The 144,179-nt window shown below is 42.4% G+C and overlaps 1 protein-coding gene across 1 annotated transcript; it reads right to left on the bottom strand.

The window, feature by feature from the left end:
• Positions 1–560: 560 nt before the first annotated feature.
• Positions 561–63,073, bottom strand: LOC126176361 (cytochrome P450 4C1-like). The gene is made up of 6 exons (XM_049923515.1): positions 63,054–63,073; positions 62,694–62,895; positions 54,874–55,101; positions 28,235–28,465; positions 21,859–22,059; positions 561–4,646 (listed from the first exon to the last, which is right to left on the bottom strand). Exons 1-6 carry the CDS (start codon positions 63,071–63,073, stop codon positions 4,200–4,202), a joined length of 1,329 nt encoding a protein of 442 aa, XP_049779472.1. The 3' UTR covers positions 561–4,199.
• Between the last annotated feature and the right edge of the window lie 81,106 nt (positions 63,074–144,179).

The raw sequence follows: 144,179 nt of genomic DNA on the forward strand, positions 1-144,179 counted from the left end.
ACGTTGTGTTATGCATGTAAACATTGTAACACTCGTCATCTGAAATTATTTCGCAGACATAACGTTAAATATGAAGAACACGCAATTCTAACAAGAGCTCTGTCACTGTTTTGACCAATCAAACATGGCGCCCCAACGGCTTCAAACAGACGTACAGCAGACGGCCACAGTGCCATCTCCCCTCCTTATACCTCCATGGTCAGCCCTCTGTCCCTCTGTGCGAGCTGCACAGTTTTCCTCTGCCTGCGGCCCGAGGGGCCCGTTATCTCTGATCCCATCTCTGTCAGCGGTTCGCACCACCACAGAGGTGGTCTGTGGCACCACGCTGCGCTCGGCCAGTAGTGACTTTCCAGCAGCAATGTGTGCGTCTGCGACAGTACCTCACTTTCGTTCTTGTACGAAGTCTTTTAGTTATGGAACACATCATTCAGTTAGTTCAGGACAACCCAGTGCTGCACGACACCAGTCATCCGGACTACATGCGGAGTAAATTGAAGGACGAAATATGGATGAAGGTTGCAGAGGAATTACATTACAGCAATTGTAAGTATTATTTATTAATTAATTGATTTATTTTATATGCATTTTCACAATATTCATGTAACATTAATGACATAAGTCGTTCTCTTTAGTATTGGCCTCTTTTTATAGCTGCATACTGCCATTGAACAGAACCTTCTGGTGAATTAAAACACTCATTAAATTTTTCTCTTGTAAGAAAAGCTTCACTCGTGTTTCTGCACCTACTTGGAGCAGGCGACAGAAGCTGGTTGGTACTCAGTGGTCCCATGTCGTCCTCCTCGGCGAGATCATTTGACGTAATGTTATCAGTCCTCAAGTAATTATGAAGTACACATGTAGCTGTCACAATTCTATCTACAGTCTCTAGTTCACACTCAAAAGGCCGTTTAAACACACGAAATCGGGAACTCAAGATACCAAATGCACACTCTACAGTTTGACGAGCACGAGACAGTCTGTAATTATAAACTTTATTTTTGTCATTGCCAGTAACTCTGCATTTGGGGTACGGTCGCATTAAGTTTTTTAATAATGGAAATGCCTCATCACCTACGAAAACGTAAGGGGCTCTATTTTGTTGTCCAGGAAGCGATTTATCTTCTGGGATTTTTAAAGTTCCGTCAGTCAGTTTTCTTCCTAATACTGAATTAGAAAAAATATTTCCATCACTAAATCTGCCCATTGAACCGACGTCTATAGAGGTAAATCTGTAATGAGCATCGACAGTAGCCATTAATACTACAGAGCAATGCTGTTTGTAATTGAAAAATGAGGAACCAGATAATTGAGGTTTTCGCAAAATGATATGTTTCCCATCAACAGCTCCAAGACAATTGTAAAACAGCCATTTCCTCTCAAAGTCATGTGGGTGCCTCTCAACAGAATTTCACAAGATAGCTTATTTCGTCTAGTTTTATTGTTTTGCAATTATTTTTAGTAAAATTTTTCAGGTTCACATTACAACACAGACATACACGAAATTTAAGAATAAGAAACAGTTTACATACACAACAGCGACAGACAACAATATTAAAACAACTGTAGACCGAGCAACACTAATTGTGGGTGTAGTGTCTTCCTCGGAAAAGCGTTACAACCGCGTTTCTTGCATAGCCAATTTCTGTATTCCGTATAGTATGAACGTTTTTTGTGTCTCCCTGTGTGTCTGCGGACTGTGTCACCACTGACCGAAAAAGTACGATCAGAAGGGTCTGTGTTGCTTCGTCATTAGAATGAAGACTTGCCTACTCGTTTCTGAGTTTGTAGAGAGATTATAACAGCAGAAGTCAGTGCAGTAGCTCCATCAACGTGTACGAAAACATGGAACGAGTTTGACGATAAATAGCATGTCGTGTGTACCGTGAAATGCACATTGTACATTTGACAAAGTTAAATGAAAACATTTTTCGTGAACTTAATTGTAAATAGTACCCTCAGGTTGCATGAAGGCTATTTCTTGTATCTTCTTGGTGATCGCGAAAGTCGCGAAAATCGACATTTAGCTTCACCTTCCAGATACTTCTCTACATAGTAGCCATTCCGACTTAGTAGTTTGGTAGCAGTTTCCCAATACCCTCATCATAGAAGGCAGACACCAGTGATTTCCGCCGATTCCCCACACTATTCTGCAGCTAATTGTGCCAAAATGCTATCCTCACAGCCAGCGGTTGATGGGAGCAAAAAAATTAAGATCAGAGGGAGCCAAGTCCGTGCTGCTTAGTGGGTGGCCAAACACTCTTCTTCGAAAACTCTGCAGGAGCGTCTTCGTCGAATCTTTTTGCAACATGCGATCGAGAGTTGTCATGAAGAAGGATACACATGACAGTTAAGTTGTATGATCTGCACGAAAGGGAAGGAAAGAAGATGGAGTTAAGCGTCCCGTCGACATTGAGGTCATTAGACACATAGCACAAGCTCGGATTGTGTCAAGGATGGGAAAAATTGGGAGTGCCCTTTCAAAGGAACCATCTCGGCATTTGCATGGAGCGATTTAGGAAAATCACAGAGAATCTAAATCTATATGACTCGACGCAGGTTTCAACCGTTGTCCTCCCGAATGCGAGTCCCGTGTGCTAAACACTGCGCTACCTCGTTCGGTGATCTGCTGGAAATAAGGAGAAACCCCACAGCAGGAGACACTGACTTTCCAGGCATCTTCATGTACTCACTGGGCACCCAGACCTGAGAAGTACGACGGTGTGCGATATATGCTCATACTAGAGAAACTGCGCAACACATCTGCGCAAAGCTTCACCGGATTTTTCACTGTGGTTTTAATTTCGCTACCGATCGGATGCTGGAAAAAAGAATTCTCGTCACACATGTAAGCGCGTAAACGTAAACAATACACTGCATGAAAGATGTACAGAGTAGCAGTAATCAAACTTTCACTACTTGAGCCAGTCTAGAGGGAATCCTAAGCTATTTATCGTATAGATGGTTCAAATGGCTCTGAGCAGTATGGGACTTAACTTCTGAGGTCATCAGTCCCCTAGAACTTAGAACTACTTAAACTTAACTAACGTAAGGACATCACACACATCCATGCCCGAGGCAGAATTCGAACCTGCGACCGTAACGGTCGCACAGTTCCAGACTGTAGCGCCTAGAACCGCTCGGCCACCCCGGTCGGCTATCGTATAGATATAAAACTTCATAGGAATAATGTTCAGACTATGAGCTGTAGGATTTGCATTGTTGGTAGTGTTAATGTGGTGATGATTGTGATGATAACCAGTACTGCTACGTATGGTTGAAACATAAGCATCTGTGTGCATTACAGTTGCAGATAGTTGACATGGTTCTGGACAAGATGAGCAGGACCTTACTCGTAAAGCTGTTTTATCAAAGCAGCAGCAAGAGTGGTGCTGCTCTTCGCGAATATTGACGCATTAAAAGAAGACGGAGAGATCCCCTTTCCCCACTGATATTGAAGAACATGATTCAGAAGTTGGAGCCGCGCGGGATTAGCCAAGCGGTCTCAGGCGCTGCAGTCATGGACTGTGCGGCTGGTCCCGGCGGAGATTCGAGTCCTCCCTCGGGCATGGGTGTGTGTGTTTATACTTAGGATAATTTAGGTTAAGTAGTGTGTAAGCTTAGGGACTGATGACCTTAGCAATTAAGTCTCATAAGATTTCACACACATTTGAACATTTTGAACAGAAGTTGGAAGTAACATGCGATTCGAGAGTTGCCCCTGAGAGAAGCTATTTAATTAGTTAATTAGTGAATGTAATTATTGTAATATTTCTCTATGTAAACATTTTGTCATTATTTTTATCTTCTGTACAAATAATATCTGTGTAAGTCGCACATAATGTATATCTGTGTTTGCCACAGTCAGTTGTCAACTAAAGATGGCCCAGGAAGCCAAAAGCCGGTTCGCGACAAAGTAAATATAATTTTGCAAAACATTAGGAAGTTGTTTTCTTTTTAATTTGGATGTTTCTTTTGAAAATAAGTTAAAATTACCCCCATTTCTTTCTTCAATAGCGTAAAGGATATAGACATTTGAAATAGGATGAATGTACATGAAACACTGCGTACTTGTACGTACGCGCATTGCTGAAAACATGTGAAGCGACCGTCCTCGTCACAGAAAGAAGCACATCGTCTGAATTGTTTCCCAGAGAGAATGCGCCCCGACGTTGACGTAATTTATTGCTGTCCGCAGTGCTTCACGAACGTGCCGCGGCAGGCGACGGGGTGTGCCGGGGCACAAAGGCGACCCTGAGACCCGAGACGGGCTGCCCCGTGATGGAGAGCGCCACCTCTTCCAGCTGCTGCCTGCTGGAGCCGGGCAACACGTGGAAGCGCCGCAACACGGCCGCCAGCAGCGTCTTCATCTGCAGCAGCGCGAACCTCCCGCCCACGCACTTGCGGGAGCCGGTGCCGAACGGCAGGTAGCTGTACGGGTGCCTGTCAGCGCTGCTGCCGCCCTTGAGGAAGCGCCCGGGGTCGAACCGGTCCGGCTCGGGAAACGAGTCCGGCTGGCGGTGCAGCAGGCTGAGCGCGACGAGCACGCACGCGCCCCGCGGCGCCACGCAGCGGCCGCCGTCCAGCGGCGTGTCCTCAGACACCAGGTGCGGCAGGTTCGGCACTATGGGGAACAACCGCAGCGTCTCCTACAAAACACACCGCCAGGCTCATGTTCATCTTCATAAAACTCAGCACAACCGATCTGAACGTCCGTAAGAGGAGGACGTACTGGAAAGCCACCAAAATTGTGAAAACAGGTTTCAGTGGCTCTTCATTTATCACTAATATTGAAATTTCAAATCTTCAATATTACGTTCCAATTTCACTGCTAAGTGTCGTAAAAACAACAATTAATAAAAGCTTCCACAGGGCCACGGCCCTTTGTTCTTTACTCTTTATCATTATTCATTCCTTGCGGTGTTTTCTTCCTGTTTTATGCAGTCCCACTGTGGAGAATACTTCGGCGTTCAGCAGATACAGAACTCCTACTAAAGTATCTGCATGGAAAAACTCAAAATCCTAATGAAAGTTACAACTCTCTGTGAGGAAAACCATGCTCGAAGACAACATTTGTTTCCAAAACTGCTGATGAAGTTGCAGCTTATGATGCTTGTTTAGTTTTTAACTGTGCTAATCTTTGAAGACTACGGACTCTACAGCGGCCATGATTTGATCCAGCAGCTTTCACATTGACGGTAAGGAAATAGACAACAGAGTAATCGATACAGTTGACGTTGTTACCTAGTCTGAAAATCAATTTAACCGAAGAGCACAAGCAAAGAAAAGACCCCTTGAGGATGAAGACGAGAATGTATATGGTAGTTGTTGGATAATGCTGTTCCTGGCACACTTTATATACCAAATTGATATCGAATTAATTATGCACATTAATTTAAATTGATTAATTAATTACCCTCTCTGATGATGTCATAGGTTTTCCCAACTGGCACATGGGTCCTACATGGATAACTAAACCTCTCTGAGTGGTAAATTCAAATGCTAATTACACTGTATTGCAGACGACGTAATACATTCTTTATTTTTAGAAAGTCAGACTTCCAATCCCAAAGAAAGCAGATGTTGACAGATGAGAAATTTACCGAACTACCAGTTTAGTAAGTCACAGCTGCAAAATACTAAGGCGAATTCTTTACAGACGAATGGAAAAACTGGTAGAAGCCGATCTCGAGGATGATCAGTTTGGATTCCGTAGAAATATTGGAACACGTGAGGCAATACTGACCCTACGACTTATCTTAGAAGAAAGATTAAGGAAAGGCAAACCTACGTTTCTAGCATTTGCAGACTTAGAGAAAGCTTTTGGCAATGTTGACTGGAATACTCTCTTTCAAATTCTGAAGGGGGCAGGGTAAAATACAGGAAGCGAAAGGCTATTTACAATTTGTACAGAACCAGATGGCACTTATAAGAGTCGAGGGACATGAAAGGGAAGCAGTGGTTGGGAAGGGAGTGAGACAGGGTTGTAGCCTATCCCCGATGCTATTCAATCTGTATATTGAGCAAGCAATAAAGGAAACAAAAGAAAAGTTCGGAGTAGGTATAATATCCATCGAGAAGAAATAAAAACTTTGAGCTTCGCCGATGACACTGTAATTCTGTCAGACAGCAAAAGACTTGGAAGAGCAGTTGAACGGAATGGACAGTGTCTTGAAAGGAGGGTATAAGATGAACATCAACAAAAGCAAAACGAGGGTAATGGAATGTAGTCGAATTAAATTGGGTGATGCTGAGGGAATTGGATTAGGAAATGAGACACTTAAAGTAGTAAAGGAGTTTTGCTATTTCGGAAGCAAAATAACTGATGATTGTCGAAGTAGAGACGATATAAAACGTAGACTGGCAAAGGCAAGGAAAGCGTTTCTGAAGAAGAAAAATTTGTTAACATCGAGTATACATTTAAATGTCAGGAAGTCTTTTCTGAAAGTATTTGTATGGAGTGTAGTCATGTATGGAAGTGAAACATGGACGATAAATAGTTTGGACAAGAAGAGAATAGAAGCTTTCGAAATGTGGTGGTACAGAAGAATGCTGATGATTAGATGGGTAGATCACATAACTAATGAGGGGGTATTGAATAGGACTGGGGAGAAGAGACGTTTGTGGCACAACTTGACTAGAAGAAGGGATCGATTGGTAGGACATGTTCTGAAGCATCAAGGATCACCAATTTAGTGTTGGAGAGCAGCGTGGAGGGTAAAAATCGTAGAGGGAGACCAAGGGATGAATACACTAAGCAGATTCAGAAGGATGTACGTTGCAGTAGGTACTGGGAGATGAAGAAGCTTGCACAGGATAGAGTAGCATGGAGAGCTGCATCAAACCAGTCTCAGGACTGAAGACCACAACAACAACAACATGTGAATATCGCTGGTGTATTACGATGTAAGCTACTCTCATTATTTTATTGTAGTTGGAATACTGACACACTCTATAACATCACAGTCAAAGACGACCAAACCAGAAAGCCGTTACAGTCTAACTTCACTTCTCCCATTGGAGGGAAATTTAAAAATTGGTGGTACAATCCATTTTTTTTCTCTCTGGCTATGAAGCATGAGCTTTGCCATTGATCAAGCACTGGGCAGTAACTCTACCCAGTTTCATCAATAACTGCTGGATGTAGACACAATAATTGCGCTGTTAGTCTGGCACTAGAGGGTTGTTCCAGCCAGTCTGACCAATGATCCAGTATGAGAAGAATAGTTAATAATAATGGGACAGCAAACTATCTCTGAAATGCTGGGGAATAGCTGTTGGGAGGAACATAAAGATGAGCAATAATATTAGAAAAGTAAGGCACAGTAGCTGTGCAATTATAAATGCCTGCTCCTATATAGAGGACTCCGGTAGCAACAGCATTGGGAATAAAACACACTTACGCCTATTCACAAGAGGGAAGCCATATGCTAGCCAACAGAAACATGGCAGATACATTGTACGATATTTTGTGGTCATTATCTTGCTTGAATTCGGCATCTCAAGACGAAGGAACTGACCCGTCACCATCCGTCTAGTCCAGTATCATCTAGCGAGTGTATTGTGTACCTGAAAAGTCTTCCAGCCAGAATTTTTCTTTGTAAGTTCCACTCGCTACAGGCTTAAACCACAGCTTCCGGTCACTGAACCCTCGAGACCACTCCTACCGTTGGCTGTGGCGCAATTTGAGGCAAGCAGGAGCGAAATGGACTAACTGCACCCCTGACATTCAGTTTGAAAAATACACTCCATCCAATACGAAATAGGGATGTTTTGTCATAACACCTCGAATTTCTCACTCGAAATGTAGATTCCTCCCTGTTATACGAGCTATTTTCGAAGACAGAAGAAATCGGACCACACACGCATTTTCAGATCACTAAAGTGTCCTTAATTGTTGTAAAAATCCTGTAGAACACTAGAACATAGGCTATATTTCCTCTAAGTACTCTCTCATCAGGCAGAAAAAAATCTGTTCTAATCAGCTTAATATGTGTCACGTCCTGCAACTCAGGACTAGAATGTTAAACTCCTTTTCACCTCATTACGGAGCATGCTCTGCCTCTGTCACAGGATGCCTCATTTTCGAAGGCTCTTGAAGTAAACAAATGCCTCATCACCTGCGAAGTCTCTCAAGGTAGCGACACAGAGGAGTTGTAAATATTAGCTTTATACTACATACCACTTTATAAATTTGGTAACATAGCTGATTTTATTACGATGATCAAATTTCCCTATGTAGGTTGGAGACTGAGATTTTGTTAAAAGCTCTCTCTCCACTGGAAAAATGCCTTACTACCACTCCAACTCTCAAACGATATCTGTGGTACTCTTGCCCTCATTTCCACCTACCTGGAAACACGTCATTGGCATCAAATTGATAGGTTAATTAATTATATTAATCGTGAAGGTCCCTTTAGATGTGAATAATTCCTTTTTCCTGTAGTTGGATTACACTCACCAGGTGATAGCTATAGACGCTTCCGTGACATCTGTGGAGGCTTCCCGCAGGCTAGGTAGTCTCTTCCTTCGATACCAAAATGGGTGGTCACGATCGTCATACAGTTGAAGCCATCCAGCGCTAATTGTGTATTGTCTCAAGGCACCTTTCCATGCTGGTGGAAGTAAGTTACTTGTAATTCTGGCATGCTGGTCCCAAAATAAACCTGCTGAAACCTGCCAGGACTGGAGGCAGTAAGACATTCCCTCCAACCCCGCAATCCCTCTGCACCATCTCCAACCCGCCACCATGTCGCATGTGAACAGTGGCCTCTGCCTCCATCACGTCGCAAACCTCCACCCATGCGTCAGAGTTGTACCCACCACTCGCCGTGCCAGAAAGCTGTTAATGATTCCATACCCACAAAAATTGTCCTATCCTCCTCAGAATGATAAATACCTTGACTTTCAACAGTATGCTTCCCCTCATCCCGCCTGCAAACTAAACGCTCTGAGATGTTTTTTAGAAATACCCCAGAAAGGGTCACCCAGTGAGCAACAGCGAAATAGCTGTCAACTGACAGCTAAATCCCAGACGTGTACTACTCTGCAGACCTAGGTTTCCCTCAGAATAGAGCCCTATGGAATCGTTACTATTGTCTCCCACCAAATTAGTGGATGGACGCTTCGAGAAACGAACTGAGAAACCTCGAGGGAATACTATGTTCTTTTCAAGCTACGCCATTGAGAAACATTTGGAGCTGATTGCAGAAGGATTCTACTGCCGCCAACATACATTTCGCTTATGGACGCAAAGATAAGATACGAGAAATCAGCGCTCATAAGGAGACATAGAGGCAGTATGGAAATGGAAATGAGCGTTTGGCGTCATTGGCCGGGAGGCCCCCTTGCGGGGCAGGTCCGGCCGCCTTGGTGCAGGACTTATTACATTCGACGCCACATTGGGCGACCTGCGCGCCGGATGGGGATGAAATGATGATTGAGCGGAGAAAGTCCCCGATCCAGCCGGGAATCGAACCCGGGTACGTAGGACGGCAACCCGTTACGCTGACCACTCAGCTATCGGGGTGTACACACAGAGACAGTCATTTTTCCCTCAATCTATTTGCGAGTGGAATAGGAAAGGGAATGCCTAGTAGTGGTACACGGTACCGGTCGCCAAGCACCATACAATGGCTTACGAGATACGAATACAGATGTAAATTTATATTTTGTCTACCTATTAAGATTTCAATCCATCCATTTATAGCAACAAAAACTCACGGAAGAATGTTGCCTCTTATTTATCGAGAAAACAAAAGACACAACTTTCGCTGCTGATTGTCTCTCTGTAGAAATCTTCGTATTAGCCTCTAAATTTTTCACTTCAGTCACTTTGCGAGATGTATGTGTAAGTTTGTAATTTATTTGTCTACAATACTTAGAATAAACGGTATAGAGGTCACCTCTCCACTACCCTTTCGTTAGAGTATCACCTGCGGAATTCTCACGTATCCTCCAGTCTTCGATATATAACATTTGAGTCCGCCTGATTTCGACGAGTAAGAAATGTCCCTCGCCACGTTACAGACCGCTGATAATTATCTTGAAATCCCATCACGTTCCAGCAGCCCTGTTTCTTTACTTAGAAGGCTGTCTAGTCCTCCACCCATCACTGACTAGGTAAAAAGCTATCACAAAGTGCAAATTAACACGTTAATATATGGGAGGAAATTCACAGCCATGCAGGATATAGGTGGGTTGAACTAAGAAATTCAGTAACATAACACCTACAATTCATCAACATCAGATGACTGCCTGTAAACATCTCCCATCAAATGGCCTACTTTCCTTTGTCATATTCCTACGATTACCACACTAGAAATACGACAGTCTAATGGCGCCCAAGTCTTCATTTGCAGTACAGGGTCTCTCTCTCTCTCTCTCTCTCTCTCTCTCTCTCTCTCTCTCTCTCTCTCTCTCTCTCTTGTTATTTTTGTAACATCCAATGGAATAAAACTACAAACTATAAAAATTTCTCTAACGCCACGTAGCAGAGAACTTTATAAGATTTTAATGCGTATCTCTCTTCCGTTGTATCGGAAATAAAAACTGTTTGCCTATTGACATCAACCATATGTGCTGATCCCATTAAATATACATGTACTCGTATTTCTCCACTGGAACAGGGGCCAGTGATCGAAGTCGCTTCCACGGACATGTGTAAAGTTTTGACACCTGTACTGGACGATGAACTTCTCCCACAGACTATTAATCACAAGGAGAAGGTTCTTGTGTTGTTATTTCATAAGCAGTTTTATACATGGTTTTCTGTTCTAACATGTAGAAGCAGTATATGGCTACAGCTGTGTACACAGAGAGACCGAGAGCTTTGATTCCTCATATTGGTGGTGCACATTTACACCCAGGTGTATAATCGCTGTTTCGGTGAGTTAGGCGGTAGTCATGCTGACCTCGAAATCTTTGGACAGTGCATCTTGAATTTTTATGACATATAGTGCATAACTATCTGTAGAACAATGGGGTACTGTGCACGACTTAAACCTGTAAAGCACAGGTACAATACAGCAACAGTTGTCAATCCGAGTGGTTGATGAATGAAATGATTCTTATACAGTCAGTTTTACATATTCTCGGTCAATTTCGGAATTTTACCGGGTTTCTGTAGCTTCAACACGTTTTACACAATTATTCGAGGTTCAAACCGCCACTCTCGGTGAGTTGACACTTAACAAAACGTCACATCGCGTCGATCCCGTGATGCTATGAGCCAATGACATTGGAACACGGTTCTCAATTTCTGTATCATTGTCAAACCACCCCCTCCATTACTTTGCGATGGTCATATACGTGTGGACATATCGCAAATCTTGATATATTGCCTAGATCATATGACATAAATACTGATTTTTACTGTATGTAGCATCCATCTGCAGAGGAGGTTCAAGAACTATGTTCCTTAACCGAAACAATTTTTAAATTAGGCAAGAATTTATTACAATTTTCCATTGCCCTCTATGTTGATGGAAGTTACATAATATTCTCGTATTCGTAGGATAGTCGGAGAATGAAAGATCTCACCAACACCTTTGATGATTACCACCCCAAGAAACGAATTATATCCACTCAGCACTCCGTCCTCTGTTTCCGAACGAGCTGCCCCTTCGACCTTTCCGATTTCACCATTAGTGTTGTCAAACAATGTCTCTCTAGCTGTATGCGTGCTGAGGAGGGCAGCACTATTTCTTGGTGTATATTAGATACGAGCCTGATACATATGAAAGTGTCGTGGTGATATGACAGACGATTAAGAAGAAAAAGAAATATTTGGTTTGTGCATGATGCAGAACCAGAGGAAGGGAGTTTGAAACTGTTTACGCAAATTACTTGTGCTATCAATTTTGTAGTTTTGCTGTAGTGTTTGGATTTCATACAAAGAAGGCACTGGGAAGAGAGAAATGATCATAGAAGGAAAACACATGGCTACATGATTCTGCATTTAAACGTGCTGTAATGTTAAAGCAGTGTGATTTCCGTTGCATTAGTCGCGTGGAATTAAATGCTGTTATAGCGCAGGCAGATACACACAGAGAAAAGCAGCATAGTTGCGCTGAGTGTTGACAACTGTATTACATTTACAAGCAATTTCAGTATACGTGGCGAAGAGAAACGTCATGATCACATGAGCAGAAGTGCCATAAAATCGGTAAAACTACGAAACTTGACGGAAAATACGAATAATTTGAGGGGAAGTACTCCGAAATGCGGGGAAATTGAGGGAAAATAATGGAGTACTTATGTCTGTTTGGGGCAGGAAAGTTCTTGTGCATAGGAACGAGTATGTAACTGCAAGAGGAATATGACAAAATGTTGATAAGGAAGCATCAGGAACCAAAGAAACAGTCATTTTTCGTCGACACTGATAAGATGGCCGAAATGGATTGTTTAACACGGATGACCACCAAATGAAGAGTAATAAGTTTATATAAGTCGCATCACAAGCCCAGTTGTGAACCCAAAGTCATCGGCAACCAATTTAAAAGTTTTATAAAATGTTCTTAGCTAAAGAGCGTTGTATTATCAACTTGGTGACCGCAGTACACAACTACAGAATGGCTCACTTGTTTGACCCTGTGCAAGACTGTTTCAGTGTTTTAAGCTCTAACAGGCAGTATTTGCAATGTGCTCCTCTGTACTCTCAATCAATCACAACCATTGTCAGCTAACAAGTACTTTACGGAACAGTTGCTGCATGGTTTTAACAACATTCTGCTGTATGTATATTTAGGCAATAGGCATACATACAAGTTGACTGCTGTCTTTGATGCTTTCCTGGAAAAGAGAACCCTCTGCCTTTAAACTGATGCGTATCTGCGTTAATGGGCGATAGAAAGTAGATGGAGCAATCAGTTTGAGAAGTTGTGATGAGGCATGCTTTAATGGTAGACGACTGATGCATTCCAGAGAGAGATGACGTGTGTGGAAAAAACTTTGTTCTGTTCTCTTAGTGCACCGTGGTCTGTAATTTCATATGTCGGACACCATTGCTATGCGTTTATCTATTTCGTTATAAGATGTCTTTGTTTCATATATTATCCACTGCTGACGACCGTTTTATAGGACTGATGCGAGCATAGCATAATTTCCATACTGTAAGTGGATGTGAGCAGTGAGCGCTGTACATATCTAGAAAACTGTATAGTGCATATATAAAAACAAGGTTTTTTTTCCTTTGGTGTAGAAGGTAGAAATTTTATCGTTTTAAAGTTCCTTACTATAATAGGTGGAATAGAAAGCTTGCAGGGGGAATGTATGTCAGATGTTGAAAATGAATTTGCTGCACTGGAGTATTGACAGTGTTTCATTCCATGTGACTAATATATCGGAAATCACACAACTTTAGATTGCTTAAGTGCCGAACCGTGTAGCCTTATGTTCTATGTTTATGTTCTATGTTTACATTCTATGATCATATCTCTTTCCGTAGAGCCCTCTTGGTGTGGAATACAAACACTATAAAAAATACTGCTGAATTGATTGCACAAGTGATTTACGTAAAATGTTACGAACTCCTTCAATCCGGAGCTCCATTATACATAAACGCTACGTTTCTTTTCCGTCTTATATCGTCTGTTATATCATCACAACACTGTCAAATGTATGAGGCTCATATCTACTACACACCAATAAGGAGTGCTAACCGCCTCAGCATGCATGCATCTAGAGAGATCGTGTATGACACAGTACTAATGGTTAAATCTGGAGACCTGTTGCGTGACAACATTATATAGGGCAGGCACTGAAACTGGATCAGGGCAAAACACAAACTCGACGTTTCTGGCGAGCCAGGCAGCAGACTACAGTAGAATTTTGTGGGTCAGAAAGATCAGAGAGGATCGTGTCACCTACGTTACGAAAGAGAGGCTACGGCGAATGCAGCGGTAACAAGAGCTCTTACCAACCAGTTCTGTGCTATAACGAACTCCTTAAGCAAGCACATATGAGTGGGAACCATTGATTCCTTCCTTCGTAATAGCAACTCATACGTGGTCATGACGAAAGATATAGGGTAACCATTAGCCACTACTTCGCTCCATAAATACCCCAACCGTTTAGCTTTTAAGGTAGTCGGTAAGACTGATCGATGGCATACATGACGTTCGCATTAGATTCTCTGATTGCAGGGAAGTGACGTCTGGCTCAAGTCTGTTGTGGATTTCCTGCACGCTACGGACAACAACAGCTGTTACTGAAAGAGATACCTACCTCGTCATAATCACCATTTGCAGTTCAAAAATGGCTCCAAGCACTATGGGACTTAACATCTGAGGTCATCAGTCCCCTAGACTTAGAAACTCCTTAAAGTTAACTGACCTAAGGACATCACACACAACCATGCCCGAGGCAGGATTCGAACCTGCGACCGTAGTAAGTGCGCGGTTTCAGACTGAAGCGACTACAACCGCTCAGCCACCGAGGCCGGCAACAGTTGCAGTGTTCAACATCAAAGTCTACCTCTGTCGCTAATGATAGGACATATAGGTGTTTCTATCCCACCAGGATCAGGACGCTAGTGTTCCTGATATTCCAGAGGACTGAATAGGGCCTACATGGACGGCAGATCAGTATCTTCGAATGTCACGACTACACTGCAACCGTCTCTTGGTACGATGGATGATGAAGAATGGTGGTGAGCGTGAGACAACAGGGCACTTCCCAAGTTGGTGTGTGTAATTTCAATAGGCGCGTCGCCGTCATTGCCTGCCGGGGCATTGCCGTACAGCCGAAGTCGGGGCCACCACTGAATAGCCAGTGCAGCAGCAGGACGGAACGAAGTGTGCAGTGTCATTTGATGGGAGTGGGCTGAAGGCCGCTTACGTCGCGATTCCTCTGCGGGCATTGACAGATGACGCCAACCACGAGCCAAGTCAAGACGCTACGTGTACCACTACCATCTTTCTGAAGAAAACTAGGAAGAATCAAACAGGAGGACGTCTCCTGACACAGAACTACCTCTACTCATCCTCTCGCAATAGTCTCCCCTTGCAGACCGAAGTCGAAGCTCATTCCGCAATAGAGGGCGGAGTGCTCCAGTGGATATGATTAGTTTGTTGCGGCGGTAATCATCAAAGGTGTTCGCAAGATCTTTCAATCTCCAACTTTATGCTACGAGTGCGAGAATATTTTGTAACTCTCATCCACATAGGGGGAGATGGCAAATCGTAATAAATACTTACCTAATTTATAAATTGTTTCAGTTAAGGGACGTAGTTCTTGCACCTCCTCTCTGCAGATGAAAGCTTCATACACTAAGAAACAGTATTTTTGTCATGTTATCTAGGCAATGTATCAAGATTTGCGATATGTCCACACGTATATGACCATAGCAAAGTAATGGAGGGAGTGGTTTGGCAATGATAAAGAAATTGAGGACACTACAGGATCGACGCGATGTGACGTTTTATTAACGTGTCAGTTCGCCAAGAGTGGTGGTTTGGACCTTGAGTAATTGTGTAAAATGCGTTGAAATTCCAGAAAACCTGTAAAATTCCGAAACGGACGTAGAATATGTAAAACTAATTAAAATATTATTAAAATGTGGAGGGACGAAAGCACAGTGGCACATAAAAAATCACTCGAAGCCGTGGACAGAACATAACAAGACTTGCGAGGAAATTCTGAAGTGATGAGAGCAGCTCTACTCATACTTTTAGGAAATTTTTGACAAACACTCCCAACATCAGCCAACATCAGCAAACGAAATCAATGCATGCTTTAAAAAAATCAAGTGTGGCCACTCATACAAATACTGCGACTAACAAACGATATGAGAGCTGAACTATCGAAAGGCGAAACAACAGCGAATTTTGCTCAACAACTTCTGCAAACAGAGAAACCATCTCCTACTGACCAGACGACCGACCTCATTAAACTCACCAGTGATTTCTGCAACATCGCCACTGCTGAAAAAGAAATCACCGACCAGATTTATCCAGACATTGTTCACAACGTTACCAGTCTGGACGGGCTATTTGAAAGGGCAGTTTTGGAAACTAAAAACAGTGTTGTCGACGGTATCAACTTTAATATTCAAAAGAAAATACAAATCCGATGGGAAACGTTGAAGAAAGTGTGACCTTCCCTACAGAATTTCTGAACTCTTTGCAAGTACCACGAGTGCCATTACACTCCCTTCGACTTAAAATAGGATCTCCGATCACACTGCTCAGAAAACCTAACTCATCACAACTATGTAATGGACCAAGGATGATCGTCAAACAGCTGTCGATAACATCATTGAAGCCGAACTTATGGCTGGAAAGTACAAAGGACACACACTATTTATTGCCAGAGTACCACTGATCTCTACTTAACTGGCATTCCATTTTAAAAGACTGCCATTTCCAATCAAATCTCTCACGGTCAACTATTCGTAGCTTGCTCTCGAGTAGGAAATTCAAAAAATTAGAACATATATACCCCGCATAACAAAATGAAAAATGTTGTTTACAAACAAGTATTGTAAATAATTAGAATATGTTTTCAATATTTTTTACCTCTTATATTTTACAGTTTATCCTTTTATTCCAACTACGACACAATCTCTTATCAACTCCCTGAGCGAAGCCGAACACCCCAGCTAGAAACTTAAAACAAGAAATTGGTGAACGTACTGTCAAATGATCTAAAAATACTCGTATCTGACTCTCAAGCAGCTATTGTCATCAGTTAAGACTAAACTTAAAGCCTTTAATGCGGTATTAGAACCAGTGTTGTTATGTGGGACAACCAAAAAGGTCCAAGAGAATATGTCGATCTTCGAAAGGAAAATCATTAGGAAGATCTCTGAGGCAGCTGGCGTTAAAAAAAAAAGACACCTTTTCAAACAACCGAGTATCTTGCAGAAAATGAAAGCAAGGAGAATAAACCTATCAGCACATGTTTCCAGAAGTCCAATCACTTTCTGCTCCAAGGCTTTGCTTACGTGAAAACCTGTAGGTATCCGTTCAATTGGGAAACCATGGAAGTAATGGAAAGATGAACTGCAGAAGCGCCTTCAGCAGCTGGGTATCCTTATGCACTGGATCCAGAGTGCACTAGATCCTATGGAGGAACATTGTAAGATCGGCGCAGGGTCTTTAGGCACTGTGATCGCCGATATATATGTGTGTATGTGTAAAAGGGTTGACAATAAGAAAAAAAAATCAGCAAACGGACTATCATAGGACCCTTAAAATTCACATAGCTTTGAATCCTACGATTTGTTGTTTGATAGTTACGAAAGAACAAATAAATCCTTAACGTGCCGTCAACGAAAATATTACAGACACATAATTCCCAAATGGGCATGGATGGTGCAAGAATAGCTCCTCTTGGCATGTTCAAAGAAAAATTCACCTACGCCGATTTAGGAAAAGTATGACAATTTAACTCCGGGTGATTGGATGGAGATCTGAACTTCACTTCCACAGCTTTGACTAGGTCAACGGCAGGTGTCAAGGCACGTATATTCAAAGCCTATCCGGAAGAGTCATCCACCCGTGAACGCAGTGCGATAATACTCATGTCTCCAATAGTAGCACTCTCACTATAGAACATCAGGAGTTCGCGAAGAGTTGGGCTTGAAAGTAACGATTCCTTAAAATACCATGTGTCTGGACCAGTTTCTTTTACTAGCCTTCTAATATTTCTCTGGAAATCTGATGACATTAATGTTACCATACCAATCGTTAAAATTTTACTATGGGTTGGCTGCACACGAATTTGTCCTCAGGATATGTAATGCGAGTCCGTGGTGTATGACCATCGTTATTTGTATTTTTTTAATTTTTCACCGTGTTCGCTTCAGAAACAATATGAAAAGCTATGGTATGCAACTCGAATTAGCCTCACGTAGATCCTCTTTAGGAATCCTCTGAAGTGTAAGAAAATGTCAACTTGAACTCCTGCACAAGCCCCAAATAATCTGACTTCACACATTCACACTTCACTACTTACGCAGTTATCGTCTATCGTGGCTTGTATTACAGCCAACGATCTCAGAATCAGTATTTACAAACTGCTAAACTAATTCCTGTGCTGTTTTTCTAATTCGACCGAGGGGACGCGTATGTTGATCGGAAAATTGGAAATTTGTGGCAAGGTCTTATGGGACTAAACTGCTGAGGTCATCGGTCCCTAAGCTTACACGCTACTTAATCTAACTTAAACTAACTTACGTTAAGGACGACACACACACCCATGCCCGAGGGAGGAATCGAACCTCCGACGGAGTAAATGTTGATTGGATATGCAACTTGCCATCAAAAATCTAAGACTGTTGTGGTACATTTTTGGAATATGTTGATAAGAGAATCGCTCGGCCTCATCTCACTACCGATTAATTTTTCTCCGTGTACATCTGTCACGTGGAAGTGCTTTGAAGCCTTTGTAAGACCTTGGCAGCCGTTTTCTAACACCACATTTTTCTGAACACAATAAGACGCATTAGCTCGCTGAAACATCCCATACCCTTCAGCCAAGGAAGTCGCCATCGATAAATGGCCCGGCTGCCCAAGGAATGAATGCACAAATGATCGTAAATTCTATAAGGATATTTTCCAGACGATAACGGTAAGACCGTCGTCTGAGACTCATATATCTGTCCTTTGGGTTCCTATCCTGACACAATGACTTTCATCCCTAAAAACCTGACGACTCTTCGAAGAAAGGTCCTCGTCGCATTAACAGAACAAAAATTTGGATAGTCGTCAGCGGTCTCTTAACTAGGAGACATGCAGGAAAAGTCTGGTTGCCTGCTGGTTTCTTTAGACAGTGAGCTGCTACATTATCGCATATTGATTCGTCTTCATGCACCACTGTTATTTGCCGTCACATTGAATATCAGTGATACGTGGAGCGCCGAAGTTGCCACTGGTATGGTGTCATTGGTCTACGTATGACACGCTACCACCTTACTGGAACGAGAACAGTTGGCAGATTCTGCCGCTGCAGAATAGCTACCTGGTTCGGCAAGAAAGTCTATGACCTTTACTTTTTATAGTTCGAATAAGTATATTTCTTCTCTCATGAGCGCAACGAGTGAAATGCGTACAGAAGTCCTGCAAATCTCATACGTAACCAACTTGGCCAGAACGCATCGAGTGACATACGAGGGTTGGAACTTAAATAGTGACAACTATTTATTCGCAACCGATACGAAAGAGTTACATGTTTGCATCTGTTACTGCCCTTCAAATTAGTCATTAGAGTTGTGTTGAAACCTTTGCCAGCGATGTGGAAACCTTAGTATACCGTTAGCAGAGCCTGTTCTGTTGATGGTGCGAATGGGGCGGTCTACTGCCTGTCGAATCTCTGGAACAGTTCTGAAGCGAATGCCACGAAGTGGTTCCTTCATCTTAGGATTCTAATGCATAGTATTACTGTTCGTTTTTGGAGCATCGCCTGCTACCAGCTTTACGAAAGAAGCGGCGACACTTTCTGCTCAATCACCCATCATTTTTCACTACAATGCGCGGGCGCATACAGCGCAAGCTGTGGCTGCTCTGTTCGGTCGATGGGACTGGGAAGCACTGTACCATCCACCATACCTCCCGAACTTAAGTCCTTGTGACTACTTCGAAGGACAGTAAGAGGTGCAAACATGTAACTCTTTTCTGTCGGTTGTGAATAAATTGTTGCCACTATTTAAGTTACAATCCTCGTAGATTAGAAGCTGTGCACTGTGATCGTAGCATTGTACTCGTGATCGTGGTCAAGTGTGCTGATCAGTAATTTCGGTACTATGTGATGACAGTAATCAAAAGTTACAGACAAATTGTGTATGTGGCGTAGCAACATACAAGTAGGTTTAAATATTCTGTTACAATATTGTTCACTAGGCTTTCCATCTTTTCATGGAACCCCTTAACCGAATCAGCTACTCAGTATGTCGTTTAGTGCCCCATCACGTATTCTCTAGTACACCAAGAGAGTATGGTACAGCTTCAGAGGTTTCTATGATTCTAGCAAAGTCCATAAGAGTCTAGGCTGGACTATCACCAACTACTTTGTTTACATGGCCTCAGAAGAAACATCATACAAAGTTTTACGCTGTTAAGGATGGTGTGCTGAGTTCTTTTATGTCCTGAGTCCATAATCAAGTATTATTGTCCACTGTTTGACAGTGCCCCTCGTCCAGATCTCTACCCCCTCCCCCCTCATCCCGGCCAGGCTCTCCTTGTATTTCCAGACCTCCACCCCCCCCCCCCTTCCAACCCGACCAGACCAGACCTTCCTTGCATTTCCAGACATAGTCAACCAATTTCACAACGTCATTCATCCACGACGTCTTATTTTTACATACCACACTTAGTCATATGTCTTTTTTACGTGAATAATTTGAGTTATAACTCCAAAATAAATCATTCAGCCAAAATTAAATTATGTCGCTAGCAGAGTACGTACGTAAAATCTGCTCTTTCGTTCTCTGAGCAAAACGGAGCGTGCGGTGCGAGAGCTGTAGCAACCAGCACACAGGTGAGTACTGCATTGTCAACGGAAGCATCATCGCTTCTGCTATACAAAGTGGATGGTCACAGGACAGTGAAAGACTTATGAACAAATAGTTCAGTTTTTTTTAAAAAAAAAGCGTATAAATCGCCAGTGCGTATTTAGTGTGTCCATAAAAAATATACGACGGAACTGGTTAAACAAATCGTCATTTTAGTCGCTTCAGCTAAAAAATAAGATTTTACAGGTTTTCCTGTATTATCTTAAATATTAATTAGTAAAACTTTGAACATAGATGCTAAGGTTCAGTGACCGTGTCAGAATTGTATTGTAACAAATAACCCCTGGTCACAAATATTAAGTCAAAAATTTTGACTTAATATTTGTGACCGAGGGCTTATTTGTTACAATATATTAATTAGTATTGATTATAGCTTCAACACCGAGAAAAAAGAGGGAATGAGAGGAAACTCAAAAGAAGTTAAACACAACTTATTCTTTCTTCGTAATAAAGTGTTTTTCTCAACGATACCGCTATACGTATTCAAGGAATTGTTAAGCCATCATATGCTGATATTTATCTTTATTTCGTTATTATGAATGTTTTCGTTTCTGAGGGAGCTTTGAAACTGACGTAGGTACGTTTTATAGTGGATACAGAGTTGTCGACATTGGCAGGTGCGATGTTTACAATTTTGAAAGACGTATTCAAGGTGACCAACTCCAACGCTTCCTTCTGTTTCACAATACCATAGACAGTTTACAGTAAGACTCTAGATTTTATGAATGATTTGTATTTACAACTTATTCTCACACTTATTCATCTACATAAAACTTCCACTGTCTTGTTTAATTCGTTCCTTTGGAACCATATTTTTTGGGCCGTTATATACGATCTTCTGGACGTCATGGACAAACCGAATTTCACAATTTCTCTGTTTGAGAAATCCGTTTAGGCTCCTACAGGGAACATCTGCGGTATCAAAAAAAATCGTAATACATGAACGTAGGAAAAATAAATTCCGAAGCAGAGTAACATATAGCCCAACTGTCCTGCTCGTCTTTCAGTCAAACCATCTTGGCAACGGGAATGACTTGTGCCTTTTTCCTCGCCACTAGTTACGCTTCATTGCTTCACCATAGGCCGCGCGTGGTAGCCGTGCGGTCTTGGGTGTCTTGCCACGGTTCGTGCGGCTGCCCCCGTCGGAAGTTCGAATCCTCCCTAGGGAATGGGTGTTGTGTTGTCCTTAGCGTAAGTTTGTCTAAGTTAGTTTAAGTGTGTAAGACTAGGGACCGATGACCTTAGCAGTTTGGTCCCTTAGCAATTAACACACATTTTAACATTTTGAACGCTTCACTATATAGATGGTGTCTTATTTTCTGTGGACATGGTTGTGTGGTGCTGCCTACCCTTACGACGCAGTCCAGCACTGCGAGACGGGCGATGTCTGCTGCAGTGGACGACCTGAAGCGGCCTTCTCCTGTGCCGAAGACCTCGTCCAGTTCCCGGTGCACCGCGTCCTGCCACACCGGGTGCAAGGCCAGCAGAGACAGCGTGAAACCGGTTGCCGCTGCCGTCGTTTCTGTGCTCGCCAGTGCAAACGTGCACACCTGTAGCAAAGGTATGGGCAAATTCACCGGTGCTGGGGAGATCTGTAGCTCCATAGTGCGTACATTTGTCTCTTGCGTACAGCGTTACGGAATTCAGTAATGCAAAATAACATAAATGTGCAGGGAAGACATTTCAGTAATGCAATGTCATAGATAGTTGATTACTTTAGTCTGCTTGCCTAATGGTGACTTAGGAACAACTTCAGCAAGTGAGAAGTTCTGATTTATTGCAAAGTGAAATTGAAATCTGTCTATGAAAAACATTCTTAAAGAAACCATTTGATCCTAGTGGAGTTTTATGTGTAAGTTCATGACAAGGTAAACTAAACTGGAATGTGTTGTGCATTATATAACCAACGGAAATATTCCTCATATCCACTAAGACTCGCAGGAGAGTTGATTATTTAATACTTAAAAAGAACAAATTGGCAGTGTCGTTCCAGAAATAAATTAAAAATTGTTCCAATCGCAAGATTTTCGGGAAGTTTGCCCAGGCTGTAAGGCAAATGTCGAAACTGATTGTCCCCTCACAAGTATTTATGCATTCGAAATTAAGAGCCCCCCTGCCCTCTCGCCAGGTAACTGACTATTAGGAACCTAGTCCAAATTCATGGTTAGGCCTATATGTTCTTGAGGTAGGGGGATTAGGGCCTATATAATAATGAGAATTTTTATATGGAAAAATCACATAATACAGAGTACTAAATTATCATGTTGCTTGGGGGAAGTATCTCTAAAATCTGTTACTGGTAGTACGCTTTTATTGTTATTATTGTTATTATTATTATTATTATTATTATTACTTATCAGCTACATAATGCCGTACAGAGAACAGAGACGTGAATTGTAGTGGTATTGTTTGAGGTATCTAAGGACCTCGATGCGGGAGAAGCATCATTAGTTGTATCTGTATCTGTATTAGGATTGTAAATATTTAAAAAAATAGTACAATGAGCTTACAAATTGTACACATAAGAAACGACGGCAGCTTCACTGTGTATTCAGTCAGTATGGTTTCAAGTTGGTAGGTAGAGCTACAATAGGGATATTGGTGTCGAACAGATGATGGGCGCTTGCAAGTGATATTTTGATTCTCATTTTCTCCTGTCAGATGCTTCAAGATACCGATGTTTTTAGAGGCTCACACTGGCATTGTATCACAAGGAGGTTGGTGAAAACAAGTACTTGCACTTTTTGGACCTAATACTACGATCTCTACATCTACATCTAATTCGTATTCTGCAAGTCACCGAACGCTGCATGGCGGAAGGTATCACGTGCCACCATTAGACATTTCGTTTACTGTTCCATTTGCAAATAGCGCGAGGGAAAAACAACTGTAAAAGCCCCCGCACGAGCCCCAATTTCTACATTTACATCTACATCCATACTCCGCAAGCCACCTGACGATGTGTGGCGGAGGGTACCCTGAGTACCTCTATCGGTTCTCCCTTCTATTCCAGTCTCGTATTGTTCGTGGAAAGAAGGATTGTCGGCATGCTTCTGTGTGGGCTCTAATCTCTCTGATTTTATCCTCATGGTCTCTTCGCGAGATATACGTAGGAGGGAGCAATATACAGCTTGACTCTTCGGTAAAGGTATGTTCTCGAAACTTTGACAAAAGCCCGTACCGAGCTACTGAGCGTCTCTCCTGCAGAGTCTTCCACTGGAGTTTATCTATCATCTCCGTAACGCTTTCGCGATTATTAAATGATCCTGTAACGAAGCGCGCTGCTCTCCGTTGGATCTTCTCTATGTCTTCTATCAACCCTATCTGGTACGGATCCCACACTGCTGAGCAGTATTCAAGCAGTGGTCGAACATGTGTTCTGTAACCTACCTCCTTTGTTTTCGGATTGCATTTCCTTAGGATTCTACCAATGAATCTCAGTCTGGCATCTGCTTTACCGGCGATCAACTTTATATGATCATTCCATTTTAAATCACTCCTAATGCGTACTCCCAGATAATTTATGGAATTAACTGCTTCCAGTAGCCGACCTGCTATTTTGTAGCTAAATGATAAGGGATCTATCTTTCTATGTATTCGCAGCACATTACACTTGAGTACATTGAGATTGAATTGCCATTGCCTTCACCATGCGTCAATTCGCTGCAGATCCTCCTGCATTTCAGTACAATTTTCCATTGTTACAACCTCTCGATACAGCACAGCATCATCTGCAAAAAGCCTCAGTGAACTTCCGATGTCATCCACAAGGTCGTTTATGTATATTGTGAATAGCAACGGTCCTACGACACTCCCCTGCGGCACACCTGAAATCACTCTTACTTCGGAAGACTTCTCTCCATTGAGAATGATATGCTGCGTTCTGTTATCTAGGAGCTCTTCAATCCAATCACACAATTGGTCTGATAGTCCATATGCTCTTACTTTGTTCATTAAACGACTGTGGGGAACTGTATCGAACGCCTTGCGGAAGTCAAGAAACACGCCATCTACCTGTGAACCCGTGTCTATGGCCCTCTGAGTCTCGTGGACGAATAGCGCGAGCTGGGTTTCACACGACCTTTTTCGAAACCCATGCTGATTCCTACACGCATCTTACCTCCGTAGTCGTTACTCGAAGTGTAGGTTGGCGGCAGTAGATTCGTTCTCCAGTGGGCCTCAAATGCAGGTTCTCTAAATGTGCCTCACGAAAAGAAGTCGTCTTCCCACAAGGTATTCCCATTTGAGTTCACGAAGTATCTTCACAATACTGGCGTCCTGATTGAACCTACCGGCAACAAATCTAGCAGCACGCCTCTGAATTGCTTCGATGTCTCCCTTTAATCCGACCTGGGGGGAACCCCAAACACTCAAGAATGGGTCGCGCTAGCGTTCTATACGCTGTCTTCTTCGTGATGAACTACACCTTCCCGAAATGCTCTCGATAAAACGAAGTGGAGAATTCGCCTTCCCTATTACCAACCCGACGTACTTGTCCCATTTCATACTGCTTTTCAGTGTTACGCCTAGATATTTAAAAGATGTGATCGTGTCAAGTAGCGCACCAGTAACGCTGTATTCGAACGTTACGGGATTGTTTTTGCAGCTCACCCGCATTAACTGACACTCTTTTCTATATTTAGAGGTAGCTAATCCGCCTGCTTAGCTGGGTGGTAACGTGCTTGACTCCCATGCAGCGGGCCCCGGTTCGATTCTCGGTCGGATTGCAGATTTTCTCCGCTCGTGGACTGAATGTTGTCCTCATCATCATTTCATCCTCATCACCGGCGCGAAAATCGCCCAATGTGGCGTCAACTGAAATAAACTTGCACTTGGTAGCCGTACTTCCCGGGGCGGGAAGGTAGCTGCCATTCATCACACCAATTGCGAATTTTATCAAGTCATGTTGTATTCTCATACAGTCAAGCTGCGACAAGATCTTCACGTAGAAAATAACATCTTCACCAAATAGCCCTAAACTGCTGCTCCCGCTGTCCGTCAGATCATTTATGTCTATCGAGAATAACTTACCTGGAGGACAATGTACTGGGTTCTGTTAATTAGGAAGTCTTCGAGCCACTCACGTATCAGGGAACCTAATCTGTATGCTCGAACATTCGTCAGTAGTCTGCAGAGGGGAAATGTGGAAAATGCGTGTTGCCTCCCATCCCTGGTTTTCAGGGTATCATGTGAGGACAAGTTGTGTTTCGCAAAAGCGATGCTTTCTGAATCCGTGCAGGTTTGTGGACAGAAACTTTTCTGTCTCCAGGAAATTTATTATATTCGAATTCAGAATGTATTCAGGAATAACTCAGAAGGCTCTGAACACTATGTGACTCAACATCTGAGGTCATCAGTCCCCTAGAACTTAGAAGTACTTAAACCTAACTAGCCTAATGACACCACACACATCCATGCCCGAGGCAGGATTCGAACCTGCGTCCGTAGCGGTCGCGCTGTTCCAGACTGAAGCGGCTAGAGCCGCTCGGCCACACCGGCCGGCTGCATTCAAGAATTCTGCAGCAAACTTATCAAACTGATGTTACTATACAGGAAGTCATCTACGCTTTTTCTCCAGGCGCTTGTGACTTTGCGCTGGGTGAGAGATTCGCGATAAACGCAAGTTAAGTAAAGGGTTAATGTCGCAGAATACGCTCTGTACACCAAACCAGGATTCCATATGGACATGACGAATTATTTGTTTACAATTCTTTCAGTCGTTTCTCTACGTCACGGATGCCTGTATCTATGTTATCCGTGCCGGAGTCTGTATGGTAACGAAACAACGGTACATTTGTAGGATCCTCCTGCGTCAGTTTCCGCAAACATGAAATTTAAAACTTCAGCTGTTCTTTTCTGTCTTCCATTACCACCCTAGATTTGCCGAATAGTGACTGGATAGAAGGCCTCGACGCGGTCAGTGACTTTACGTATGACCAGAATTTTCCCCGGTTCTCGGCAGTGTTGGGACCACTCCTGTTCCTTATTTATAGAAATGATATGCCCTCTAGTAGTACGGGTACCTCTAAAATATTTTTATTTGCTGATGACTCTAGCTTGGTAGTAAAGGATGTTGTATGCAACAGTGGCTCGGTTTCAAATAGTGTAGTTCATGACACAACTTCATGGCTTGTAGAAAATAAACTAACACTAAATCAAAGTAAAACTCAGGTTTTACAGTTTCTGGCACAGAATTAAACAAAACCTGACGTTTTAATTTCACGGAATGGGGGTATGATTAGTGAAACTGAAAAGTTCAAATTTCTAGGTGTTCAGTCAGATAGGTAGTAAACTGTCGTGGGAAGCCCACATTCAGGATCTTGTTCAAAGACCTAATACTGCCATTTTTACCGTTGTGACGGTATCTGATGTAATGATCGCTCGACAGGAAAATTAGTTTACTTTGCTTATTTTCATTCGCTTAGACCGTATGGATTTATATTTTCAGGTAACACTTCCCATTCTAAAAGGATATTTTTGGCTCAGAAACGGGCGGTTCGGGCAATAAGTGGTTTAAGTTCACGAACCTCTTGTCGACCCCTGCTCACTAATCTGGATATTTTCACAATGGCCTTTCAATATATATATTCTGTACTGTCGTCTCTTGTTAACAATATCAGCTTTTTACCAAGAACAAGAAGCTTTCACACAGTTAATACTCGGCAGAAATCTGACCTGCATTTGAATCAGACTTCCTTAACTCTTGTGTAGAAAGGTGTGCAGTATACTGCTGCATCCATTTTCAATAAGCTACCATAAGAACTCAAAAATCTTAGCAGTAATTCACGCTCTTTCAAACAGAAACTGAAGAGTTTCCTTATGGGTCACTCCTTCTTTTCTGTTGAGAAGTTCCTTGAAAAATTAGGCTGATTCTTAGGTTATATTGTTCATTGCGTTTACTTGAAGTTATGGTTTGGCTTTTTTGGGCACATAAGCATATTACTTTCATCTGTTATTACTTTTATCTTGTAATTTCATGAACCGACACGTTCCATGACCTTGTAGATTTGCTCCTTAATTTGGTCCTACGGAACTTGACGTGTAAATAAACAAATAAAAAAATAACTAATCTTTCGTTAAGGCATGGCACCGGTAATTGTTGTATGCTTCCTTTTGTTTTTGCGTTCAATTGGAAATATAGGTATAAAAATCTCCACCTTATTCAGAAAGTAATTCCTTACATTTTCAAGAAAAAAGCAATAATTCCTATGAAAAGAAGACATGTATGGAGAGGTGTAAATATTGACCAGCCATCAGTGTAATAAGTCATAGTAGCAAAGTCTGACACGATTAATTGTTATCAGATAAATGGAAAGTCTAGTAAAAGCTCACCTTGGGGAAGTTCAGTTTTTGTTCCGGAAAGATGTAGCAAGACACGAAAGAACGCTGACCCTGTAACCTATCTTAGAACATTGAAAAGGCTGATCTGCAGTTATAGTGTGTGTTTAGAGAAAGCTTGGGTGTACTGCTTTATATTATCTTCATTTTAACTTCCTATTTCGATCCTTTATCAGAGTTCTATTCTGGTGAACTTGCTATACAACATACAAATACAAAAAACATAAATGTATACATACAAATATGCTATGCTGACCTCTTACTGTATGAGTTCAAAATGATCGCTGTTGATGTCTAGAAACTTCTCTTATGTCTCAGATGTTAACGAAACATTATGGTTATGTGGCGTGAGTTACAACTAATTTATCTTCGACAGCTTCCACTCACCTCTTCATGAACTTCTCCTTCTGATATCTCCATGTCTCTTCGACGATCCAACAGGACATCCATCAGAGAGCTCCTCTTGTACAGCATCGTCCCATTTCTTTTCTTCTTCGCCATATTTATTATCTGTCCCACTAATCCATTTATCAGACCAATTTGTCTTCTGAAAGCACGACCTTCCGGCGTCATTGAAACGACCCATTCCATTTGCATCCAGGGACGGAAAATTCTCTTCTGTTACAACAGACAAAGAATGTAACATTTTTATCACTTGATTGCCATGTTTAAAATAATATTAATTCCAATCAAGTTTTGTAAGTATACGACCTTTTTAAAGGATACTGGGGCTCCATATTAAAGTACTGAACCTACTACAGAGACATGATGACTTGATTTATTTATTTTCTTATCATAAGATTGCTTAACGAGATGTAACGACATCTGCAGATACCATAGTCGTTAGGGGTAAAAATGCTGTCCCCCTCACAGAGTCAATGAATAAAAAAAACATTAATAAAAATACAAAATGGAAATCAGATAGTATCTAATTACCTTTCTAAAGGAAAACTGAAAAAATACAGAATAAATACGAAAGGTGTTCTATAAAGTCGGCTAACCCTGTCATAGAACAAATAAAAAGAGAAGATACAAATAAAATATCTTTATTGGGCTTCAGCTTATTCACGATACCCATTTGTTACGCTACTAATGTTACAGGTCACTATAGTCTTACGTTTCTTTTGTGACTAATCGACACTTACCATACATCTTTTTGGTGTCGAAATTTTTGACACAAGATTATCTTCCAGAATGACACTGAGGTGCCACACTCACAGAGAAGCGGGGAATAGGAAAGGATCTGCAACTTGAGTTAACTGATATAAGGTAAGTTTAGTTCTCTGCTTTAGCTGCATGCTGAATGTAAATTGTCTTTTTTTTTTGTCATCAGTCTACTGACTGGTTTGATGCGGCCCGCCACGAATTCCTTTCCTGTGCTAACCTCTTCATCTCAGAGTAGCACTTGCAACCTACGTCCTCAATTATCTGCTTGATGTATTCCAATCTCTGTCTTCCTCTACAGTTTTTGCCCTCTACCGCTCCCTCTAGCACGGAAGTCATTCCCTCATGTCTTAGCAGATGTCCTATCATCCTGTCCCGTCTCCTTATCAGTGTTTTCCACATATTCCTTTCCTCTCCGATTCTGCGTAGAACCTCCTCATTCCTTACCTTATCAGTCCACCTAATTTTCAACATTCGTCTATAGCACCACATCTCAAATGCTTCGATTCTCTTCTGTTCCGGTTTTCCCACAGTCCATGTTTCACTACCATACAATGCTGTACTCCAGACGTACATCCTCAGAAATTTCTTCCTCAAATTAAGGCCGGTGTTTGATATTAGTAGACTTCTCTTGGCCAGAAATACCTTTTTTGCCATAGCGAGTCTGCTTTTGATGTCCTCCTTGCTCCGTCCGTCATTGGTTATTTTACTGCCTAGGTAGCAGAATTCCTTAACTTCATTGACTTCGTGACCATCAATCCTGATGTTAAGTTTCTCGCTGTTCTCATTTCTACTACTTCTCATTACCTTCGTCTTTCTCCGATATCCTCTCAAACCATACTGTGTACTCATTAGACTGTTCATTCCGTTCAGCAGATCATTTAATTCTTCTTCACTTTCACTCACGATAGCAATGTCATCAGCGAATCGTATCATTGATATCCTTTCACCTTGTATTTTAATTCCACTCCTGAACCTTTCTTTTATTTCCATCATTGCTTCCTCGATGTACAAATTGAAGAGTAGGGGCGAAAGGCTACAGCCTTGTCTTACACCCTTCTTAATACGAGCACTTCGCTCTTGATCGTCCACTCTTATTATTCCCTCTTGGTTGTTGTACATATTGTATATGACCCGTCTCTCCCTATAGCGTACCCCTACTTTTTTCAAAATCTCAAACAGCTTGTACCATTTTATACTGTCGAACGCTTTTTCCGTGTCGACAAATCCTATGAAAGTGTCTTGATTTTTCTTTAGCCTTGCTTCCATTATTAGCCGTAACGTCAGAATTGCCTCTCTCGTCCCTTTACTTTTCCTAAAGCCAAAATGATCGTCACCTAGCGCATTCTCAATTTTCTTTTCCATTCTTCTGTATATTATTCTTGTAAGCAGCTTCGATACATGAGCTGTTAAGCTGATTGTGCGATAATTCTCGCACTTGTCAGCTCTTTCCGTCTTCGGAATTGTGTGGATGATGCTTTTCCGAAAGTCAGATGGTATATCGCCAGACTCATATATTCTACACACCAACGTGAATAGTCGTTTTGTTGCCACTTCCCCCAATTATTTTAGAAATTCTGATGGAATGTTATCTATCCATTCTGCCTTATTTGACCGTAAGTCCTCCAAAGCTCTTTTAAATTCCGATTCTAATACTGGATCCCCTATCTCTTCTAAGTCGACTCCTGTTTCTTCTTCTATCACATCAGACAAATCTTCACCCTCATAGAGGCTTTCAATGTATTCTTTCCGTCTATCTGCTCTCTCCTCTGCATTTAACAGTGGAATTCCCGTTGCACTCTTAATGTTACCACCGTTGCTTTTAATGTCACCAAAGGTTGTTTTGACTTTCCTGTATGCTGAGTCTGTCCTTCCGACAATCATATCTTTTTCGATGTCTTCACATTTTTCCTGCAGCCATTTCGTCTTAGCTTCCCTGCACTTCCTATTTATTTCATTCCTCAGCGACTAGTATTTCTGTATTTCTGATTTTCCCGGAACATGTTTGTACTTCCTCCTTTCATCAATCAACTGAAGTATTTCTTCTGTTACCCATGGTTTCTTCGCAGCTACCTTCTTTGTACCTGTGTTTTCCTTCCCAACTTCTGTGATGGCCCTTTTTTGAGATGTCCATTCCTCTTCAACTGTACTGCCTACTGCGATATTCCTTATTGCTGTATCTATAGCGTTAGAGAACTTCAAACGTATCTCGTCATTCCTTAGTACTTCCGTATCCCACTTCTTTGCGTATTGATTCTTCCTGACTAATGTCTTGAACTTCAGCCTACTCTTCATCACTACTATATTGTGATCTGAGTCTATATCTGCTCCTGGGTACGCCTTACAATCCAGTATCTGTTTTCGGAATCTCTGTCTGACCATGATGTAATCTAATTGAAATCTTCCCGTATCTCCCGGCCTTTTCCATGTATACCTCCTCCTCTTGTGATTCTTGAACAGGGTATTCGCTATTACTAGCTGAAACTTGTTACAGAACTCAATTAGTCTTTCTCCTCTTTCATTCCTTGTCCCAAGCCCATATTCTCTTGTAACGTTTTCTTCTACTCCTTTCCCTACGACTGCATTCCAGTCGCACATGAGCCCATGACTATTAGATTTTCCTCCCCCTTTACATACTGCATTACCCTTTCAATATCCTCATACACTTTCTCTATCTGTTCATCTTCAGCTTACGACGTCGGCATGTATACCTGAACTATCGTTGTCGGTGTTGGTCTGCTGTCGATTCTGATTAGAACAACCCGGTCACTGAACTGTTCACAGTAACACACCCTCATAACGAATCCTACACATGTTATAACATTTTCTGCTGCTGTTGACATTACCCGATACTCATCTGACCAGAAATCCTTATCTTCCTTCCACTTCACTTCACTGACCCCTACTATATCTAGGTCAGGGGCGGGCAAACGTTGCACGCCGCTCGTGAGAGCACAGCGCTGCACGTGTGCTGCTCGCGTGCAATCGCCGAATGTGGCAGTGGCGACAGCCGGCAGGTTGCGGCAGTGTAGTACAAGGCTAAGCCGCGGACGTTGATGCGAAGCGACCACTACGTAGTGAACGTTGTATTTCAAGAACCGGAAAATGCAGAGTGAATCAAGGAAACGGAGACGTGGAGATTTGCTATTTTTTAAAAAGTAATGGGAGAATCATTTTTTCTTTGAGCAAAGACGTGAAAATTCGAAATGTTTAATATGTGGCAGTATTCTCGCTGGTCAGCGGAAGTTTAGAATTGAAGGCCATTATAATAAATTTCACAAGGACGAGTACAATTTATTGTCGGATTCTGAGCGGATGGGGAAATTGACTGAGCTTAAGAAGAGCGATCTGACGATATTAGATGCATCTGTCCTAGTTGCCGTTGTCACGAGAGATCTGCAACTTTCTCTCGTCATGTCTCTTATCTAACTGATTTACCTTTTTTTGGAGCACTGTTTTCAATTTTTCAGGACGACAACAATAATAGCCCAGCGGTATGCGCAAGCTATAAAATTGCGCTTAATATAGTGAGAGCTGGAAAACCACTTGCTGAATTAATAAGCCTCGGTTAAGAGCAAACATAAGTGATGAAAATTTACGTAACAGTTTGCGTTTGTCTGTATGCAGAAATTTTGTTCCAGATATTAAACGTATTGTAAACTTCACCTGTGATAATTAAATAAAACGTATCGTAGTTAATAGGTACTCTTTCAAACCATGATTTATTTCAAGCACTCCTGCTAACCTTATTCCATCATTCAATAAAGCAAGCTAGAAAAACAAAACGCATTACAGAGAAAGGAGTGGACAGAAGGTATGGTGGGGAGGGGAGGTAAGCGGGTGGCCAGCTTGCCCCTGTGTGCACGCAGAACACCTGTTAACTGCACGCGTGCAAGTGCACCGCACACGTGCAGGATTCCTGCCCGCCCCTGATCCAGATTGAGCCTTTGCATTTCCCTTTTCAGATTTTCTAGTTTCCCTACCACGTTCAAGCTTCTGACATTCCACGCCCCGACTGGTAGAACGTTATCTTTTCGTAGATTATTCAATCTTTTTCTCATGGTAACTTCCCCCTTGGCAGTCCCGTCCCGGAGATCCGAATGGGGGACTATTCCGGAATCTTTTGCCAATGGAGAGATCATCATGACACTTCTTCAATTACAGGCCACATGTCCTGTGGATACACGTTACGTGTCTTTAATGCAGTGGTTTCCATAACCTTCTGCATCCCCATGTCGTTGATCATTGCTGATTCTTCCGCCTTTAGGGGCAATTTCCCACCCTTAGGACAAGAGAGTGCCCTGAACCTCTATCCGCTCCTCCGCCCTCTTTGACAAGGCCGTTGGCAGAATGAGGCTGACTTCTTATGCCGGAAGTCTTCGGCCGCCAATGCTGATTATTGATCAAAATTTAGGTAGTGGTGGGGATCGAACCCCGTACCGAAGACGTTTTGACTATGAACCAAAGACGCTACCCCTTTTTTGTTTTTTTCTATTTTTTTAAGGCCCTTAATGAAATGGAACTAAAAAAACTAAGTGCCACCGCCACTTTTCATCCTATAACAAAAAAATCTGGTCCACTTCAGGCGTTGGCTCCTGGCTAAACCTACTCCAGAGAGCTGCCTATATACCAGGGGAAATATGGGAAATGAAGGTTAGGGCTATCCTTACAAACAACAAAATCTTCCTTTTTTTAAATTTTTTTAAATTTTTTTTTATTTTTTTGTGTAGTTTTGTTGCGTATTTGATCAGAGGCCTTCTGCGCCCCGCTGGTAATATGTTGAGTCACGTCTTCTCGAAATTGATGTGTTCCGTTGAATTGTTCAGAAATGTTCATTGGTTCAAACAGGAAACCTTCTTCTCTCTTGGCTTAACTCAATCCAGCTGCGAGGTGGGTCGTGGAAAGCACTCCCAAGGAAGTTCGAGAAAAATTGTCTGTATTTTGGGTGACAGACAACGACATAATGACGGTCATTGAGGTATGTCCAAAAATCGAGTACAGAGTCTACAGTTTGTCCAAATAGGTAGTGAATGGCATGTCCTCGAATCCAATTCACAGCATTGGTCTTTGTCCGAGGAAAATAGTCACGTTCCAGAAATAATAATAAAAGGGGAGTAATCCGATCCGGAATGTCCCGCGTTAGAAAAGCCACAATACGTCGAACCAAGTGCCAAACCTCCGCCGCCGGTCCGCAAACAAACCGATGTTCATCATTGTCTGACACTCCACACGTGGAACATAGAGGTGATTGGGCGAGGTGGATACGATGAAGGCGAAATTGGTTGATTTGCTTACCATTGACAGTTAGGTACCAGACAGACTGAACATTCGTGTCAAGGTAACAGGCGAACACCGCGCGCCATACATGACGCCAGTCAACCTGGGAGAACTTTTGTTCAATCGGGTTAGGTGGACGACCTAATTGGAGGACATTGTATACTTCCTTTGTCTTGAGTAAAAGCGGTCTTGGTAAGGTGAGGCGTAGATAACTGAGTTCAAGAAAGAAGTACCGTATATAATGGAACTGGGCCGGAACATCCGAGATCATCACTGGGGCTGACAGTGAGACCGGCGAATATGCTGACAGGAGGAGACCAGTGAGGCTCGTTGGGCAACGTGTCCATACCGTCATCTGGGAGCTGGCAAATAGGGCGCGAGCTCTATCCGGCACGTGAAACAGACCGATCCCACCTCGTTCACGGAGAAGAGTAAGGGTTGCATAGTTAACGCTGCGTCAACTAGAGCTGAGCAGCCGGCCGTCCGGGAGTGTGTCCCAGGGGCCCGCGCAACCCCTAGACCACGGGTACATTGTCTATCAGCGTTATTAAATGTTATTTTCTGTACAAATAAAGAGGGGAGAGAGAGAGAGAGAGAGAGAGAGAGAGAGAGAGAGAGAGAGAGAGAGAGAGGTGGAGAGAGACAGCAATCCCAATCCTCATCAGAAATAAATTATTGTGAAACTTCCTGGCAGATTTTAATCTGTCAGGAAGTTTCATATCAGCGCACACTCCACTGCAGAGTGAAAATCTCATTCTAGAAATTATTGTGTTGAAAGACACTTTGACCAGAAATTTTAGTAATATACGTGCTTTTAGAACGATATATATCATTTGGAACAAAAAACGGAATGCATCTCATTTGAACGATTATGGAGGTAGGAGGACGGGGTGGGGGGTGGGGGGTGGGGGGTGGGGAAGAGTTCGTCTTTCGAAACTAACGGGAAGTACGTTCATCCCAAACATCATGATAAACTTTTCTTGTGTGTGTGTGTGTGTGTGTGTGTGTGTGTGTGTGTTTGTGCGTATGTGCAATAGTCCGTAACGTACGAAGACGGAAAAGAAGAATGTTATGGAAGATGGTACATGAACTGAAGTCGTATTTCTCTCTCTCTCTCTCTCTCTGAGGATCTCAATTAGGCATGAGAAGGACGTGCTTACACCTTCAGACTGCACTGCATCGGCAACAGCTCCAAAGTTCTATTCTTGCAGAACGTCTATATCATTCTTTTGCCGTGCCTGCAACGTCGGTTAGATGCACCTGTTGAACACTATCGCTATTCTTTGAGCACTCTCTGAAGCCGTCGGCACACTGAGCGTGCTGTTGAACGTCAGCATCGAAAGTCCGTATTTCAACGTGCTGCTGAACATTCAGAAAAGATGCGGCTAGCGCATACGGTACGTGTGCCCCACCGAGGTATAGCGATCGCAGCGCTCTCCAGCTGCAGTTATCGGCTGTATCTGGCTCGCACATCACACTGTTTACGACATGGACGAGCGTAAAATCACTACGTTAGCTCTGTTAAAACCCACATTTGCTCTCTTGTTCATATGTTAGTCACGTTTTTCTGTCAGTAGTACACATAAATAGCAGCTTCAACATCCATGGACATGTTATAAGGCAAAAAGTACCAAAGCCATCGGCTTATAAATGTTCCATCATGAAAAGTACGATACAAATTCTAACTTGATCACTGTTCCTATTCACTAGCAGAATCTTTACAACATGTGAAATAAGAAACTTAAAACAAGAAATTGCAAACTATCTCGCTACAAGTAGTGCAAGCTGTCTTGTGGATTAAACCAATGAACAAACTCACTCCTCAGAAAGAGTGCTCTTATATATACATAACATCGAATATCATAGAATACAATAATATACTTTTATTAAATTAATAAGAAAGCATCAGGACCTATTAGAAAACGCAATGGCAAGTAATAAAAATACATGAATATATTTTGACGCGAACCAGCTACACTGCTATCTTACCAATCCGCAACGCTACTCATTTAATCTCTACCGACAATGACTGCCCTGCAACCATTCTCTGCCTGTTACTGTATACGGAAATTTTCAAATTTAGATATGTTATTACATGATATTAAATTTACCAAATTGTATTAAGAACATTGCTTTTCTTATGGATCCTTTGTATGCCGTTGCCTTGAAACAACGTACTCTCATATAAACAGGTTACAACAGTTCTTGAACTAACAATATGACGTTTCTTGTCATTTTATTACAACAAATTATACAAGTAACGACGGATTTTCGAAAGATCCTCAGTTTTCTGATGCTTAGAAAAGGCATTTTTGCGTATGGGATTCAATTTAAAGCCAGTATGGCGTCTCACGATTTTGTACTGAAGAGAGATGGCGTGCACATGGCATTGTTCCACCTCACTTGTCAGCATTCAAACGCACGTTCAGAATATCTGTCACATTAGATACTGCTCTGCACGTTCGGAAAGACTCCCAACGTGCTTTTTCCATGCTGTGGTGTCAGGAACACGGCACACTCAACACTCAATGTTCGAATGCACGATCCGTGTGCCTACGGCTGAAGGTGTGTTAGTAATCTCGCAGCTAACACGTTCAGCAAGCCTTTCTCCCACTGGATGAGTGTGCATCACGATGGGACGGCATTTTGCCCTTCCTGCATTGCCAGCAACTCCGAACCTCTAGTGACTATGGAAGTAGCCTGTTTAGGGCTTGGCCGGCCTGTCTGACCGAGCGGTTCTAGGCGCTTCAGTCTGGAACAACGCGTCCGCTACGGTCGCAGGTTCGAATCCTGCCTCGGACATGGATGTGTGTGATGTCCTTAGGTTAGTTAGGGACTGATGACCTCAGATGTTAAGTCCCATAGTGCTCAGAGCCATTTGCACCATTTGTTTAGGGCTTGATGACGTGCAGTGTAGCACCGAAACAGGTCGCATTAAATACACGAATTTCAAAACAAAACACAGCTCAAGGTCGTACCGTCAGTCATCAGGATGAAGGTAGAGCCCAGCACACTTCCCCCCAAGATGTGTACAGCACTACTATGAGCATCTCTACACTCAGCTGTCAAAACGTATTGCAGCTACAGGAGGCTACGCGATACAGTTTTTCAATAGGTGAATGAATCTGTGATGATGAACACACACAGTAAAACACTTATATCATTGGTGAATAAGGATACAAAGAATTGAGACCTTGCTGCAAACTTTTCATTTTTCGCCTCCAGTTGCGTATGTATCGCTTTTGTTACACTGGAACGGCAGTTTACGCATCGATATTAAGTATTTATTAAATCGGAGATGATAGCATGAAAAACTCTGCACTCAGCTGTTCAAATGGTTCAAATGGCTCTGAGCACTATGGGACTCAACTGCTGTGGTCATAAGTCCCCTAGAACTTAGAACTACTTAAACCTAATTAACCTAAGGACATCACACACATCCATGCCCGAGGCAGGATTCGAACCTGCGACCGTAGCGGTCGTGCGGTTCCAGACTGTAGCGCCTTTAACCGCTCGGCCACTCCGGCCGGCGCACTCAGCTGTCTGGCGGAGTTGTGGAGATTGTTTCTCCACACTAAAGAGGTTAAGTTGAAACGTGTCAGTCAAGTGATCGACTGACACGTCTTATATATCACTGCTTTTTATTCATTTTATCGAAAACCGTATCGTGTTTCTACCCGTTGATGAATATCTGGTGCTGATAATATGCGTGAGTTCCGTGATTGTAAAGATCAAGCCACTAACGCAAGCCTTAATTTCCCTCAATCACTGTAGTTAACTGCATGTCCTGTACTTGTTGTGCTGTATAAATCTGACACAGTCTTGGATAGGTCCTCAAGGAAGGAGGCGGCAGCTGGCCACTGGCAGTCAGCCCCTGGAGCGAACAGGCAGCTGGTAAGAACTGAGCCCCTGCCAGTAGTGGTAGTGGCCCGAACACTGGGTGTCAGGTAGACGATTGCAGGATCCTGCATTGTCTGGCCCGGTGCCTGTTTGGGGCCGGTGGTCAAATTTTCGCCAGCATAGACCACGCGCTTTGGGTCCCGGAGTCTGTCTAAAGAGGGCCAGTATAATGAACCATGTCGCGCATCCGGCCAGTGCAAAATAAGCTACTTTTGCAAGTTAATTTTTCTGCTCAAAAAACACCTGGGTGCAATTTTTCGCTGCTAACGCATACTACAGGAGCTAACGCATACTAGAGGAGCTAAGAGAGTTTAATGTACTCTTATACTGTGTGACATTTCACTGTTATGATGATGGGACATACTTTGACACATTCTGGAAGGTTGCTCAAGATCTTCGACATCAACGTGACCGATGCTAAATGAAATGAAATGATTGTATGGCATTATTGGTTCATTTTACCGATCATCCTGTTACTCAGATAACTCACTTTCTGAACAGTTCAACGAAAACTAGAGTCTCATTTCAAGTAGGTACTCCATTAATATAACTATAGTTGGTGGTGACTTCAATCTACCCTCGTTATGTTGGTGAAAATACATGTTTAAGGTCGGAGATAGGAATAAAACGTCACCCCAAGTCGTTCTGAATGATTCTAGAAAATTATTTTGAACAATTAGTTTCGGAGTACTCTGGAGAGTGCTCTACCAGTAGTGGACACCGGTAGATCCTAAGGAAGATCCCAGCAGAGGGGTCGAAAAGTCGATTATTTTAGAGGAAATATGACGCGGCCTAATAATCCAGAAGATTTTAACTTCAGTGACAACGGCCACGAAAGCCTGGAGACTTACATAATATCTGGCGTTCTCAAAATAAGTGTTATGGGTCTTCTGCCGTTTCTGATATACATAAACGATTTAGGAGACAATCTGCGTAGCACTCTTAGATTTTTTGCCGATGATGCTGTCATTTACCTTCTTATAAAGTCATCAGATGATCAAAACAAAATACAAAACTGTTTAGACAATGTGCCTGTATGTCGCGAGAAGTAGCAGTTTACCGTAAATAGTGGAAAATGTGATGTCATTCACATGAGTACCAAAAGGAATCCGCTGAATTTCGATTGCACGATAAATCACACGAATCTAAATGCTGTGAATTCAACTAAATACTAGGGAGTTACAGTTACGAGTAACTTAAGCTGGAATTGTCGCATATATAATGTTGTGCGTAAAGCAAACTAAAGATCACGATTTATCAGCAGTACGCTTACAAAATGCAACAGATCTACTAAAGAGACTGTCTACATTATGCTTGTACGTCCTCTTCTGGAGTACTGCTGCGGGATAACGTAATAAAACCATTACAGTGTCTCCCCAGCACGGTGTAACAAAATTCTTATTGCAACATGGTTTTTGACGATACGTTTCCAAAAATGTAAGGTAGAATGCCATCTCAGAATTTGTAACAGTGAATTTAGGATCACGACGACAAACTTTGATCTGGATGGCTAGACGGAAATTTGAACGTTGCTTCTCCCGGAAGCGACTAAAACGTGCGTACCACCACACCAGCTCGTACGGGGCACATTAGAAACATAACCGTAATCTAGAACTGCGCATCAAAGATAATGTTGGTACTGCAACTGGGGATTTTTGTGAAAATACAGAACAGAGCAATTTACTCCTAGAGGTGAATTTTGTATCGACGGAATCCTGTCTACGAAATTTATTGTTTGCAGCAGTTGTGGGGTGTGGGGAAACCTGCACTGATTACGTGGAAATCAAAGTGAAGTACTACTAATTACTCGAACATATATGCCAATAATTCGCCCAGTGCGAAGGCTCTGTTACGCTACACGTGAAAGACAGTCTAGTGAACAATATCAAGTGTTTCTATTGGCAATCGGCAGCGTACGACATGCTGCACGACTCAAAAATATCGGTACCAGAATTATCTGGTGTATAGTACTGAAGATGAAATTTCCTTTCCCATCCTCGTAGTTTCTATACACCCCAGAGACTATCGGTTATAGTCTGCTTCTTCTTAGTGTTCGTAAAATATTCCAGAAGAGCACTGCATAATGTTTCGTTTGTAATAAGGTTACCGTAATTTGTATTCTACTCTCATTGTTCATTGTGAAGATTCGTAAGTTTTAGCGGCGCGCAATTATGAGGTTAACCCTATCAGTGGTGCGTGTTTTTCCCGCTAACAGCAGATGAGTGAAGGTCTTCATTAACAGTTCACCCTAAGGTTCCGCTTTGTAACGTCTCTTGGCAAAAGTCATATTATGTAATAAAGAGAAAACATTGTGTGTCATGTTTTGTTCTTGTATAAAATTATGTACTGTTTTTTTATTTATTTTAGATAATATCTGTGTCGGCGAGTACTGAAACCGCCACAGAAGATACCTATTAAATATCAAACAAAGATGAGAATATGTGACTAGTATAAATAATACAGAACGAACATTAATTTCTCTGTCGTCTTCTTGGAGTTACGGGAGTAGGATAGCCTGTGACGTGATAGTGTACGCTAGGGTAGCATTCTTTTGTCAAGATCGAGAGATGTACGCCATTACGTACTCATTTTAAAGGTGTGTAATAATTAGTATATTTAAATGTTTTGAATAGAGTTACTTAGTGAAACCTTGCATTATGATTTATGATAAGCTTGCCTGGTATTGTATCCCATCCCCTTAAGACATTTTCAGTTAGTTAAATATTATTCGTGGTGCAGAGCTGCGCTACGAACGAACGAGCCGTTGCCACGGCGCATTCAAATTTCATTAAATGAAATCTATCAGACCGCAAAGAAGCGGGCAGGTAATAGTGAAGTAAAAATTATTTCTTTCAGCTTTCGAAGTTGGAGAGCAGAGCAGCAGATTTTATGATGTGTTGACTGTGGGCTGCTGATAATATATTACTAACAGTGCAAAAAGATAATTTACTTTCATCACATAAAAGAAATCTTGCTGTGCGTAGTTCTGGTCTGGCAACCTTATAGTAAAAACATCTTTTTTCTCCGATAATAGTCTCATGTTCTCGTGTTAGTCGTGGTACTTATTGTTGTTTTACTGTTAACAAAAATCCACTGCAAAATTATGATGTTGAACAATCATTGCGTACTGTAACATCAGTATTGATAACGAAGTAATTTTCATTAACCTTTTCAATAAGTATAAAGTAAGGAAGATAGGTTGAACTTTATGGCGAGTTACAGTAACGAAAAAATGTTCCTTTAATAGAAATCCAGATTCAGAACAATAAGAAGATAATATATTTTGTTTTGTTGAAAATTAATGATCCAAAGAAAGGCATAGCACAGCATCACTAAAAGGTATTTCGGGTCTCTTTTCGTAGTAACATATTTTATCTCATACATTAGTTGTTACGCGAATAATAATAATAAAACAAAACAAATAGAAAAGAGACGAAGCGAAACTGTCGCCCAAAAACGCGGGGCCCGAATTTGCAGTGACCACGAAAATAACTGTTTCTGTGTTTTATTTCATTGTCTATTGTTATATACATGTATGTATTTAGTGATAAATGTATGTGTGTGTATCATGATTAATGCCATGTATTAATGAATGTACAAAAATTCTTTCATGAAAAAACGCACCACTGCAAGCGAGTCAGAGGAAACGATCCTGATAGTACTGAGAAACTGTAACGACTACATAATCCGGGGGCAGCTGAACCCCGAAATCAGATAAACTAAAGGTAAGACTACAGTGTAGTTGTCCTGTTTGTAGAAGCTTAACTCCAGTGAAGTGATCTCATATCGCTAGTGGTGTGCGTAGTTTGACGTTAGTATTTATGACAGGCAAAGTTGAGTGTAAATAGTAATTTTTAGTGTGCAGTGTATTGTAGATAAATTAACATATTTTGTGTGCAAGTGGCAGAACTGTCAGATCTTGTGTTCGAGTAGGTAATTTATGAATATGGTTAAATTGCGTAGTCAACGTCCGACCAATATGGATACTGAGGAACAGCCATTAGTTAGTGCAGGAAATGTAGAAACGGGTGCATTAAGCAGTACAAGTACTCTCTTTGAGGATATACCATGCGAAAATGTGGGGGCAGGGGCACAGGAAGTGGTGCCACCGCCCACCAGTGCTCAAGGAGATGTAGATAAAGAAATTGCACCACCCCCAGAAAAGCAGGAACCAGAGAGTGGTAATCTGCCTGGTGGGTATTCACTTCAGGCGATATTAGAGCGCGTGCTGGATTACCAGTCAAAATTTGCGCAACAACAAGCTGAAAAGGACGAAAAAATTGAGATCTTCCTTGCCCAGCAAGCTGAGCGGGATCGCCAGCTAGAGGAGAAGTTTCTTGCCCAGCAGGCTGAGCGGGATCGCCAGCAAGCTGAGCGGGACCAGCAACTTGTGCAATCGTTAGAAATTATGAAAAAAGAGATTGCCTGTATGAAACAGAATTATGAGTCGATGCCTAAGGCCGTGCAGGAGTTGACTGTACAGGTCAACAACCTGCAAGTAGCAAACACTAACATGGTAGACGAGATAGGTGTCTTAGCCAACCGATTAGAAAAGCTTCCACACAGCTTGTAGAGCAGAAGTGGAACGAACAAGCGACTAAACTTGAAACCGAATTCAACTCTTGGCTAGAAGCAAAGGAGAGCGAGATCGACAAAAATATTAATTCTAAGGTACAAGCAGCCATGGCAGATAGAGATTCCGAATCGTTCAGTACCGCAGTAAATAGTCAAGTACAGAACGACGTGCAAACCATCAAACAACTACTCAGTGAGGATATCCGCAGTGGCAAGTGAATATTAGCAAACGGATATCCGACTTGGAAAAAGGTTTAGCACAGAGCAGCAAACATCTTGAACATGAAACTATGTCGCCAACAGCCAATGTTTTTTGCAACGCACAAACTTATACGCGACGAAACAATTGTGAATCTTTAGGTGATAATGCGAAGAGCTGTAGCTTCGGGTCGGAGCACACAGCCTATGTCCCAGGAGCAAACCAGTATAGTCCAAAAATATTGGTTGAAGAAAGTTTGATCAAAAATAGGCAGTTTCAAACGTTTACTACTGAACGGAAGTCAGTACACCCAGTAGTATTCATAAAAAGCTTTAAAAATATCTTGCCTAGTGTGTGGAACGAAGCACAAAAAATTCAATACGTAATGTCATACATTCAGGGTGATGCAGCGTTGTGGGCTACGGAAGTAGCGGACAGCTGCATGACGCATGAACAGTTCGAAAGGGCGTTTTCGTCGAAATACTGGTCGCCTTGTATACAAGAGCGGCTGAGAAAAGAAGTATACAATCCCGAACCGTACTCACCCCGTCTTAGGAATTTGAGACGGTATTTCGAAAAGTATATAAACAAGACGCGCTACTGGGATGAGCCGATCTCACCAAGAGACATAATAAGACTTCTGAAATCACATTTACCCATTCATATCAAAGAGAAATTAATACACATACCAGAGAGCGACATGGAACACTTCCTGTCTGTTCTAGATTCAATAGACTTAATTCAGGAAGACGTAAAAGCAGCGTGTGATCACTCATGGAACAATGGATCAGGGTGTAAACATGACAGAAATAATAGTGCACAAAGCCACAATCATGGAAACGGTGGGGGTGGTAACAAGCGGCAAGAGCATTCGCAAAATGGTAATAATGGTAGAAGTCAGAACGGGTATGGGCAGCCGTCCCATAATAAAAAGCGTCGATTTGACGACCGGTACGATTCCGGACTGCCAGGGACCAACCACTGAAAAATGCGCGAGGTCAGTGGCATAGCAATTACAGCGATAGTAATCGCAATTAGAATCAGAATCGGCGACCAAGCCCAGAACGGCAAGGTAATAACCGGTACGATAACAACAGACCACCACTGCAAGACGCGCCTATCGCGCAGTCGTGGCGGCCTACAAATCAAAACATACACATAGTAGAGGTCGCGGACAATAGCCGTCCAAATACCTCGCAAGCTAGTCATCCAACAAACTAGAATCGGCCACGATATGCTCTCCATCGCTGGCCGAGGGGTGGAGTGAGAGCAACACAAATGACAATAATATCCCTGGAATACATATGCTGCGATACAACGACGGTATCAGTATGGATAAAGATCTACTGACCGAACCGCATGAATGTAAGAAAGATAACAACAAAAATGTGCAAGCCATAATAGAAGCGAAAATCAATGATGTTGCAGTGAATATAATCATCGACATAGGTGCCTCAGTGAGTGTGATGAGTACAGAATTGTTTAAAGCGCTGGGAAGGGACGTAGCATACCGACTTTCCCGGTTAATAATTGCAAGGTGTCTGGAGCTATAAGTGCACAGAGCCAATTAGTTATGTACCAGGTGCAGGTGGAGATTTGTAAGGAGGGCGAAGCCATAGTGAGCTCGTTCCTCATTGTTAAAGGGTTAAAGGTGGCCTGCATTCTGGGAGTAATTTTCTCCGTGAGAGGGACGCAGTGATCGACCTCTCCTCGGGAAAACTAAGCATAGTTAATAAAGGTAGGAGGATTAAGTTGTCTATGTTGAAATCGAAGGAGGTACTTGTGTCATGTTGCAATCGAATTAATATCAAATGTAGGAACCCCTGGGTACTACACCTCAATGATTATTCACCTGTGACGGATCTCTATTATCCGAGTATAGAAGATAGAAATTTTGAAACAAATGTTGATGCATTTCAAACCAAGGTACAGGAATCTGAAAGTTTAAGCAACATACAAAAGCAACAGTTGACACAGCTGCTATCGGAATATACCATGGTATTTACCGACCGACCAGGAATAGTCAAGGGGTACCACTGTCACATAGAGGTGATGCCCCACAAAACATACTGTCGCGCATCTTACTCCATCCCTTGGTCGAGGAGGGAAGTAGTGGCTAAAGAGATTCGAAAGATGTTAGAGTGGAATAGTAAAATTATTTATTCAATGACCTGTCAGATGTAAAGAGTAGTCATTATGAGAAGATTTCAGTTGTGTTTTAGTGTATAAGTATGTTAGCTTTAAGAAAGAATTTGTGTGTATTTAAAATTTTGAGGAACCAAAACATAAATAACTAAGCATAGCATGAAAGTAGAATCAGTAAACTGAGCAATAGCATGCAAACTGAAGACTTTGTTTACAGACAATTAGGGTCATTAAAATACTATATGCTCATCAAGCAATGAATAATCCTTTTGTTGATAAAATAATGATTAATTTCTTGAATCACTTTTCATTTGTAGTAAGTAAGTACAATTAATGATGAAATCTCATATAGTAATGTAACAGGTGTGATTGTGTTAGAATTAAGGAACCCTGAGAGAGAGTCTCTACTGGTCAAAAATTGACTTTGTAGTACGAAACAATTATGTGATGTAACGTTTACTGCCAATAGTGATCTGAGAACGACACTGGAGCAGAATTCAATCAAAGACAAACCCGTTCCGTGTAACCTACGCTTTGTATGTATCAATGCTTCAATTGAAGCCCGTGTACTTGGTACACGTCCTTGAATATTAATTACGCGGTACGCGAATCAAGTCAATCGACGCGGAAACTACACTGTAGTCCTGTAGGACAGATCATTAAAAAAATACTAGTAGTAAATGAAGTATTTATTGAGCAATATGCCCAAGTCCAGCTGTCATGCACATGGTAAAATCTGTTTGCTAGATGGGTGATAACCTGGCAAGCTACACCGAAAAAGGAAAAGAAAACTATGTAACAAAAATCACACACCTTTAAATAATTACAAAAACGAGCCATATATACCTAGTAAGATTACTAAAAGTGTGTAATGACATGGTAAACACAGTGGACTCAATGTAGATGAGAGTGATTATGCTAAAAACAGTTGATATGCATTAAAAATAAACTGTGTGCATAAACAATCCAGGAAACGACGGAATATTGTGTGTAGCAGGGACAGAAAATGACTGTTGTATCTGCACCAATATATACGTCGGTATAAGTCAAGTGTTGAGTGACTAACTGTCATAGTGCAGTGCTTAACGAACCATAAATTTACTGTGTGTAAAAACGGTAGTTAGTGATCCGTTCGGAGTCGATTCAAACAAACATCGTTCGACGGAAACGTTTACAGTGTGTGAACCGAAACATTTTCGCGTGTTGAGGTACGTTCTGGCAGCGTATCGACCGTGAGAACAAATGAACGTGTGTAGTACAACGTGTGTGTGACGAACCCTGAATACCAGTGTCACAATGCGATTCACTTGTGAAGCCACAAGAAACCCGTTATCACGCCAAAACATCCTGTGCATACCAGCGAAACGACGGCTTACTGAACAATAAACGCTTTTAACCAAGTTGCATTTTCTTCCACAGCTAATAATCTGTATCCTTAAAGACAGTACACCGTTGTGGAATATTTGTTTCATGCGTTATGACGGGGAGCCATGCGGAGAAGCAGAGACGAGTGCCGTGCCGACAGCCAGCCGGTCGCGGGAAACAACTGCAACACACCGACATTGGTGAATGGTTCGGCGCGGTTCGCGACTGCACGGCCGCCTCCCCAGCACGCCGTCGCTGTTACGGCGAGCAGGTCGTCGACCCCAGCGGTCGTTGGCACGCCGCGTTCCAGACGACGCTACGCAACAATTGCTTCGCACCGCCCGCTCCGTAGGACATTGTCGACATTCAACCGAAAATTACCAACTACGCTGTTAATGTACTAAAATGAAAATGATTTATACAACACGAAATTTCGTGAAAAACGGTTTTTCTTTAGTTTGCTGTGTATAAACTCAAAACATTCACTTGTTCGATGATATGTGTTTTCGTCATATTAGTGAAGCAAACTGACACGAATGCCATACCATGGTAGAACATTTGTCGTGAGTAAGTGTAGAGACAATCCATTACACTACTGTAAAACTGTTTAATGATTGACTTTCAGTGTGACACAGAAAACAAATATTATCACGAATGTGAAAGAGTGTAGAAGGTACATTTTTAACAAGGAGACTAAAAGTTTAACATTTTGTCATAAATAACCTGTGTTATCTGTGAACATTGCATAAATTCCAACCTTTTTTGATGAACAATCAAACTGTGTTTTAAGACAAACCAGGCGAGATGACGCAGTTTTCCCAGGTTTTCTGACCGCACCTAGCCCGAATGGGGGAGCCAGAAAACTGTAATGACCCTGGGACTAGGTTTACGGTCACCTCGCAAAGTGTGAAAAAACCATAAAGAGTGTAATTAAAACTATAGTGCAAAAGAGCAAAGAAGTGAACAGTGAATATTCCAAATAAGGTGACAAACAAGGACAAAACGGACGTTAGTGGCAGCATATTGCCGAACATTCTTAACGTTAGTCAATTGCTGCCAGGGGGCATTGTAACGTCTCTTAGCAAAAGTCATATTATGTAATAAAGAGAAAACAGCTTGAATGGTCTTTCACCTTTCACCAAAGTTCATAGTCCCACAGCATTACAAAAGACCGGATGTAGAAAGTAGAGAGTGTGGAACGGGGAACTAACGGCTCGAGATCTGGCTGCGTAAGTGGCCTACAGACGTACTAGCAACTGCACACTTGACACCTCCAGTACCGCCTTCCCAAGTCTACTTAGACCTCGGACGACGATTACTTCACCTATTGCAACACTATAATGAAGAAAAAGATTCGAGGAACAAGAGCATTAACTGAAGCCTAGATCGAAAGATAAGATACGGATATTCTCACACCAACTTTTAAACAAATTTAAATTACAGTCCTAACATTGTCATTATTATCGGACAATGGATGAGAAGGAGCATTTAACCATTTAACAGTCTCTCTCATTTAATTTATGCAACAAGTATGATTATCGAGTAATCTGCAATGCCACTGGAAGCACGGGCAGCAACTTTCCATTTTTTAGCTGTTTCATTATCATTACAACACGACTACCCCGATCCTTTAAAAATGAAACTTTTTTCTTTTCGCTTTCGGACATTGTTACTCAGGTTCATGTTCCTGTTGCATCATGGACGTCGTATTTACTGCTTTTAATTTAGAAATTCATCGCTTACAATGTATAAAGTGTCTTTTCTTGTAATATTTGCATTCTATGAACTGAAGACGCTATTCACTCGTAAATGCGACCAAACTGTTCGAGCACATTACGATCAGTTGTCCGAATTCCTCAGCAAATCCATGTCCTAGGATCTCTCTACTTGTTAGATTAGAAGTCGATTCATGGGGTCCGTACATTAGCAAAAACTAAACCACATTACTTTTATTGTTTTTAACCAATACCTAATTGTTTCGTGCGGTACGCAGGCTGCATGTACAGAAGACCGTCTACTGCATTTCGGTTCTCCTTTCCTAAACGTATATTAAATAAAACAAAGACGCTGTATTTTTTCATATATATATATATATATATATATATATATATATATATATATAATCTTTAGCCTTCATTATTATAGACGTTGTACTGTACAATACCATATGTAGATTAACTTACTACACTGTTGTTATTGTGATTCAAATTAGTATCTTAACTAACAATGGAACTATGCTACTTCTAGAGTGTCTAATGCGTATAGGAATTTGAAGTTTGACTAGCTTTAGCTGTTACGTTTAGCAAATTATCTTGGCCTAATGACGAGTAAGTGCGCTCGTTAGCGTCACATATAGCTAATAGCTGGGGTACATTAGATTAAATATACAAATTTTTACTTGGTATTGATTGATGAGGTGAAAACTTTGTATAAAACAGCTGAAGACGTACGCATATTGGCAAAATAAGTATGTTACATGTAACATCAATAATGGACCGTGCGTTGCTTTGTGCTGAAAGGGTACGATTTACTAAATGCTGATAAAAGACAAATTCGAAAATTAAACTTTTAGCAAAGCTGTATCGTCATAGACAAATTGAAACTCTTTTTGTGTGCGTATATCATACTGTGGATCACACTTCACGCTAATAAACAAACAGCACTGAACACGGTGGGTTGAACACGATAAACTGCAACCGAAAAACGCAAAGACAATCTCGTCTCCTAGTAAGTAAATGGCCAGCGTGTTATGGAGTGGATAAGGGGAGTCCTATCGATAACCTTCCAAGGATTAAAGATCAGCTGCTCGACAGGTTGGGAGTGATTACTTGAATGAAAAGTAAAAGCTCGAAGTGGCCAGGTTTGCATAAGGGAAGCCGGCCGCGGTGGTCATGCGGTTCTAAGCGCTGCAGTCCGGAACCGCGGGACTGCTACGGTCGCAGGTTCGAATCCTGCCTCGGGTATGGATGTGTGTGATGTCCTTAGGTTAGTTAGGTTTAAGTAGTTCTAAGTTCTAGGGGACTGATGTCCTAAGATGTTAAGTCCCATAGTGCTCAGAGCTATTTTGCATAAGGGAAAAAAAAACAAATAAAATAAAATCATTTTTAACCGAGACAACGGTCCTGCACACAATCGCGCTTTGGCAATGAGAATGATGAGCGACTTGAAATATGTTACTAGACCATCCATCGCTATTCACTAGCTTCGTGATCCTCCGACCTCCACCTACTCGAGACCTAAAGGTGTTTGGCATCGGAAAACGTTTTGAATCGGCTTCCTGGTAACCGTAAGTGGATATTACTAGTCCTTTCAGAACCACAGTTCGAAGATGTAATGTGCACCCTGGAAAATCACTAGCAAAACTACACTGACATGAAAGAGGATGTCGAAAAGTAAGTGTATATTTGGGGTCTAAGAAACACGAAGTTTCATTCCTACACTATCCTCATGATGCAGGCCATTTCGAAACCCTGCAAGACTAGAGAGTGAGTCATAAACCTTACAAACGAGGTACGAGTACGTAGCTTTGCTTCTTTACCTTGAAATGAATCTTTGGACAGGTTGCCAGATTGACTAAGAGAATGGAGCTGTGTTCTGTACGAGCAGGGCTTGAATCTGCGTCTATTCATTATAATGCAGGATTTCCTTGGTTATAACGCCTGGATGGCGTTTTATAATGACTACGGACAATTTCCTCTGCGTCTCTGTAATTATTCTGATGTAGACGGACCGCTAAACTGTAAAATTCATTCCTTTCTCAATTAATAATTCTTCTTTTGATATAACAGAATGGTATGATTTATTCAGAAAAGTCCTTAATTAATCCCTTCTGTGCTTATGCTGTTCTTTTTGGATACTATCTTTAGTGATTTCGATCACAATGGAACGTTGAATCGTGACCAAATAGATACTGCATTCTAAAGAAATTCTGCTTAGTTGTGCAGTTGCACACAAGCGTAGAACTGTAAAAACCACACATATCGCGATCAAGAGTCACACAGCACAATCAGTTTTCAATGTTAGAAAGCTATTTTGACCGATGTAAAGTGCCTAATAAAAAGAGTGAAGCACCCAAGATACACTGAAGTGCTAAAGAAACTGTTGTAGGCATGCGTATTCAGTTACAGGAACTTACAGGAATATGTAAACAGGCAGAATATGGCGCTGCGTTTAGCAACGCAAGTGTGTGGTGCAGTTGTTAGATCGGTTACTGCTGCTACAATGGCAGCTTATAAAGATTTAAGTGAGTTTGAACGTGTTGTTATTGTCGGCACACAAGCAATGGGACACAGCATCTCCGAGATAGCGATGAAGTGGAGATTTTCCCGTACGACCATTTCACGAGCGTACTGTGAATACCATGAATCCAGTAAAACATCAGATCTCCGACATCACCGCGGCCGGTAAAAGATCCTGCAAGAACGTGACCAAAGACGACTGAAGAGAATCGTTCAACGTGACAAAAGTGCCGACGCTTCCACAAATTGCTGCATATTTCAGTGCCTGGCCATCAACAAGTGTCAGTGTGCGAACCATTCAACGAAACATCATCGATATGGGCTTTTGGAGCCGAAGGCCCACTTGTGTACCCCTGATGACTGCACGACACGAACCTTTACGCCTTGTCTGGGCCCGTCAACGACAGCGGAATGTTGATGAGTAGAAACATGTTGCTGCGTCGGAAGAGTATCGTTTCAAATTGTATCGAGCAGATGGACGTGTACGTGTATGGGGACAACCTCATGAATCCATGGACCCTGCATGTCAGCAGGGGACTGTTCAAGCTGGTGGAGGCTCTGTAATGATGTGGGGCGTGTGCAGTTGTAGTTGTATGGGACCCCTGATACGTCTAGATACGACTCTGACACGTGACACGTACGTAAGCATCCTGCCTGATAACCTGCAGCCATTCATGTCCATTGTGCATTGTGGCAGACTTGAGCAATTGCAGCAAGACAACGCGATACCCTACAAGTCTAGAATTGCTACACAACGGCTACAGGAACAATCTTCTGAGTTTAAACACTTCCACTGGCCACCAGACTCCGCAGCAATAAGCATTATTGAGCATATCCGGGATGCCTTGCAACGTGCTGTTCCGAAGAGATTTCCATCCCCTCGTACTCTTACGCATTTATGGACAGCCCTGCAGGGTGTAAGGCGTCAGTTCTCTCCAGCACTACTTCGGATATTAGTCAAGTCCATGCCACGTCATGTTGCGGCACTTCTGCGTACTCGCGGAGGCCCTACACGATATTACACAGGTACATCAGTTTTCTTGGCTCTTCAGTGTACATAGTCGAATGTCAATATTATTTTGAGCACTTACACACCATCGGTGGATATGTAAATGATTAGAGCTGCAGTTCTCTGTAAGAGGTGGAACGGTCATTTGAGAGTGTTAGTGTTGTTCTTTTATGGTGTTGTTACCATGTTTGGTAAGCGTTATAATGCGCTTCAACAGCATCAGATATTGAGTGACACTGTGAACTCAAAGAGATGTTGCGTACCAGTGTCAAACAGGGTTATCAGCACATGATAATTTTAAAGGGACCTCATTGTGGGTCAGGATCGTGTAATATCCGGATCTGTGGCCCGACGCTGGGTTGCATGGGAACGTGAGGGAAGGCATAATCGTTATCAAGGTTACAGTCAACCACGTCTGACCACCACAACAGAGGGTGTGTACCAAGCACTTCGTCACCCCTTCACATCTGCGCTTGCCATGCGAGATCAACTAATGGAGTCCTTGAAACATTCTGTCCCCTTCCCGTACCATTGGTCGAGGACTCTCAGCATCAGTATTGAGGAAATACTGTCCCATAACAGGGTTCCGTTAACATCACAACATAGACGGCTATGTTTCTAGTGATGCCTTGACTGGGAAGCATGGACTGCTGATTAATGGCATCCCACTGTGTCCAGGGATGACTAGCAGTTCTGCACTATCCCGTATGACCATTGTCTACGAATACGGCGGTGAATTGGGACGAGTCTCCAATGTTTCGTTGTTTTGGAGAGGCACAGTGATGTTACTCCTGTTGTCACGGTGTGGCGAACCGTCAGGCACGATTTCAGGTTACGACTGGTTGTGATTGACTGAATTCAGGCTGCACAATGGTACGTCAGGAATGTCCTGTATCCTTATGTGTTACTTCACGCGTGACAGTATCGTGAGACAATTGTTTGACATGATAACGCTCGTCCACATATAGTGCGCCTCTCTATGAGCTCTCTGCGTGGTGTTGGGGTACTCCCGCGGTCAGCCAGATCAGCATCTGGCCCCTTTAGAATATTGCGTACCAGCTCTCGCACGCCAACTCCATGTTAATACCAGTATCCAGCATATCAAGTTAGAACAGCTGTGCGCTAGCTTTCTTCTTGAGGGAATTCAACAGCTCTATGACATCCTTCACAACCGAATCAGCGCATGCATCCAGGACAGAGGGGGAGCGACGTCACACTAATGAGGATGCCTATATTACCATATTCTTTGTTTATTTGATTCGATTTTGTAATCACTGAAATAACCTCATATATCTTACCTACCCGTGAAGCTTCATTTCGTCCCCTCTTCCCGTTCTGGGTGACTCACTTTTTTTTTCACTCAGTTTATTTGAGTTACACGCTTGATTAAAGAGTAGCACCAGACCATTGAATATGAAACAGTAGAGCAACATGTACAGTGGCTTATGGAAGCTAGACACAGTGCTTTTTAGCGTTTTAAGAAAAGCATTGATATCCTATACTAACATTTAATCATTTCAATTGCGAAGTCATATGTATGTAAAAAATTTATGACGATAAGATGCGATACTTTCGGTGCTAGATGATACACGCTTAGAATACAGGATTATAAACTGGGTGGAAATATAGCGCTTTCATGAAGAAAATTTGGATCTATTAGGTTGGTGCGTAAGTTCGCAGCGTTTTTCCGCAAGTTTCCTAAATACAACAGATAAACATACAATAGATTTTTGTCATCAATAATACATTCTCCTTCACTATTTACAACAAACAGTCTGCCAACGTTGGGGTAACTTTTCAGAAACCACATGTTTTCATCCGGCAAGAAAGTTCCTCTAAGGCTGTGCAATAGAGGCCGGAAAAGGTGAACATCTGAGGGTACTAGATCACGTGAATAAGGTGAGTGCGGTATGACTTCCGAACGAATCTCCTATATAGCGCTTTTTGTCAGTCAAGCAGAATGCGGGCGAGCGCTATCGTGAAGTAGCATCACTTCACGCAGTCATCCTGCTCGTTGTTCTTGGGCTGTGTCTGCAAGACGCCTCATTTGTTGACAATAAATGGCAGCAGTGATGGTTACACCTAGGGGAAGTAATTCGTAGTATACTGCACCGTTGCTGCTCCACCAGATGCATGATATTATGTTCCATAGGTGTTCGAAGGTCTTTGTACGGGGAGTTTCTGCTTTGTTTGGGCTCAACCATCCCTTTCCTTTCCTCTTGTTATCGTAAAGATACCATTTATTATGGGCTGCAGGTGTTGTTCACGAGCAAATTGACGAGTAGCAAGCAGAGATGCCACTCACTGGTGTTTCAGATTTTGGCTTAGAGCATGAGGTACCCATATACCCAATTATTGGACCTTCCCCACTGAATGCCAATGTCGCACATTGGCGGAATGATCACAGTTATTAAACTCACTGACGTCAATCATTGTGGATTAGTGCGCATAAACGCCGGCCGGAGTGGCCGTGCGGTTCTAGGCGCTACCGTCTGGAACCGAGCGACCGCAACGGTCGCAGGTTCGAATCCTGCCTCGGGCATGGATGTGTGTGATGTCCTTAGGTTAGTTAGGTTTAATTAGTTTTAAGTTCTAGGCGACTGATGACCTCAGAAGCTAAGTCGCATAGTGCTCAGAGCCATTTGAACCAAACCAGTGCGCATAAACGATCTTCATCAAATCCCGAAGGTATTCCTGAATGTGGAAAGTCACTAATATCGAGAAGGTCCTCCTTAAATAGATAAAACCATTCTCTTACCGTGCTCTGTTCAATGGTATTACCCCAAAGCGCAAATGTTTCTGGCTCCCTTTGTTGCTGTCACCCCTCTACTGAATCCAGACAGAACATTATATTGGAAATGTTCCGATTTCTCCACTTGGCATTCCATATTTTAACGTCCACAGCTATATTTACTATCTCAAAATGACGAAATGACATATGAAAACTCAAATAGCAGCAATGAACTACAAATAACAAATGACAATCGATAATTAAATCCGTAGCAACCACAATACCAAAAAGCAAAACAAAAACACTATAAGCTAATAATATCCGTTACTGCTTTTCACCTTCGATTTCATGAACGAATGCCGTCCAGATACGCTCTGCAAAAATGACGGTGATCGTGCAGCGTGCGCCTTATGCGTCCTTTACCTGTATGGTCTGCAGGCCGTCTTTCACCTCGTCGGCGATCTCGGTCTGTTTGAGCCGGTCTGGTTCTAACTCGTCCAGCTGGATGCCGACGATGGTCGAGGTGAAGGTCCGCAAGGCCGCATGGAACAGGGGGCCGTACACGTCAACCTCGGCTCCCGCAGCCGCCGCCAGCTTTTCGCACGTGAACCTGGCGCCTTCATTGAATGAGTCGACGAACCGGCTCAGCACCTGCCGGGCCATAGTAGTGAGTCACAAAACAAGTTCCCATACAAGGTCTCTTCTCTTTCTCCTGTACGGTACGAAGTATTCCTGAAATCACCAGAAAAACTACAATTTCATTCCCAGAATGAATCTTCCATTATGCAGCAGAGTGTGACCTTAGTGTGACACTTTCTGGGAGCTTAAAACTGTGTGCCCGACCGGTACTGCCGGCATTCCAAAACTCGACCTTGCCTTTCGCGGGAATGCTCGTTGAGTCGTGTCCTGGCAGCTCAATCAATGAAGGCACTGCGCACGGAAGACAAGGTCTCAGGTTAGAATACCACTCCAGAGTACAGTATTAACTGCCAAGATGTTTATCAATTTAATCTAATCATTAACGCTATACGTTATTGTCATACAATGTTGTACAACCTTCCTGATCGTTGTACAAGTCGAGACACCAAAAGTTTAACCTCAAACATTTCCGGAACCGTTGAAGATATCGATTTTTCCTTCATGGGGAATCACAGTCATATAGAATATTTTGAAAGAAATTTGCGCCATTTGACTATAAATTACTGTTCTGTTGTTTCACATAATCATGATTTCGGTTTTCTAGCCATTCTAAAGTGCATCTTGAACTGAAAATCATTAAGTTGTACATATCGTACAGTGTAGGGCAAAGGAAAAAGAAGTCATTACGTACCTGATAACATTACTCACGTGATACAATATATCTGACGTATATACATCTACGTGACACGTCATCGTCGAAAAAACATATTTATTTTCATATAGAACTATTGTCGAATTACAGAATATGAATACGTATCGAAGATACATCATATGGCTGATATTTTGTATCGATGTCTTCGATGTGTATTCATGTATTGTAAATATTACAACAGGTCTATAAGACAATAAATACACTCTAAGACATAAAAAACGACACACAGTGAAGGAATTATTAAAACGGGACGGAGATCTGTAGATATGGGATGTATATGTATAGACAAACAAATGATTACAATTTCAGAAAAAGAGTGTCTACTTTTGCAGACCACCTGCTTATAGGAGGCCGTAGTTACAAGGTCCAACATAGTCTTACATGTTGTTGTTGTTATGGTCTTCAGTCCTGAGACTGGTTTGATGCAGCTCTCCATGCTACTCTATCCTGTGCAAGCTTCTTCATCTCCCAGTACCTACTGCAACCTACATCCTTCTGAATCTGCTTAGTATAGTCATCTCTTGGTCTCCCTCTACGATTTTTACACTCCACGCTGCCCTCCAACACTAAATTGGTGATCCCTTGATGCCTCAGAACATGTCCTACCAACCGATCCCTTCTTCTGGTCAAGTTGTGCCACAAACTTCACTTCTCCCCAATCCGATTCTATACTTCCTCATTAGTTATGTGATCTACCCATCTAATCTGCAGCATTCTTCTGTATCACAACATTTCGAAAGCTTCTATTCTCTTCTTGTCTAAACTATTTATTGTCCATGTTTCACTTTCATACATGGCTACACTCCGTACAAATACTTTCAGAAATGACTTCCTGACACTTAACTCTATACTCGATGTTAACAAATTTCTCTTCTTCAGAAACGCTTTCCTTGCCATTGCCAGTCTACATTTTATATCCTCTCTACTTCGACCATCATCAGTTATTTTGTTCCCCAAATAACAAAACTCCTTTACTACTTTAAGTGTCTCCTTTCCTAATCTAATTCCCTCGACATCACCCGACTTAATTCAACTACATTCCATTATCCTCGTTTTGCTTTTGTTGATGTTCATCTTATATCCTCCTTTCAAGACACTATCCATTCCGTTCAACTGCTCTTCCAAGTACTTTGCTGTCTCTGACAGAATTACGATGTCATCGGCGAACCTCAAAGTTTTTATTTATTCTCCATGGATTTTAATACCTACTACTAATTTTTCTTTTGTTTCCTTCACTGCTTGCTCAATATACAGATTGAATAACATCGGCGAGAGACTACAACCCTGTCTCACTCCCTTCCCAACCACTGCTTCCCTTTCACGTCCCTCGACTCTTATAACTGCCACCTGGTTTCTGTACAAATTGTAAATAGCCTTTCGCTCCCTGTATTTTACCCCTGCCACCTTCAGAATTTGAAAGAGAGTATTCCAGTCAACATTGTCAAAAGCTTTCTCTAAGTCTACAAATGCTAGAAACGTAGGTTTGCCCTTCCTTAATCTAGCTTCTAAGATAAGTCGTAGAGTCAGTATTGCCTCACGTATTCCAACATTTCTACGGAATCCAAACTGATCTTCCCCGAGGTCGGCTTCTACTAGTTTTTCCATTCGTCTGTAAAGAATTCGCGTTAGTATTTTGTTGCTGTGACTTATTAAACTGATAGTCTTACATAACACCCACAAGTGGAGGAAGATGAACTGCCTTGAAATGAAGGACATTAATAAACAAATGTTCACTTTTGCCAAGCTTGGTACTGAACGATGAGAAACAGTTCCTGTACTCGCCATTCTGACTACAAATACTGCTAATAGTCCCGTCAAAAAATTAGTTTGTATAATTACAGTATTCCACTTCCTGTTTAGTCTCACTTGTAGTACGGGAAATGTTAAAGAAAAATGGGGCTGCGAGAGGGAGGTATAGTTTACTGAGTGATCTGGATGGGATTATTAGCAGTATCTGCAGTCAGAAGTGGTGAGTAAGGGAACTGTGTCTGATCATTCAATGCTAAGCTTGAGAAAGTGAACATCTGTTTTTAAATTTTCTTTATTTCATGGTAATTCATCTTCCTCCATTTGTGGATATTATGTAAGGCATCATGCGGAACCTTGTGACGGTGGCCTTCTTTAAGTAGGGGTCTGCAAAAGTAGAGTCTCCTTTTCTAATCCTCCAACATGTATGGTATTCATACAAGTGGGTGGATATTGCCCTGTCAGACTGACTTATATACAATGATAAGCCAGAGCATTATGACCACCGACATACTATCGATGTAAACCCGCACAGGTGATATTGGCGTCAGCTGCTAGACACACGCACGGTGCATGTAACATCAGTGAGCGTACCGTCCGTGCGTTGAATGGGGAAGGTGCGCGCTCTGTCTCAATTTGATCGAGGGCAGACTGTGATGGCAGGAGGCTCGGCACGAGGATTGCGGAAACTGCACGACTTGTCGGATGTTTGAGGAGTGGTGTGGTGCGTGTCTTCAACATGTGGCAAAACCACACCCAGACTTTGTGGCGTTGGGTGGCCAGTGCTCATTAAATATGTCGGACATTTTAGGTTGGGCGGACTGGTAAAACACGACAGTGAACTGTGGCAGAAATAACATCAGACTTTAATGCTGGGCAGAGTACAAGTGCGTCTGAATACACAGTGCACCGAACACTTCTGACTATGGGCCTCAACAGCCGACGACCAATGCACATGCCAATTTTACATCACGACATCGGCAACTGCGACTGAAAGGGGCACGTAAGCATTGGCACCAGACGTTGACGCAGTGGTAGAGCTTTGCGTGGTCTGATGGGTCCTGATACCTTCTTCATCATGCCGATAGGAGGGTGCGAATCCATGATCTTCCAGGGGAACAGCTCTTTGACCCCAGTACTGCGGGTCGGAGACAAGCTGGCGGCAGTTATATTATGCACCGGGGAACATTCACGAGGGCATCCATGGGCCCAGCGGATCTCGTGGATGGCGCCATTACGGCAACATTCCTTTCAGACTACTCACATCCCTTCATGACGATCGTGTTTCCCTACGGCAGTGACATTTTTCAACAAGATAATGCTCCATGTCACAATGCCTGGAGTGTGATGGAGTTGTTCGAGGGATGCAGCGGCGAGTTCCAATTGATGTACTGGCCTCCCATCTAGCCAGGTCTGAACCCAATGGAACACATCTGAGACGGGATTGAACGAGGCGCAGAGATCATTGCCCCATTCCCTAGAATTTACGGAAGTTATGTGACCTGTATGTGCAGATGCAATGCCAACTCCCTCCAGAGACCTACCAAGGCCTCATTGTTTCCATGCCACGACACGTCACCGCCGTTATCCGTGCCAAAGGTGGGCATACCGGCTGTCAGGTAGGTGGTCATAATATTTTAGCTGATCTGTGTAGAATTTCCCACAGTTTCATGTGAGTCTGTAACCAGAGGGAAAATATTCCTATCTGAGCAGGTGAATATAGTCCTGTTTAAAATACTGCGACTGACGAGAGGGGTATCAGCTGCCTGATCCTACCTTTCTCAGACCTTTAAAAATTTTCGCCAAAATATTGGCATGCGTTCATATCAGCGCTCTTTTTAACATACACTTCTCACTCCCACAAGTACCCCTTACTGTAAATCGCTCAAATTCACTAAGCCATTGCTGTAACTTACTCATTTTTTCAGCCCAACTCATTGTCATTATATCTTTGTGCATTTCTGTTACTGTCTCCTGTCTTACAGCCTTGGTCTCCCTCGTTCTGTTGAAATATTGCTTTTTGAATAATTAATAGAACATGCCCCAATCGTTTAATTAAGGCTAAAGTACATTAAGAATTAATTTTCTCTGAGTAAATAAATCTGTAAAGTAAGGAGAAAAGCTTACGATTTAATGTAAGGAATGTTTTTTTTTTCTGTTCCAGACACTGTAAAGCAAGTTGAAGGCAGTCACCGTAATTTGTTTTTGGATTATATAAAAGCAGGAGCTGTGAGCTCTCTCTCTCTCTCTCTCTCTCTCTCTCTCTCTCTCTCGTTTGTTTTCGATAGTTTTTGGGCAATTAATTACTCTAATTTAATTACAATAGCCGTGTTTGAATTGAGACTCTACTTTCCTTTTTCATTAATTGCACATCTTAAATAATTATTATGCTGCATTTTTAAATTTTTTCAGGCTGCAGCGAAGGAGAGCTGCCGACGAATAGTTTGGTGGCCACAGCCGAACGCTACTAGTGTTCAATTGGCTATTACTTTATCAAAATTTTATTTCAGTGTCCTTGAGATCTCTTTTACCGTTATTTTCTGTTTGTATCCGGTCAATGTAATTACGCAAACTGCTTAATTTTGATATCGGTCACTGGCCTCTAAACAATACCATCGGTCAACGTTCTCGTCGGTCTGATGGGAATCTGATTCTGGTTGGCGGAATATATAATTTCGTTATCCACAAGTAAAAATTTTCTATAGAGCATTTTACCATTTCAGAAGCTTTGCCACCAGCAAAAGCGATAAAATATAATATTACATTTTTTTTTAAATACAGGTAATAGTATACTGTCTTACTACTACTACTCCTACTGTCTTCTCTCACTGTCACCGTCTCCCACTTGCTCTCTCTAACCGCTACTCTCTCATTCCAAATGCTGCCGTCTCTTCTGATTATCTCTCTCTTCCTTGTTGTCACTGTCACTGACTATCATCCATCTCACCCACTTCCACTTTCTTCTTCTCTTTATTCTTCTCCCACTGGTACTGAATGTTTCACTCTTTTTTCTGGCAATGTGCTGCCACTGTCGACTATGTTCCACTGCCACTGTGTCCTTATTTTTCTACCACACTGCCATTGTGTCATTCGCTCTTTCTGTACCACAACAATTTTCTAATATTTTCCAGTATTATTACTTTTTCCGTCTTTTTCCAACTGCCACTCCTTCTCTCTCAGCATAAAAAAGAGCGAATACGCTGGTATGCTAAAAGTTTGGCAAAATTTCTAAAGGTGCCGAGGAAAATCTAATTGAGACAGCTAGTACCCCATTTACAGTCAGAATTTTTTAAACAAAAAGATGTTGGCCTTTTTTGTGCTCCGATAGGAGCATTTACCACTGGTTCCCTTTTTTCGCTGGTACAGCGGGGCATGTCAGTCATATTGAAAGAATTTTACTAATTAGTACAATTTTTATGGTTATTTAACGTGAAATTGAATTAATGCAGAACTAATTTTACGATTCAGATCGGATTTTACGGGCACAAAAATTTTACCTATGCTACAGTACTACAGCATGGGTTTCCCAAAACCCGGCTGATGATAACGGAGATACTTTACAGCATATTTCTACGTGTTGCGCCGCGTTTTCGTCTCACACTACATTTTGCCTGCTTATTTTACGTGTACAAGTAGGGTAACTCAGAATCGCTGTGTCTCGGAAATGGATAAAGACATCAAGAAAATTTTCAATGCTATTCGAGACATTCAGCCATTTTCTGAGCATAGCTGTCGTGGAATGTGCGGCTCGGGTAGAGATTTTTGGAAACGGGAAGGGCTAGAGAATATACTGTTAAAACTTGAGCAGTCTGTTACTGTTAGTTATTTAGATATTCGCTGCTGACGGCGAAAAAATGATGAAAAAAGCTTTTTTAGGTTTTTCTCAGGAACCGCCCATGAACTAAATGGTGCCTCCATGGGCTCCTTATGGCACATCGTACACCACATCTAAATCAAATATAACCAAACGATTTTCTCCATTTGCCTAAGCTGGAAGAAGTAACTAATATTGAAACTTTGACCCTGTACAGTAGAATAGTTACGGTAAGACGATCCTTCTGCTGGGTATAAAAATGGTCCAGAGCTCAAGCGCTATCAAAAACACTTGACTATTCTCTCCTATCACCAACAGAAGTTGATTTATAAGCCCCGAAACTCCTATTTTTATGCGCGGTGTTTTGGAATATATTGGTAGTGCCGATATCCTGCTCTTTTTCAAAGCTGAAGTGTTGTTTTTACCATTGGTCAAAAAGTGCCCAGTAGTGATTTACACATAACAACATATTTCGAAGTTCCTGGATTTTTTAATACATTATGTAGTCCATCAAGGAAGAAGTGAATCTATTGCTTGATGCTATTTGTTCGACTGTATTTAACTCAGTTTGTAAGTTGTCATCTCTCATGGAGACAGATATTAGGCAATGTATCACCCAATAAGAGCAAATATTATTTTGGAGGACAGAATTTGAGAACTAGCTCAAGAATTTAATAATGTAGGCACAAGAGACAACACCGCGAAGGTGGTTCTGCAACGTAATCTGAAACAGTACCTCACTCGCTAAAAATTTACAGATAAAAATATGGCGCACCAAACAGTATGCAGATACCTGGTATGACTACAATACAAATATAAATAATAAATTAGATACCGGATAATGGATGGAACTATTCGAAGAGCACTGTAAACAGCACGCACCGAAACATAGCTGAAACTGTTCAAGATTATGGCAGTGCCGGTTATTCTAAATGTCAGTGAAACGTGGACATTAAAGCGGAAGGACCGCATAAATGAGTCCAAGAGGCTCTACACGCTTTGTTAAAATAAGAAACTAGGACATATGTAATCAATTACAAATATTTGAAATATGGGAAAAACGGACGAATATAGATATTACTTGGAAGAGCGTTTAGAAAGAATGGACTATACAAGCATTCCAAATATGGAATAGTCATATAAATCTATTGGCCGAAGAGACACAGAAAGCCCAAGATTAAGATGGACTGAGGCCAGAACGGGCCTCAACCGTGTAATGAAGGTGATGATGATGATGCAAATTCTTGACAGTTTTCGTCCGTGGTTGTATTAACGGATTACTGGTGCCAGCGCACTCCAGTACACTCATCGCAATGTCTTATGCCAACTTGCCTCGGTGTGGAATGTGGGCTCAATGATCTTGCGGTGGTTTCTCCAGACGTCTCCCTTGCTGGTAAGTAGACCCTCGCCAACGAAGACCCTCAGTGGACGCATGAAGTACGGATCGCGTTCGCGCTGCCAGCTGGTCGTTAGTATCTTTTGGACATCGTCGGGTTGTGTCACCACCATGAATAGCTTGGGCCCCATGTAAAACCTGCAACACAAATGTGCTAATGAATTGGTACGTCACTCGCTAGGAAAAACTGCCAGGGTTTAGCTTTAAATATGTCAGTTTTTCCAATGGGCAGTGACTTGCTCGTAAGGCCGGTCAGAGACAGAAACCTCGTCCACACCTATAGTTGCTGTACTCACCTGGCCAAAGTTCCGGACATCTTTAGCATACACTAGAGAGTAGGCTAAGTCGTATCAAGCCTCGAAGCGACTATTCACTATAAGAGAAATGGACAGCACATCCGCCTTCAATGTGCCCTAAAATGGTTCAAAGGGCTCTGAGCACTATGGGACTTAACTGCTGCGGTCATCAGCCCCCTTGAACTTAGAACTACTTAAACCTAACTAAACTAAGGACATCACACACATCCATGCCCGAGGCCGGATTCGAACCTGCGACCGTAGTGGTCGCGCGGTTCCAGACTGTAGCGCCTAGAACCGCTCGGCTACTCCGGCCGGCTAATGTGCCCTACTTTAGGGACAATCCTTACACGTAATTGTGACAAAACAAATCTTCCACATGCCATAAAATCTATGACGTAAATATGCAGGGAAGTGGATCCCTGGAATAAATGAAAATAGTACCAGTCATCGTGTTTCTATTAAGTTTCCGGGAGGTTTGTCCTCGGATATCAGGCGAATGAGGATACTTAGTGCATTTGTAAAACCTGCTTATTAAGATGTATGCTTGCGTGCAATGTTCACTTATACTCGTTACAATGTGTAACACGCCGATGATTAAAGTACATTGGCGGAAAAGAAAATACAGGATCCACAAGGATTGCGTTCAGTGACACCAGAGCATAATAGGTACGTGCATATTGATGGGTTGCAGTGTCGGTAATTTATTTGTGACAGTGATCGGCTGTCAGATGGTGCTCAGGAGGCCAGTCTGTGCACCCTCTGTTTTGACTCTGCAAACAGTAACTATGCTGAGTTTTAACTCTGTTTGCAACGTTCATTCTTCGGTACAACCACGTCCATCGACGAGTACATACTACTGTTGAATAGCTTTAGCCATTTGAGCGACGTCACATTGTGGGCTTGCGGGAAGCTGGGTGGAAGTACCGACTGACTGCTACACATGCTGGGCACAATGTGTGTCGCTGCTTTCAGCGGTGGTCTGTGGAACATTGGCACACCTTTGGACCAGGTTCTGGACATCCGCATAGTACAGACGCATATCAAGTTTAACCCATTGTTTAGGCTGCGGTGGCCAACCAAACGTTATGTAGGGGCGAAATGTGCCCAGCATGTGCAGCAGTCAGTCGGTACTTCCACCCATTTTTCCAGAGGCCCACAGTGCGACGTCACTCAGATGGCTGCAGCTGTTCAATAGTATTATGTACTCGTCGATGGACATGGTTGTAACCAAGACTGAACGTTGCAAACAGAGTTAAAACTCAGCACAGTTACTGCCTGCAGAGTCAAAACAAAGGGTGCACAGACTGTCCTCCTCAGCACCTGCAGCTGCACCTGCTGTGTCATCAGGAACTGCTGGAAACCGTCTGTTTTTGCCGCGGGACTAAGAACTTGCTTGAATCTGGCCAGCCACCATCGACACCGCGACGCCGCTTGTCGTGACTACTCTGATGCCGTGAAATCGTTGACTGGGGAGTGGAATGGCGCTTTGTCGTCTTCAGTGATGAGAGTAGATTCTGTCTGTAAGCGAATGATGGAAGTACACGTGTATGCCGTAGACCCAGTGAGCTTCCTCTTCTAGGGAGCATTCGCCCACGACACACAGGTACCGTCCCAGGCTTTATGGAGCGAGTGGGGCGGGTGCATCGCTTACAACTCAAGATCAAATTTGGTGTTTCTGCAGGGTAGAGTAACCAGAGCCTGCTACATTACACAGGCTGTTATGCTTGTGCTGCGGGAAGGAGGTGCGCTTTTTGCGCAGGGCGGAGTGCATCCACATATGGCTGCTGCAATGCAACGTGCTCTTCGTGGTGTACAACAACCCTGGTCAGCAAGATCCCCAGATCTCTTCCCAATTGGCCGCATATGACAAATGATTTAGCGAGAACTTACTCGTTCTCCAGGGCGTGCATGAACCATTGCCGAATTGTAACAAAAGGCGCAAGAAGCTTGGAACAATCCATCGCAGGATACCGTTCGGCACCTGTATCATCGTTTGCATTCGGCCTGTGTTGCCGCCAGAGGGAGGTACATTGAATTGAGGCAACTGTTTGAGCATCTTCTACTATCTGTCACCTCACTTCTTAATAAATGTCCTATTCCTTGAGGATGCTGCATTTCTTTTCGACAATGCATAAAATTTAAAAAGTTGCTCAAAGCATGTTTATCACCTTTAAAACTATTGCAAAACTAACCGCTTTGTCACAGCTGCACTTCGTAACTTCACAGATGCTGTACAGCCAAGAGTGTATTGAACGCTTTGCTCATTAGGGAGCATGTTACAAGACAAACGTCCATATTATGGCGATGCAGCTTACATTGTGCGTACACGCACATTGTCTAGCAAGAGTGAACTGAAGATGGTTGCCTAGCAGGTAAAACTAATAATCAATCCTTAACTGACGCCATGTCTTAGAGACCGTGGCTGTTTTGCTACAATAAATAACAAAACACTGTCTGGATCACAACTTATTATTTACCAACAGCTGGTTTCAGCCTGCTCTGCAGATCATCTTCAGGGATAGGTTGGAACAAAAAGGCAATGTAGTACATCCAGTATGAATGATGAGCCATATAGTAGACAAAAATAACAATTGTTGAAAACATACTGACAGGAGACTATATATCGTACATTTTCGTTCTTTTTCATATATTGTAAAAAATTTTTTATACTAACACAGTTGTTATTTCGTACCTAGACTGTTTTCGCCCCATCCCTCTCCCTTCTTTTTAACTTACAGTAAGAGCCTTCGCTGTATTTCTGTCCTTATTCACTGAAAGGAAGGTAACTTCCTTCAAGTCTCAGATAGGTACGGTAATTTTGCACTGTTTTTTTTTTATTTATGAAAATATGTATGCAAATGTGCGATGCATAGTGTATTGCCAGTATAACATTCACTCTTACTATCATGGGCTGCATCATTCATACTGAAATTTACTTTGTTAACGTGCCCTTCAGATCTGAGTTTTTATTTACTACTTTATTTAATTACATATAGAAAAATTGTTTTGCCTTGTCTTAAAGTACTCATCTATTAATTAGGCACATGTCACGTCACTATACAAAACATTTTATCCCCACCACATCCTTGTCCTTTTTTCCACTCAACGTTGACTACGCGCGCTTCGCGCCACCAGGTATATGAGAATTCATAATAGATTGATTGGAATAAAAAATCGCAACAGAATAATTATTAATGAATTTTTAGGAATGCGTTTGTCTAGGTGATTGATACTGCAAGATCACAGGTTTAGGCAAAAGCGAGATAAGCCATTGTAAATGTGAAATAGTAGTACATTCATAACCGGTGTAACCGCCTGAGTGTTGAGTGCAAGTGTGCAAATGTGCATTCGTTGTGTTGTGCAAGTGCCGGATGTCAGTTTGTAGGGTGGAGTTCCGTGCCTGTGTCACTTGGTCGGTCAATACAGGGGAATTGTCGTCCCATAATGTCCCGTATGTGCTCGATTGGAGACAGGTCTGGAAATCAAGCAGGCCAAGGCAACATGTCGACACTGTGTAGAGGCATGTTGAGTTACAACAGCGTTATGTCGAAGAGCGTTAGCCTGTTGAAAAACCTACTCTGGAATGCTATTCATGAACGGCAGCACAACATGTTGAATCACAAGGCTAACATTTACGTTTGCAGTCAATGTTCGTAGGATGACCAAGGGAGCACTTCTGTTGTCACAAAAACCACACCCCAAAACCTGCGCCTGCCAATGCTGATTTAGGTTTTTCATAATTTCCCTAAATCGCTTCAGGAAAATGTCGGAATGGTTCTTTGGATAGGGCATGGCCCACTTCCTTCCCCATCCTTCCCTAATCTGATGGAACCGATGACCTCGCTGTTTGGTCCCTCCTCCCAAATAAACCAACCAACACCTCAGACCATGACTCGAGGTAGATCCAGTGTGTCTAACACCAGACGGGTTGGCTGCAGGCCCTCAAATGTCCTCCTTTTAACCAACACGTGACCATCATTAGCACTGAGGCAGAACCAGTTTTCATCAGAAAACACAACGTCCTCCATTGAGCTCTCGCTTGACACCACTGAAGTCACAAAGGGCGATGGTTTGGGGTCAGTGGAATGCCTATTACAGGGTGTCTGGCTCGGAGCTGTCCTCGAAGTAACCGATTTGTAGGCGTTGTGTCACTGTCGTGTCAACTGCTACTCAGATTTCTGCTGCAGATGAGGCACGATGCACTAAAGCCATTCGCCGAAAACGATGGCCTTCCCTCTCGGTAGTGTCAGGCGGACGTCCGAAGCCCGGTCTTCTTGCGACAGTACATTCACGTGAACACTGCTGCCAGCAATCACGCACGGTGACTACATTACTGCCAAGTATTTCTGCAGTGTCGTAGTAGAAACACATAGCTTCTCCTAGTCCTATACACGACCTCGTTCAAACACAGTGAGTTGTTCATAATGGCGTGTATGTCACCTTAAAGCCATTTTTGACCAAAATAAACTCACCACGTCCAGCCACAAGGGTAATTAAGCTCACAACCGTTATAGCGTATATTTTAAAGCAAATTTGATTTGCATCCTCATAGTGGGCTACTGGTGCCACTATTTGCGACTGGCGCGAAATTTGAGTAGACCGCATCTTTCAGATGTTCAAACACGCCTACCGACTTTCGTTTATGTCACACAGCTCCTTCTTCGTGTTGAAATTTTTTTTTTCGTCAGCGTATTTTGTTGATATTTCTACTATCCATAAGACAAGTGTCGTAATATCACACTTCCATAAAATCGTTACTGCTACTGACTTTTGGTTCCAACCATGACCTAAGATAATTTGAAGTGCAGACTGAAATTAGTTTAGTTTAGTTCAGTTTATTTATGTCATGTTCCGTAGATCATTTTCACGATTATTTTGTCGATATGACGTGGAACAAGTCAGATTACAAGATACATATACACACATGAATAGTACTAATATCTTATTACTGAAATTTTTTGTTCTACAAATGCAACTACATTTAGACGCACATTTTTTTTTTTTTTTACCAGGTCTGAAACAGAAACTCGTCCATGAAATGGAAGTTGTCTAAAATAAATGATTTTAAGCTAGATTTAAAACTTGATCTGCTACCTGCCAGGTACTTTATGTTGTTGGGCAAATGATCAAAGATTTTTGTTGCTGAATAATGTACTCCTTTTTGAGCAACTGACAGCTTCAGTAACGGTTAGGGAAGGTCATTTTTCCTTCTAGTGTTGCACGTATGAACATCACAGTTCTTCGCGAATTGAGATATATTATTTATAACGAATTTCATTAGCGAATATATGTACTCAGATAGTGCAGTTAAAATACCTAACTCCTTGAATAGGTGCCTAATTGACGTCCTTGGGTGAACACTACTAATTATTCTCACTGCTCTCTTTTGTGCAATCAATACTTTATGCTTAAGTGGTGAGTTACCCCAGAAAATTATTCCGTAAGACATTATTGAGTGGAAATATTCAAAGTACGTTAGTAGGCTGATCTGTTTATAACCAAGACTAGCGATTATACGGAGAGCGAAAGAAGCTGAACTTAATTGTTTGAGAAGCTCATTAATATGCTTCTTCCAGTTCAAGTTGTCATCAATGTGAACACCCAAGAATTTGGAGAAATCTACCCTGTTCATGTGCTACATCAATTGTCGGTATCACTCTATTCGGTGTACAGAATTGGATACAGTGAGTTTTTCAAAATTAAGGGAGAATCCATTTCCTGAGAACCACTTACTAATTTTTTGAAAGACATCCTTAACAATATCTACAGCTACTTTTTCTGGAAGGGGATTTCTTATATCACTCGTGTCATCTGCAAAACGTACGAGTTCTGCTTGCTGAACGTTAAGTGAGAGGTCATTCACATTAATAAGGAACAGCAGAGGACTCAAAATTGAACGCTGTTGGACTCCCTGAGCCGTGTGCGGCTCGCGTTGATGCCGTTCATAGCTTGGCATCTTGTAATAGCGATAGTGGTGTTTCGTTTTCTTGGTGTGTTCAATGGCGCCACTACGTTTGCTCGCCTTGTCTGTCCGTGAGTGGCAGCAGCAGCGCATATCGATAGCGCGAACTGTGGTACCATCTTTGGAGCGGGATCAAGTATTTCCGGGTCGTCGTGTGTCGAGCTAGGGGAGTTGGGATGGAGTAGCAGTGAGGTCCGGACAGCCGGTACTCACCCGACCGCTGGCGACACACATGCAGTGTCCGACGGAAGGATGTGGTCACGAGAACGCACGACCACGTCAAGGACCGGATTCAGCTACTGTTAGTTGAATGGACCGTGATATTCGAGTAGTGCAACTTTCACCGTGTGCGTGCGTGCGTGTGTGTGTGTGTGTGTGTGTGTGTGTGTGTGTTTGTGTGTCCACCCGTCGAAGTGACCCCATGGCATTAAGTTGTCAGTCGACGATTTATAAAGGGATCTTTCCCCTGCCTGACTTGAGTGGGGCGACCGTTGGTTGGTCATTCGGTCGGTAGTCGCAGCGGACGACATGCATTTGATCTTCCGACCGCTTCTGGATTCTCTGTGTTTGTGCAGACTTGTAATTCGACGTGTTGTTCCACAGTGACTGGTTTTAGTAATGTGAGTTGTTGGTGTAATTGTTTTCCCAGATCCGTGTGTGTGTCTTGTGGTTTTGAATCAGCAATTATTTTGATGCTGTCTGCGTACTGGATTTGGCTAGGAGCTGCGAACGGACATCAGTTCGGCTTCGGACGGAGCAGCGAGGAGGTCCGCAGTTTAAGGGGAGGCTGGGACCGATGGCGGCGTGCAGGCGCTGTCGGACCGAGGGGCCGTAGCCGACGACCGAACCCAGGACGTTTGAAGTTGAGTGAACTGTGTTCAGTGCTGAAACCTCCACTGTTTGAGATCTCGCTGTTGTTTGCGTGTTGCTGCTCCCAGGGTCATTGAGACCGACCGCAACAAGTGGAGTCTGTCAGATGGTGGAAGCTATTGGCTGCCTTCTATTCCTTGATGTTAGTTTGGATTTAGTATTATTCTTATTCATGAAGTGCAACCAGCTGCATTTTCTGCCTTGTGGCCGCTAACGCCCCAGTTACCTGCCTTGGAGATAAGCGTACTTTTCCGGCAGTGTGCCTTTCCTCGTCGTGTTAATGCTATCCGACACGGTGTGTAGTTGGACAGCCCCCTGAATTGTACTGTGCATATGTTTTTCGGGTATCTGCCTTGATTCTAGTGTTTCCTTCGGCCTTGGGTGTGTTTCTGAAGACGTGGTGCTGTCCGTCTCTTCGTCCTTGCCTAAAAATATTCCATCGTTGTATCGGTGATCGGACGTTAGGCGGATTGGTTAGTCGGTCGGTCGACGCTTAAGCTACCCCTAGTTTGAGTTACCATCCTGTTACGTGAGTACAACTCTTGGCTGCCTGTCTTACCGCTTACATAGTTTTAGTCACCTTCCTCAGGTCGATCTAGGGAGCACTGTCTGTGGATCACTCCGTCTTATTTGGACAAGTTGTCATAATTGTTTAAAATTTACCCTAATGTTTTGACATGTTATTGCCTTCCCTACTTGTAATTCCGGCCTTCAGCTGTTAATTGTTTGTAACACTGCTTGTGGTCTTCAGACAACAAATTATTTTCAATTTTCTCTTAATAAGGCCTGCAGCCGTCACTATAGCCTGTTACAGTTCGTTAAGATTGTTTTAAAAAGGGTAGCCTGTTACAGTTCGTTAAGATTGGTTTAAAAAGGTTTTCGTATTTTAACATGCAACTGCCTTCCTTACTTGTAATTCAGGCATTCAGCCGTTGAGTATTCTGAAAATTGCTTGTGTCTTCAGCCCCCAATAATTTTGAATCCTTTCTCAATCAGGTCTTCAGCCGTTAATTGTTTGTAACATTCTTTGTGGCCTTCAGCCGACCAATAATTTGCAATTTTTTCTTAATAAGTCCTTCAGCCGTTACTATAGCTTGTTACCGTTCTGATTGTTAAGAAGAAAATTTCTTAGTATTTGTTATGGTTAACTGCCTTCCTCACTTGTAACTCACGGCTTCAGCCGTTGTGTATTCTGAAATTGCTGCTGGCATTCAGCCGTTAACTGTTGGTAACATTGCTTGTGGCTTTCAGCCGACAAATAGTTTCAGTTCTGTCTTGATAAGGCCTTCAGCCGTCACTATAACGTGTTGCATTTATTAACATTGTTAAAAGAGTTTTCGGTATTTTTAACGTGTAAATGTCCACCTTATTGGTAATCTAGGCCTTCAGCCGTTGTGTATTTTGAAATTGCTTGTGGCCTTCAGCCGACAATAACTTGCAATTCTTCTAATACGGCATTCAGCCGCCAATGTAGTAAGATCTTTTAAAAATGTATGTGTATTCTGTGCAACAAACGGTGACTGATTAGGCCCCGTCCACACCTCTACTGCTTTCCCTAAGTCCCACACTCCCGCGTCTCACTCCTTTTGTGGTAACTCCCCATTCACTAGAATTTACCACCCTCCCAACATTATCTGTGTTATTCAGCACAACTTTTTGCTTTCTGTTCGTTAAGTATGATTCAAACCAGTTGTGTGTATAGCCTTCAATTCCATAAAACCTGAGTTTTTCTACGAATGTGACATAATCCACATAGTCAAATGCCTTCAAAACTTCACAAAAAATACCAACAGGTGATAATCTGTTATTTAGGGCTTGTATTATTTGATGGGTAAATGTGTAAATGCATTCTCAGTCGAGTAACCCTTCCGGAATCCGAAATGTGACATGCTGAGTAAATTATTTTCACGTAAATGTGAGACTACTCTTGAATACATAACTTTTTCGAATATTTTAGAAAATGTAATCGGCAATGAGATTGGTCTATAATTATTTAAGTCATTCATGTCTCCTTCCTCATTAAGAGGTTTGACAATTGTATATTTCAATCTGTCTGGAAAAATTCCCTGTGCCAGAAAAGCATTAAATACATCACTAAGGACTCCACTTATTAAATTAGAACAACACTTCAAAATTCTGTTGGAGACTCCATGAACACCCTCTTGTTTTTCAGTATATTTATAATTCCCTTAATTTCAGTGGGGGATGTTGGTGCAATTTTTGAAGGCATAAAGTCCTGGGGAATGACATTTTTAGCATATTTTTTGCATCTTCAACTGAACCCTTTAACCCTATTTTTGCTGTTACATTCAGAAAGTGATTGTTAAAATTACTTACAACTTGTGAATTATCGCTCACAATAAATCATTTAGCTTTATTGATGTGGTATGCTGTGCACTGTCAGGCTGCTCCGTCTCCCGTTTGACAATATTCCATATAGTTTTAATCTTATTATCCGCATTAATTTCTGTCAGAACACATAAGCTTCTCGACTTCTTAATGACTTTCATTAAAATATTACAGTATCTTTTGTAGTAAGCAAGTAACATCGAATCCTGACTTATTCTGGCCTGTCCATATACAGGGTTATTACAAATGATTGAAGCGATTTCACAGCTCTACAATAACTTTATTATTTGAGATATTTTCAAAATGCTTTGCACACACATCCAAAAACTCAAAAAGTTTTTTTAGGCATTCACAAATGTTCGATATGTGCCCCTTTAGTGATTCGGCAGACATCAAGCCGATAATCAAGTTCCTCCCACACTCGGCGCAGCATATCCCCATCAATGAGTTCGAAAGCATCGTTGATGCGAGCTCGCAGTTCTGGCACGTTTCTTGGTAGAGGAGGTTTAAACACTGAATCTCTCACATAACCCCACAGAAAGAAATCGCATGGGGTTAAGTCGGGAGAGCGTGGAGGCCATGACATGAATTGCTGATCATGATCTCCACCACGACCGATCCATCGGTTTTCCAATCTCCTGTTTAAGAAATGCCGAACATCATGATGGAAGTGCGGTGGAGCACCATCCTGCTGAAAGATGAAGTCGACGCTGTCGGTCTCCAGTTGTGGCATGTGCCAATTTTCCGCGGGCTACGCGTGAAACTTGCCCGCACGCGTTCAACCGTTTCTTCGCTCACTGCAGGACGACCCGTTGATTTCCCTTTATAGAGGCATCCAGAAGCTTTAAACTGCGCATACCATCGCCGAATAGAGTTAGCAGTTGGTGGATCTTTGTTGAACTTCGTCCTGAAGTGTCGTTGCACTGTTATGACTGACTGATGTGAGTGCATTTCAAGCACGACATACGCTTTCTCGGCTCCTGTCGCCATTTTGTCTCACTGCGCTCTCGAGCGCTCTGACGGCAGAAACCTGAAGTGCGGCTTCAGCCGAACAAAACTTTATGAGTTTTTGTACGTATCTGTAGTGTGTCGTGACCATATGCCAATGAATGGAGCTACAGTGAATTTATGAAATCGCTTCAATCTTTTGTAATAGCCCTGTATTTGCCTCTTCCTCTTACACGAAATTTTAATTTCCTTAGTAATCCATGGCTTACTTGACTTTGTAATGGTTTTTTGGATATCGTTTCAGGAAAGCAACTCTCAAATATTGAGACAAATTTACGGTGGAATAAACTGAATTTGGCATCAGCATCATTTTTTGTGTATACTTCATCCCATTCTACCTCTTCTAGGCTGCTCTTAAAACTCTGTACTCTGTTCGCATCAATAAGCCTCTCTGCCTTGTATGAACCTGCCTGCAGCCTGTAAGGTGCTATATGTGTTATTTCCATTAACTATGCATCATGATCAGATAGCCCATTAACTGGGTACACATTAAATGTTTCTGCCTGAGCACTGTCTATGAAAATATTATCGATAAGTGACCTACTATCCTGCTGCACACGAGTTGGAAAATTTACAACAGATACTAGATTGAGACAACCAAAGATTCTAGCTCATTTTTCCTAACCGTATCTTTTAAGAAATTTACATTAAAATACCACAAACCACCAACTGCTTCTTGTTGTCTGACAGGTAGCTCAATAATACCTCTAGAATTTTCATCAATAGCTGGAAGTTGCCTTGAGGGGCTCTGTAGATTGTTACAATTACTATAGAAGTATATTGCAGTAGCAACTCACAAGCACATGCTTCAAGTATCTGATCTACACAAAAACTATATGTTTCAATATTTTTGACTTTGTGTCCAGTTTTTATAAAAGTAGCAACGCCTCGTCTTTTCATGTTTATTCTACATGACGAAGATGCTAATCTGTAATTCCTCAAATTTAACTTCTCCATCCCTGCGGTTACATGTTGTTCGGAGAGACACAAAACTTCTGTACTGTCAGAATATACCCCATTTTCTAGGCATACAAGAAGCTCATGTGTCTTATTTTTCAAAAATGGTTCAAATGGCTCTGAGCACTATGGGACTTAACTTCTGAGGTCATCAGTCCCTTGAACTTAGAACTACTTAAACCTAACTAACCTAAGGACAACACACACATCCATGCCGGAGGCAGACTGTAGGGCATAGAACCGCTCTGCCACACCATCCGGCTATCTTATTTTTCAATCCTCTAATATTCTGATGAAACACACACATTTTATTTCTGTGGATACTGCGGCAGACATTAGTGCACTGTTCTGTTTTAATCTCTTTAAATACTCTCTGTCTGTAAACTGACTCTAACCTAAAAAATGTGTCCTTGTGACTCCATTAACCACAGGTATTTTGTCTTGTGTACATGTGGCCCGCCTTACATTTTCTGCGAGAAGATCAACTAATTTATCCTCCCCTTTCCTGCTGAGGTGCAGGCTATGACTAGTGCAACCCAACTTCCCAACTGGATCAACACGCACAGCACAGATATGAGATTTAGTTTCTGCCAACGGTTGACAGCCGTATTAACCCAGGGCTGGACATGGCGCTGCAAAACATCCACAAACCCCACAAGAATGTCAGCTGTTGCTGCTCCTATTACATCCAGGTCACACCTAATACTATAGTCCGAATTTCTAGCCAGGCTGTTTTCTGCTCCTCCTGCTATAAGAGCATGGTTCTCACCATCAAAATCTGTGCACAAGGCCCCTAGGTTTTCTGTAACCTGGCTAAGACTAGCACTAGGTTTCACAATGCTTGTGACCTGGCACTCGACTCCTAGTCTATCCTGTAGCAACTGTCCTACACCTCTCCCGTGACTGCTACCTAACAGCAGGACTCTTTTCTTTCTGCTTGACTTTACTCCCCACCTAGCATTACAATTGTTACTACGTGTCGGCTGCACCATACTTTGCTCAAAAACTGTTTGAGGCTCTTCTACTTCAGATAACAAATCAAACTGATTGCTCACAGGAATCTGAAAACTGATTTCTGAGGTTTTCTCCTTCTGACTACGACTTGTTACCTGTTCCCAGCTCCCATTGTCTCTTTCCCCCTCCAACCTGTCTAACTCGAAGTACACCATTTCTAGTTCAGCCTGAAGGGCACAAATCTTTTTTCCCTGTTCCACGATTTTCTTGTCACGCCTACATAATCTACAATTCCATTGGCGAGCCTTATCTGGCACTATAAGAGCTTCCCCGCTACAATCACTCTAGTGAAACACCAACCCACAGTCCTGACATTTCACTCCCGTGCTCACTAATCTACGACATCCACATTTCTCACACATGACAGCAGATTAAACAATACAAATTACACTATAAACACTGTGAGGCTGGTCCCGGCGGAGGTTCGAGTCCTCCCTCGGGCATGGGTGTGTGTGTGTGTTTGTTCTTAGGATAATTTAGGTTAAATAGTGTGTAAGCTTAGGGACTAATGACCTTAGCAGTGAAGTCCCATAAGATTTCACACACATTTGAAAATTTTACACTACAAACAAACAACACATATACAAACAGTACAAATTACACTACAAACAATTCCGCTACACCAATTAATAATTAGTAGAAAGTAACTTAGCTTCCGGTGAGCCGAGCAGAGAACTTCTGGACGTCAGGCGAATGTAGCAGCAGGCGAATGTAAACAGCGCGAACTTAATTGCTGGCGTAGGTTATAGTGGCGGAAATCATGAAACGAGTAAGAAACTGAAAAGGCTCGGTATTTTGTAACGACAAATTTGAACAGGCGCTATCACTGAATTATGTATAAATACTCTAATGGGAACAGGAACACCACTTAACGACTTTACTGCACAATAGTTGTCAGTAATTAAAAAGTTGTCATCCAGACGGTGTTTGTTATCTAGAAATAAATTTTAAAGTAACATATTATTGCGATCAAAAAATTTAAAGAATACATAATTTTTTATAAATGTTTTACTAAAAAATAATATTCTTTCATTGCAATGTGCATAACGAGGAAATAAAGGTAAATAGTGCATGTCAATCGTTGCCGGGGAAGAACCCTTCAGCACATGTTGAACGCTCATATACATCACGTTGAAATTCTCAACTACATAAAAGCACATTAGGCCTACATACTTTTGATTGAGACTGTGTTGTCCCTGCAACAGCGTGAAACGGTTTAAATCTGAAACGTTTTCTGGACGCTTCTCTTACTTGTAAGGTAAATGCTGAAACTGGAGACCCTTTCCCAAATATTCCCTACTAGAAACGTCCTGCAAATATATTCTAATGTGTGTGAAATCTTATGGGACTTAACTGCTAAGGTCATCAGTCCCTAAGCTTACACACTACTTAACCTAAATTATCCTAAGGACAAACACACACACCCATGCCCGAGGGAGGACTCGAACCTCCGCCGGGACCAGCCGAAACCTCCTGGCTCGATCCCAATTCACTGAGATGTGATTGAAACGATCCGCGCTATATGAAAAACGAAATAATCGTACGTTGTTATTCGGTCCCCTTTTATGTGACGCCACTTCGGTGACTTGCGGTTCGATGACGATGGAATTATGATGAAGATAACACAATACCTAGCCCCTGAGCGGGTAACATCTCCGACCCAGCTGGAAATCGAACCCGAGCCTGTGTATGGAATTAAGCCACGCTGGTGGGGTGGTGCGATGTCAAAATGGTTCAAATGGCTCTGAGCACTATGGGACTTAACATCTGTGGTCATCAGTCCCCTAGAACTTAGAACTACTTAAATCTAACTAACCTAAGGACATCACACACAGCCATGCCCGAGGCAGGATTCGAACCTGCGACCGTAGCGGTCACGCAGGTTCCAGACCGGCCGGCCGGTGTGATCTCAGACAGCTCGACCTGCTCACAAGGGGGGGGGGGGGGAGGGGGGGGGCATGAAACACAATGAGAACAAGGAGAAGTATCTGAACCGTACGTACTCTTCGTCATACAATCGGCGACTTGTTGGGGAACACAGGTACGTGTGTGTGTAGATGCGAAGTGCAGCAAGTAGGTGTGCGCCCACCTGAAGACGTTCCCGTAGGCGCGCTGCAGGGCCCTGAGCTGCCCCACGACCACGGGCAGCTTACGGAAGCTGAGGAGGTTGCCGATGAGCGGCAGCGGCGGCGGCCCCCGGGCGGCGGTGCGCAGGCGCGAGGCCCACAGCCAGGCGCAGACGGCGAGCAGCGCGCCGGCCGCCCACGCCAGCAGGCACGCGCACGCTGCCATGAACCCCATCTCGCGGCGAGCACCTCTGGCCCACTGCGCCGCCCGACGGAGCGTTGCGATCAGGCGAGGGCCTGGCGCCTCACTTCCGCACCGGGGAAGCGACTGCGCCGTCACTCGCCGACTTTCACTGACGAAACAAAATCGACGAAATCTACAGTCACGTACAAGTACACTGGCCCCCACGTGACGCAAAGGCTGTGGCTGTGGTTGGTTCCTTCAGCAGACACGCGTTCCATCAACTTACTTTCTCCTTTCTAAGAAGCCGTTTATATAAGACGGGAGAGACGGAGAGCACTCGAAACCTGCTATCACATCTGAATCTCCGTGGGATCCATTTCCGGTTGGGTCAGAGTTTCTGTTTATTTCTTATTTTTCTATTTTATATTTCTTGTCTGTACACCCTAAGACTGTTCGGACAGCACGGAACAAATACGCAAAAATTCAGAAATCATCGACACTGTGAAATATTTGCGTTCCACACTTGAAATCGCAGGTTGGAGTTCTGACAATGTTCACAGAACCACTGCGTTCGTAGCTACTGGAGACGTAGAACGACGTGTGTAAGAGAACGTGCACTATAATAATGGCGTGTGACAATGGCCTCCCGGCGGGTAGACCGCTCGCCTGGTGCAAGTCTTTCGATTTGACGCCACTTCGGCGACTTTCGCGTCGATGGGGATGAAATGATGATGGTGAGGACAACACAACACCCAGTCCCTGAGCGGACAAAATCTCCAGCCCAGCCGGGAATCGAACCAGGGCCCTTAGCATTGACAGTCCTTCGCGCTGACCACTCAGCTACCGGGGCCGGACTGTCGTGTACTACACGGATGCCTATCAGATGCATGTAGGACGCTTACGCGAGATATCTGGATTCCACGGTATCGCGTCTAAGGAAAGAGCAAACCCTGGGTCACTGCCTGGAAGTCATCAGTTAGCGCAGGAGACGAGAAATGTGCGAGTTGGTTTACCCCTGCCGGCAATAAGAGATGAAAAGATGGGCAGTCCTGGAAAATATACATAAATTCTGTCAATACGGGACAACAAAGCTAAATCCTGGAAAGCTTACATAGCGGCGCAACGAATAAGGAAAAAAAAATTGGAGGACATCAGAAGGGTACATCAAAGTTTATTAGAGGACAACACGAGTTCCTCTTCAGATGAAAAGCATGTGGAACAACGATCAGCGAGCAAAAGTCACGACACAGCAAATATCTCAACAGAAGAAGAAATGGATATACAAGAGATGACTGATAACGAGGGCATGCGAGAATTCCAATCCACAAAAAAACAAATTGTTAGCAACCGAACAATGCGAATCCTGAAAGAAGAGGAACTTAGGCAACGTAAAACTGAAACCAGCAACACATACGCGACACGGTCGAAGACGGTTAGCAATCGGGAACCATTTCAGCCAACTGAAGCAAAACTCCCGCCGATAGTTATTTATCATTGCTTAAACCATGTCATTCTGTGCAAGGAGTTGAGAGCCCAAAATCAGGAAGCTTGCGAGCAATCTTCGCCGCAGAGAGCATGATATATTACGTAGATTCAATGTATGACCACCACAGAGTGTTTAAGTACTACCATGACCAGCAGATACCGTTCCATAGATAGCAAGACGGACGCCAGAGAGACAGGAAGATAATTAAATACTTACGATATACAGAATATGGAGTGGACATCAATGAAAACACAACACAGAAATGATTCCCCATCAAAGAGATTCAGCAGCTGGAACACAAGAGCCCAAGGAGAGATACACTAATTCCACTGCCTGCATACGCACTAATTTTCCCTAAGAACACCGATTCTGATACAATATACGACGATGGATAAGTGCTGAGCACAAAGGTATGCGTGGAGGACTACGTCTCCTTTTACGCAGCCGCACATTGCAGATGTTGTCAGCGTTATACTCAGACAAAAAACAAATCTGAAATCTGTAGTTCATCTGCAACCAGCCTCCTTTACAAGATCTTCATGCGTCTTTTCTCTCGCTGTATTCAAGTCTTTGAATCCTACAAAAGCTGAGTTACAGATTAGTTCATGGCATTCTAAGTTGTGTAGCAGGTGACGTATCGAAGCGTTCAATGAATAGAAACATAGTGTTTGGGAACTTCCGGAGAAAGGTCTGTAAACTGCTTCGTTTGTGTGTATCGTATAAGGGCCGTACAGAACACAAACTGTTCCTTACAAGAACGTTGTTGTACTCTGTTCGTGAGTGGAACAGGGAGAGAAGTGATTATTTACAGTTCCAATTAAAATCTCCTCCTTACACTGTGTTTTACACATTTCATTTGCAGACGTCATTTAGCACTGTACTATAGTTCTGCATCACAACATTATATGTTTTTAAAATTCGTGTCAGATTGAAACAATATGCCAGAATTGGGCTTGAATTCTGAACCTTGCATTCACAGGCAGTGATCTTTTCGCAAGAGCTATCAAGGCGTGACTCAGAACCTGTCCTCACAGTTTAACTTCTGTCGGGGTATGCAGAGGAATTCTTCGTTCAGTGTCCCTGTAGTAGCTGCAACTCCAACCCATGTATCACAGCATCGCCTTCGGAGATCACTCTTAATGTCATTTTCGGAAACAATGGTCTTACTTCCATTCCAACTGCACATCGTTTCAGAACGTCCTTTTCAACTTCGAAATAAAACAACTTCACAATTTGAAGCACAAAACTTCTGAAAGATTGCTCCTGCATCTGATCTCGCATGGAGTATCATGCGTTTGTCTCACACACACATATTCTTGTCGAAGTGTCTCACATAACCTTTAATAATCATAATCACGGCTTGGCAATCACATTTGCGTTCTGAAATCTCTCTGATATAAGATGATGAGAATGATGATAACGCTGATCTTTCTTCGTGTCGAAAAGTATGAAAAGATGTCTCTTCACCTCACCATAACAGCGCCTGTGAAGATGATACCTTTAAAATTATCTTCATAACGAACTTTTCATTCATCCTGTTAAGTGTGTTAATACACAAAGCTACTACGATAAATTTCTTTTTTATATGATACAGATGTGTCTCAAACTTCTTACATATTGCATACAAGGCTGGCATGAAACCAGATAATTTCAGCAAACTGGAATGTGGTGTGTGTGTGTGTGTGTGTGTGTGTGTGTGTGTGTGTGTGTGTGTGTGTGTGAGTGGGGTAGGAGGAAGGGGAGGTAGCAGATCATGACACAATATTCTGAAAATTTTAATCAACGGTGTTTTTTGTCCGTTAACGTCGTTAAACATTTTATTTCCCAGACCAGTTACAAATTGGGAAAGAAACTTATTTTGCTGTTCAGATAAATTAAAAATTACCTCCACAGAACAATGACCCAGGAGAGACTTCAAGAATTTCATTTGAGTGGTACATAGCTCGCCAAGTGAATTATGAACCAGTTAGTGGATTTTGCTAGATCAGTAGCCTATGCTAGCGCCACTGTACTTTTAACATGAATGGATTCATTTAATGGTGAGTGTGCCTGGTCCCCTAAAAAGAGACATCCAAGAAAATATTCGTAAGTATCATGTACACATTGAAAGACTTGAATCCCTCTAGAAATCACTTTTTATTTTCAATTTGAAACGTTGTTAACGTTTTATTACCCATCCAAACAATATACGCTGCTGTCCAAAATTAAAGCAACAAACAGAAACTTTGCCATGTTGCTTTTATTTTGCCACAAAACAGTATAAGCAGCCGATAGCGTCACATAAACAATGTAGAAAATACAGAATGTAAACAACTGCAAAACGCATAACGGTAGACAAGTATGTTCTTCGTTTTTTCTAACGTTTTAAACACACATTCCGACAACTAGTTAATGTGCTCAGTGTGGGTTGTGACCACCTCTGGCAGCAGTACAGGGCTGACAATCGATGGGGCATGCTATAAATGATGTCATCAGTCTCACGTTGAAGCAAAATGCCCATTCTTTTTGAAGAACTGCTCGCAAGTGTTGCAGAGTGGTTGGCGGATGCTAACTTGATGCAACCCGTGTCACTAGTGCATCCCAGACTTGATCTATGGGATTCAAATCGGGAGAGCGAGCACGCCATGCTGTTGGAGCAAATACTTCCGTTTCCAAAAAAATATCAGTCACCTACGTTCTATGAGGTCGAGCATTATCGTCCATCAGTACGAAGTCTGGGCTCACAGAACCTCGCAACAACTACACACGAGGTCCTAAGAACTTGACACATACTTGACAACAGTTGAACCTTGCCGATTTAACCGTACAACTTCATGAAGAGATGTTCGACTGGTCTACATAATCCCTGTTTACAACATTAGAGACCCTCCTCGACACATCGGTCTCTTTCCACAATGTTTGGGTCCCGAAATCGTATTCCACGTTCTCTTCAGATGCGAATCCGTCGGGAAGCACTCTCCAGACCAAATCTGGACTCCTCTGTGAAAATAGCAGTGGCCCACTGTTCGACCGTCGTTCCCTTCTATGAAGACGCGTCAGAGGCATACATACAGCAGGTCTCCAGCAATAAAGGCCACTCTGCAGAAGCCTTCTCTACACCGTTTACCTCTATACATCACATCCATTGTATGATGTGAAGTCAGATGGCAGTGGCTGTGTAGTACTAAGGCAGTACCCTCGTCCCCTTACAGTCCAAAAACGGTCCTCTCTTTCTGATGTCACACGTGGTCGGCCCAGCTCCGGTCTCTATCAACTGTCGCCACATTCAGAAAACAACAGAACGATTCTCGTTGCCATCGAGCCACATCAGTTAGTGACTGTCCTGCTTCCATTCTTCGTATGTCCCTCCTCCGCAGACAGTCTGGTAGACGTCTTCACTGTGCGATATAGCACAGTCTATGACTGTGTACACAGAGATTGCGTATTTGAATTACCTGGCAAACACTGCCCCGTTTGATAGGTACCCTGACATCTTCGTTGGCGTAGTTGTTCGTTGACCAGTAGGTTATTTTCCGTGCAGAACACTATCGTACGGGCATCTGTTGACAGTTTGTATGATTATATCGTGAATTAGACACAGGACGGGGAAATAGTGGTTTGTTGCTTTCATTTTGGACACCAGTGTAGTATTAAATTTTAAGGGTTATTTCGGGGACAGTCAGTAAGCGTGGGGAGAGAGGTGGTCAAATATATTCCTTACGTTTGATTCTAAAGTACATACACTCCTGGAAATGGAAAAAAGAACACATTGACACCGGTGTGTCAGACCCACCATATTTGCTCCGGACACTGCGAGAGGGCTGTACAAGCAATGATCACACGCACAGCACAGCGGACACACCAGGAACCGCGGTGTTGGCCGTCGAATGGCGCTAGCTGCGCAGCATTTGTGCACCGCCGCTGTCAGTGTCAGCCAGTTTGCCGTGGCATACGGAGCTCCATCGCAGTCTTTAACACTGGTAGCATGCCGCGACAGCGTGGACGTGAACCGTATGTGCAGTTGACGGACTTTGAGCGAGGGCATATAGTGGGCATGCGGGAGGCCGGGTGGACGTACCGCCGAATTGCTCAACACGTGGGGCATGAGGTCTCCACAGTACATCGATGTTGTCGCCAGTGGTCAGCGGAAGGTGCACGTGCCCGTCAACCTGGGACCGGACCGCAGCGACGCACGGATGCACGCCAAGACCGTAGGATCCTACGCAGTGCCGTAGGGGACCGCACCGCCACTTCCCAGCAAATTAGGGACACTGTTGCTCCTGGGGTATCGGCGAGGACCATTCGCAACCGTCTCCATGAAGCTGGGCTACGGTCCCGCACACCGTTAGGCCGTCTTCCGCTCACGCCCCAACATCGTGCAGCCCGCCTCCAGTGGTGTCGCGACAGGCGTGAATGGAGGGACGAATGGAGACGTGTCGTCTTCAGCGATGAGAGTCGCTTCTGCCTTGGTGCCAATGATGGTCGTATACGTGTTTGGCGCCGTGCAGGTGAGCGCCACAATCAGGACTGCATACGACCGAGGCACACAGGGCCAACACCCGGCATCATGGTGTGGGGAGCGATCTCCTACACTGGCCGTACACCACTGGTGATCGTCGAGGGGACACTGAATAGTGCACGGTACATCCAAACCGTCATCGAACCCATCGTTCTACCATTCCTAGACCGGCAACGGAACTTGCTGTTCCAACAGGACAATGCACGTCCGCATGTATCCCGTGCCACCCAACGTGCTCTAGAAGGTGTAAGTCAACTACCCCGGCCAGCAAGATCTCCGGATCTGTCCCCCATTGAGCATGTTTGGGACTGGATGAAGCGTCGTCTCACGCGGTCTACACGTCCAGCACGAACGCTGGTCCAACTGAGGTGCCAGGTGGAAATGGCATGGCAAGCCGTTCCACAGGACTACATCCAGCATCTCTACGATCGTCTCCATGGGAGAATAGCAGCCTGCATTGCTGCGAAAGGTGTACTAGTGCCGACGTTGTGCATGCTCTGTTGCCTGTGTCTATGTGCCTGTGGTTCTGTCAGTGTGATCATGTGATGTATCTGACCCCAGGAAAGTGTCAATAAAGTTTTCCCTTTCTGGGACAATGAATTCCCGGTGTTCTTGATTCAATTTCCAGGAGTGTAGAACTAGGCCACCTTGCTCGTCAAAAACAAGCAGAGGCCAATACGAAGAGCGCTCAAATCAACGGTGGCATAATTCGATTCCCTTGAGACATTTCATAGGTCGCTCATACACAAAAGGACCGATAGTCGTGCACGTATTATTTCCAATAGTTACGTTCAAATGGTTCAAATGGCTCTGAGCACTATGCGGCTTAACTTCTGAGGTCATCAGTCGCCTAGAACTTAGAACTAATTAAACCTAACCAACCTAAGGACATCACACACATCCATGCCCAAGGCAGGATTCGAACCTGCGACCGTAGTTGTCACGCGGTTCCAGACTGAAGCGCCTTTAACCGCACGGCCACACCGGCCGGCTCCAATAGTTACGTGTTAATGACAGAAAAAGGATGTCAGTAGTCTCAGAGTTTGAGAAACAATTTGGAATTCTGGGCTGCATATTTTCGTAAGAGTAGCGACTATCGCTTTATTAATGTTTTGAGAAAAATGTTATGCGGATGTGATGATTTGGCCCGGGTTCCCGGGTTCGATTCCCGGCGGGGTCAGGGATTTTCTCTGCCTCGTGATGACTGGGTGTTGTGTGCTGTCCTTAGATTAGTTAGGTTTAAGTAGTTCTAAGTTCTAGGGGACTGATGACCATAGATGTTAAGTCCCATAGTGCTCAGAGCCATTTGAACCATTTTTTGATGATTCGGACTGTGTGTTAGTCGGTGACAGTTCTACAGGAAGAGGTAATATCCAGTATCAACGTAATCTTTGTTTCTCATTTCTAGCAGTGTGATGGATTTTTGTTCACTTTGTTTACACATTTTAGTTACCTTTTTACAGTAACAATTGTATTCAGTATATCTTCTACTCAAAATGCTTTATTGCTATCACAGACAAATAGAGAAACTTTCTGTTAGATTATAAAGGTGTACCAAACTGGGAACACGATCCTAGAATTTTGCTTTCTCTTTAGTAGTGCTGTTACCGAGAATAAAGCGAACACTCTGCTACAATGTGATAGTTTAGTTCTGGATGGACCCCTTAGCATGGGCTTCAACCGAAATTTATCTAAAGCAGACAGAATTCAAAAATTACCAATTTTGATACGACTGATTTGTTGGGTTTGAAAAACTTTCGTAGCACGTAACTAAGTTCGAGGGAAGTACACTGAACTTATGTATATCAAATAATTGATAATTTCAACACAGTATTTTTTGAAAGAGCATTACTTTCATATCTGAAAGGTAAGCACACTTCATTAATCAATGCATATTTCTTCTTTTTATACTATTGATATGAATATAGATCGCACCTTTTTGATTTAACAGTGTGAAATTTAATCCATACATGATTAAATCCAGCCCATCCAACAAATTTATTAAACATAATTAGAAACATGCACCAAAGATGTTGATGTTACAGAAATTAAATGAGTTATGAAAAGTATCTAGAAATATGCACCAAAGATGCTGAAGCTACAGAAATGCAAAGTTTATATTCAGCGCATGTTCCTTGCAAACGATACTGTCTGTTTGTGTCAAGGTCCGCTCTAAAATTTGGTCTTTGATTGTGATGAGTCTGGATGGAGAGGGTTTCGATCCGACTAGTCCTTGGTATTCAGATGCATGTAAGTTATAGGTGACTCGCTGGGTGATTTTTTATTTTTATTTTTATTTTTATTTCCTGTTAGGGTCTTGGCAACTGCCTGGCAGGAGAGCTGATACAGTGCCAGTGATTTGAGCTGCGTCGTTATAACGAGCTTGGGACACACATAAAAAGGCAGCACATGTTTTGGACAAATGTTCTGTTTGTGGTACGGAATAATATATAAAAAGCGCGACGATGGAAATGATCAAATTGACAAGCCATTACAAAAATAAAAGACATTGTTAGAGAACTCTAATAATGTCATTATGGTACTGCGACACAAGACGCTGAATTTTGATCCTGTACAGGGACAGAGATGTTTAAATACGTGTAGCATAATGTTTTGGGTAGAATAGTCTGTTGCGTAAGTTAGACGATAAGTTTTCTTAAATATGCTTTCTGTTTAAAGACATTGGAATGTAAATTATGTCAGTATATCATTGTGTCTGGTGCTACTGGCTAAGTGTATGGAGTAGAAGTGGGGATATTGATATAATACACCCCATTAATTGTGGCTAGGAACTTGAAAAACAAACGCGGCTATTCGCGCGCTTTCTGTTTTTGTCGAGAGAAAGGTGCATTCGACCGGCGCGGGTGTTTTGACAACTGAGGAGCCGTGGGCCCGAACCAGGCGGATGCCAAAAGCCGCAAGAGTCTTACGGAGTCGTCAACAGATTGCGGCACACTTTGAGCCTCTTTGACAGGCAGATAATCTGAGTATGAGAATTACTAAGCCACAGGTCGGGTAAACGCATACTCTGGCCGCGTGGTTGGAAAACCCGGACGTTGGCGAGACACCTGGAGAGGTAGCCACCACGGCTATATTGAGTGCCCATAATAAATATCATATAAGACTAAATCCAAAAAAAAAAGCTTAACCCAGTTAGCGATAGAGAAGTCAGCAAAAAAAAGTGACACCTAAAACCACCGTGCATTCGGAGGCCATATAAACAGTGACTTTCTAACTTACAATTTATTATTTGTGCAGATGCCCATGGGAGTTCACGAACTGTAACATTACTGAACAATATTATATGGGATCAACAAGACGTTATTAAGTCAACTTCTTCATTTATATTCTGTCATGCCATGTATGTTGGTATCGTCTGGGAACAACAAGCTGTAGCTACACAATTTTCATCCATTAATTCTCTTACACATGAGAATACATCATAAGAGGACAACTCACTTTTCACAAGTAATTGCCACGAAGATGTAGTTATCAAAGTAGTGAAGCGTGCTTCATCTATTGTGAAATACCGAGACACAATGAAATAAAGAATTAGCACCGTACAGCTGATTTTTGTGAATATATGGCTGTATATTAATTTTCTGTATCGCACTCAGAGAAATTTCTTCCATATTATATAGATTCTCTTGTTATTGTGCATATTTAAAAGTTAGGGAGGATATTCAATTTTGATCTATGCAGCTTTGAAGTGTATATTTATTTTGCCTCAGGTAATTCATTTGACTGGTTTAAAACATTGTCAGTTTTCAGGTTCCATTTAGAAGTGCTTTCTGTATGAACTTACTGTGGTGCTCCTACTGCGGAACACTGGCGATCAAATGTCTAACAGTCACATAATTCAAACGCCCGGGGCTCCACTCGAATTGCGGCATGACCAGGAAGCCAGAGAGGAAGCCATTAGATGGCAACGCCAGTGGCCGCGCCAAAATCTCAATCGTCACACTCAGCTGACATCAGCCAGTGCCGATCAAGGCGATGTTCTGCATCCGCGACCAAGCCAAGCATCGAGTCAGAAAGATCTTGTACTCTGCACATCGAAGATTTAAGCTCGTGTCCGGGCAGCGGAAGGGAGTGCCATTGCCATATACACTCCTGGAAATTGAAATAAGAACACCGTGAATTCATTGTCCCAGGAAGGGGAAACTTTATTGACACATTCCTGGGGTCAGATACATCACATGATCACACGGACAGAACCACAGGCACATAGACACAGGCAACAGAGCATGCACAATGTCGGCACTAGTACAGTGTATATCCACCTTTCGCAGCAATGCAGGCTGCTATCCTCCCATGGAGACGATCGTAGAGATGCTGGATGTAGTCCTGTGGAACGGCTTGCCATGCCATTTCCACCTGGCGCCTCAGTTGGACCAGCGTTCGTGCTGGACGTGCAGACCGCGTGAGACGACGCTTCATCCAGTCCCAAACATGCTCAATGGGGGACAGATCCGGAGATCTTGCTGGCCAGGGTAGTTGACTTACACATTCTAGAGCACGTTGGGTGGCACGGGATACATGCGGACGTGCATTGTCCTGTTGGAACAGCAAGTTCCGTTGCCGGTCTAGGAATGGTAGAACGATGGGTTCGATGACGGTTTGGATGTACCGTGCACTATTCAGTGTCCCCTCGACGATCACCAGTGGTGTACGGCCAGTGTAGGAGATCGCTCCCCACACCATGATGCCGGGTGTTGGCCCTGTGTGCCTCGGTCGTATGCAGTCCTGATTGTGGCGCTCACCTGCACGGCCCCAAACACGCATACGACCATCATTGGCACCAAGGCAGAAGCGACTCTCATCGCTGAAGACGACACGTCTCCATTCGTCCCTCCATTCACGCCTGTCGCGACACCACTGGAGGCGGGCTGCACGATGTTGGGGCGTGAGCGGAAGACGGCCTAACGGTGTGCGGGACCGTAGCCCAGCTTCATGGAGACGGTTGCGAATGGTCCTCGCCGATACCCCAGGAGCAACAGCGTCCCTAATTTGCTGGGAAGTGGCGGTGCGGTCCCCTACGGCACTGCGTAGGATCCTACGGTCTTGGCGTGCATCCGTGCGTCGCTGCGGTCCGGTCCCAGGTCGACGGGCACGTGCACCTTCCGCTGACCACTGGCGACAACATCGATGTACTGTGGAGACCTCACGCCCCACGTGTTGAGCAATTCGGCGGTAGTCCACCCGGCCTCCCGCATGCCCACTATACGCCCTCGCTCAAAGTCCGTCAACTGCACATACGGTTCACGTCCACGCTGTCGCGGCATGCTACCAGTGTTAAAGACTGCGATGGAGCTCCGTATGCCACGGCAAACTGGCTGACACTGACGGCGGCGGTGCACAAATGCTGCGCAGCTAGCGCCATTCGACGGCCAGCACCGCGGTTCCTGGTGTGTCCGCTGTGCCGTGTACAGCCCTCTCGCAGTGTCCGGAGCAAGTATGGTGGGTCTGACACACCGGTGTCAATGTGTTCTTTTTTCCATTTCCAGGAGTATATATATATATATATATATATAGGGTGCGTCAGAGCCGGCCGAAGTGGCCTTGCGGTTCTAGGCGCTGCAGTCTGGAACCGCGAGACCGTAATAATAATCGAATTATCCGGTAACTTCATACTTCACAGTGGATTTTCTCGAACTAAGAAATTTGCTGAATTTGTGAAAATTTTTAAATGGCTAGCCTATGATGCCTAGAAGAGTCTTCACATCGTGCCGATATCCGAATAGCATAATCTCCGCGTCAGAAGCTTGCTTCTACTTAACCATTGAACTGACTCGCATTTTTTCCATCCTGACTAATTTTGTAAGCTAAGCACATCATCCGTTACAGCACACTCCTGGGCCTGGGAAATGTGGCCACAATGGTCTGGTGGAACGAACTGTCACAGGTGCAATGCGTCGGTTCAGGCATTTACTTTTAAGAGGCACAAACAGATTTGCTTTACCACTGGTAACCTCAAGAGAAAGACGCTATAATCCAGAATACGCATTAAACATCACGTTCCTTCATTACCAACTGGGCAGAGCCGATTTACGTTGGGAAATGACATAGCGGAAGTCATGGTAAACAGAAATACAGTCGCCAGTAAGCTTACTTACATTAGAAAATTTTATTTTATTTGATGAGCCGATAGCCAATTAAAGGAACAGGGCTCTTATTTTACTGATACTTGATTGAATTAGAGACGCCGAAAATTTGGTGCTGGACTGTGATTCGAATTGGTATCTCCTTTTTCAAGGATCTGAATCTCTCGGAATAGTATAGTTCAATCATTTCGTTACTTTTCCCAAGACTTCAATCTTCTCTAGGTCCCCTCCAAAGGTAAGTATGTGGGTCCGAATACTGATCCAATACAAAAATATTCATAATATAATTTCAAGCCCTATCACGTGCTTACCGGCCTGCCAGTGAAAATTAACGTGCATTTTTATGTCTGTTTAGGTGTTGCCAACAATCGCATTAGGTGCCTTTATTTCTGGTCAAACACGCACACATCTTACTGTTGGTGAGTAAGCAGCTGATGCGTAAGCTATATTCGTGGATGCACGGTAGGTGTGCATTTCGATTTTCGCTTAGGCACGAAAGTTTGTATCCTTATTTTAGATTCAAACACCTAGCAGCTGGTAAGAAGAACCTATACGTAACATTTGATTTTACTTAGTTAACAATCCGACTATGTGTTGGGTTCGTATCTCCGTCACAGAACTCCACATCATGCACTTCATCTTTAAATACATGCACACTTTGTTACTTCAGAATGGAGGTATATCAGACATCTTTCTGCGGTTAGTTAACAGGGACGAAGGGTCTTGATAGGAGTCCCGGTTTATTGCAAAAATTGTCGTCTTTTATTGTCAAGTTCAGATTTGGTTACTGGAATTGGCAAAAGTTTCGGTAATTCATGACTCTTCATTGCTATTTCTCAATATGATATGATTAGATTAGATTACATTAGACTAATTCTTGTTCCATAGATCATGAATACGACATTTCGTAATGGTGAGGAACGTTTTATTTTAATGAAAGATTTATTTACATACCATGATTTGCTTTCTTTACAACAATTTTTTACTCTCTCTCTTTCTCATTCTTTTTGATTTTTCTCTCTCCCTCTCTCTCTCTCGTCACACACACACACACACATTATTTTTTTCATTTTTATTTGTTTGTTGTGGTCGACTATCAGCGAGGCACGAAAATTTCTGTGAATGAGTTCTTAGTTTTGAGTACACCTACGAAAGAAATACAAAAACAACTATGAGAGTTACTGATTTATGATGCTTAGTTTGCAGTCAGTTCTGAGTATTATGAGTAACTACGCTCCAGTCCCTAAACCTAGTTACAGAAATGCGAATCAGACACATTACGTATTCCAGGCCGTAGCAGCCGCGACTTGAAGACGCCAGCTATGGTCACTTCCCAGCTCGCTGTAGGATCACATCGGTTCGTTTTCTTCCTGCTGGTACTGTAACTGAGATTTGGCAACAAGGCAGGGTATGTTTGGTAACTCTGTGATCGACGAGTTACTTCCTGGTGTGCGCGGAAATAAGCCTCAAACTTCACTTCAAAATGGGTTCAAATGGCTCTGAGCACTATGGGACTCAACTGCTGTGGTCATAAGTCCCCTAGAACTTAGAACTACTTTAAACCTAACTAACCTAAGGACAGCACAAAACACCCAGCCATCACGAGGCAGAGAAAATCTCTGACCCCGCCGGGAATCGAACCCGGGAACCCGGGCGTGGGAAGCGAGAACGCTACCGCGCGACCACGAGATGCGGGCAAACTTCACTTGATTTTACCTGTCATTTCCATTGAATAATCTGAGTTATTATCGCTTGAGGTGTAATAAAAGATTGAAAATTTACGGTTTTCAGCCCATAAAAGTCGTTGCACGTGGAAATCGCAACTAATCTCGTCCTTTAAGTAGCGGTTTACCAGTTCTAGTAACGATTGGCCTCGTTTGACGAAGCTGAGGCACATACCTCTTCGCCAGCTGTTTGCTAACGTGCTGACCTGTGAAAAAGCGTCCGTTACGGTTGCAGTTCCAGTCTCACTAACTGTAACGTTTTTATCCCTTCTGTGGAAGAGCTTCAAGCAGACCGGTCAAACATCGATAGGGAAATCGCAAGAAAATACTTTCGGCTCATAGTGCAATGGTGTAAAACTTACAATACTGCACAACATGTAACGCCTCTTTCTGCTGCTGGCAAGCACATTTTGGGTTCTAGGAATATGTAACTTTATCTATGAAATGCCACATTTGTATATCCCTTGGGTATGTCACAGCATACCAATTAAACACGGACCCAATCTAAATGAGTAGTATTTTACTAATTCGTGTCCATAGAGGCACGCTTGTGTACAGATACTCAGTTTTATTAAAACAGACTTTCGTCGTAAGGTTATCGTGGGTAGTTTTATTTCATTTCTTATAATACAGTGCACAATTTTCGTAAGTATTCCTTTAGTGTTGTTAAAACAATAGTAAACATGAGAGAGATATTAATCATCAAGGATAAATGCGAATTCTCTGATGTTATCTATAACAGTCTGACAATGCACATGCAGTTTACTGATTACATCATGTAGAAAACATGTTCTGAGTTAAAGCTGTCAAACAAAGTTTGAAGAAGAATAAAATGCCACTACCACAAGACAGTAATGTAGAAAATACTTTTCTGACGTATTTTGGCACGATGCGCTCTCCCCATACATAATACAAAAGTTTCCAGATGCATCTGCTGCCTGGCTGTCTATTAAACCTGAAAAGAACAAAATGTCGCAGAAGTTAGCTCTTTTTTGACATGCGACTATTTTGGGTTGAGAAGTGAAGAGAATTATGTTCAAAGTTCCATTAGATTGATAACTTTAGCAGACAGCAGACCTGCGTTTTAAAAAACGTGGTAGTGAATGTACTCAAACTCGCGACATCTTATCTACAGTGCACGACACTTACCATGAACTCAACAATTCCTCCAGAACTTCTGCATTCCACTGCGCTGTGAGATAATGCATATGGCCGGGTCTAGGCTTCTGAGAGACAAAGAGTTACAGCTTTTCTTCTGCACTGCATGACGTTTCCAACAAACAGGAAGCGCAATAGAGTAGCTCAAGTGGAAAGGAACACTTCCCATTTAAATTTCAGCATCCTATACTGTTTCTGTTCTGTGTAGGTGGCAGTTACGTGATTTTATTCCGGTGATAACAAAATAGAGTCGAATGTATGCATTGGTTAGCCGAGGCAGCTAGTTTACGGTGATTCGGTCAACCAAGTAAATGAATTTACTGAACATGCTGCAAATTACTACAGGGAGCCTGTGTGTAAGAATTCTCATCCATGTGGCGCAACGGCGTTACGATAGAAAAATAAGTCACAGAGAAGAGGATTTGGTGGTCTGTTGGACTGATGATAGGTTCATGTACCTACGGTCTGAGTTCAATTCCAACTCCTGTCAATGACTTTATATAGTAAGAGACTGATACCTTTCACTTCTGGCTACACCAAGTGAAGAATATATAATGGCACTGTGGTCTGAAATTCTCATTAAAAATGACATTCCTTCTCTACCAAGCAGACGTTACTTTGAACCAAAATAATGTCTGGAGTGGCGACATGTAGAAACTCTATCACCAGTAACTTTTCTTATACTAGTTACTTATTTCTAGTGACGAAACAAACGTTATGTACGGTCACACGACACTTATTCCATCTTTTATTTGAGCTTCTGTATGTCGATAAAATTGTTTCTGAACTGGGAATGCAACTCAGACCGCCCTTAACGTGGAATTTGATCCCTTCGTGACAATACAGCTCCGCTGCAATTTGTTGTTTGTTCAAAGCTGCAGATTCCTCAACATCTCCACATGTTGCGCGTGAATGGGTTCGAATCCTGGTCCGGCACTAAAGATTTCATTATGTATTATCAAGCTCTAGCATGAGAACACCTATCTGCTGGTGGATAATAATTTTGATGTTTAATGTATTTTCATTCGTTGTCAGCACTAACGATATTTGACGTTTTTGACTCCCAGTGAGACACAGAACTATTTGCGAGATCACTGTAAGTTCAAGATGTTATTCCGAGCTGCTGGTGGAGAAAAATTCGGTAGCTGACGTCTCTTTGTGTGTAGTCAACAACGATATGTGTGGGGCTCTATTCCCAGTCAGCACTGAATCTTCGTCATATTATTTCTAGTTCAAACACGCCCACATGTCGCTGCTGTTGCTACAAACCCATATTTAACGTTCGTTTTCTCTATAATATAACAGCGATAGGTGCCGGGTTGGAGTCCTGGGAATTAAAAAATTAATGTTTCGTCTCGTCATTTCAGTTAAAACATCTAGCTACTGCCGAGAAAATCCAATATGTCACAGTTGATTGTGCTTCGATATCAATCCGATTAGGTTCTGGGTTCGAATCCCTGTACAACACAAAGCTTTACCTCACGGCATTTCAAGTAAGTTACTTGTGAGGGAGCAATATTTAACATCTCTCGTAGTTCGTTAACAGTGACAGTAGATGCTGGGTAGGAATTCACGTCCGTGAAAAATGTCTGCGTTATGTAATTTAAAGTTGATATTTGTTAATAGATATTGTCTAAAATCGAGGTCTATCACTCTCTGTATGCCTAATCAGGAATGACTGTTAGTTCCTGTCAGTCACGAAATCTTTGCTTAGTCTGCATGAACTGGATTTGAATCCATATGCAGAACGAGACGGTTCGTCGTGTCATTTGAAGTTCATACCTATTCTCAACTAGCTGCTCGTGAATAACTTAAATTTTTAATGTCATTTTGTGTTAAATAATAAGTACGGTATGTTACTTCCAAGAGAAAATCATGAATTTGACGAACTTTCTAGGTGCATTACCTATCTGACGTAATAATGAGAGTGCTAACATTTCAGGTATGTCATTTATTGCAATAAATGTGAGCTTACAAGCCTTAAGGACAGTCTTATCTGTGATAAGGTGTTCCCTGATATTTGTAGTATTGTGGTGTTACTTTACATCTTGAGTTATTGCGATGCAGAGCAGTGTTTTCTAGTGGTGACTTGTTGGAACCAGTTTCAATAGTCAAACGACTGTACCAAGGAACGATTAGAGGACCTGCTAGACAGTTGCGTTATGCCGGTTGCATGCGAATCAGGCGAAATGCAATTCAGGTCGTTCGGATACTTTTGAGCACGACTGTACGTTCCAAGGCTGGTACAACAGCTAAATGACGACGATCCGTTTCGAAGGTTAGAATTTTGTGAATGGGTTCAGGAGATGGTGAGACGTGAACCGGGATTTATGGGTAGCATAATTTGGTGGGATGAAGCCCAATTCAAACTCAATCGAACTGTCAATAGGCACAATCGTGTGTACTGGGCTGAAGATAATCCTCACATTACAGTTGAAAAGGCTGTGAATTTACCTGCTGTAAATGTCTGGTGTGGTTTGTCTGCAAGGGGACTCATTGGGCCTTTCCGCTTTGAAGGTACTGTTACTGGAGAAACGTTCCTAACAGTGCTTGCTGACTCCATATTCCCTGCCATTCGTGCATTATACGATAATGATGAGTTTTATTTCCAACAAGATGGCGCCCCGCCGCACTATCATAGGGATGTACGAGCATACATGGATCATAACGTGCCAGGCCAGTGGATAGGACGCAGGGGACCTATCGAGTTTCCTTCACGCTCTCCAGATTTCTTCTTATGGGGCACAGTAAAATATGAGGTGTACTAACGTAAACCACGTAACCTGGACACACTTTGGAATGAGATTCAGGCGGTGTGCGCAGAAATCTCATTGGACCCTTTGGTACGATGTACGGAATGAGTGGTGGCTCGTACTCAGAAATGTATTGTTGCTTAAGGCCACCAATTTGAACATTAATCACGTTTGAAAAGAACATTTATTTTTCCAATTGCACTTTAAGCTTTCCATTTCCATAAATTTAACATTGTAGAACGGGAAATAAATTTTCTATGACGCTTCAAAGTGTGTATACATTTTTTGACCCACCCTGTATATATAGGGCGTCTCACCTAACTCTGTCACCTCAAGTATCTCTGTAACAACAATAGATATTCAAAAACGGTTTTCACCAGCAGGAACGTACGGCTGGGGCTTAGGAAACCAAATACTATGCGAATTATTGAAACGTGAACAAATACTATTTTCAACACAAACTCGTGTATTTTTAAATGGACACCACCTATTACTTCGTGTGCAATCAATCGCATGAAAAATCACAAAAATGATGGCGTTGATTGTATCGCAATACGTCAATGACATCCCGAGAAATTGAGAAGCGAAGTTGACGCTTGAAATAAATGAAGCGCATAGCTAGCGCACATCCTGAGACTCAAGCGTGCACCTCACGCTGTCTGTGTCAGGGGCTCACACAATGGGAAGGTATGCACAATCCACAAAAATAAACAACTAACACGTCCAACGCAGAGTTATGTTTTTCAAATTGTAAATGTGTGTTTATTCTAGCGAAATGACAACTAGAGCTACAGTTAGAACTAACACACTTGAATTCACTTTGCTAAACACATTTACTAGCGCCCTGTCGCCCACAGAAACTGTATTGTTGTGCATTTCATACAGCATAGAAAATACACCCACATCTTGACCAATGAAACTGTGTCACGTCAACATATGTTCGAAGTACCCTACGTTTGCATCAATACACGTTTGCAGATGGGTAACGAGAGACTGTTGCACAGATTGTAGAGTTTCTACAGATATTGCCACACACGCCGTAGTAATACGATGTTGCATACCCTCTATTGTCGTTGAGGGTTCTTGATACACTCTGTCTCTCACAGCGCCCCAGAGAAAGAAGTCTAATGGTGTCCAGTTGGGGGATCGTGCTGGCCATCGAACAGTACCTCCTCGCCCCGTCCACCTATTTGGGAATGTCGCATCTAGAACGTCTCTGGCAACTTTTGCATTGTGTGCGGGACATCCATCATGTTGGAGCCACATTGACAGTCGAGTTTCCAGTCCTAGATCCTCCATGAGGAGCGTTAGTGTGTGTCGAAGAAATGATGCACATCACTGTCCATTCATTGTTCCACGGTAAAAATAGGGACCTACAATACAGTTAGCAAAGATACCGCAGTAAACATTGACACTCCATTGTCGTTGATGAGCAGCTTGGCGAATCCAGTGTGGATTCTGCACGGACCAGTAATGCTTGTTCCGTAGATTCGCATTACCATGATTTGTAAATGAAGCCTCGTCCGTAAATAACGTATTGCTTAGGAATACTGGATTACCTTGCAACTGCTGAAGTGCAAAGCGACAGAAAGCAGTGCAGGATTCAAAGTCATTCTCGTACAATTCTTGGTGCAGTGAGATATGGAAAGGATGAAACCGATGCCGATGCAAGATTCTGCACACACTACTGTGGCTTGTTCATATACCTCGTCCAATTTCTAGTACACCCACCTGAAGATTGTCCGCTACAGAAGCCAGAACAGCAATTTCGTTTCTATTGCCAGTCGCTGCTGTTGTACGTCGACGTTTTGTTGGAGCCCATGTTCCTGTTTTCGTAGGTGTCTTGCAGATGTTGCCAATGGTTCGACGTGATGGACACGGCCGATCTGCGTAGCATTCAGCATACAGTGTCACAGCTGCGGTTGTAACATTCGCCATAAACCAAAATAATATCTAGATTTTCTTCATTACTGAAGGCGGTATATCGACTAGATGACGGCAGAGTAACAATCCACAAGAAAACAGGTTTTAATGTACTACATGCGATGCATTACGTCAGAAACTGTGACGCCGTTGATGTCCTTTACAAGCCACATATTTCAGAACTTATGAGGTTTAGAAACGTGAAACCAAGTATGTTACCACTAATTGTACCTCTAGTTGTCATGTTGCAACAATAAACATTATGCGCAGGACATCCACCATTCTGACAGCGCTTTATTTAACACATTATTAGAGGTGGACCGGTTCAAGTAAAGTACAGCTCAAGAAGGGACTAAAATATCCCCCTTTACGAGTGCCATCAATGAAATATGGGCCAATGATGTGTTGTCATACAGTACCACACCATACATTAACACTCCACTGACGTAGTACGTCAATCACATCAGGATTACCGGCAGCGTGAGGTGCACGCTTGAGTCTCAGGACGTGCGCAAGCTGTGCGCTTCATTTATTTCAAGCGTCAACTTCGCTTCGCGGTTTCTCGGGATGTAATTGACGTATTTCGATGCAACCTACGCCATCATTTTTGTGATACAGCTGGTCTTGCCCCCCGTTACCTGACCAGCATAGAAAAGAAGTCCATGGGGCCAGCGACCTCTGCTGGCACTTCAGTCGGTGTCTGATGCCCGTGTGTAACGTGGCAGCCCTCAAATGTTGACTGTAAGGAGGCCGCCTGTCCTAGTGACTCGAACGTGATGTGGGTTGAGTGCAGAGTAGGAGTAACCCCATGATACTGCATGGCCCTTAATTTGAACCTTCGGTATAACGGGTTATCAACCCCAAATACCTAGTAATAAAAAAAGTTAACGACCAGAAATTAGTGAAGGTACGTGAGTAACAAGTACCTAGCTCATTGAACACATTGTGAGCGTTGCCTTTATCCAACGTAATGTAACCAAATGAATTATTTTGTAAGTCACGCATTGTTAAATTAATTTGGCCAATTTCAGTTTATGCTAGAACATCGATACATACGCATCTGACGAGACAGCTTTTGAACTTTTTTATCTACTTTCTTCGATAATATGTTAGATCTAGTCCTCAAGAAGCCTCAGCTATTCTTTGTGCACATTGTCGAACACTAAGCAGTATCATTTGTTGAGAGAAATTGTTTTCCTTTGTAAATACTCTGTGCAGCAGCGGTCTTCAAACTGTTGCAGGCCGCGTGCAGTCAAACCAAGTATTCATGTGGCCCATTGTTCATAGCTGTGTTTTACGATAATATGCATCTAGTAGCTAAAAGCCAAATACAGAAATGTCAACTGAAGTTAAGAGCTCCTCAAGAGTGTAGTTTTTCTGCTGAACAACAAACAATATTTAAAGTGAGGGTAATATATTAAGATATGCTCAGTTTTAATTGACGTTGATGAATTTAACCGTCCTCAGTGGCAGAGGTGTAAGTAGCGAGGCCACTGCTGGGTTGGGAGATGTAGGATGGGGGGATGTTTTATTGTTCATCATCCAATACCTACATGTCACGAATGTGTGCGACTCATACCCATCAGCTGATCTGGTATAAATTTTGACATGGAAGTAAAACGAAATGGGAGATAAGATACTGCGTGAAGAGTTTGACAGAGCACTGAAAGACCTGAGTCGAAACAAGGCCCCGGGAGTAGACAACATTCCATTTGAACTACTGATGGCCTCGGGAGATCCAGTCATGACAAAACTCTACCATCTGGTGAGCAAGATGTATGAGACAGGCGAAATACCCTCAGATTTCAAGAAGAATATAATAATTCCAATCCCAAAGAAAGCAGGTGTTGACAGATGTGAAAATTACCGAACTATCAGTTTAATAAGTCACAGCTGCAAAATACTAACGCGAATTCTTTACAGACGAATGGAAAAACTGGTAGAAGCCGGCCTCGGGGAGGATCAGTTTGGATTCCGTAGAAATGTTGGAACACGTGAGGCAATACTGACCTTACGACTTATCTTAGAAGAAAGATTAAGAAAAGGCAAACCTACGTTTCTAGCATTTGTAGACTTGGAGAAAGCTTTTGACAATGTTAACTGGAATACTCTCTTTCAAATTCTTAAGGTGGCAGGGGTAAAACACAGGGAGCGAAAGGCTATTTACAGTTTGTACAGAAACCAGATGGCAGTTATAAGAGTCGAGGGGCATGAAAGGGAAGCAGTGGTTGGGAAAGGAGTAAGACAGGGTTGTAGCCTCTCCCCGATGTTATTCAATCTGTATATTGAGCAAGCAGTAAAGGAAACAAAAGAAAAATTCGGAGTAGGTATTAAAATTCATGGAGAAGAAGTAAAAACTTTGAGGTTCGCCGATGACATTGTAATTCTGTCAGAGACAGCAAAGGACTTGGAAGAGCAGTTGAACGGAATGGACAGTGTCTTGAAAGGAGGATATAAGATGAACATCAACAAACTAGAATAATGGAATGTAGTCAAATTAAGTCGGGTGATGCTGAGGGAATTAGATTAGGAAATGAGAAACTTAAAGTAGTAAAGGAGTTTTGCTATTTATGGAGTAAAATAACCGATGATGGTCGAAGTAGAGAGGATATAAAATGTAGACTGGCAGTGGCAAGGAAAGCGTTTCTCAAGAAGAGGAATTTGTTAACATCGAGTATAGATTTAAGCGTCAGGAAGTCGTTTCTGAAAGTATTTGTATGGAGTGTAGCCATGTATGGAAGTGAAACATGGACGATAACTAGTTTGGACAAGAAGAGAATAGAAGCTTTCGAAATGTGGTGCTACAGAAGATAAGGTGGGTAGATCACGTAACTAATGAGGAGGTATTGAATAGGATTGGGGAGAAGAGAAGTTTGTGGCACAACTTGACTAGAAGAAGGGATCGGTTGGTAGGACATGTTTTGAGGCATCAAGGGATCACAAATTTAGCATTGGAGGGCAGTGTGGAGGGTAAAAATCGTAGAGGGAAACTAAGAGATGAATACACTAAGCAGATTCAGAAGGATGTAGGTTGCAGTAGGTACCGGGAGATGAAGAAGCTTGCACAGGATAGAGTAGCATGGAGAGCTGCATCAAACCAGTCTCAGGACTGAAGACCACAACAACAACAACAACAACGTGGAAGTAACATTGGTTCGTGAGTGTGCATTATCGAGACAGTCATCTTCAAATGCGATACATATTTGTAGCAAGGAATATGAAATTAAATTAAGGGTTTTGTAATACAACACAATGAGTAGATGAAAAATGACATTAAAAACATTCAGTAAACATTTGTGATAGTGTCCATAATACATAATGCATTTGAATATAAGTTCAATTGCTATTATTAATCAATTAATCATCAGCTTACACAGACAACACAACATTTCATGAGGTATCTGGTATCAGAACTTTGGGGTCGGTGACGGTGGCAGCAGTCTGAAACAGAACAGTCGACTCTAAGTGTTCAGCCTTTTAGCGAACAGTACTTGGGACCTAGCGGCTAACTTATAGCGCCCTTACTATAGCTAATCCACTGGGGACTCATAACATACTATTTTATGCAGGTTACCAGTTAATAATAAGATACGTATTCAGCCCGAGGTAGCACCCCACAATGTCATTAGTGGATCCTGAGCAAAAAAGTTTGACGACCACTCCTGTACAGTGAGGTGTAATCCGGAAAAGCTGTAAATCTTTTTTAAAAAAATGGCACGAAGTCTTTGTGAACATTTACTATCCATTTACGTCCGTCAGTGGAGAGGGTGGTTGTATCAGTTTGACCTAATGGCTTTAAACTTTTGGTACTGACTATTTGCTGTCTTATTCTTGCTCTGATTACAGGGTCCAAAGTAGTTTTCCGATTCCTATATTTCTCGCTTTTTAGGATTCTGACCAAACAATTTCAAACTAATTACGTTTGTCTAACATGGTTCGAATTAGTGCTCATATATACACAAGGTATTTTTCTGTAGACTGACCTACGTATTCGAAACATATTCTCGTTTTAATTGATATAAAAGGCGTTGTTTTTATGTGGGGCTACATCTCTCAAGACAAGAAGACAAGAAGAAGGGACAGGACGTTAGGACTGTGGTGTCACAGCCAGACACCACACTTGCTAGGTGGTAGCCTTTAAATCGGCCGCGGTCCGTTAGTATACGTCGGATCCGCGTGTCGCCACTATCAGTGAATTGCAGACCGAGCGTCGCGACACGGCAGGTCTAGTCTAGAGAGACTCCCTAGCATTCGCCCCAGTTGTGCAGCCGACTTTGCTAGCTATGGTTCACTGACTACATACGATCTCATTTGCCGAGACGACAGTTTAGCATAGCCTTCAGCTACGTCATTTGCTACGACCTAGCAAGGCGCCATATTCAGTTACTATAATCTGAACAGATAATATTGTGAATCATGTACCGCCAAGAGCGACGTTCATCATTAATGGATTAAAGTTAAGTATCAAACTAATTACGTCCGCTTTCTGAATTCTCATTCCTTGTCATGATCCAAACCTCACGTCAGTATAGTTCTTCCCTCCTCACGCCAGCCTGCGTGAGCTAAAACGCGTGCATTTCGGCTTCCAGTAGTAACACGGTGTTGGCTCTTCTGCCAACCGAACAAGGACATCTGTTAAGACGTCTGGGAATAATTTCCATGCGACTGTACGAAGCTGTAGAGGGTCAAAACTGTAGAGGAAGAGAGAGTATGGAATACATCCAGCAAATAATTGAGGACGTAAGTTGCAAGTGCTACTTTGAGACGAAGAGGTTGGCACAGGAGACGAATTCGTGGCGAGCCACCATGAAATCAATCAGAAGATTGACGATTCCAATATATATATATATATATATATATATATATATATATATATATATATATATATATATATATATATAAGCGGAGCAGAGATGAATGGGGAATCATTGTAGATACGGTAAGAACCGAAAATGGGGAAATGTACTGACAAAGGGCAGATTATGAACCGGCGCTTTGGAACCAGCATCTCGAAAACGGCCAAGTTTGTTTCGCGTGCTAATGGAAAGTGGTTGAAAGACGGTAAAACACGAATAGGGGGACAAAATGTCACCTCATCAGGGAACTTGATGATAGGACGCTTGCCCGCTCCATAACAGGATAGGCGGCGATCTGTAGCAGTTCAGTCGGCAGAGTACAATTCTGACACAGGCTTACATGCATAACTATTTCGGAGCGCACACAGTTGAACATGTGGCTCCACCTTAGACGACCTATGCGCGTTTCCACGATACCGTCAGCTACGATTCTAACAGGCACAGCATCATCGATCAGTGGAAACACATAGCATTGTTGGATAGAGGTCGATAGTTGAGTCATGCAGGCGATCGTTTACTCGAAACATATAACACGCCACGGTCACAGGCTGGTTCAGGCAGTATTATTCTATGGGGAACATTCACCTGGACTTGCATGGGGCCTATGCTGGTAATCGAAGGCACCACAGTTAGCTGTGGACCTTGTGAACATTACTGCTGATCACCTAAATCCTCTCATGCTTTATTTCTTCCCAGACAGCGATTACATCTTTCAGCAGCGTACCTATTCGCGTCACATAGCAATAATCAAGGACAGTGATCTGGGGTGTACAATAGTGAACTCACGTTTATGTGTACTTGATGAAACAGATGTGGGATGCCATCAGGCGCCAGCTCGGCACTCATAAATCACCTGTGCTTAACTGAAGGGAATTCCGAACTGTGCGTAGACAGGTGCTGCCACATACACTATGTGATCAAAAGTATCCGGACACCTGGCTGAAAATGACTAAGTTCGTGGCGCGCTCCATCGGTAATGATGGAATTTAGTATGGTGTTGGCCCACCCTTAGCCTTTATGACAGATTCCACTCTCGCAGGCATATGTTCAATCAGGTTCTGGAAGGTTTATTGGGGAATGGCAGCCCGTTCTTCACGGAATGCTGCACTGGGAAGAGAGATCGATGTCGGTCGGTGAGGCTTGGCACGAAGTTGGCATTCCAGAATATCCCAAACGTGTTGTACAGGATTCATGTCAGGACTCTGTGCAGGCCAGTCCTTTACAGGGGTTTTATTGTCGTGTAGCCACTCCGCTACAGGCCGTGAATTATGAACAGGTGCTTGATCGTGTTGAAAGATGCAGTCGCCATCCCCGAATTGCTCTTCAACAGTGAGAAGCAAGAAGGTGCTTAAAAAGTCAATGTAGGCCTGTGCTGTGATAGTGCCCGCAAAACAGTAAGCTGTGCAAGTCTCCTCCATGAAAAACACGACCACACCATAACATCACCGCCTCCGAATTTCACTGTTGGTACTACACACGCTGGCAGATGACGTTCACCGGGCATTCGCCATACCCACACCCTGCCATCGGATCGCCACATTGTGTACCGTGATTCGTCACTCCACACAATGTTTTTCCACTGTTCAATAGTCTAATGTTTACGCTCTTTGCACCAAGCGAGGCGTCGTTTGGCATTTGCCGGCGTGATGTGTGGCTTATGAGCAGCCACTCGATCATTAATTTGAAGTTTTCTCACCTCCCGCCTAACTGTCATAGTACTTGAAGTGGATCCTGATGCAGTATGGAATTCCTGTGTGATGGTCTGGACAGATGTCTGCCTATTACACATTACGACCCTCTAACAGTTGGCCGTCTCTGTCAGTCAACAGACTAGATCGGCCTGTACGCTTTTGTGCTGTAAGTGTCTTTCACGTTTCCACTTCACTATCACATCGGAAACAATGGACCTAGGGGTGTTTATGAGTGAAAACCTCGCGTATAGACGTGTGACGCAAGTTACACCCAATCACCTGACCACATTCGAAGTCCGTCAGTTCCGCAGAGCGCCTCTGTCGTTCAACAGACGAGGTCGGCCTGCACCCTTTTGTGCTGTACGTTTCCCTTCACGTTTCCACATCACTACCATATCGGAAACAGTGGACCTAGGTATGTTTAGGAGTTTGGAAATCTCCCGTAAAGACGTATAACCCAAGTGATACCCAATCACCTGACCATGCTGGAAGTCTGTGAGCTCCGCGGAGCGCCCCATTCTGCTCTCTCACGATGTCAAATGACTACTAATGTCGCTGAAATTGTTGACCTTGCAGTAGGTGGCAGCACCATGCACCTAATATGAAAAACGTATGTTTTTTGGGGTGTCCGTATACTTTTGATCACATAGTTTACCTGTTAAATCCATGCCATGCAGAATCGTTGCTGTATTGCATTCCAGAGGTGTTGTGAATCACGTAGTCATAATATTTTGGCTCTTTGGTGTTACCCATATTGCAAATTTTATTTTTTTCTCTTAGTCGTAGCAAAAACAGTTTTAGTCTTAGCAGAAAGATTTCATTTTAAGGTTTTTCACTGAGCCACGAAGAGAAATTGCAGCAATGTCGTCGCGTTTTATGAACAGGGGAGGAATGGATGCTGGTTAAGTTCTTCATGTCTCACTTTGATTTTTCCGTGACACTATTGTTTTATTCATATTTTGTTGACCACGCTGTTAAACAATACTGATTTCTTTCGCAACTGTATCAAAGACACATTACCGTTAGTGAAAATCATTGTGGCTTTTTACTCTAGATATATCTCTTCTTTTGAATACCTTAAGATAAAGTTAGGGATAGGAAAAGAATGAAATGAAGGGTGGTGTAATCTCCCCACGGAAAATTACCCTCTACCCCGCAATAATTAATAATGGTCAATCAAATCATCCACATTTATTTACGTTTGAAAAGTATCTGAGCAGATTTTCTAGTAATATATGCGCCGACAGCTCGTCGACGCCAAGGTATTTTTCTAGTACGTTTATTCTTTGGAACAACAGAGGTACAGAGATATATGCTCCATGGTCATTATAGAGGGAGAGAGAGAAAGGAACAGCTTCGGAAAGTATCGGTTGGAAGATTTTCGGATTGCTAAAGGAGATTTATTTACTCTTCTTCGCGCTAAAGCGAGACAGGAAAGTTTGTGCCGCTAGCGTGGTAGATAAAGAGGAAGAAGGACTTGTAAAAGTAAATTGCATGAGACTTAAAATCCACGGAAACGGAACATGTACGGAAATGGATTCAATATACAATTTTCCTCAGAAATAAGGTTTGTGACCATTTTATTCTAGAGTGAATGACGAATGCGTTCTCTGTCTGAATCATTGATGATTGTCTGGGCCCTGTACTTAATTGGGAAGTTTCAGCTGTGACGAAGAGAGCCTGCAATCTCTGAGTTTTATTGAAATCGTCCAAAAAGGCTTCGTCCACATCTGAAATTTTAGATCTGTCGTAAACTGAACGAAGTGTTCAAACGATCGATTTTCCCAACTGAATGCAGCGCTTAATAATAATAACGTATGTAAAGATCTTTTCTAGCAAGCCAGCCGCTGAATATTAAGACGAAGGGCTCCACCAGAGATTCTACTAGGCTGATTTCATGTAACTTATATTTGAACTGTACACAGATAAAGGACAGAGAGAGAGAGAGAGAGAGAGAGAGAGAGAGAGAGAGAGAGAGAGAGAGAGCGAATGGAATTCTAGAAGTTAGTCAGAATCCTCCCATTAGTATAATTTTTTTTGTCTGTCTTTGCACGGATAAGCCTGATAAGAAAACCTAAGCCCTTGACCTTATTGTACAGAATTGTGTGTGAGGGTGAGAGCGATAAAGGCGACAGATACACTTCTGTACAGGCAAAACATTACACCAAGTTAGCGGCTAGCTGCATTAACACACACACACACACACATAGACTTTCATCAAAACCAAAGCAGTAAGAGAATTCATTAGAGTGGGTCCACAATTCTTGCATCATTTACCCTTTGAATGATCACATTTATTTACAGTCTACATTACAGCACCAAATATAATACAATAATCACCAAATATCTCTGAACATAAGAGGCTGTTAAATGAAAATTAGCCTTTTAAAATTTTAACCATAGGATGACATGATTAGACTTTCAGTTCTTTCTACCCCAAGGAAACAGTGCGAGTAACAAATAAAAAAATAAATCATAATAAATCCTCTCTTAAACAATAAGTAAGTACATAATGATAACTCTTCCACAATCCTTTTAAACAGTCACAGTTATTAAGAACTGGAAATTTAGAATAAACACACAATCATGGCAAATTTAACAAATTTTCTTACATCCATAGAACGGATACAATGACAAATTACATTCAAGATCAGAATAGTGAGTAATAGTTAAATATAGGAATCTAAGTATATGGCAATCACAACGGAAATTACATTAAAATTTTCCTCAGCACACCAAGTATGTTGTTGTTGTGGCCTTCAGCCCAGAGACTAGTTTAATGCAGCACACCATGCTACTCTGTCCTGTGCAAGCTACTTCATCTCCAAGTTACTACTGCAACCTACATCCTTCTGAATCTGATTAGTGTATTCATCTCTTGGTCTCCATCTATGATTTTTACCCTCTACGCTGCCCTCCAAAGTTAAATTTGTGATCTCTTTATGCCTCAGACCATTCCCTCCTAACCGATCCATTATTTTAGTCAAGTTGTGCCACAAATTCCTCTTCTCCCCAGTTCTGTTCAGTACCTCCTCATTAATTACTGATCTACCCATCTAATCTTCAGCATTCTTCTGTAGCACCACATTTCGAAAGCTTCTGTTCTCTTCTTGTCTAGACTAATTATTGTCCATGTTTCACTTCCATACATGGCTACACTCCATACAAATACTTTCAGAAAAGACTTCCTGACATTTAAATCTATACTCGATGTCAACAAATCTCTTCTTCAGAAACGCTTTCCTTCCCATTGCTAGTCTACATTTTATATCGTCACTACTTCGACTGTCGTCAGTCATTTTGCTCCCCAAATAGCAAAACTCGTTTACCACATTGTCTCATTTCCTAATCGAATTCCCTCATCCTCACCTGATTTAATTTTACTACATTCCATTACCCTAGTTTTGCTTTTATTGATCTTCATCTTATATCCTCCTTTCAAGACACTGTCCAATCCAGTCAGCTGCTCTTCCAGGTCCTTTTCTGTCCGCGACAGAATTACAATCGGCAAACCTCAAAGTTTTTTTTCATCACCATGGATTTTAATCCCTACTACATATTTTTCTTTTGTTTCCTTTGCTACTTGCTCAATATACAGATTGAATAACATCGGGGATAGGTAATAGTCCTGTCTCACTCCATTCCCAACCACTGCTTCCCTTTCATGCCCCTCGACTCATAACTGCCATCTGGTTTCTGTACAAATTGTAAATAGCCTCCGCTACCTATATTTGTATCCTGTCACCTTCAGAATTTGAAAGAGAGTATTCCAGTCAACATTGTCAAAAGCTTTCTCTAAGTCTACAAATGCTAGAAACGTAGGTTTGCCTTGCCTTAATCTATCTTCTACGATGAGTCGTAGGGTCAGTATTGCCGCACGTGTTCCAACATTTCTACGGAATCCAAACTGATCTTACCCTAGGTGAGCTACCAGTTTTGCCATTCGTCTAGAAAGAATTCGTATTAGTATTTTGCTGCCGTGACTTATTAAACTGATAGTTCGGTAAATTTCACACCTGTCAACACCTGCTTTCTTTGGGATTGGAATTATTGTATTTTTCTTGAAGTCTGAGGGTGTACTGGTAGATAGGACAGCTTGGCTGTGGAAGAGGAAGAGTAGCCCACAACATAGACAACAGTATTCACAATTACAAGCACCCAAGCTTTAATGATCTTCCAGCAATAAAGGCTCTTAACAAATCTCAATTAAGCAAGGACATAAACTTGGTTACAAACGTATGTTAACCTTCAACCAGTGAATAACACCAATAAAGAATTACCAATCAATAAAACGTAGATAAAGGACTGCTTTACAAGAATGCTTAAATTAAATAAAATCATGAAAGTTAAGTTACAAATTTTATGTGAAGCTTCCACAGGTGAATAACCCAAATAAAGAATTCTCATTTAAATAAAACATAGATAGGAAAATGCGTTACCAAAATGCTTGAATTGTGTAAAATCATGAAAATCTCAGTTACAACCTTTCTCACAAACTACTTAGGAATTTACTGCAAATAAACAAATTTGATCTGTTTAATCAGAAGGTAACTGCCAAGTCCAAGCGACCGAAGCCACCCAGAGCGGACGACCACCCCAACGCTGGTCATCAACCGACATCGTCACGGCCCAGTGGCCACCGTGCTAAAACAGACTAACGTTTCGGTAAGCGACCGACAACAACACAGGAGTAACAGTGACTGAAAGTCGGCGTACGCCTTACGAAACACGGCACACCCTGAAGCGGGAGCAGGCACAGCTGACTAGCGGCCATACAACCGCGAGCAAACAAATCTCACGCCGCCCGTACTAACGCGGGAAATGACAGCGAGCGACAAGACGCCACGCGCAAAGCAGCAACCGTGCCTACCCCTCAACCACAGAATGTGCCCTGCCTCCTGGTCTATGGTAATACAATTTATAGCACACAAGAAACGATTTAATAATGGCATTAGTTCAACGCAAGATCAGTTAACAGTTAAGTCCAGTAAAGATTCACCCACGGATTTACCTTCAAACCAACTTCCGGACCACAGGCGGAAATTAGTAAACTTGGCATAAGTTTTCACCAGACCCATAAACAAGAAATCAAACAGTAGCCAAAATACAGTCACGATACGCAAGCCTTTCAAGACCTTGCTACCTTACAGTTATCATTAACGGCGAAACATACACAAATGAATGACAAGAGATTCACCATTGAAAGCAAAAAAACACACCAAAAAGGTTAAATTAATTAATTTGCAGACGAGCCAGTCGCTGAAAGCTCAGTTTCACAAGATTATGGCTAATCTCACTCGGCAGCAATACATTTGTGTGCATGATAAGTAGGTTGCCCAAACAGGACTCCAAAACCCAAAACAGGTCACACGTTAGCTGTCTTGTTGCCGGATACTAGGCACCACCGTGCTAAGACAATCGAGACGAAAAAAAAATCTCTGAAATTACAGCTGCCTGCAGCAATACAAATGAGTCAGGGTGCATGAAAGTAAAGCACAAGCCACTGTTCCAGCCGGAGCGTAACCTTTTCAATGCACATACGGACAGAACATCACACGTGGGCATAAAGAGAGCAGCAGATGCGTACCAAGCAAACTATACTGCGCCAAAATACGACCCACGTCACGTCCACAAACCGGATCACTGCTCCCGGAGCTGGTCTCTGCTCGCTGGACTGCCACAACTCTCTGTCTCCCGGAAAGCGATGCTGACTGCCGCCTTGCTCAACGCTCCCTTCTCTTGTCACCTCAGAGTGCGGCCACAATGTCCGTTCTCGTCTGCTGTCCGCCCCAGACTCTCGTTACTCGTACTCACTCCCCCGTTAGGACCCGCTCCGACAGGAGGCGCTCGCTATCGCACATAGTGCCAACCTCAACCAGAGGAGTAATCGATAGCGTCTTGCGCCCGAGAGCCGCGCCACGGCTCAGAGGGTATTTCTCCTGTCTCATACATCTGGCTCACCAGATGGTAGAGTTTTGTCAGGGCTGGCTCTCCCAAGGCTATCAGTAGTTCTAATGGAATGTTGTCTACTCCCGGTGCTTTGTTTCGACTTAGGACTTTCAGTGCTCTGTGAAACTCTTCACGAAGTATCATATCTCTGTCTTATCCCTAGTGATATATGCCTCTAAGTCCCTGTGTTTGTCCTCCAGCCATCCCTGCTTACTGCTTAGCCATTTTGCACTTCCTGTCGAGCTCATTTTTGAGACGTTTGTATTCCTTTTAGTCTGCTTCATACACTGCAATATTATATTTTCTCCTTTCATCAATGAAATTCAATATCTTTTCTGTTACCCATGGATTTCTACTAGCCCTCGTCTTTTTACCTACTTCATCCGCTTCTGCCTTTACTATTTCATGTCTCAAATTTACCCATACTTCTTCTGCTGTATTTCTCCTGCCCGTTCTTGTCAATCGTTCCCGAATGGTCCTCTGAAACTCTGTATAACCTCTGGTTCTTTCAGTTTATCCAAGTCTCATCTTCTTAAATTCCCACCTTTTTGCAGTTTCTTCAGTTTTAATCCACAGTTCATAACCAATAGATTGTGGTCAGAGTGCACACCTGTCCATGGAAATGTCTTACAATTTACGAACTGTTTCCTAAATCTCTCTCTCCCCTTATTTAATCCATCTGACACCTTCCAGTGTCACCAGGGCCCTTTCGCGTATACAACCTTATTTCATGATTCTTAAACCAAATGTTAGCTATGATTAAGTTATTCTCTGTGCAAAATACTACACGGCGGCTTCCTCTTTCATCCCTTACCCCCATTCCATATTCACCTACTACCTTTCCTTCTCTTCCTTTTCCTACTATCGAATTCCAGGCCCCCAAGACTATTAAATTTTCGTCTCCCTTAACTATCTGTATAATTTCTTTTGTAGCCTCATACATTAATTTCTTCAATCTCTTCATGTCTGCGGAGCTAGTTGGCAAATAAACTTGTACTACTGTGGTAGGCATGTCTATCTTGCCTACAATAAAGCGTTCACCCTTCTGTTCACAGTAGTTAATCCGCGTTCCTATTTTTTAATTCATTATTAAACATGTTTCTGCGTTACCCTTATTTTATTTTGTATTTATAACCCTGTATTTAGCTGATTACAAGTCTTGTTCCTCCTGCCACCGAAATTCACTAATTGCCACTATATGTAACTTTAATCTATCCATTTCCCTTTTTAATTTTTCTAATCTACCTGACCGATCAAGCGACCTGACATTCCAAGCTCCGATCCGTACAACGCCAGCGTTGTGTCTCTTGATAACGACGTCCTCCTGAGTGGTCCCCGCCCGGAGATCTTAATGGGGGACTATTTTACCTCCGGAATATTTTACCCAAGAGGGCGACATCATCATTTAAACCCACAGTAAAGCTAGATGCCCTCGTTAAAAATTACGGCTGTTGTTTTCCCTCACTTTCAGCGTTTCGCAGTACCAGCACATCAAGGCCATGTCGGTTAATGTTACAAGGCCAGATCAGTCAATCATCTAGACTGTTGACCCTGCAACTACTGAAAGCGCTGCTGCCCTCCTTCAGGAACCACACGTTTGTCTGGCCTTGTACAGATACCCTCCGTTGTGGTTGCACCTACGGTACGGCTATCTGTGTAGCCGACGCACGCAAGACTCTCCACCAACGGAAAGGTCCATGGTTCATGGGGAGCACACCAAGTTTATACAAAAATATTTGAACAGGCGAAGGAACTACCTCAAAATTTAATCACAGCATCGCGCACGTTCAGGCCTTTAGGCAGAATATTTAGAAGTTAAAGAGAGTGCATCAGAGCCTCAAAAAGGTAAAGGCGAAACTTAAAGATGGCAAGCAGCCGTGGTGAACCGTTCTGCTATAGCAACAGCGGACACGCCTCAGACACAGCCGGAAGGCATGTGCAGGGCCGCAACAGGCCCTCGAGGCCGGCAGCCGCAGAAACGTCGGGGTCGCGTATCACAAGATTAAGTGGTGCTGCTAACGAACACCACGTAGGTGAGATATAAGCTACAGAAATACTATTTACGTCAACAACAATGGCCACCTTATTAAGAGTTCAAGCCAGAGCCATCATAAAATAAGATAGCATATATTATTCCAAAAAATTGCCAAAAGAAATAAATCTTAAATTACCATTAAGAGAGAACAAAAATATAATAATTAACACTTCCCCAAACAATTTAGGTAAACTTTACAGTGAGACTGCAGGGCTAGTTGCCTCTTTAAATCACAGGAACAAATAAATGGTTAAGCTCACCCCTTCAAGGGTCAAGATTAATGACAATAAATTAAAATGTTCCAGTGATCCATACGGCATCAACACCAGTGGCACATATATCAGACCGCGAGAAACAAGTCGATGTCGGCACCAACAGAACTAAAGACCAAAGGAACCGTTTCGCGGAAAAACCCACCCGTGATACCCTACGGCAGTGGTTCTCAAACTTTTTGAGCTTCGGGTGCATTTAAAGGTCTGCAAATAATTGTGGGCGCTCTATATACACATTTCTGAGGAATATTTTACAACATTCAATACAGGAAATAAATACTGTGATAAAATAACAAGTAATTTTATTTTGAAATTCGCGCCCAGACTACAGAAAATACATCTTACATTAATAAAAAACACACATTATCACAATATGAGCCAATAATTTTTGTATAAAAATGTGAGACATTCATAAAGCACGACTGACACTTGAATGCAACGGCCGAGCGTTCTGTTGCCTCCTACACTGCCAAGACGAAAGGTAAGAGAAACTATGAAGTGAAACGTATTAAAATGAAATAATGCAATAAAACTAAGGATTAATTCAAATTATAGAGAAAAGTAATAATTCAATACAAATGAAACGTACCTTACGACTACTTTTCTATTGTTTGTGAGAAACATGAGCCTGATGTGTCCTCGCGATTTCTTCAATGTTTAGAGATATATTTGAAAGACAAACTCCCATTTCCTAGTCAATACATTGAAAGACTTCCTCTCTGCTGAAACGTCCCCTTTGAAAAATTATACAAGACTGTGCTTAAACTGACACACAATATTTTTAGCGCAACGCAATCTGACTTTCAAAAATCCCTAAAAAAGAATGGCCCTGACTAATATCAACCTATACCTTTCACAAATCACTTACCTCACAAAAATCTTCATTACTCGAACTACTGCAATACAGCGAGCGCCACTACTGCCAGCTAAATAAAAGATTCAAACTACGGAAGGCACTAACTACTGATAGGGATACTTAGCAAATGAAAGATTTTAATAGAGAACAAACAATGTATTTACCTTAATAGTCACAATATATATAGCAGTTCATGACATCCAGTCTTACAAATTTCAAATCTCCGTTATTTCTCTCCCCACATCCACCACTGCTGGCGGCTCACCTCCAACTGCGCAACGCTACGCGCTGTTCACATCCAGCTGCCGCTGCCCAACACTACAATTGCAGACAACAATGCAAACTAGCCACAGACTGCACACAGCACAGCCAGTGATTTTCATACAGAGCGCTACGTAACGTTGCCAATAAGAAAACATAAACAGCCTACTTACATAGCCCCCATGCTCCCCACAAAAAATTTTACAAATTGTTTTGGGCAGTGGCCAATAATGATTTATTAAATTTTTTCATAATTACAATAACAAAGATATCAAATGCATACACTTATTGATAAAATGTTGGTCAAAAGCTAAAATTTTCTCACAGTGCTTAAAGACAGTCCAGATTGTTCATCACAGTAAAATTGCAGTGTTTTCTCAAAGTCTGAGCACTAAAAGAAAATGCACACGGAAGTAGTGGATTTCCATGCAGTCTTGAAGAACTAGTGTTGTCCTTCCAACAGAAAGACAATGCTGACTCTTGACATGCTGACAGGTAATGGGCCACAACAGAGCAAACCCACAGCAGAGTCATTCGACGTTTTGAAGAATATTGGTAGGTAGGTCATCACAGAGTAGACCCACTGTAGTCCTGGTAGAGAGTATGGTATTGGTGAGTCATCAAAGGTGTAGACCCACTGTAGTCCTTGTAGAGATGATGGTATTGGTGAGTCATCAAAGGTGTAGACCCACTGTAGTCCTAGTAGAAATAATGGTATTGGTGGGTCATCAAAGATGCAGACCCGCTGTAGTCCTTGTAGAGATGGCCAGCAGCCATCTGTTGTGACTTTGCAGGTGCACAATCACCATTGAAGAGTCTTGCAGATAATATAGCAAGTCCATAACCACTACTTGTGCACTCACAAAGTTTTTGGAATTGTCCTTAGAACCAGCAATGCTGTTATCCAGTCCCTTGCTGAATTATTAACACACGTGCAAACACTAACAGTCCCTACTTCTCACATATTGTCCTTATAGTATGACCAACAGAAACGTGTGCAGTGAAATGGAACTTACAAGTTACTTAATTTGATGAACTGGTGTCAATTACAATTTCATAACATAAAAATACAACAACAAAGGTACAAAATACATCATTAAAGAACATGACAATACAGATAACATTTGTAGTACAGGCTTTACAAAAGAATCGAACTAACATATACATCAGTGTTACAGGAATTATGACATATGTAAATACATAAAAGAGCAGAATAACTTTTGAAACATCAACTTTACACATAAGCATTAAAACAAACAGAATAAATAATGTCTAAAAATCTTTACAAAGTAAATAACATATTATGAATGCCAGTTATATTTGAGGATAACAGTATTCCTCATCATAGTGAATGTAACTTAGTATTAGAAGAGAAAAAAATTCTATGAAACAGTACACAGAGACAGGAAGAAAACAAATACACAAGGGTACACAAACACATAGTGGGATAACACAAAAGGAAAGGACAGGGTTCGTTTTCAGTGTAGCATTTGGTACTGCAGTCCTACCCAAAACTTCATTCCATAGATCTTTTTTTTTCTTATTTCAACATTTGTTTTAACCAAAAAAATCCTATCCAAGCATGCTTTCTGTATTCTGTTCACATCCTCTTTCAAAAATAGTTTTTCTCCACTGTACACTACTTTTTTGGCCAAACCATTTTCTTATAGCTTCTCAATGCATTTCTTCCAATCCATCATAGTTAGTTTCTTATATAGTCTACCCCCTCTTAAGCTAACTTAAATCTACTGAGCTCAGATGCTAAACTAAGGGACGAGGCAATGCAGCAGCACAAAACAATTAACACAAACATCAATGACAAAAAATTCAAATTGGCAAAGCAATTGCAATATTACAACTAATATAAGGCACGGTGCAGCAAACAAGAAAAATAAATCCGTAGTAAAACTGGCTTAACAGCGTAATACAAAGTCAAATTCAGTAACATTATGCCTGGCAAACAGTAGCAGCAAATGCAATAACTTATATCTAACCATGACAAAGCTCAAGCAGAAAAATTATTACAGTAAATATGGCCATGTCTAATACCTATGTCACATCTTAGTGTCTATGTAATTAAAGTGGTGCACCACAACAACTAATTGTAAAAAAAATATTACCATCTACTTGAAAAGAATATTATGTATGCAGTTACTGTTACTAGTCCCTTCTTATTGTTCTTTCCTTTCCAAGTGCTCCTTTTTTGAAGAATGTGGATCACAAAATTATTATTTAATAGATCTGTTGACAGAAAGTGTTCACATTAGCAAATGCATTTTATTTTATTTTATTTTATAAAACCAATGCTGCAAGACAGCTGGAAACCAGATATCAAATGAAATAAGCAACTATGTACAAAGTAAAGCATAAGAACATCATTCAGTAGTCATGAGGCATTTCATAAGTTAGTAGAAAAATCTCTCAACTAGAAAGACAGTAGTCATAATCAGGTGTATAGACATAAAAATATTTCTCGTCATTTCATTAGGCATTTCAGTAAATATCATAAATTAAGAGCTCCACAGTGTTATCATATGTTTTCAAGTTTGAGCGTGTCGTATTTGCGATCCTTTCTACTAAGGAATGTCAATAGCAAGGATAATGGCCCCCCTTTTTTTTCTACCTGTGCCTCTGAAAAGGCACACACTAATGGCTTGTTCTCCAGGCGTCTGACACAGCTGGGTGCCCACGACGCATTACGTGCAGGTGGTCACTTAACTTTCTTATAGAAATATTTACGACAGCAGTTTCCGCTATAGTGACAGTCTCATATAAAAATATTTCACAGGTCAAGAATTTGCGTTACAAAGCTGTAGAAACAAAATCCTATTGATATAACAGTGTCCAAAAAATTTTCGTCGGCATTGTAATACTGAAAGGGTACAGTACCGCCCGACATTGAAAATAGGTACAACATACTTCATTATTTTTGTCAGAACAACACATTTTTTTTGTAAAATAACTCAATTTCAATTAATACAGCGAAGCCGGATACCAGTGTGGGAAAGAATGACAATTTATTTATTTAATTGATCACATGTGCACTCCCACAAAATAAATCCCTACATCCAGTTTGGTGAGATCTTTTGAAATGAATGAATGTATGGTTGTCTGCTAACCACAGATAGTGAATGTGAATATATGATCATCTTTGAGTCGATACTTTGGCCACCTTTGGTGGGACCAAAGAGATGAAATTTACCTGAGCTTTGAGCGCCTGAAATGTGGCTGATCAATACGATAGCATGGTCTTCCCCCACCTCGACAGAGGTGCGAGAGGACCTCGAGAACGGCCATGTTTTCAGCACTCTGCCGCTGGATCCTGTGCTGTTAACACCTGTTTTAGTTGTGCTCCGTAATGACGAAAGAGTGGAGTCATGGTATGCATGTGGAATATTTAAGAGTAGTTTGAAATAATAATTTCTCTATTTCAGGAACTTTTGTGGGGAGAATTAAATGTCAGGCAGGTAATATTAATGGGATTGTAGTAATCTTCGGAAGTGACCAACGGTCACAATGAAACCACATATAGCAATAAGTTGAAATACTTCCGTGTGCTTAAGTTAAGCTGAATCACTAGCGTGTGTACAATAAGTTGAAATATTTAAGAAATAGCGTGTGTACCATAAGTTGAAATATTTAAGAAATGGCGTGTGCAGGACTTGAAATTAGAGATGAGTACTTCCACGTGGTGAGTACTGTGTGAGTCTCAAACTGTGTATGAGACAAAAGATAAAGAGAAGTACTCGTCCATGGTATCAGTTGAGGACTCGCGTGTGTGATGAATAAGTTCTTAATATTACTTTGCGTGATATGATTCCGTGTGACGCTAGATTCAAACTCTGAGAGAGAAGCAAGGTGAGACGGCCGTCTATCCAGCAACGCCACATGGCTTGCATTGCACAGGAAGACGTGCATATATCTCCAGAGTTCATGGTAGGAAAGTAGAATTACGAAGTGGGGCAGTGTCATGTGAAACTGGGATAAATATTAATTGAAGTGGGAAAGCTGAAAGTGATAGTGTTGTGACTATTTAGTGTTTTATATTTCTTATTACAGTGTCATGTATGTCATGCAATTTGGGTATGTGTGGTTTGCATGGGAGAGTAGCAAGGTAGTTTCAAAAGATTAGTGGGTTATGCCTGTTCCTTCTGTACTGCTCGGTCTGGAGGAAAGTTTCGTGATGATGATTGTGTGAGTCAAAGTGTGAGAAATAATAAAAGATCCACCATCCTATCCAGAAAGTGCACTGTAGCGTTAAATAATTACGAGACCATAATATAGAGATTCATCAATGTAAAGCCATGCCCACAGGGCGGAATTTCTCATGTGTTATTGTTGTAGGTTATTGAATTTGTGTGTTTAGGTTAGAGAATTTATCAGAATAAATAAGGTAGTGAAAAGAAAAAGATTGGTGGACTTTTCCTTTCGAATTGTATGTTGTCATGATGTCCCGAATTTATAATGTGTGCGCCATTCATATTCAGTGCGGTGGCCACGTGTTGATAAAAGCCGTTAAATAAAAGACATAAAGAAAATGTGGTATTGCCAGTGCGAAGTGAACAGTCTGAGTTCTGTAAATCACTGATAGTCAGATGTGCGTTTCCGTTGCGTATTATTCATACAGGAGGATAATTTTTAACTTAATTGTGAGTACGAGAGTTCATGTTACTCGATAAATAAGGATGAATCCACTCGCTTGGCAGACCACTCATCTTGCAGGCCTGACTGCTTGATGCCACAGTATGAGCAAGGCATGTGGGTGCCTCTCATAATTTCGACCCTGCCCGGATTATTGCTGTTAAGATTCTTTTTTGATGGAATGTATGGGGATAGCGCTAAGAAGTAAATTTTTTTCTGTTTGTAATTTCTTTCTGGATTGGTGAGGGTCTTTTATTTTTTTATGTAATTAATTGCTATATTATCCTAGGCTGGAAGATCGTGGTATAATTTTTTTTGCGTAATGTCCGTAGTAACTAGGTCGCAGTCGAAAAGTGTAGCCACCATGGAGAATAGCGATTCTGGGGTGAACGTAGCAGTGCAGCAGGAAGTAGCTGTTGACCATTGGTTAATGAGCAGGAACGGCAAACACTCGGAAGGGGCTGTATTGTTCAGCGGACCGCGGCTAGGTGATCCTTTATGAGGCGGGCTTTGTGGACAAACGCGGGCTTTTTCCGACGACACGGGCGAGCCGGGACTAGGTCAGGTATGCAGTGAAAGTGCAGCTACCCTTAGCGAAGCTACGGTTTCTCAGGCGAACAAGGTGAGCGAACCGAAAGTAGCAAATGACAATACGCTACTGCAGTTTTTACAGAAGATGGATAAAGATAATAAGGAAAGATTAGAAGCGATGGATAGAGATAATAAGGAAAGATTGGAAGCGATGGATAAAGAAAATAAGGAAAGATTGGAAGCGATGGATAGAGATAATAAGGAGAGAGATAGGGAGACTAAGGAGAGAGATAGGGAGTTTAAGGAAATATTGGATGCAATGGATAGAGATAATTAGGAAAGATGGGAAGCGATGGATAAAGATAGTAAGGAAATTATGGAGGTATTGGATAAGGGAAATAAAGAAGCAATGAGGAAGCTACACACAGTTATCGATGAGCGTCTGCCCACAGTTAATAATCGGTTAGATGAGGGGGAGAAGAATCTGGGTGCGTTAAAGCAAGTATGTGACGCCATGAAAGAAAAAGCCAATAATTTGGAGGTAAGAATATTTGCAATAGAGAGTGATACTACTGAACGTAGGGACGTGTTGCCGGATGAGTGAATCAAAGAGGTAGTGGTCAAAATGAATACGATTAGTGCAGAGGTAGAAAAGATCAGTATAAGAGGCGAGACAGGCTCTGACAGTACACAGCGAGAGGTTTATGTCAACCAGGGGGAGGTACAATCGCTATTACAGCTTAAAGAGTCGCAATTAGAAATAAGTAGGAAACATAGTGAAGAACTAGCACAGTTGCAATTAGCGTGCAGTAGCAAAGGTGACACACCACCAGGTAGATTGCAGAGGGAGAGTGAGATAAACTCAAAAAGCGAAAATAAGCAGAAAGAGGAAGACGAATTCAGAGAGTCAGAAGAACGGTTGTGTCGGATAAAATAGGTGGCAAACCCAACTGGGTATAGTCCAAGGCTGTCTCAATTTCAAGTTTCATTACCTTCATCGTGGGGACCGCTCCTCAAAATGAAGTTTGTGTGTAATCATTTGAGGGACGAGGCTAGAGCGAAAATGCAGGAAGTTATTAAAGACTGTAGCAGCTATTTAAATGAATTCTGGTCGAAAAGTAAGCAGGACCAGGTTAAGCAAAGCATATTGATGATGCCAAATTGTAACGAAGGTGGTATAAGAGATCCAGTGTCGTGCTATCAGGAAATGCTGAGACGAAATAGGTATTTGGATGTGCCATACGAACCTGGGGAGTTCATTAGGATCAGTATAACGAAGTTGCCAGAGAAATTGCACAGAGATATAGCGATAGCAGGCAGAGGCTTAGACTATTCTGCGTCATTTCAGCACTTGTTACAGGAACTGGGTAATGAGAGCAATATCGTGAACGGAAACACGACTCATAGGTCAGATAGTGTCGAGAATAGGAACGGCAGAAACTATCAGAATGACAGGAGAGCATGGAATCCTGGCATTTCTTTCTTGTCGTAATAGATGGATGGACAGGAGAAACAAATCCAACATATCAGCCCTTAATATCTTGCTTTAAAACACATGCAGCTGGCACTGAAAATTGTCTATGTAGCAGACATACTCTACTGATATGTAGGAATGCAAATACCATACTTCTGATCATAGAATAAAACACCAGTAATGGAATCTGTTAGGCTGGTATCTCAGAGTAAAATTTGCAAATTTTTATTTGGAACACTATAACGCCAATGAGTCCAGTTTAATTAGTGCGGTTTGACTATTGCAGGTAATGTAAAGAGTCAACATTGTGATCGAAGTTTTTAAATTAGATGCCATCTGATGTCATTGTCTTGGTGACAGTTATAATGAAGTGCTGTGTATGGTTGTTCGGAATCTGGTGTTAGTGAAAGAGGTCACTAGCACCAAAGTTTCTAACACTTGGGCTGTCCCATCTCTCCCACCTTGTATATTCTCTGCACACATTTAATTTTCATGTAAGCTTAGATTCCTAACTAGCAAATTCTTTACTGTGTATAGTGGACCATTCAGAGTGAGGCGGATTGTCCAGGAAAATGCTGTACTGATTGAGACGATCAAGGGAAAACAATCTCGTGGGCTTCATCGCATTTCTAACATCAAGTTATGGAAAAGTTAAGGATAGATCGAAAGTAGGCATGTTATGGTAGATAGTCAGTGTATTTATTTTTGGTGTGTAACGTTGTGCAGGGTCAAATCGAACATAAGAATTTTCAGGTGGGATGTCAGGAAGTATGACACGGAATAGACTGGTCGAATGAGTCATGAACAGGAGTCGACAGAGTGGTGTATGTACGTATTTTTTGTCATATGAATAAGGATCAAGCAGAAACGACGTGGTGATTAATGAGTGTATAAAGATGGTAGAGAGAGAAGCGACGTGATAAATAGTCGTGGATAAAGGTGATATTTAAGGAGAGAAGCGACGTGAAGCAGTGTGATTAATAAAAAGAGATTCGACGTGATGAAACAGTGGTAAATAAAGGTGAGTAGAATTAATAATGTGGAGATGCCTTAGATGTATGTTACAGAGGGTCCTGTGTATGCTGCAATAGAGATTGATGCCAATGGCGAAGGAAGACCAGGAAATGATGGAGTAATGGACGGACGGAGAGCCGAAATACGAATGAAGAGATGAGGACAACTGCACAATGTGAAAGGACATAAAGGGAGTATGAGATCCAGATGGTGAACGTTGTGGAATACTGACGTAAGATGTAATATAAGTGAAAATCTAATTCTTACCATAACATTTCCAATATTGCAAAAATAATATTTTTGTTGTTGTTGTTGAAGCCTAGTACCAGTATAACTAATCAAAACGGTACCAAGAATGTGTACAGTTATTTTGCAGGATGAATAATTTGTGTATTTTTTGTTCTTAGATGAAATGTCGCAATTCTAAGTTGATATTTAGCAGGATGAATAATCGGTAAAGTGAATGCAGAGGTAATCCGATGGAGAGAGGTGCCAGAGTGAAAGGACGAATTCGGAGACTGGAAAGCTATCTCCGAAACAGCTTCATGTGTTGTGTGGTTGAGTATAAGGGAGCAAAGGTATGGTATGTTGTCGTGAGTGTGGTGGTGTTAAGGTTAGCTGACTTCTAGACCTATTCTGTTAGTGTATTAATGGATTGAATGAGAAGGAAAATGTAATGTCTGGTGAGTGAGAGTCGTAGAATTTAGTGTGATCAATGCGCACACTCCTGTAAAGGGGATGCTACCGATCCATAACTAAAACATTATTGTGTTTTATTGTTTGATTGGGATGAACCTCGATGGCAGGTCAGGATCTGACATGTGGATGGTACATACGTGTCCTAGAAATGTTGTTATATATAATAAAATGTAAAATATATAAAGATATACTAATTTCAGTCTGTCACATGCACAAAGGTGCATTGTATGTTGTAGATTTAGAGTCATCAGTTTCTAAAATGTTTATTGTGTTAGGATGTTAAAGTAGTTTACTACTTAATAACATGTGATAGGTAATTGTGAGCTGTGTAGATTATTTCTTACTTTTTTTGTTAGAACACTTTCAAGGGGTATTAATTTCAGTCTGTCACAAGCACAAAGGTGCGTTGTATATTGTAGTATTAGGATCAACAGTTTCTAATATTTTCACTGTGATAGGATGTTAAAGTAGTCTACTATTTGATATTGTAATTGTGAGCTGTGTAGATTATTTCTTTTTTTTTTTTTGTTGGAACACTTTCAAGGGGTATTAATTTCAGTCTGTCACAAGCTCAAAGGTGTGTTGTATATTGTAGTATTAGGATCAACAGTTTCTAATATTTTCACTGTGATAGGATGTTAAAGTAGTCTACTATTTGATATTGTAATTATGAGCTGTATAGATTGTTTCTTATTCCTTTTTTTTTAACACTTTCATGTTTTGTATGAGGGACGACAGGTACAATCAGTAGTACAAGTATGGGCTGTATATAGAAAAGGGATATGTTGTATGTGTAGAAAACTAGGGTGTATAATTTAATTTTTTTTTAGAACAAAGATTCTTTTATTACCAATTTATCTAATAGATCATACATGTAATCAATGAGTATTTAAATAATGTAAGAATATCCTTTTGTCTGTAATGTTGCGAGATGCACGGAAGGGTCTGACTGATTGGGTGTCGTAGCGCTGAGGGGCTACACAGAACACGCCCGTACCACATAAGCCAGGCAGACGTCGGCAGCAGAACCGCGGCACTCCCCACTCCACTGCCGGTCAGGGTACGCTCCACGCGCCCGCTACAGCAGGTCAACGGCCTGGGGCGACACGCACGTACCACTGGCCATTCATAAGTTCCGCCACCCTTACGACTGGGGAAAGTATCCGTGGAGGCAACAGCGGGTGGTTTCTTCTGCTCAACGGCGCGCGCGGCAGCGCCATGGCAGAATGAACGACGCGGGGCAGAGTCCGGCGGGCATTTGTTACCAGCAACTATTAACTAGTACTGGACTGTGGAGCCGTGAAACAAGACGACTGCTCGTATGTCTCCATAAGTTGGAAAGTGAAGGACTGGTGTTTCCACATTGTGAGTGGTGGAAAAGATTTTGTCTTTAGCAGACAGGACGATTGTTTTGTTTTTTCTTGACCACTGAACGGTGGGATCCATAAACTTTTGGCAGTGACTTGTTAAGTGTGCTTTGTGAATTGCATGTGGGACGCTTGGTATAATCAAAGAGGACAGTTGTCGTTTGGTGACTAATTATTGTATGAGCGCAAGAAACTAAAGTGGGACATTGACATTTGCGTCTGTAGTAGGAGACATTTCTTTAATTGGTGTGGGAATAAGTGCTGTTTGTTGGAACTTACGACTGTTAATTACACCATGAACTGAAAGGACAGAACCGTGGGTAATAGTAGTTGTAGGGCCATTTTTTGGACGACCAGATTCGTGTGGATGGTGCGCTGAGAGTGACTATGACATTTGTGTTTAATGTGAGATACAGTTTACTGTTCAGTGCGTGTTCAAAATGCCGATTTGAGTGACTTAAAGACTTTCGTCTGGGTAACCATGCGAGAGCTTTGACACCGAGACAGTGTTTCTAGGAAAACTATCAGCAACTTTTTGACCCCAAGAAAATCACAGAATGAAATGGTTCCGTGTGACTCGCAAGATAGGGAATAATGTATTTGTACTTGTAATTGTGTAAATTTTTTTATATGTTTCATTCCTGAAGGGACAGAAAGTGTAATTGTATTTTATTAACATTTGTGTTTAGAATAGTTAGTGTTTTTTTTGTTTGTTTGTTCTGGGTTATCAAGTTCACGTAGCATGTTTATTAGAATATTTGGTATAATGATGCTTTAATCATTAGCCAGTGGCGTAATACTAACGTAGTGGCCCTTGTAGCGTTGATCAGTAAGGTTGTCACAGGGGACAAGGGTTTGTATTGCACAACGAATATCGGAATTAACTGATGCATTTTGATGTCGTGGACAGTAATGATCTTGTTGGTGTTGACTGAAGCCACTTAATTGCATTATCACAGTGGTGATATTTCACATTAAAGTGTAATGAAGGCTAGTCGAAATGCAAATTCTTGTCGTCCAAATGTGTAACAACAGAGAAATGAGCAGTAGAGTAAGATACGAGAGCTACTGGTGGATTCAAGCACTTATTGTTAACTATTTACTGCGTGTATCGATCAAAGTTGATGGACTGACTGTCTCAGCAGCAGGTATTTGTACTGGTGGACAAGGAGAAGGTTAAACTCACAGTCGAGTAGTGGTGGCAATTGCTTAAGTGATGATAGTTAACAAGGTATGACATGATATCTTAGGTTGACTATATTACGTAACCAGTATGTAACTTGTGGTATATTTCATTGTTTTTCTTCTCAGTTTTAATTCTCTGTACGTTTGATGTATATTTTAGAGTAATGGTATGGAGCCTGACATTCTACATGTAACTAGTGTACGCAATGTTTTTCTTTTGTTGATTTTGTTTTGTATTTAGACATTGCAGTGTAAAGATTATTACAACACAATTTATGAATGTCAGATTACTTGCTCTGTGTTTGGACGGTGGGCTATTTAAAATTTCATGAGTACAATTAGTATTTTTTTTATTTGTCATAGAATTAGTGAAGTTTGGATTACTCATAAAAATAACAAAGATCCCAGTAACTAAGCAAATTTTTATCTCACCATTATTTTTTATTTGTATGATGTAATGTTTTATTTGTCATGTGGATTGTTGTAAATTTTTATGTGTACGTTACTCTGGATTGTGGAGAGTACAATAATCCAACAACTGTGTGAATAATTTGGTAAAGTAACAACATTTGGTCGTCAATTTGAGGTCACCAGGGGCTAAGGTCTCCTCCTGGTTATTTTGATGACTTGCTACGTTTGTTCTAATACAGTTTTCTTAAAAAAAAAAATGTTCGGAACTACCCTCGCATTGCAAGGATAGTACCGTGCCATTTTTTTCTGCATGGGTAGCTGGTGGTGAAAGGGCACAGTACCGCCCGACATTTTTTGTAAAATAACTCAATTTCAATTAATACAGCGAAGCCGGATACCAGTGTGGGAAAGAATGACAATTTATTTATTTAATTGATCACATGTGCACTCCCACAAAATAAATCCCTACGTCCAGTTTGGTGAGATCTTTTGAAATGAATGAATGTATGGTCGTCTGCTAACCACAGATAGTGAATGTGAATATATGATCATCTTTGAGTCGATACTTTGGCCACCTTTGGTGGGACCAAAGAGATGAAATTTACCTGAGCTTTGAGCACCTGAAATGATGCTGACCAATACGATAGCATGGTCTTCCCCCACCTCGACAGAGGTGTGAGAGGACCTCGAGAACGGCCATGTTTTCAGCACTCTGCCGCTGGATCCTGTGCTGTTAACACCTGTTTTAGTTGTGCTCCGTAATGACGAAAGAGTGGAGTCATGGTATGCATGTGGAATATTTAAGAGTAGTTTGAAATAATAATTTCTCTATTTCAGGAACTTTTGTGGGGAGAATTAAATGTCAGGCAGGTAATATTAATGGGATTGTAGTAATCTTCGGAAGTGACCAACGGTCACAATGAAACCACATATAGCAATAAGTTGAAATACTTCCGTGTGCTTAAGTTAAGCTGAATCACTAGCGTGTGTACAATAAGTTGAAATATTTAAGAAATAGCGTGTGTACCATAAGTTGAAATATTTAAGAAATGGCGTGTGCAGGACTTGAAATTAGAGATGAGTACTTCCACGTGGTGAGTACTGTGTGAGTCTCAAACTGTGTATGAGACAAAAGATAAAGAGAAGTACTCGTCCATGGTATCAGTTGAGGACTCGCGTGTGTGATGAATAAGTTCTTAATATTACTTTGCGTGATATGATTCCGTGTGACGCTAGATTCAAATTCTGAGAGAGAAGCAAGGTGAGACGGCCGTCTATCCAGCAACGCCACATGGCTTGCATTGCACAGGAAGACGTGCATATATCTCCAGAGTTCATGATAGGAAAGTAGAATTACGAAGTGGGACAGTGTCATGTGAAACTGGGATAAATATTAATTGAAGTGGGAAAGCTGAAAGTGATAGTGTTGTGACTATTTAGTGTTTAATATTTCTTATTACAGTGTCATGTATGTCATGCAATTTGGGTATGTGTGGTTTGCATGGGAGAGTAGCAAGGTAGTTTCAAAAGATTAGTGGGTTATGCCTGTTCCTTCTGTACCGCTCGGTCTGGAGGAAAGTTTCGTGATGATGATTGTGAGAGTCGAAGTGTGAGAAATAATAAAAGATCCACCATTCTATCCAGAAAGTGCACTGTAGCGTTAAATAATTACGAGACCATAATATAGAGACTCACCAATGTAAAGCCATGCCCACAGGGCGGAATTTCTCATGTGTTATTGTTGTAGGTTATTGAATTTGTGTGTTTAGGTTAGAGAATTTATCGGAATAAATAAGGTAGTGAAAAGAAAAAGATTGGTGGACTTTTCCTTTCGAATTGTATGTTGTCATGATGTCCCGAATTTATAATGTGTGCGCCATTCATATTCAGTGCGGTGGCCACGTGTTGATAAAAGCCGTTAAATAAAAGACATAAAGAAAATGTGGTATTGCCAGTGCGAAGTGAACAGTCTGAGTTCTGTAAATCACTGATAGTCAGATGTGCGTTTCCGTTGCGTATTATTCATACAGGAGGATAATTTTTAACTTAATTGTGAGTACGAGAGTTCATGTTACTCGATAAATAAGGATGAATCCACTCGCTTGGCAGACCACTCATCTTGCAGGCCTGACTGCTTGATGCCACAGTATGAGCAAGGCATGTGGGTGCCTCTCAATACATTCACGCATTTACATACATTTCATAACTCTTAAAGTACGGTCCTTGGTTTCCAACAACCTTTTTCACAAACCAAAGTCCCTAACCACTACTCATTATTCCTTACCTTATTCGTCGACACTTCTTCAATATTTCATCATAACAGATACGTAGCATAATCAAATAACTCATATAGCATCAGCTTATTGATCATAAACATACCTCAGCAGCATAATACACATCGTCGTCGTAATAATAACATCATAACACCTCAGTCAAATCTCAAAAACGTCGTAGCTTTCTGCAATAATTTCAAAACCTAAAGAAAATTCTCTGCTCATTTCAATAGTGTCATCTACCTCAAACGTACTTTAAAACTCATGATCCCATCCCAAATACATCATTCAAAGCTCTCATAGCTAACTAACCTAAGGACATCACACACATCCATGCCCGAGGCATGATTCGAACCTGCGACCGCAGCAGCAGCGCTGTTCCAGACTGAAGCGCCTAGAACCGAAAACAGTAAAATTACTTCCATAAAATAAAGAACAAACCACCTTCATTAACACAAATCACTATTTTATTTCAGTGCACGATGCATCTCCAGGTACTCTGAAAGTCTACATAATTTTTTTAATTAGGCTAATTGTGATTTATTGGCATGAATATGGAATTGTGGAAATACGCAGCGTTATTCCTACATCTAAGACTTTTCACGTACACTGATCCGCAAGAACGTTATGACCACCGACCTACTATAGATATAAACCCGACCAGGTGATAGCAGCGCCACCCAGCAATGATAGACTGCTAGCCAGACACACGCACGCTCATGCTGTCCGTATGCAGAATGGAGAAGGCGCAGGATCTATCTGAGTTTGACCGAGGGCAGGTTATGAAGGCCCAGAGGCTCGGCAGGAACATTTCGGAAACTGCACAACATGTCGGCGAGACCAAGGTCAAACCACGTCCAGGCGTCCAGACGTCGGCCACCCCTCACAATGGGACTCGTAGCCTGGGCAGACTGATAAAACAGGAGCAGGCGGCGAACTTTGACGGAACTAACATCAGACTTAAATGCTCCTGGGCAGAGTCCATGTGCATGTGAACACACAGTAAACCTAACACTCCTAACTATAGGCTTCTGCAGCCGATGACCCATCCAAGTGCCAATGTTAACACCATGACATAGGCAACTACGACTGAAATGGGTACGGGACCATCAACACTGGACGTCGGTGCAGTGTCAGGGTGTTGCATGGACTAATGAATCCTGATACCTTCTTCATCATGCTGATGGGAGGGCATGAATCCGTCGTCTTCCCGGCGAGATTCTTGACACCTGTAGGGCGGGTCAGAGGCAAGCTGGGGGCGACTCCAATATGCTCAGTCCGCAGCTCGTGGTCTAGTGGCTAGTTTTGCTGCCTGTGGATCACGGGGTCCTGGTTTCCATTCTCGGTCGGGTTGGGGATTTTCTCCGCTCGGGGGCTTGGTGTTTGTGGTATCCACATCATTTCATCATCATTTATGAAAGTGGCGAGATTCGACTGAGTAAAGATTGGGAATTTGTACAGGCGCCGATAACCGCGTAGTTGAGCGCCCCACTAACCAGACACCATCATCATCACCCATTATGCTCTGAGGAACATTCACGCAGGCGTCCATGGATCCTGTGGAGCTCGTGCAAGGCACCATGACGGCCGAGGAGTATCGTACACTGGTTGCAGACCATGTACACTCCTTCAAGACGATCATGTTGCCCAACGGCAGTGGCATTTTTCAACCAGATAAAGCGCTATGTCGCAATGCCAGGGATGTGATGGAGTGGCTCGAGGAACACAATGGCGAGCGCAATTAACGTGCAGGCCCCTCAACTCGCCAGATCTGAACCCAGTCGAACATCTGGGATGCGACTGATCATGGTGTGAGAGCTCATCGCACTCCTCCTCGGAATTAAAGGGAATTAGACCACTTGTGTGTGCAGATTTGGTGCCAGCTCCCTTCAGCGACCTGCGAGGATTCATTGCTTCCATTCCACGACGCGTCGCCGTTGTTACCCGTGCCAAAGGTGGAAATACCGGCCATTAAGTACGTGGTCATAATGGTCTGCTGGTCACTGTATTTAATTAATGTTGGAGAAATAAGAAGACAAATGACTGCCTGAGAGCCAGTGCAATATCTTTCTTAAAAAACGGCGATAAAAATAAATGTAGTAACGATCTAAGAACAATCCTCCTTTATCCAGACCATAAATTACGTGCCAAAATTCCGTAAGCAAAAATATGATGGAAAAACAGGTTTTAGAAAAGGACGCTCAATTGTTCACAATGTTTTTACAATACAACAAGCTATAGAAAAAGAGACGTCACCTCAGTAGGGAGAACCATCTTAGTTAGGTTAGTTAGGTTTAAGTAGTTCTCAGTTCTAGGAGACTGATGACCTCAGAAGTTAAGTCCCATAATGCTCAGAGCCACTTGAACCATTTGAACCAATTAAAACAAGCAGAGGGGTGCGACAAGGATGCTATGTTACTCCAATACTCTTCGATGTATATTATGTAGATTATGTTATCAGCAAATGAAAATGTTGAACATAAATGGAGTTCTTTTAGATCGTGACAGTCGGCTACATGTAATTTTATGTGCATATACCCTAACTCCCAGTATGGAGAATAAAGATGACCTTCAGATAGAAGTCTATAAGTTGCAGAAAACAGCTTCAGATTGCAACCCAACGTTATCGGTAGATAAAACGAAATTGATGGCGTTTCAAGGAAGACTGCCAGTAAGGTCTAAGATAATCTTGAATAATAAAATCTTGGAGAAAATTTAAGACATTTTAAATATCTAGGATGCGACATCATTTACGAATATAGCCACGGCGTGGCCAAAGAGTTAAATAAATATACACTCCTGGAAATGGAAAAAAGAACACATTGACACCGGTGTGTCAGACCCACCATACTTGCTCCGGACACTGCGAGAGGGCTGTACAAGCAATGATCACACGCACGGCACAGCGGACACACCAGGAACCGCGGTGTTGGCCGTCGAATGGCGCTAGCTGCGCAGCATTTGTGCACCGCCGCCGTCAGTGTCAGCCAGTTTGCCGTGGCATACGGAGCTCCATCGCAGTCTTTAACACTGGTAGCATGCCGCGACAACGTGGACGTGAACCGTATGTGCAGTTGACGGACTTTGAGCGAGGGCGTATAGTGGGCATGCGGGAGGCCGGGTGGACGTACCGCCGAATTGCTCAACACGTGGGGCGTGAGGTCTCCACAGTACATCGATGTTGTCACCAGTGGTCGGCGGAAGGTGCACGTGCCCGTCGACCTGGGACCGGACCGCAGGACGCACGGATGCACGCCAAGACCGTAGGATCCTACGCAGTGCCGTAGGGGACCGCACCGCCACTTCCCAGCAAATTAGGGACACTGTTGCTCCTGGGATATCGGCGAGGACCATTCGCAACCGTCTCCATGAAGCTGGGCTACGGTCCCGCACACCGTTAGGCCGTCTTCCGCTCACGCCCCAACATCGTGTAGCCCGCCTCCAGTGGTGTCGCGACAGGCGTGAATGGAGGGACGAATGGAGACGTGTCGTCTTCAGCGATGAGAGTCGCTTCTGCCTTGGTGCCAATGATGGTCGCATGCGTGTTTGGCGCCGTGCAGGTGAGCGCCACAATCAGGACTACATACGACCGAGGCACACAGGGCCAACACCCGGCATCATGGTGTGGGGAGCGATCTCCTACACTGGCCGTACACCACTGGGGACACTGAATAGTGCACGGTACATCCAAACCATCATCGAACCCATCGTTCTACCATTCCTAGACCGGCAAGGGAACTTGCTGTTCCGACAGGACAATGCACGTCCGCATGTATCCCGTGCCACCCAACGTGCTCTAGAAGGTGTAAGTCAACTACCCTGGCCAGCAAGATCTCCGGATCTGTCCCCCATTGAGCATGTTTGGGACTGGATGAAGCGTCGTCTCACGCGGTCTGCACGTCCAGCACGAACGCTGGTCCAACTGAGGCGCCAGGTGGAAATGGCATGGCAAGCCGTTCCACAGGACTACATCCAGCATCTCTACGATCGTCTCCATGGGAGAATAGCAGCCTGCATTGCTAGTGCCGACATTGTGCACGCTCTGTTGCCTGTGTCTATGTGCCTGTGGTTCTGTCAGTGTGATCATGTGATGTATCTGACCCCTGGAATGTGTCAATAAAGTTTCCCCTTCCTGGGACAATGAATTCACGGTGTTCTTATTTCAATTTCCAGGAGTGTACTTTTATAAGTGGAACCATCGTAAAAAAATTTCAGAATAAAGCCAGGAAAGAAACTCAGCAGAAATTTTATAAAACAACATCTATACCAACCCTTACTTTTGGAAGTCAGGCAACAACAAGACATAAACACAGTAGAATACAGGCTCAAGACATGCGATTTCTAAGAAGAATAGAACGACTTACAAAGGAAGATCGAAAAAGAAATGAAGATATAAGGAATGATTTAGGAATATATAACCTACATGAAAGAAATATAGCAAATAGGAGAAAATGGAAGGAACATCTAGACCGTATGCGTGGAGAAAAACTCCCGATAAAGGCTCCCAGTTATAACTGCACTGGAAGATCAAATACACGAAGACCATACAAGAGATGAAGTATCGTAACAGACAATTTTCCTAATACGTGAAGTGAATAAGAAGATAGATATTTCTGATCCTGTTAAGATAACATTGATATATTACAAAGTGGCACATTGTGAATATAAGTTTTACAAAACTAAGACAAAACGAAAAATCGCTTAACGTTTCTAGTAGTGGATACATAGTTTTAAAGTACATGTTTATGTACATACACTACCGTAAAAAAATCGCAACACCAAGAAGGAGCTGTGTGACGTACACGGAAGTTGGTAGGCGCGTTTCTATATGTGAAAGATGTTGTCTATTCAAATTTCGAGCCAGTCAATTAAGAGTGGCGCTAGTAGTGTTGCAAAAATACACGTTGTAATGATCGTGAGCGTTAGTTACCATTGAGATTGGAGATGATGAGCTGATGTCAGTTGCCTTTAAGGCGACAAGGACGCCAATATAAACACCTAACTGAGTTTTAACGGGTCGTGTAGTAAGGCTTCAAGAATCTGGGTGTTCCTTATGCGATATTGCAGAAAGACTTGGTAGGAATTTAGCCATTGTAAATTACTGTTGGCAGCGGAAGTCAAGAGAACCTGATGTTAAAGAAGACCGGTCTCTGGGCGGCCACGTGTTTGGCGTACGGCTCTGGTGCATCATACTGCATCCGCAGCAGCAATTTGAGAAGCAGTTGGCACCACAGTGACACAACGAACTGTTACAAACTGGTTATTTCAATGACAACTCCGAGCCAGACGCCCTGTAGCGAGCATTCCGCTGACTCTGAAACCACCGCCATTTGCGACTTCAGCGATGTCACGTGAGAGCTCACTGGAGGGCACGGTAGAGATCTGTTGTGTTTACTGACGAAATTTGGTTCTGTCTCTGTAAAAGTAATGTCTGTTGGTTGGTTGGTTGTTGGGAGGGGACCAAACAGCGAGGTCGTCGGTCCCAACGGATTACAGAAGGACGGGTAGGAAGTCGGCCGCGCCCTTTCAAGGGAATCATCCCGGCATTTGCCCGAAGCGGTTTAGGGAAATGACGGAAAACCCAAATCAGGATGGGCGAATGCGAGATTGAACCGTCGTCCACCCGAATGCGAGTCCAGCGTGTTAACCATGCGCCTCCTCGCTCGTTAATAATGTCCGCGTGTTTTTGAGAAGGAGGTAAGTTGAGGGCCTGCAGCCAACCTGTCTGCGTGCTAAACCACTGGACCTATACCTGAAATTATGGTCTGAGGTGCGATTTCGTATGACAGCAAGAGCACTCTCGCGGTTATCCCACGCACCTTGACTGCAAATACGTACGTCAGACTGTTGATTCGATCTATTGTGCTGCCACGAACAGCATTCCAGTGATTGTTTTCCAAGAGATTAACGCTCGCTCACATACCTCTATTACAACGCAACATGCTCTACAGAGTGTCTTTATGTTGCTTTGGCCTGCTCGATCACCAGATCTGTTTCCAATTGAGTACGTATGGGACATCAGCGGATGACAACTCAAGTGTCATCCACAACCAGCTCAACCGTCTCTGTATTGGCCGACCAAGTGCAAAAGGCAAGGAATTCCGTCCCACAAACTGACATCCGGCACCAGTACGACACAATGCGTTCGTGTTTGCATACTTGCATTAAACATCCTGGTGGTTACAGAGTTATTAATGTAGCAGCAGTTCACATTTGCCATGGCTTTATTCGCGCTTACATTAACCTGTGATCTTGCAGTGTTAACCACTTAAGTGTGTTACCTAGGCAAATGTATTCCAAAAATTTCATTACTGTACAGTAATAATTTTTTACTGTTGCAATTTTTTTCGTCAATGTTTGTTTATTCTGCATTTCTACATAAGCACAGGTGTTAATATTTCAAAGAAGTTACAAACCGGTATACAATAGTGCGCATATGTCATTTATGAAACTAATATTTGTGAATATGGCTATATTTTATCAAATGATTGCACTGTTGTTTCCTTAGGAAAAAATATACTCTTAAAACGGCGGAAATAATTGCAGCTACTGAGCTCCGTTTGTTCATTCAAGATATTTTCTGAAAATTTTTCTTTCCATAACATTATTTTTAGTTGTTCTAGTAGATCAAGTTGTTTTACCATTATTTTCTCAGCGAAGAATAGTTAGGCTATTGTGGATTTCACTTTTCTATCTCTATTATGGTAAACGGAATTGACTACTGCAGATTTGTTTTGGCCATATAAAATGCAGCTAACTGACACACCGTAGCTTACATACTCCACTGTGTTCTTTTGTTGGGATGTTTATGTTTGCTGTGTTAGATCCATAAATTTCATCGGTTCAAATGTGCTCTGTATCCATCGACCTCGTCGTCGTCCCAGTGTTAAGCCCCAATCTTCTTTCCTTCTCGTTCTGTCCTTCAAGTAACTGGGTAGTCGTTTAGGGGATTGATAATCTAGCGACATCATTTCACTATAGATATCAGTGAGTTTTGTTACTGTAAGCTATTTGAACAGCTACCTCAGATCGACCAGTTTATTCGTTAATATGGAATCGAGAGCTTCATTTGAAAATTCAAAGAAACGGTCAAATGTTTTACGAAATGCTTTGTCTATAAGTAAGAAATAAAGTAAAGCAGAAAAACATTTGACATGCCTTTGAATTTCGCTTGAAATCATGTAGATCATCTGAGATGTTGATACGTTAGTAACATAAGGTCACCAGGCTGTGAAATCGCACCAGGCAAATAAGGTTCTAAGATTCTAAGTTAGCAATAATCTTTAGATTCTCATTCGGTACTTCATTTCCAGTATATGATTTCTAACATCTTTCAAAGGCGTTTCAAATGTTGCTGCCATCTTTTTTACTCCTTATTTTTAAACAATCCATTTTCTAAAACATTTTACCTCTTCAAAAAAAAGAAAAAAACTTTTTATCGCAAAGTATGGAATATAACAAATCTAACTATCGATCAGTGTTCTATTATTATTAAGCGTATATAGTTCAAGAAAAAGCAGAGAAGTTCAAGTTTATATGATTTTGCTTTTTTGAGACTAGACGACTAGCAGTCGCTTCAAAACTAGACCTCACGCTGATCCGTTTTATACCGCATCTGTACATTTCACAGTCTTAGTTTGGCTATGAAAATCCAAACAATAATTTTCCCTCAAATCACTAATTAAGTTTTTCTTCTACTTCTACATCTATATTGTGCAAATCACTATGAAGTGCATAGCAGAGTGCCAGTTATTAGCCAGTTACCAGCGTTTCCCTGTTCCATTCACTTATGGAGCGCAGAAGGAAGGACTGTTTAAATGCCTCCGTACGTGCTGTAATTGATCTGCCGGCCGGGGTGGCCGAGCGGTTCTAGGCGCTACAGTCTGGAACCGCGCGACCGCTACGGTCGCAGGTTCGAATCCTGCCTCGGGCATGGGTGTGTGTGATGTCCTTAGGTTAGTTAGGTTTAAGTAGTTCTAGGTTCTAGGGAACTGAAGTTCAGTCCCATAGTGCTCAGAGCCATTTGAACCATTTTTTTGTAATTGATCTAATCATGTCTCAAGATTCCCACGGACTGATACGTAGGAGGTTGTAGTACATTCTCAAAGTCATCATTTAAAACTGGATTTCGAACTTTGTAAGCAGGCTTTTTCGAGATAGTTTACGTCTGTCTTCAAGAGTTTGCCGTACTATTTCTTCAACATCTCTCTGTTACTGTCTCACGAATCAAACAAACCTATGACCACTCATGCTGCCCTTCTCTGTATACGTTCAGTATCCCCTGTTAATCCCATTTTGTACTGGTCCAACACAATTGAACAATATTCTAGGATGTGTCGTATAAGTGATTTGTAAGCACTCTCCTTCGTAGACAAAATACATGTCACCAGTATTACTACCAATAAACTGAAGTCTATCACTTGCTGTGCTCACAGTTCATCTAATTATTGTCAAGTAATTACATCTTCCTTTACAAAATCAGACTTTCCGCTGCTCAATTTTATGCCGCGTCTGTCCATTTCACACTCTCAGTTTGGCTATGAAATTCGCGAAAAATACCATTGCATCATTTCTATGAAGTCTTGTTTTCGATTCGCTCAGGCATCTGACTAAAATGTACACGTGGTGTCTAGTCAATCAATTCAAACCCAGTGAGTTTCCTATGAAGCCACCTACGGCCCACATATCCATCTGTTTTCCATGTGGTGCATTGAGCTTAGGACTATGTTGTGAAAAGCAACAGACGATATCAGCGAGCAGTTTTAATAATAATATTGTACATCTTCGTCTTTAAGAAGATAGCAGAAACAAAGGCAAAGCATGAATGAACATCGCAATAACTAACTTAATGCACCAAATCAACTACGAAGCGATCTAACAACCGCAGACCATCCACTGAAGTACTGACAACCGCCGAGTCGGAAGCAGCCTGCTGGTAGGAATCGTTAGCGCCAGGATTTCACCCGGAACAAGTCCCGCCCACTCACCGCCGGTCTTCCCAGTCTTTGTTCGGCGCCTGGGATCGTTTCAGTTGACCCACGTGGTTTACCGCGTTCGGCTGCACTCGCTCGCGTGCACAGTTGGCCTCAGCTGTGCCAGGTACTTCCACAGCAAACATAAGAGAAAACAATTTAGCACTGAATTCTTTAAATACGAGAACTCAGTATTTATATGAATAGCCTCTGAAGAAACACAGTTTTGTGTGAGAAAAAGCACCCAAAGCTAAAACAGGATAAACCTACCCTCAAATAATAATTTGCTCGGAGAAATATGAACCACGGTGTACTTGACACTCCAGTTTCAGAACTCAGACAGTATACGCGAAACAGGCATCAGTGTTCACTATAATTCCAGAGGGCATCAAAGTTACTTTGTTCCTGCACGCTATTTTCGCGTGTTATTCACTGAATAGTTTTGCTGAAACGTTTTAGGGGTGGAAGAAGAGCTAGCACAGCATGAAGGACGTTTTACAGCCGTGAAACACTGCAGCATTTATCTCCTCCATAACTGTTCTGTGACAAACATACACATCATCATTATTATTTTTTTAAAATGGTTTGAATGAAATTTACAAAATTAATGAATCTTTTGGTTAAAAATAGACAAGACAAAGAATAACGACAGATTATTTCCCTGAGACGTTTGCGACAGCATATAGTACATTAATCACACAGAAACAGCCACAATTCTTTATAACCTCGTTTATAATGCGTAGGTATGGCATTGGAAGAATTTACAAGTTAAAATTCACCCATTACCCATGCAGATACTAACGAAATATGTCATATAGGGAAATATCGTACTGCCTTCATTAGGCATTTCTACTTTATGGCATTCTTATATTCTTTAATTTTCGTGAGTTACTATGAGGGCCTACGTAAACAAAACGACTTTCACTTATTTCTATATAACGTTGATTTTAGACAACAGAGTTAGTCGACTGCGTCCGTGGCTTTACTATCTACATAACAGATTCAAGACCATTGTTTTCGCATTGTATGTTTGCTCTGCTGTTACCCTCAAATAAACATATTATTAATAAGTGAATTAGTTAATGAAAATTTGTCCTTATTGCCCTTAAATAACATCACGTTATTTTTTTGTTTTCTATTGCTGGCGATGCTATCAATTCTCTATAAATATTGTTATTTCTTTAATAATGCAAATTCATGTTATATTACCATCCAGAACAACTTAAATTTCTTATCATTACTGAATTTCATCACAGTGTAACGTGTGTTGGACTGTGACGATAACAACTTTGTTGTAGCTTCCAGTTTGCGGAACTGGGAGCTGGCGGCTGTTTAGGGGAGGGCCTTACACTATGGAGAGGCGTGGAGGGGGGTGAATGGGCGGGACTTGTTCCGGGTGAAATCCTAGCGCTAAGGGCACGTCCTGCAGGTCAGGTGCAACCAGTCGCAGGCGGAAGGAGGCCGCGATAACTTGCCTTAGAACCGGTTTAGGTGCCACTTCTCCCGACCCACTGTCTCGGGACGTTCTGGGAACCTTATGCAACAGCCGACCACAGCACGTGATTTCACTTTCCAACTGCTCTCCACACCTTTCACTCCCTGTGCCGAGCAGTTGCCAGTCCGTAATTGACTGAGCACGCTGGCAGCGACGTTCTTGGAATGTTACCGTCGACGTCTGTATGTTTTTGAACGATTACGAATGTTTATGGACCTCGGCCAACGACGTATTTATTTTTTAGTTGTAGTGAACATCTGGTTTGACACATTAGCTTCGATCCGGTGAAACTGGAACCCGCGTATTCAGGGAAAAATGATCAATGGGTCAAACATGAAAGCACCATACAGCTGGATAATTAAACAAGAGAGATGTATTGTGCTGAGAACTGAGCGGCCCTGATGCAACCACAAACATTCAGCCAATGTTTTGTTGATTTTTCCAATATACTACCATACTCAAAAATATCCGAACTATCTGATATGTGACCCGACTGATTTGCATGCAGTCCACATAACGTAGGTGTCCTGCAGTTTTTCTGGTCCCTTTGCAGTACCGTTGTTTGTCTATGCGAAATGGATTCCATGAGAGACCACTAGAGAACACTGTTCTCTGTGGCAATCAATCCGGATGTAGAATAATAGCACGATATCGCAAATACTAGGAAACATGGTATTAGAGATGACATGGTCATTAACGCTTGTAAACTGAACTTTATCACAACATGTGGCAATTGAAAAGCATTACCATACTCATTTTTATCTGAGAAAACTAATTCTGTCACACAGATCATTCAGTAATACTTAGGGAAAATTAAACATTTTTATAACCAAGAGATTTTGAGACTATATCTGGACTCCTAAAGACCTATGACAGTTTAAAGTATTTTTGCTCTCTAAAGTGTTTTCCCCGGCCTGCTAAACGTCGTTTCTGTGGCGACTGGTTTTGCGTAAACTAGTAGTTGAACCAACCGGTTAAAGAACACGATTAACACTGGCAGGCACTCTATGGCAACTTCAACACTAACCGAATATCACCAGTAATTTCTCTGTACTCATGACTTACCAACTAATATTTGTGCACGTGTTTGAACTTCAGATGTCACGAGGAACATTTCTGCTCTGGAACTGGATTGAAACCCAGGAACTACAACCATCGTGAATTAACGAAAGCTCACGTGCTGACTGAGACTTGATGATGGCAACGATTGTCCGCAGCTCGTGGTCGTGCGGTAGCGTTCTCGCTTCCTACGCCCCAGTTCCCGGCGGGTCAGGTATTTTCTCTGCCTCATGATGACTGGGTGCTGTGTGCTGTCCTTAGGTTTGTTAGGTTTAAGTACTTTTAAGTTCAAGGCGACTGATGACCATAGATGTTAAGTGCCATAGTGCTCAGAGCCATTTTTTTTTTTTTTGGCAACGATTGTTTTGCTTATACATAAAGAGATGCGAAATATCGGAGTTTTCACCAGTATCTATTAGCATATCTGAACTTGAAAATAGATGACAAAAAGTTTTGTACTGAACTGGGAATCCTATAAAGACCCTCATCTCTTCACTAAACTGCAAAGAAAGACTTCTAACGTAATTTCATTCACAAGTAAGAAAATGTCGTGTCGCAAAGTGCGGGGCTATACAAAAAGAAGAGATACATTTCAAACATATATTGCTTCCAAACTACAAAAGGTATAAACACAAATATAACGTTCATGGAAAGAGATATGTTAAAACTTTTATTCATTCCATGTGAGCACCATGTAATACGACATAGACCAAAATTCTCTAAGCACGTCAGACGTTACCTGATTGACACCATTCCAGAACATTGGATTGAAAGAGGAGGACCAGAACATGAACTTCAAGGTCTCCAGACTCCACTTTTATCTGTGGGGTTACGTAAAAGACAATCTTGGAAGTCTGCGACATCGCAGTGTTGAAACTTTGGTTTCGATAACGGTTGCTTCGTGTGTAGCAGGAAACGAGCCCTCGTTTTGATAATTGTAGTTTGTTTGTTGTACTTTATTGTAGATTAGAAACAATAAACGTTTGAAATCTGGTAATTGTTTTTGAAAAGCCCTGTATTGTGACAGGGACTCGTATCCAGCACGTAACCGGAATGTTAGCTAAGTAAAATCAAATGTTATACACTGAAGAGCCAAAGAAACTGGTACACCTGCCTAACATCGCGTAGCGCCCCGGCGAGCACACAGAAGTGCCGCAACACGACGTTGCATGGACTCCACTAATGTCTGAAGTATTGCTGGAGGGAACTGACACCAAGAAACCTGCAGGGCTGCCCATAAATCCCTAGGAGTACGAGCGCGGGTAAGTCCCTTCTGAACAGCACGTTGCAAGGCATCCCAGATGTGCTCAATAACGTTCATGTCAGGGGAGTCTGGTGGCCAGCGAAAGTGTTTAAACTCAGAAGAGTGTTCCTGGAGCCACTCTGTAGAAATTCTGGACGTGTGGTGTGTCGCATTGTCCTACTGGAATTGGCCAAGTCCGTCGGAATGCACAATGGACATGAATGGAAGCAGGTGATCAGACAGGATAGTTTCTTAAGTGTCATCTGTCAGAGTCGTATCTACACATTTCAGGGGTCCCACGTCACTTCAACTCATGACATGCAGGCTCCATGGATTCATGAGGTTATCTCCATACTCTTACATGTCCATCCACTAGATACAATTTGAAACGAGACTGGTCCGACCAAGCAACATGTTTCCAGTCATCAACAGACCGATGTCAGTGTTGACGAGCCCAGGGCAGTCGTAAAGCTTTCTGTCGTGCTGTCATCAAGGGTACATTAGTGGGCCTTCGGCTACTAAAGCCATTATCGATAATGTTTCGTTGAATGGTTTACATGCTGACATTTGTTGATGGTCCAGCATTGAAATCTGCAGCAATCTGCGGAAAGGTTGTACTTTTGTCACGTTGAACGATTCTCTTCAATCGTCGTCGGTCCCGTCCTTGCAGGATTTTTTTCCAGCCGCAGAGATGTCGGAGATTTGATGTTTCACCGGATTCCTGATGTTCATGGTACACTCGTGAAATGGTCGTACGGGAAAATCCCACTTCATCGCTGCCTCGGAAATACTGTGTCCCAACGCTAGAGCACGTTCAGACTCACTGAAATCTTGATAACCTGCCATTGTAGCAGCAGTAACCAATCTAACAACTACGGCAGACACTTGTCTTATGTAGGCGTTACCGACCGCAGTGCCGTATTCTGTTTGGTTATATCTCTGTATTTGAATACGCATGTCTACACCAGTTTCTTTGGCGCTTCAGTGTACATAGACTTTTTCTCTAGCAGCGAGATGTTGAATCTGAAGTAAGGATACAATTCTTTTTACCTGACATTACCGCTCGTCGGAGACCTGTAGTAGCCGGACTAGGAAATGACAGTACCACGCGTAGGCTGCCGTTAACAACATAAACGCATGGGTTTGGAATGCTGACATGACTGGGAGTCATGGACTGCTGCAGTGTGGCTTGGCATTGTGCTCAGTGATGAATTGCGGTTCTGCGCTGTACCGACGACCATCGTCGACGAGTATGGCGTCTAATGGGGAGGTCATGTCCTTACAATGATTTTTAGAGGCACAAGGCCGTAACGCCTGTCATCATGGTGTTAGGAACCACCAGGTATGACTTCAGGTCACGGTTGGTAGCGACAGACCGATCTCTGACAGAATAACAGTACTTCACGAAAAACCTGCGTCCTCTTGAGACGAATGTTGTGGTACATTTTTGCAACAGGAGAATACTCGTCTACACAAGGCATTTCTCTCAATAAACTGTCTGCATAATGCTGAGGCACTGCCATGGCCAGCGAGATCCCCACAACTGTCCCTGATAGAACAGAAGTGGGACCATCTCGGAACTCAGTTCCCCCTGAGTGCCAGACTCGAGGATATCAACGACCAGTTGCGACAGTCGTGGGTCTGCTTGCGCCACAACACGGCAAAAAGTGCTTATGACACCCTTTCCAAACTAATCAATGCATATAGGCGCGTCAGAGGCGTTTGCAACCTCATATCCGTAAGTGGGCTCATATTAACAATATCTTTGTAAATTGGATTTGAATTTGAAATAACAAATATAATATTGCATAACCCATCAACCAGTCAAGCTTATTTTCGTTTCTTCTTCTACATCTGGAAGCTTCACTTATTTTTGTCAGTTAGTCTATATACAACTACATGTAGCACTTCTGAGTTCAAAAATGGTTCAAATGGCTCTAAGCACTATGGTTCAAATGGCTCTGAGCGCTATGGGACTTAACTTCTGAAGTCATCAGTCTCCTAGAACTTAGAACTACTTAAACCTAACTAACCTAAAGACATCTCACACATCCGTGCCCGAGACAGGATTCGAACCTGCAACCGTAGCAGCCGCGTGGTTCAGGACTGAAGCGCCTAGAACAGCTCGGCCACAACGGCCGGCACTTCTGAGTTCGCCAGCAGTATAAGTAATTACTTAATTAAGATTGTAGACGCTGTTACTTGCCTGGAAGCACGAGGCTGTAGAAGCGGGACAGGTTGATTCAATTTTGTCGAACACCATGTGGTTTAAATCATTAGAGTTAACTTGAGAACACGTAATCTACACAGCACGGGTAGCTCATTGAGTGTTAAGACTGAAAATAATAATGTACAGTAATATATTCAGAGTACTCGTTTGTACCCGCTATCTTTGTTTTGGCGCCACATTCCCTGGAGCATGTTTGCTCAGCCGGTGAAAGGCCCAATCGACACAAGCCGCCCCTTGTGGCTCCAAGCTGTGAGGAATGCCACAGGCGTCACAAAAATGGTTCAAATGGCTCTGAGCACTATGGGACTTAACATCTATGGTCATCAGTCCCCTATAACTTAGAACTACTTAAACCTAACTAACCTAAGGACATCACACAACACCCAGTCATCACGAGGCAGAGAAAATCCCTGACCCCGCCGGGAATCGAACCCAGGAACCCGGGCGTGGGAAGCGAGAACTCTACCGCACGACCACGAGCTGCGGACCAGGCGTCACAGCTGTATGATTTGTATTCAGGACGTACCACAATTAACAACGGCTGCTTGGGACGAAAACTGGCTTAGTTCATACAATAACAGGGAAAAGGGGGGAGGGGAGGCTAAGTCACCTGTGTTACAACGTTGCGGTTACTCATCTTACAGAAATAATGTTCTCTTACCTTGCGGTGATTTCCTCCTTTGCAGTCCGGTACTTACGCCTGTCCTGTTAAAAATGAATGATGAGTCCCTACTGGAATAGGACAAGTAGCATACCCGATCCAACGGGTGCAACGAGTGTTTCGTTAGGATCAGGCTAGTAGCTGCGTTATTAAACGATGGACAGTTTGTGAGTGAAAACTTCAATATATTGTCACTTGTTTGATACGAAACACCGCTAACCCCGCGCTGATCTGAAGTTACAATTTCGGCACACTCACATGCAATTGTATAACCTACTATTAGGGTTCTGATTTTTAAAAAGTCACAGTTTACATATTAAAATTGGAATTTCACATCTTCTTTTTTCTCTTAAGTTCGCATCCATTTTGCGGCACTCCACGGTTAACTTTTAATCATTATTCTATAAAATTATGGCACCTTCCCAGAACTGCTTACATCCGCATCCGAACGTGATGATAACTGAGCTCCAAATTGCACCAACAGACTTCACAAGGCAATTCTTTAGCCCCCAAAATGCGCGCGAACGTACTGTTCGCTTATTGATTGATAAAAATCACAGCCAATCCGATATTAGTTCCTATTAAATCCCGCAATCATGTACCTTACACATTTGACAAATCACAACTCAATAGCTTTTACGAACAATTTACTGATTGAACAAATCTAGATACTCCACAGATATCAAAATTTCTCCCCCTTTAAATAACAGAACTCACCCCCATTAACTATGGACCTTGCCGTTGGTGGGGAGGCTTGGGTGCCTCAGTGATACAAATAGCCGTACCGTAGGTGCAACCACAATGGAGGGGTATTGTTGAGAGGCCAGACAAACGTGTGGTTCCTGAAGAGGGGCAGCAGCCTTTTCAGTAGTTGCAGGGGCAACAAACTGGATGACTGACTGATCCGGCTTCGTAACACTAACCAAAACGGAGTTGCTGTCCTGGTACTGTGAACGGCTGAAAGCAAGACGAAACTACAGCCGTAATTTTTCCCGAGGGCATACAGCTTTACTGTATGGTTAAATGAAGATGTCGTCCTCTTGGGTAAAATATCCCAGAGGTAAAATAGTCCCCCATTCATATCTCCGGGCGGGGACTACTCAGGAGGTCGTCGTTATCAGGAGAAATAAAACTGGCGTTCTACGTATCGGAGCGTGGAATGTCAGATCCCTTAATTAGGTAGGCAGGTTAGAACATTTAAAAAGGCAAGTGGATAGTTTAAAGTTAGATATAATGGGGCAGGAGGAACACGACTTCTGGTCGTATGAATACAGGGTTATAAATACAGAATCAAATAGAGGTACTGCAGGAGTAGGTTTAATAATAAATAAAAATAAATAGGAGTTCGGGTAAGCTACTACAAACAGCATAGTGAACGCATTATTGTAGCAAAGATAGACACGAAGCCCACGCCTACAACAGTAGTAAAAGTTTATATGTCTACTAGCTCCGCAGATGAGAAGAGATTGATGAAATGTATGATGAGATAAAAGAAATTTTTCAGATAGTGAAGGGAGACTAAAATTTGATAGTGATGGATGACTGGAATTCTATAGTAGCAAAAGGAAGAGAAGAAAAAGTAGTAGGTGAAAATGGAATAGGGGGAAAGGAATGAAGAGGAAGCCGCCTTCTAGAATGTTGTACAGAGCATAACTTATTCATAGGTAACGCTTGGTTTAATAATCATGAAAGAAGGTTGTATACATGGAAAAGGACTGGTGACACTGGAAAGTTTGAGATATATTATATAAAGGTAAAACCGAGATTTAGGAACCAGGTTTTAAATTGTAATCCATTTCCAGGGGCAGATGTAGACTCTGACCACAGTATATTGCTTATGAACTCTAAATTAAAACTGAAGAAACTGCAAAAAGTTGGGAATTTAAGGAGAT

This window comes from Schistocerca cancellata, chromosome 3 (assembly GCF_023864275.1).
Source record: "Schistocerca cancellata isolate TAMUIC-IGC-003103 chromosome 3, iqSchCanc2.1, whole genome shotgun sequence".
Lineage (NCBI taxonomy): Eukaryota > Metazoa > Arthropoda > Insecta > Orthoptera > Acrididae > Schistocerca > Schistocerca cancellata.

Excerpts from the sequence above, each read along its gene's own strand:
- LOC126176361 (XM_049923515.1), bottom strand. The coding sequence starts at position 63,073 with ATGTCCGGAACTTTGGCCAG. Across the intron at positions 55,102-62,693 it reads AGCCCACATTCCACACCGAG|GTGCTGAGCCGGTTCGTCGA; the intron begins GCAAGTTGGCAT and ends ATGGCCCGGCAG. Across the intron at positions 4,647-21,858 it reads TGCTGGACTGCGTCGTAAGG|GAGACGCTGCGGTTGTTCCC; the intron begins GTAGGCAGCACC and ends TGTGTTTTGTAG.